At 29.8% G+C, this 144,179-nt stretch overlaps 12 protein-coding genes, 1 long non-coding RNA gene and 1 pseudogene across 24 annotated transcripts; 8 read left to right on the top strand and 6 right to left on the bottom strand.

Annotated features, from left to right (window-relative positions):
* The first annotated feature begins 2,821 nt into the window (after positions 1-2,821).
* On the top strand, positions 2,822-9,268 carry LOC108322150 (tRNA-specific adenosine deaminase TAD2). Of its 2 annotated transcripts, none has more exons than XM_052872531.1 (9): positions 2,822-2,915; positions 4,576-4,711; positions 5,302-5,339; positions 6,820-6,886; positions 7,900-8,059; positions 8,152-8,248; positions 8,485-8,585; positions 8,711-8,770; positions 8,880-9,268. In XM_052872531.1, the coding sequence occupies exons 2-8, from the start codon at positions 4,661-4,663 to the stop codon at positions 8,746-8,748; spliced, it is 552 nt and encodes a 183-aa protein (XP_052728491.1). In that variant the 5' UTR covers positions 2,822-2,915; positions 4,576-4,660; the 3' UTR covers positions 8,749-8,770; positions 8,880-9,268. The 2 variants fall into 2 exon arrangements, with proteins under 2 accessions (XP_052728491.1, XP_017409632.1); XM_017554143.2 differs by lacking the exon at positions 2,822-2,915 and adding an exon at positions 3,200-3,825.
* A 4,389-nt stretch (positions 9,269-13,657) lies between these two features.
* On the bottom strand, positions 13,658-18,737 carry LOC108322130 (pathogenesis-related homeodomain protein). The gene is made up of 11 exons (XM_017554117.2): positions 18,295-18,737; positions 17,289-17,798; positions 16,619-16,784; positions 16,284-16,407; positions 16,071-16,183; positions 15,500-15,835; positions 15,187-15,420; positions 15,006-15,095; positions 14,780-14,830; positions 14,145-14,372; positions 13,658-13,969 (listed from the first exon to the last, which is right to left on the bottom strand). The coding sequence occupies exons 2-11, from the start codon at positions 17,780-17,782 to the stop codon at positions 13,700-13,702; spliced, it is 2,106 nt and encodes a 701-aa protein (XP_017409606.1). The 5' UTR covers positions 17,783-17,798; positions 18,295-18,737; the 3' UTR covers positions 13,658-13,699.
* A 4,266-nt stretch (positions 18,738-23,003) lies between these two features.
* On the top strand, positions 23,004-28,679 carry LOC108322159 (putative clathrin assembly protein At5g57200). Its single transcript, XM_052868875.1, has 15 exons — positions 23,004-23,158; positions 23,274-23,343; positions 23,577-23,674; positions 24,162-24,300; positions 24,379-24,506; positions 24,602-24,694; positions 24,830-24,880; positions 25,646-25,711; positions 25,791-25,856; positions 25,985-26,065; positions 26,143-26,214; positions 26,838-27,029; positions 27,115-27,193; positions 27,656-27,768; positions 28,012-28,679. Exons 1-15 carry the CDS (start codon positions 23,069-23,071, stop codon positions 28,408-28,410), a joined length of 1,737 nt encoding a protein of 578 aa, XP_052724835.1. The 5' UTR covers positions 23,004-23,068; the 3' UTR covers positions 28,411-28,679.
* A 1,294-nt stretch (positions 28,680-29,973) lies between these two features.
* On the bottom strand, positions 29,974-31,085 carry LOC108322141 (uncharacterized). Of its 3 annotated transcripts, none has more exons than XM_052871981.1 (3): positions 30,735-31,085; positions 30,441-30,543; positions 29,974-30,286 (listed from the first exon to the last, which is right to left on the bottom strand). In XM_052871981.1, the coding sequence occupies exons 1-2, from the start codon at positions 31,018-31,020 to the stop codon at positions 30,449-30,451; spliced, it is 381 nt and encodes a 126-aa protein (XP_052727941.1). In that variant the 5' UTR covers positions 31,021-31,085; the 3' UTR covers positions 29,974-30,286; positions 30,441-30,448. The 3 variants fall into 3 exon arrangements, with proteins under 3 accessions (XP_052727941.1, XP_017409620.1, XP_017409619.1); XM_017554131.2 differs by having other exon boundaries at positions 29,974-30,300; XM_017554130.2 differs by having other exon boundaries at positions 29,974-30,293; positions 30,735-31,084.
* A 3,977-nt stretch (positions 31,086-35,062) lies between these two features.
* Positions 35,063-41,083, bottom strand: LOC108322191 (uncharacterized). Its single transcript, XM_017554206.2, has 5 exons — positions 40,413-41,083; positions 39,598-39,701; positions 38,907-39,083; positions 35,639-37,485; positions 35,063-35,416 (listed from the first exon to the last, which is right to left on the bottom strand). The coding sequence occupies exons 1-5, from the start codon at positions 40,613-40,615 to the stop codon at positions 35,270-35,272; spliced, it is 2,478 nt and encodes an 825-aa protein (XP_017409695.1). The 5' UTR covers positions 40,616-41,083; the 3' UTR covers positions 35,063-35,269.
* A 3,841-nt stretch (positions 41,084-44,924) lies between these two features.
* On the bottom strand, positions 44,925-47,383 carry LOC128194207 (uncharacterized). Its single transcript, XR_008245528.1, has 4 exons — positions 47,255-47,383; positions 47,054-47,120; positions 46,856-46,944; positions 44,925-45,204 (listed from the first exon to the last, which is right to left on the bottom strand). It is a non-coding gene; the product is annotated as an uncharacterized LOC128194207 (long non-coding RNA).
* Positions 47,384-53,858: 6,475 nt separating this feature from the next.
* On the top strand, positions 53,859-61,011 carry LOC108322183 (subtilisin-like protease SBT2.5). Of its 4 annotated transcripts, none has more exons than XM_017554193.2 (12): positions 53,859-54,152; positions 54,309-54,360; positions 54,468-54,681; positions 55,243-55,387; positions 55,494-55,888; positions 56,136-56,231; positions 56,319-56,391; positions 56,628-56,913; positions 58,048-58,373; positions 58,604-58,871; positions 59,448-59,729; positions 60,231-61,011. In XM_017554193.2, exons 3-12 carry the CDS (start codon positions 54,506-54,508, stop codon positions 60,635-60,637), a joined length of 2,454 nt encoding a protein of 817 aa, XP_017409682.1. In that variant the 5' UTR covers positions 53,859-54,152; positions 54,309-54,360; positions 54,468-54,505; the 3' UTR covers positions 60,638-61,011. The 4 variants fall into 4 exon arrangements, with proteins under 4 accessions (XP_017409682.1, XP_017409681.1, XP_017409684.1 ...); XM_017554192.2 differs by having other exon boundaries at positions 54,309-54,346; XM_017554195.2 differs by having other exon boundaries at positions 53,859-54,148.
* Positions 61,012-64,020: 3,009 nt separating this feature from the next.
* Positions 64,021-69,089, top strand: LOC108322136 (oxysterol-binding protein-related protein 4C). 3 transcript variants are annotated; one of them, XM_017554124.2, is made up of 7 exons: positions 64,021-64,249; positions 64,885-65,083; positions 65,372-65,617; positions 65,740-65,836; positions 66,522-66,816; positions 67,020-67,122; positions 68,748-69,089. In XM_017554124.2, the coding sequence occupies exons 2-7, from the start codon at positions 64,895-64,897 to the stop codon at positions 69,000-69,002; spliced, it is 1,185 nt and encodes a 394-aa protein (XP_017409613.1). In that variant the 5' UTR covers positions 64,021-64,249; positions 64,885-64,894; the 3' UTR covers positions 69,003-69,089. The 3 variants fall into 3 exon arrangements, with proteins under 3 accessions (XP_017409613.1, XP_017409614.1, XP_017409615.1); XM_017554125.2 differs by having other exon boundaries at positions 64,904-65,083; XM_017554126.2 differs by having other exon boundaries at positions 64,909-65,083.
* A 1,744-nt stretch (positions 69,090-70,833) lies between these two features.
* LOC108322115 (oxysterol-binding protein-related protein 4C-like) lies at positions 70,834-72,436 on the top strand (annotated as a pseudogene).
* Positions 72,437-72,663: 227 nt separating this feature from the next.
* LOC128193364 (oxysterol-binding protein-related protein 4B-like) lies at positions 72,664-74,642 on the top strand. The gene is made up of 2 exons (XM_052873437.1): positions 72,664-72,896; positions 74,268-74,642. Exons 1-2 carry the CDS (start codon positions 72,780-72,782, stop codon positions 74,517-74,519), a joined length of 369 nt encoding a protein of 122 aa, XP_052729397.1. The 5' UTR covers positions 72,664-72,779; the 3' UTR covers positions 74,520-74,642.
* Positions 74,643-80,068: 5,426 nt separating this feature from the next.
* LOC108322144 (oxysterol-binding protein-related protein 4C) lies at positions 80,069-86,969 on the top strand. Its single transcript, XM_017554137.2, has 5 exons — positions 80,069-80,190; positions 84,276-84,419; positions 85,582-85,924; positions 85,993-86,387; positions 86,582-86,969. The coding sequence occupies exons 1-5, from the start codon at positions 80,188-80,190 to the stop codon at positions 86,831-86,833; spliced, it is 1,137 nt and encodes a 378-aa protein (XP_017409626.2). The 5' UTR covers positions 80,069-80,187; the 3' UTR covers positions 86,834-86,969.
* Positions 86,970-86,973: 4 nt separating this feature from the next.
* Positions 86,974-87,876, bottom strand: LOC108322145 (uncharacterized). Its single transcript, XM_017554138.2, has one exon. It carries the CDS (start codon positions 87,818-87,820, stop codon positions 87,305-87,307), a length of 516 nt encoding a protein of 171 aa, XP_017409627.1. The 5' UTR covers positions 87,821-87,876; the 3' UTR covers positions 86,974-87,304.
* A 13,383-nt stretch (positions 87,877-101,259) lies between these two features.
* On the top strand, positions 101,260-108,768 carry LOC108322193 (glycosyltransferase BC10). 3 transcript variants are annotated; one of them, XM_017554208.2, is made up of 11 exons: positions 101,260-101,544; positions 102,184-102,697; positions 103,389-103,487; positions 104,866-104,966; positions 105,999-106,070; positions 106,185-106,275; positions 106,734-106,814; positions 107,359-107,418; positions 107,491-107,613; positions 108,160-108,198; positions 108,280-108,768. In XM_017554208.2, exons 2-11 carry the CDS (start codon positions 102,311-102,313, stop codon positions 108,406-108,408), a joined length of 1,182 nt encoding a protein of 393 aa, XP_017409697.1. In that variant the 5' UTR covers positions 101,260-101,544; positions 102,184-102,310; the 3' UTR covers positions 108,409-108,768. The 3 variants fall into 3 exon arrangements, with proteins under 3 accessions (XP_017409697.1, XP_052735140.1, XP_017409698.1); XM_052879180.1 differs by having other exon boundaries at positions 101,543-101,664; XM_017554209.2 differs by lacking the exon at positions 101,260-101,544 and adding an exon at positions 101,699-101,977.
* A 19,033-nt stretch (positions 108,769-127,801) lies between these two features.
* On the bottom strand, positions 127,802-143,874 carry LOC108322174 (putative inactive cadmium/zinc-transporting ATPase HMA3). Of its 2 annotated transcripts, none has more exons than XM_052877626.1 (10): positions 143,735-143,874; positions 136,446-136,668; positions 134,875-135,132; positions 132,966-133,063; positions 132,249-132,504; positions 131,979-132,116; positions 130,783-131,110; positions 130,188-130,390; positions 129,856-130,058; positions 127,802-129,476 (listed from the first exon to the last, which is right to left on the bottom strand). In XM_052877626.1, exons 2-10 carry the CDS (start codon positions 136,630-136,632, stop codon positions 128,052-128,054), a joined length of 3,096 nt encoding a protein of 1,031 aa, XP_052733586.1. In that variant the 5' UTR covers positions 136,633-136,668; positions 143,735-143,874; the 3' UTR covers positions 127,802-128,051. The 2 variants fall into 2 exon arrangements, with proteins under 2 accessions (XP_052733586.1, XP_017409670.1); XM_017554181.2 differs by lacking the exon at positions 143,735-143,874 and adding an exon at positions 136,939-137,055.
* Between the last annotated feature and the right edge of the window lie 305 nt (positions 143,875-144,179).

The raw sequence follows: 144,179 nt of genomic DNA on the forward strand, positions 1-144,179 counted from the left end.
TATTAAGAAATAAGTTATAATTAAATAAATAAAAAATAACAATTGAATAAAATTTTAATAATTATAAAAAAGAGTAAAAACGTCTTATAAACAAATTATAAAAATTATAAAATTAATGAAGAGAAAAACTTTAACATAAATATTTTAGGTTAGTATGTATAAAATCAAAAAGGGGAACATATATGTATGTACTTATTTCTTTCTCTCTCAATTTTAAAATTTTGATATTATTCTTACTCACATCTAATTAATATTATATGAATATTTTCAGTTAAAATAAAATAACTTTAATAAAAACAAATTCATTTGACATCTATATTTGACAATGACAATTAATAAATTTATTTTATTTTATTATTACGTTTAAATGTTTTTTTATCTTACACTATATGTTTCCACAATTATTTTTTTTATCTTACAATATTTATTTTAGTATTTCTAACATTATAGAAATTGATAAATGAGATATTTATTTATTCATTATGTTATAATATATTACTTACTTTAACCATTGCATGTTTTATTCCATTATTTTTATTATTATTACTGGAATATATCAAGATTAGTAAATTTGATAATAAATGTTTTAAGTGTAACAACACTGATATAATACACATGGAAAATATAATAATAAAAAGTAAACCTTATACTAAAATAACTTAACTTAAATGAAAACAACATTTTTATAATTTATTATAAAACTTACAAAAGATTGTTTGATTGATAAAATAAATTTTAAATTTAAATAAAATACTATATACATACTCGATCCCATAAATATGTTAAAGAGTACAGTCCAATAAAATTTATTGAGATTCTTCATCTTAAAATAATCCAAAATATATCTATTAAAAAAAATTCACATATTTACATATTTATACCAATCTTGCCATGATTATTATTTACAATAAACTATTACTTTGTTATTATTATTTGTATAAGGTAAATATTATTTTTGTATTATAACATAAGTTTACGATCTATGTTAATATTATAAATACAACTGGTATTCGTAAGTAATACTCACTCAATCTCATACACATTCTGACATATTTACTCACATGTATCCAAACTCTCTTATTGACAAATTTCTTGTCTTCATGATAACTCCATAAGAGATGAAGGTTAACTCAAATAAGTGTGAAGTTATACCTTGCATGAGAAGCCTAACCAACCTGAAAGAGGTCCAAAGTTTAAATGACAGACTAGTCTCTTTAACTTGTTACTTGTCATGCTTAGCAGAGAAGGCAAAACCCTTATTCAAGATCTTAGAAGGAACTAAGACCTACAATCAGAGCGAAGAGTGTGAAACCATGTTTCAACAACTAAAGAGGGAAGTTGCAACACTCCATGTCCTTAACAGTCTCTAGCCAAATGGCTTTGTACCTGGCAGTGTCACACTTGATGATAAGCTCAATCCTCATAATGAAGAAATGAAAGAAGCAATAAATGATATATTTCAGAAGAGTGATACCACACTCTAATCTTTTTTGTCCGATGACTACACCACTACTTCAACAACTTCAATTTGAGTTTTCATCAAGCAAATTTTGCATAAACCCAAGTTGGCAGAATGCATAACCACATAAACTACCATACACCATAATCATTGATAAAAGTCAACAATTCATCAATGTCAACTTTGAACATCTCTTCAACTAACTCAGCATAAAACATAGGCTCTCATCAATGGAGCACCCCCAATCAAATTGGTAGGTCAAAGCCACCAACAAAGTCATCCTTACCAAACTAAGAAAGAAGTTAGAAAAAAGCCAAGGGTCTTTAGGTTAAGGAGACACCAGCCATATTACAAGGTTACGATGCACCCTACAATCGTCAACAAATGAAACATCCTTTTATTTAGCCTATGACACTGAGGTACCAACATAACTCGACAAGGCTTCCTGAAGACTACAACACTTTGACGAAGAACACAATAAAGAAAACTTCCGAGGTGAGCTAAATATCATACACAAAGTTACTATAATTCATCAAAATCCCTTCAAGCAAGACACCAAATTATTCAACAAATAACATTCATCAAAAAGCCCTCTAGATGATGCATCATGTTACTTCAACAAATAATGCTCATAAAAAGGCATCAAGTTTAACAAGTAACATTCATAAAAAAATCCTTCAAGCCTTACACCAAGTTACTCCAACAAGTAACACCCATAAAAAGCCTTACAGAATAGACACTAAGTTATTTCAATAAGTAAAACTCAAAAAAAAAAAAAAAAACTCTCTACATAACATACCAAGTTACTTCAATAAGTAATATGTATATAAAAAGTCCTAAGACAAGTTACTATATGTTATTATTTTAAAATTTTACAAATAATATTTTTGTAATTTTAGAAAATTATAAAATTCCATTATGGATGAAGATGAAAAGAAATAATTATACCATTAAATATATGAGTGTGAATAAATATGAGTTTTTTTATATTTTGAGTATGATATAAATAAAACTCACTCTTTGTCTTTCCTCTATCCAAAAGATTTCAATATTAAAATAATTTAAAAGAAAAATATATAATTTTTTTCAAAAAAGATATACTTTTTTTTTCAAAAGATATATATATATATATATATATATATATTAATTAGGTTAATTATCTCAAAAATTAAAAAGTTTTATTAGTAAAAGCTTGGAAAATTTATTTTTAAAGAAAAATTAAAAAATAAAAAATAAAAAAGAAGAGAGAAAAAGAAGAAAAAAAAAGGGATGAGGGTGAAACATTTTTGTTGCACAGTCAAGGTTCAAAAAGAGAAAACAGAAAAAATAGGTTTTATAACAAAAAGAAAGGAGAGAGTACAAGGAGATTCAATTGAGAAAGAAGGATGAGAGCCTCAGCATCCACAGTGGTTTTGTCTCTACTTTCCAAAGTTTACAGAACCAGCGAGTCGGACTGGTATGTTTAGTGTGATTCTGTTTTCTAGCACTTATTCATTCATGTATGCATGTTTTTGTTTTTGAGAAGGATAACGAAAGATTGAGAAGATATTTTTATAACATTTTAACATTATTTATTGGTTTAAAATTACTCTACAATTAATTAATTAATAATAATAATAATAATAATAATAATAATAAAATGGACAAATCATATAATAATACTGATGTTAAAATATTATAAAAAAATATTGTTAAACTATGATTCTCTGTGAAATGTATGTTTTCTTTCGTCTTTGTCCGGTAATTGTTGAACACCCAACAGTCCCATCAGACACCACATTGCCTCTTTCACAACCCCGTCTTTGTTATTCAATACCATACCTAACCAGATTTCTACTCTCCATCACGTATACTGCGCCTTCACCATCTTTTCTAAATTTTTCATCTTATCCAACACGCACCACAAAAACACAACACTACGACACCCCCATCTCAACCCAGTCACAACACCATCATCTTCAATCTGCACAACACTTTCTACATAAACACCACCCATGCTCACCGCACCAAGACCAACACAAACCCAAACATCCCTAATCATTCTTCACGCACACAGTTTTACACATGAAAAAAAGGAGAATGGCGGCGCTAGTGATGATAACGTTGCCCACGCATCCTGTGACACCCACGATAGTTCCGGCGTTTACATCGTGTTGGCCGGCGAAAACTTCGACGGTAACAGCGGGGCCGTGACGGTTCCGAGCGGCGCGGTGAGGTGGAGGCTCGATGGGGGCTGCGGATGCTGGAGTGTGGGGAGGAGAGAAAGGAGTCTTGGGTGTCGAGGAAGATAGTTACCCCTTGATTAAGAAGAAATTAAGGCTGGATTAGTCATTGCCCTCACACACCTCTTTTACGGGATTGGGCCTGTAATATGTTTAGCTCTCTTTACTCATTTTGTTTTTGGACCTTTACATCGCGCACACCCGTGTTTACATGGTGCACCCCCAGCGCAATTACCACTACACTCATTTTCTCGCATACACTTCCATTTTTTAATTCTTCTCACTTTTCTTTTAGGACCTTTATCTTATATTTCTAACACTTGCTTCTTGATACTCCAATTCTTCACATACACTTTTTTTGTTTTCTTAAAAATAATAATATTATTAAAATTTAAAAAATACTTTTCAATTTTTTGTCTTTAGTAGCTCACGTTACCCTCACTTTTCAAATAATTTTAAAATATCATAAGATTAAGAATGTAAAATTTTCAAAAATTAAAAATCAACATCTATTGTAAATGAAAATATTGTCGTATTTATCTTTTTAAAAAGTCATTTTTTGAAGAACTTTTCATATAAATTTTCATTTTAAATGGAAATATATAAGAGTAAGTAAGACTAATAACCCAACAATTAAAAAAAAAAATTTTATTTCTTTTGTATAGTTTCTGTTTTTTTTTTTAAGAAAAAAATAAGTTTTTAAAAATGACAACTTATTTAGTTAAAGAGTCTTTATAGATGGACGATGTAGGATATTAATAATATATTTGGTACACTACATGTAACCAACGTTCAGGCTAAAACTGTTTTATCTTACATAATATATATATTCTCTTTGTGCCGAATAGATACTTTACATCTAAGTCAGTAATCACTCGTTCTCCTCTGTCACAGTTGAGAGAGAAGGTGTGAAGTGAGTGACTAAGCGTTGTGCCTCTCTTTTCTTCTTCCTTCGAATCCCTGTTCTCTGCATTGGCTCATGATGACCTCTCCCGAGACCCTTTCGTTCATGGAGCTAGCCATACATCAGGTAATGCTTTGCGAACATTTTTACACGCACCATTCATTTCTGCAAGTATGCCTCCTGTAGGTAGGGTTGTTTTCTTTTCTGTAGGTGATAAACACCATTCATAATTTTTTCAGAAATTAACTGTATATTCAATAGTTGCTTATGTAGTTTCTTTGCTTATTGATCTTTATGACTCATCAAATTGGAAATGATGGTAGGCAGTTGAGTAATATTTATGTAGCTAGCTTTTTGTGGAACACAGTGTTTGTCTTCTTCATGACAGCAGTTGTTGCGTTCAAACTGACAATTTAAGCCATCTATCTCCCTGACTATGTTGATTATGCTATCCTTACATTCACCATGTAATCTATGCGGAAATGTATATTCTCGCCCTTTTATTATTATTATTATTATTATTATTATTATTTATATGAAGGCGAGCCTTAACACAGCGGTAAGGTTGCATACAGTGACACTCCCTTGTACCTTTTCATAGCGAGGAGCCCTCTAGCATTGTGGAACACTAGTTTTGTCGTTGTTGTTATCATTATTACCATGGCATTAGATTTAACTGTTTTTATTTCTTTTAATTACTCTGGTTTATGTGACAGGCGAGGTTAGCTTTGGATGCTCTTGAAGTGCCTGTTGGGTAAGTTACCTTCACAATTTCATGTTACTTGAATATCATTGGAAGTGTAACTTGTAATTGATAAAGGTGTTGTTAGGATTCGAAAGTGTTAGGCAAGGGTGTTGACCGTCGTTCACATTCATCACTGGTGCTGGTTGATTGCATTAAGACAATGAAATCCATTCTATGGTAATAGGATATTTGGTTAGATAGTTGAAATCAGAAAATATTTTAGTTTTTTTCTCTAATGGCTCAGGAAGAAGAAGAGGGTTATACTGATTTTAATGTTGAAGATGACTGTCCTCCTTGAACCATAAATAAATATAGCTAAAGAAGTGCATAGGAGAGTGTGAGCTAAATGGGTGTCGGTGCTGTGATGACTGTATACGTGGCAAAAAAGGATGTAATAAGAAGTTGCTCAAACTTTTAATTGGATTTTGGAAATGTGAGAAGACTTGCATGACTCCTATTTAAAAGGCAAGGTACTGATTAAACAGAAAGTTAATTATATGCATCAGTTTCTAAAGTCATTTCAAGTCAATACCAATGGGATTTAATGAATCAAAAACAGGTGTAATGACTCTCAACTGAAATTGTTAGGAGGAGTCTCATATTGAGTAGGACAAGCTACTTGATGTGATACTTAAGCTTTAAGGTTTTCCCATTAGTGAATTCGTCTTTTGGGTTGGACTGTCCTCTTGTACTTAAATCCTAGTAGTTGGTGTTTTTATTAAGAGTTGGATTATGAAAAGGGCTACCTACGGGTTGGAATTAGGTGCAAACTGAATACTGATAGGTGATTAAATCCCTTATAGGGATAAAAGGTACCATCGGGTCAATGTTGATAGAATGAAGTCTTCGTGGACATCAGCCCTTAAAGGGGATGTAGTGTAAGGTGCCCACATTGAGTAGGCTAAACTATTTGATTTGATACGTAAACCTTTAGGCTCTCTCACTTAATGGACTACTAATCATTTCGATTGAACTCTCCTCTTGTGCTTTAAGTCCTAACTGGAAACATGCTACGGGATTGGTCAAATCAATCTGTTCTGAGCGGGAATGTTTGAATATCATTGATCTCTTATGCATTGTACCAAATCCAATCCGTTGGACTGCTTTTTGAATTTAGATATGAATGCCCATTTTCATTTGTCTTTTTATTTTGGAGAAAAAATAGGAAAAAAAAATTGAACTATTGGCATCGAACATTGGATTAGCATGTATAGTCAGAGATTAATTTATTTAGTAATAATGGCTTGTTGTTTTCTCCTTTAACATCATAGTAACCTTGAGAACATGGAGCATTTAACATTTTCTTGTAATTCCTGGTATGCTTCCTATCATTTGTTGAGTGTAAAATTGGCTGAAGTAAATCTTTGTTCATTAGTCATCTTGATTGTATTCTGTATTGAATCAATTGGAGAGATTATGTCTATCATTTCATTGGATCATTATTGTTTTGGTTTACTCTTTTTATGTAAACTGCGGTATTTGTTGGCAGATGTGTAATTGTTGAGGATGGCAAGGTAATAGCCACAGGCAGAAACCGAACTACTGAGACACGAAATGTAATTTGATCAATGATCTCTTTTTTGTTTTCATGCATATATTGTCGATCCTTTGGTTTATATTTATCTGTTCCTTTAATAATCTATTTGTTGTTTATAACTGTGGATTACTTTTGAATGTTATGCTTTTCTGCTGAAAACTTAATTAGATTTGGTTTCTGTAAGTTTATTTTTCTTAGATAGCAAGTGAAATTTTAAAATTGTATGGTTCTGAAAGTAGTGAAGAACTCTCATTTGTTATAGCATGACAAAAATGGGAGAGTTAAAATAAGTATTTACTGGGTATTCACTCAACTGTTGTGAATAGTAGCATGAGAACGAAAATTTATACAGAAAAGTGAGAAATATGAAGCTTGGCTCATGTGCATCTGTACATGAATGGCATAATTTCTGTGATTTTAATGCCCAATATTTATTTGCGTGAATGGAAATTTGTAGAGTATATTTATAACAATTGAACACGCTATTAACTTTATAGTTATAAAAAGCATGTACCTAGTGAGAACTGATTTGGCCCTCCTACTCTGGCCTTAAACACAATAAAATATTAATTTCTACTAAGCACACAGTGCACTCTTCAAGTGACAGAAAACATCCAAAATTTGATAATATGTGAGCTTATACATTTGCTTCCAGTGATAATTTGTTCATATTTGCAATTTACGTGTCTTTTTGCAGTCTGCTACTAGTTTTTATTGACTTGGGGGAGTGGTCGCACAACTTGTTAATATTTGTTTTCACTTAGTCCTTCATGGCCCCCTTACCCATATGTGATTCTTAGTTAAGTACTTCTATTTTTAGTCATAAAGAAAAAATATTTGATTGTTCTTGTCAATTTTTTGTTATCAATCAAATAATGGTAAACAAAAAGCTTTCATTTTTTCCTACACAAGTTATTAACAATTATTTATAGTTTCTCACCAAAAGCTTTATGCAATTCTTTATTCATACTTTTCTTTGGGTGTTCTTCATTACTGTAATCGTTTTATCATTCATGCATTTGTTATTATCAGGCTACAAGGCATGCAGAAATGGAAGCTATAGACGTGCTTCTTGGGCAGTGGCAGAAAAATGGACATTCAATGTCTGAAGTTGCTGAAAAATTCTCAAACTGCAGTCTTTATGTTACCTGTGAACCGTGCATAATGTGCGCATCTGCTTTATCAATTTTAGGTATGCTTCTGCTAGTCTTCAGTTGAACAATCCATTACAGTTGCACTCTTTATTTTGTCATTTCTAATTCATTGGTTTGTGTATTATTTCAGGTATAAAGGAGGTATTTTATGGCTGTTCAAATGATAAATTTGGAGGCTGTGGATCGATACTGTCCTTGCATTCAAGTAACACCACACCAGTCAATAAGTATGTCTCTTAACTCAGCACCATCTACGCAAGCCTTGTCTCGATCTATTCTATCATTACTATTACTATTATTATAATTATTCATTATTATTTTGTAGGTGCATGTCATTTACTGTTATTATTTTTACTTTGTCAGGAAAATTATTAATTGTTGTTTATTGTCTATCTTTCTTACATCTGTCTGCTACATCCACTAACGTATGTAAACAAATAATTCTTATTTTTCTTATAAACAGTGAAGTTCCATCAGGAAAGAATTTCAAATGTACTGGAGGTATAATGGCATCAGAAGCTGTCCTTCTCTTTCGAACATTCTATGAGCAAGGAAATCCGAATGGCAAGTTACTTTGGTCCTTTCTCACTAGCACACAAAACCTTCTAAAGCTTTATGATATTGTTGATATGTGGTTCATATAGCCCATGTTAATAAATAATACTTATGCTCTTTCTATTTCTTCTCAGCTCCAAAGCCACACAGGCCTTTAGCACGTCAGACATGAAGTGTAATCTGTATATCACCAGGTTGGTTTCCGTCATTTCTGTGTACAAGGTTGGTTATGTAAAGCTGAAAGTTGTTTGTTACTAATCCATTGGTTTGAATTTCTATTTTGTCTTCTAATATTTGTTACAGTTGCTGATATAGTATCTGTTATGAACTGGGAATCTGCTCTACCAATTACTAGAAAGATGAATCACATTTTGTCATTCTAACTTATTCTTACTGGAGGTTCAAACTAGTTGCAAAATGGAATTGAAGCTATTCATTTTTGTTAAATATTTTTTAGTTTCTGGAAGGTGCAGTGAGTTTCCTTTTTATTGTACACGATATTCGTAGTTATGGTCTAATTGATAAAGGAGATCGAATAGCATAGTAAGAATTACTATTTAAACTTTCTTTTGGGGGATGGGCTCATTCAGCCTATAATATTAAGAGTATACATATATTATTTATCTACCTTACAATTTAACAGTTCTACACAGTAAATATGTACTCCATTATTGTCTTGCTATTGTTTTAGAGTGAGGTTTCTTACATGAATGTAATTGGTATTTTAACAAGAGATTTAATTTTACTTTTAGTTTTAATAAGATTTTTTGGTTATCCGACCAGACTTCATTTATTTCGTGGTTAAGCTAGATTAGTTCGACTCTAAAGACACTGGTAACCGGAAGATATTTTTCCATCTGAAATTATCTTTCAAAACATCCAATCCATAAAATATTAAAAATAAGAAGATATATGGATTTTTATTATATTTGATAAGAGGGGTAATTTAGAGAATACCTCTTTTTTGTGAGAGTACAAGAAAACAAACAGGGAGGGTACAAGAAGAAGCACCCTTAATAATTAATTAGAGTAGCACGTTGATAGATAAGCCTGTTTATAGTTTTGTACCTTCTATTTTTCTTGTCTTCAATAATATTTTATTTTGGTTTTTAATTCAAATTTTATGGTTTATGTTGCTTATTGGCATTTTAAAAGTAATTAGTGTTCATTAAGTCACTGCATCAGCAGGACTCGTGTGTATTCTCTTAATTACGTTTTTTAAATAAAAAAGAATAAATCAACGTGATGAATATAATGTTGTTTTACTTATAAGGATTTGTATTTCTTACTTTTTTTTTCAGTATTCTCTATTTAAAGGTGAAATTCAAAGAAGATAAAAATCAATATGTATATGTTTTTTGTTATTCTCTATCTTTTTTTGGTCACACTATTAAAAAGAAAAAAAAAACAGAAAAAGAGGTTGCAAATCTTAATGGAAAAAGTATTTTCTATATCACATTGATTTATTTATTTTTCCTTTAAATAAAATAATTTTTAAACAAATATGTTTAGTCCTACTCAACACTAACACGGTATTTAATTAATTAACAAGGGTAGTCATTTTAAAGATTTCGATAAACAATAAAATCTTAAATAAAGATAAAAGTTGAGAGAGATAAAATGAAAAAAAAAAATAATAATATATATTGAACACGATGCTTACCAACAAGGTCTATTAAAGTTTTTCATTTTGAAACAGTGATAAATATTTAGTATAAGTTAGTTTTGATATAATTTGACATTTATATTCTTTTGATTATGTTAAACATAGGTAAAAATCACCATAATTTCACTTGTTTTTGTGAGTTTTAATGATTACATAAAATAAAATTGAAATGGAGAAAATCCAAACAATTATGAACCAACTTAATTTTAATATGATTGAGAAGCAATCTTAAGATTTGAGTTATATGAATAAATTCACAGTTGAGAAAAACTTCAAACATTGGACCTAAGGCTAAGCTATGAAAACTCTTTTTCTAAGAAGTTATCTTAAGGGTTAACATCAAAAACATGTTATAAAGTCTTAACCATAACGTAAGCGATCAATTCAAACAGTCATTGGAGAATCATACTAAAATCTGGTGATCTTAGGCTTTAGGTGTCAGGAATGGACTTAAAGTTATTTTAAAGAGAACTCTAAAGATATGATTAATTGCGTCTTTATAAATAATAACTGAATCTTTACAAGATAGGGATAAAGTGGTAAAATTTAACTTCTACATGCCTTTTTAATTTAAAATTGTTTCATAACATGTTAATTTGTAGAATTGACCTTATCTTCTTAAATCAAATATGTTTCCACACCTGGTGCATCGTTTTACTATTTTATTCAAAGTCAAGCTAGTTTAGGATGTTTTGTTTTATGTCAAATCCTTGTGGATAGGACACTTCTTATAAAACAAATTACCTAGTATACTTGCTAGAAAAATTGATTGCTTTAGAGCATCAAATAAATAGTTTGTCCATGTTAATCCTATAAATACAAGTAGTAATAAATATCATCGTTAGGATCAATCTGTTGCAAATTCAAGTGTGAGTCTAAGTCCCACATTGGATAGAAATAAGAAAGTAAAGTATTGTATTAAGGTGAAAGATCTATTAACTCATTGCCTTAAGGTTTTGGGTAAAGAATGATGTCAATCATTTATATGGTTGAACTCATATTTCATTGGTATTGTGTCTCTTCAGTGAACTCCTCCATCGATAAACTCAACACAATCGTTGGAGCTTCATCATAATTTTGTCCTTAAAAGGCACCTTAGAAAGTGGAAGGAGTACTTAAACTATCTTAGATATTGACTCTTAAGTGACGTAGAGTGGTAGGAACATAAGTTCCCTAGCTAAAGTCTAAGAGGAATGATTCATCATTGTTTTTAAACTATGTGAAACTATTAAATGTAGTAAAAACAAAGACAAAAACTAATATGAACATATTTATTAGATTTATCATCTACAAAAGTAAAATAAAAAATGTTTTCGTTTTCCTCACTGACAAATATATAAGTTATAGAACAATACACGGTAGGAACTAAAGAAAAATAAAAAGTGATTGAAAATTGAAATAAAATTTTTTAAGTAAAATATTGGATAATTTTTTTTTCTAATTATTTACTTTTTAAATATATTTTTAGTTCATAAATTTGGACAAATAAAAAAGAAGATTTATCTTTATTTTAAATTTTGATAGAGTTTGATTATCAATGTTTGAAAATAGATAAATATAGCCATTTCTGTGTAGAATTATTTTTACATCTTAAACTACAGTTCAAATTAAGTTTAAACTATTTACATCATTTAACATAACTTGAAACACCCTCTAAATAAGAAAATTAATATTATTGAATTGAAAATAATATATATTCATTTTTAAAATTTAAAAACCAAAATGTAATAGAATTAATGTTGTTGGATTAAAAATAATATATATTATTTTTAAAATTTAAAAACAAAAATGTATTAAAATTTAGAAAAGAAAATAATTTCATGACCAAATTTAAGAAATCAAAATAAATTTAAGCCCAAAGAAAGAGTGGATATAGGAAGCATGAGTTAGCCATTCATTAAATGGAATAGCTAGTAGAAGCTTAACTTACCCATACTTTTGTTCTTTTGTGCGTGTTAAATTTCTCATTATCTATTCCCAATATCTTTTGTTTTAGTAAAAAAAAAGAAAAGAAAAGTAGTAAAGATTAAACTGGTTTGAATTAACATTATGTTTATTTTAAAGAAAAGAAAAGTAGGCGCACAACAAAAGGTGATAAAGATTGAGTATTGTGTTTGATGACATGTGAAGAAGCTCAACGATAAATTTACCAAATAAATAAATAAAATAATAAATTCACACTTTTGATGATAAGGAAAAGAAAATTGATATTTGTCCTTCATGATATGTAAAGAAAGTCAACTACAAACTTAAAAAAAAATAATCTATTTATAAAATGACCAAATTATCTTTATTATTATAAATTAATTTTAATTAAACATAAACGTATTATTATTTTATCAATTTTTATATTATTCCTATTTTTAATTTTATTATTAGTAATATTTTTTTTTATTTTTTATTACTGTTATTAATAATATTTTTATAATTAGTTTATGATATTAGTATTATTATCAATATTTCTATTATTATTTTATAATTAGTTTATGATATTAGTATTATTGTCAATATTTCTATTATTATTTTATAATTTTATTATTATTATTATTACTAGTACTTTTTTTAATTTTATTATTGCAATTATTTATAATTTTATTATTATTTTAATAACTTTACTTTTATTATTTTACATAAAATCGTTAAGTTAATTTTTTTTGTTCTTCTTATTGGTTTGAAATATTCAAGTAAGTTATCGTATTATTTTAATTTTGTTTGGTTTTTATATGCCATGTATTAATCTATTAGTATTACGTGCTAACGTTGATGTCACACAAAATAAATTAATAAATAAGCTTAATTATAATTTATATATATCTATGTTAAAACGATTTTTTAAAATTTATACATCAAATCATTTCAGTTAAATATTCAAATTAATTTTATTTTTTATATTTAATTTCAATAAAAAAACACCTATTTAAAAAACATAAATATAAAATGACACATAATTTTTATTTAATATATTTTATATCTTTATAGCTTATTTAAAAATTACAACAGATATTTGCATAGTAGATTGAAGGATAATATGCGTTATTTTACAACTTTCATGTTTACTTTCTTCTTCTTTCTTTTCACTAACAACAGGATGCAAAAAACAACTTTCTTAATAAATCTGCTTTTGCATTCAATCGAAGATACAAGACGTAATATATATATATATTTTTTTTTCACGTTTTGGTTCCTACACCGAATGCCCGACACGTACAATGTTATTGAAAAACAACCTCTGTGTAGGCCTTTATAATGATGTTTGCAATGCATATCATTGAACATGAGATGTGTGGTTTTGTATGTAGAGAATAAGAATATTTGGCTTGAGGTATCATCACTAATATTAGGGACGTGAAAAAGAATTGGTATGGTGAGGAAACTGGTATTAATTAATATGGTTAACTTGGAAGTAATACAAGGAGAAAGGAATTAACTGCTTTCATAAATTTTCCAATAAAAGTTATCATTCAGTTTTTTCCCTTAACACAGCTGTGGGTACATATACAATGGATGCTTCATTACAATGGGCTTCATCTGAACCCTTTGCATCCAACCTTTGAATTCTTGTTAATTTTTGCTTCATACTAATTAGCTTTTGCTTCAATTTGCACAATCTTTCGAATTCCAACTCTGCCGTCTGAGAATCTCCTGCAAATGTAAAATTTACCAACCTCTTCTTTTTTTTCTTCAATAGTTTCTTCAAGCTCACATCATCACTCATCTCCATTGAGTCCTGAAGGGGAAAAAGCAGTGAAAACTTGTTATAGAATTACCAGTTCATCATTTCTTCAAGTAATCGTAAGAAAAAAAAAATGCTCTATTTGAAACTCTGATTTGCCTGGTTTATGGATGTGTTACTACTTCTCAAACATACAATGCTTTAAAACATGAAACTATTAGAAAAGCACCTTGTTGCCATTTTCTCCAGGAGGTGGAGGAATTTCTGGTTGTCTTTTCTTGCTAGAAAACTTAATTTTCTTTCTTCCACTGACATTTTTAACATCCTTCTGGGAATGACTTGTAGTAATTTTCAAGGTCTTTGGTTTCAAAAGATCAGTTTTCTCCTGATTTTGTAATATGGAGTTCTTTGTGGAAGTGATTCCCTTATGTTGATTTGCTGCTCCTTCTGCTTGATGCTGAACAAAATCCAATCACATTAGAGTTCATTGCAAATTCCAAAGGACTACAAAATTTGACTGTCTGACACAAAAGGAAGTCGTAAATCTACAAAAAAAAATGCTAAGACTACTCTCTTGGTCTTCTCATTAAGACAAGAATTTTCATCATATGATTTCCTAGAATTCTCTCTGTTTTCAGTCATTGAGTAATCCTATTATATGATTTTAATTATACTAATCTAAAATTACAAAGCTTGACATTTGTTCAAAATCAATTTCATAAGCAAAAGAAATGAAATGTAAACACTACCGTAAAGATTGTGAGAGTTATAAAAAGAGCTACTAGTGCAAGAATTGTTCATAACAAAAGGAAGACAAAATAGACTTGCATTGATTGAACAATGAGATATTAAAGTGTGTCTTACCTTTCTACTTTTAAGCGCCAAGTAACGTGCATTTTTGAACCATTTGCTGACCTGCATTTTCTAGCACAAGTTAGTAGCAGAAAGTTTGAACAAATAAAGTGTTTATAGGCATGCAAACAGAGTGGAACTAATTGGAATAACCACAGGGGATCAAGAAATTGTGCATCAAGAGAAAAAACTTCAAAAGCAAATTCGAATGGAAGATAGATATAAAGTAAGTCGGCACCTTCTCAGTGTCAAGTCCTAGCTCTTTTGAAAGATCCTCTCTAATAGATCTTGGAGGAAGTTCATTCACAGCAAAAACTTGGCGAAGCTTCTGGCTCATTTCATAATAAGATGAAAGGGGAAAAAATTAAAGCACATATAACCCTTTTATAAATAAATTGACCAAGTGTTTCTGCTAGTACCTCAACTGAATCACGTGGAATCCTAAAACAATGCCTTCTGATATTTGTGCCTGAAGAAATTATTTTTGTCATGTTGTTGTGCTCATTATTGGGGTGCATATTCTCACTTTCATGCAACGTCATAAGAGAATCAACAGCATCACACTCCTTTTCTCTTCGCTTTCTTTTGCCAGGACCCCAGTCTTCATCTTCACTCAATTGTTCATATGCAGGAGCTTCCTTCCCAAACATTTCCTGAGAAAAAAGAACTCAGATGAAACTTCTTTTCCATTATAGGACAGCAAACAAATCAGGGACAACTTCATATACTTACATCATAAAGCTTCTTGTAGTCAACAGCTTTTCGCTGCCTACGCCCACAGGCTTTGTCCTCAGACTCATCAGAATCTATGCTGGTATTGGCAAAAAGATATTCATGACTGACACCATGTACTGGAGAATGTTCATCATCAGAATAACACAGACTGGTAGAACTGCTTAAATCATCAGACGCACTATCATTAGTTCCTTCCATGTTGATATTGTGGCTGTCTTCTTTCCTCTCTGGGTCATAATCATCATCTTCAGAATCATCTGACGGCCATTCTTCTTCAGGATTCAGTAATGTAGTCTCACCATCAGGGATAGCAGCCTCTTCTTTGAATACATCCTTTAATTATGCCAGAAAGGAATTATTAGGTGAACCAGTAGGAATATATGGATTTGGATTCCTTAAAGTGACGAGTACTTTTTAAGAGGAAAGTCTAACAAACAGCAATGAAAGAAAAAATTTAAGGGAGTACATTTTCGTCTGGTATGTACATAAAATTCTAAATTGATTATATATGTAGAGAGAGATGAAAACAGAAAAATAAATGGTGTTAAGAGATTATAAGATTAAAAACCTGCCAAGCACTGTGCAAGGAGAAGTGAGTTCCAAGATGAGCATTCATAGCTTCCAGTATTTCCATCTTGCATTCACAAAAATTACAAAACCAGTCCTGCCCTCCAGGAGGAACTGTAATATATAATTAAACAAATGATTTATTTCATGAAATCAAAACAGAGGAAGTTGCAACCAAAAGCACAACTTGTTATCATCATATAATGGAACTTACCATTTTCAGTGTCTAAAGAAGGGTCCACACATTTTTGGTGAAACGCACGCTTGCATGTACCATAGCATCGTATAACATCATTATGTGGAGGTTCTTCACGCATTTTGCACTTAGCACAGAATATCTAGATTGAGAAAAATAGAAGACTGAATATAAAGTTTTTAAAATGTGCCTTGTCATTCCATACATGATACATGATACAACTTGACTTCAGAAAAGGCATGAGAGATGGCTCAACGTTAGCAAAATAAGAGAAGGTATGAAGCTGGTTCACAAGTATTAAATGGAAAGAATAGAGAATCATTTAATGCAATGAAGTGTTGATACTTGCTCACATGTTCCTGACAACCAGATCCACCTGGAGCAATTGCCGAATCTTCAATGCAACTCAATGAACCAAGGGAATCCAATTGGCGAATGGCATCACGAATACCAAGTCTACATTTTAAAATTTGCTTCCTTGCTCGTTGTAGCTCCTTTTCTGGCCTAATCTTTTCTCGACTGTTAAAGGAGTTTCCATCAGTTCAAGAAATGGAATAATGATAAGCCACACTGCTATTTGTCAAGGGCTAGCGTTGATGAAAATAGCTAATAATTGTTTTCAGATTAAGATCGCACTGCATTGCCATAAGCTGTTGACCAAGACGAATGTTTGGAGACACCAATCCATTCTGGTTTATAATCAACGGTACAGCATAATCATACTAAATTTTTCATGCAAAACATAAATTCAGCTTAAGTGGATACGTGAAAACTCCAGCTATCACCAAATTCAATGGAAGTGTAACTCAATAAACCAGTCATTTATCTATTTACATTTCCCTTGAATAATTTAATCTCCTAAATATTTCAAGTGACATAGAGCATGCACCTCTAAGAATAACAGTAACAAAAATCAATTAAAAGGAACACCTCCTAACTAAATCAATTAAAAGGTAAAATATGCTTGTTATTCACCCAACCTTTTGCAACAAAAAGAAAGCTATAGGAAAACTTATACCATACCTCTGACCTTTCCAACCTTCTCCAGAGTAAGCATCAATAAGGTTCTGCTCTAGCTTCATTTTGATTAAAAGATACCGTGCTCTCCTCTGCAGGCGTGAAGGATCATCAAGATCCAAGTTATTCCTTTGTCTTTTCTTTGTTCTCTTTCTCTTCATTTTTTGAAGCTTTACCTCCCCATCAGCATCTTTCCCCTCTTTTCTAGAGCTAAGAGAAGCTTTTTTGCCTGGTAACTTTGAGGATGGCTTCTGTGAAGATTTTCTGTTCTTCAAAGGCAATTTCTGTCCAGTAGTCAATTTCTTATCTGAAGAATCCTTACGAGGTCCTTTGATCTTGAGGGAAGAGATAACTCTCTTCTTTGATACGTCAGTGCCAACATTTTTTGTGTGAGATTTTGATTCCACTTTCACTTTATCCTTCTTCCCTTTTGTACGTGCCTTCAAATGACCAGATTTTTTAGATCCTTTGTCGTTTGACTTCTTCACACTGTCCCGCATATTGATATGTTAAATCCTGAAATTTCAGCACAAAACATGAATCTTGCGAAAACAAAGACAACGATTTCACAGAAATTGGTCTTGTTAATGCATACTAAGTTGCTCGCTATCCATTGATCAAGTTAAAAAATGAGCATTACAAATGATCAAATTCTTGAAATCAAAGCAGGATGGAACAAGGCCAAACATTATATGAAACGGGCAAAAACAGTGGAGCATTAGATGAGTATGAGTATTACTCGTCGAGAGAACATTGAATCATGAATTACTTGACTAGTTCAGCAAAATAAAGAAAGTCAATATACGATGTTTGAGACATGATTGTTAGAATCACAAATAAGTCATCGTTAGTTATTCAAATCGAGAGAAAAAAAGCACTTGTGATAAGCAGAAGAACACACGAAATACCCCAAGTACTCAAAACGGCCAATACACCACGAGCCTCAAGACCTTGACTTTGAATCCAAATGTCTAACCCCACAAGAGTTTGAAGCAAAAGAAACAAAACAAACCTGTGAAGGAAGAGGAATATAGTGAAAGATCAGAACTTTGTAAGGCCCTGAAAGGGTGTGAACATGGTGACAGTGCAGGAGTTGCAGGGATTGAATGGGTGGAGTTTAATTGAGAGATTGGTTTGAATTTGAAATTGGGTCTGAGATTCCCAATGTTGATTGATGAAACCAGTCGCCGTCAATAGCTACCCCAAGCGCCACAACGGTTAGCTTCTTGTTATGTTGCCATTCCCATTCATTATATGAATCTCTCTGTCTCTCTTTCTTTCTCTTTTCTCTCTTTGCGTGTGGTTTTATTTCACAAGTAATTGTGGCAGAATCTGAAACGAGGAACAAAATAATATTGATATAGTCTTCAGAAAAAAAAAAATCAGATTCTGTGGTGAATCATAGGCATTGTTGCCTTTTGTGTGTAGCCAATGTGTCTCAACTCGTCAATGAACAAAGGAAGCAAAAGTGCTTGGTTATATGCAATGAGAGCATGAATCTTTTTGTGATCTCCTGATAGATTTAGTTTAGCAGAAAGAAATTACTGATTTAATTTACTGTCAGACTATGTTTGCATCAATCAAATTGGTACATAATAATGTTACCGAAATTAAAATGGAAGTAGGCAACAGCAATTTCGATTTTATTTATGTTTTTTGAATCATGTTTTTATTTCATTTATCTCTCGTTTTTTACAACATGTTGTTGCTGTCAATTAATTTGAAGTCGATGTCATTCATGATAAAGAGAATACCATTCTAGATGTTTGTTGTGAAATCATTTTTATCAAACAAATTTTAGTTAATTAGGTATATTTAACGTTATTTGTGACAAACTTTTTTTTTATTTAATATTATTTTTGTATAGGCCAATTAATCATTGGAAGTTTACTAAAATATCTCTTAAAAGCTACTTTAACATAACCAAAAGTGTTTAATTTTTTTCTTTTCTGAAATATACTAAATACAACAAACGTTTCATTCTTAAAACATTACTATCTGTATCTTACAAATCTTGATTTAGTATAAACCATTCTTTATAATTTTATTTTAATATATTATGAATAAAAGGCTTAATTCCTTCCCGAATATTTATCTAATATTATTTTCACTTAGCCAATAGTTTTAATATTAGTTATGAATATAATGGTATTAAACATTAAGAACAAAAATCTTATTCAAAATTGATATTTGTGAAAAAATGGCAAAGTTGAATAAGAAAAAAGTCCTACAACCTAATTTTCTTAAAATTTTGAGATAAAAATAGTATCATAATCATAATATAAATTTATTCATCATTTATTAATATGAAATCTATTCAGAGATTTTTCTCGTGACTAAGGAGTGACATAAAATACTAAAATCCATAAAATATTAAGTAAAAGTTGATTAAACAGTTTTAATATTTACATTTATACTATAAATAAATAATAACATTTACATTAAATATAGTTTATTATATTGTAATACTTTTGATTTATAAAAACATACAAGTATAGATATATTATTCTCCAATTTTTTCCATTAACAATTAGTCCCTCACAAAGTCTCCATTTCAATTTCAGCCGACTCATTAATTCATAATAAGCTCATGTATATCATAAATTATTATAAAGTTCAAAATGAATATCTACCATTATACTTAAATCAATGCAATGTTGATTTCTATAGTTAATACTGTTCAATAAACCTACAATTAATCCAATGATTAAAAACAATGCTAATGTAGAAAAAAACGAACATGGTTATATCCCAACTTCTATCTATTAACAAAACCTATAGTTAAAATATAACTACCCGAATTTAAATATCGGTATTAGATGTTTCCTACTACAACATGTGATAACAAGATTGATTATATTGTTTCTCGTATGATAAAAAAGAATATAAATTAGGAGAGGTCAAATTCTTTATAGTTTTAGCATATTAGTTTTTGACTTTTAATTGAAAAACTAATACCAACTACACCAATGCACTTGCAGACGAATTATAGGATGAAATTCGAATATTTTGTTCACTATCCAAATAATCCAACATTCCTAGTATGGTGGTAAAAGAAAAAAAAACATTTGTTTTAATCAACATCAGCGTGACACTTGGCAAAATTTGCTTAAAAAGTCATTCTGTTGTGCAAGAATAAGGACCACGATTTTACATCATAATATAAATTATATTTTTCATCCCTTTATTTTTTTAAAATTCATAATTTAAACTATTTACTTCATTAAAATAAATATATTTAATTTATTAAAACTTGTGGATTTAGTTTAACTATTCTATCCAAGACATTAGTTAGTATATATTAATGTTAACTTTCACATAAAACATTTTAATTGCCATTGTATTGAAAAGACTATTAGAATTGTGTATCTATTTGACTTGTATATAATCCTACCAACTATTTTTATTTTACAATAATTCAACAAAATTAGTTGAGAACCACCGCTAAACTTTACTAGTGATTTTATATTAGAGTTTTTAGAGATCATATTGCTATAACAGAAATTAAGGAAAGAGAAATCAAATGAATTTTTTTAATTCTGATGGACTTACTTACATTTTAAGTATTTTATAAATTTAAATATTTTAAATTGGGTTTCGGAGTTTTCGTTAAAAAGAATTATTTAAACAAGTTATGAAGATGAGTAATTGATTATAATATCACTAAGGAGGATTTGAAAAAAAAAACAACAATGATACACGAATAAAGGAGATTTAACTTACATAAAATATTAATTCTAAAACTTTTAAAGTCACAGGTTTGAAGTTATTTTTCTTTTTTACTACTTTAAACTTATATATTTTTAAAAAAAATTAAAAATAAATTAAAAATTATAGAAAAGTAATAATTTTGTAATCTCATTAATAACAAAATTAAATGAAAAAATATATTTGTATCGTTATATAGAATTATTTTGAACAATACTTAAATTTATGTATAAGTTATTTTTAAATAATTAAGTATTGGAAAAAAAAAATAGAAGATGAAACGGATGAGATGACGTGATATGTATGTACATGACATGCTTCTTGAATTATCCACTCTAATCCTCCCACCTTCCTTTTTTTTCAAATGAAAATCCAATCACTAAGGATAACAAAGCACAATATTATTATTTTTTAAAACTTTATTTTATTCATATCACTTTGAGTTTTTTTTTTTAAGATATATATATATATATATATATATATATATATATATATATATATATATATATATCAAAATGGATAACTCGGATCGATCCGATTCAGTCCACTAACGAATTGACTTACTGACTCATTTAATTATAAGTTTTTTTTTAATAAAAAAAATTATATTTTTTAATTCAAATCTAAATAAATTTCACTCTAAAATATGTTAAACTCTAAAGATAATTCAAAAATAAAAAGAAAAATATCATACAATGCAAACGTAATCCAAAACCAGTACAAAAGGCGAACAAATAAATTTTTAATATTGATAATTTTTCTATCACAGTTTTTAATATTGATAATTTTTCTATCACTTATCCTTTTATAATATTAGAGTATTGAATAGATAAATCTATAATGTTTTTCTGTCTTGAAACATTTTTTTTATCCTTATCTATAATATAATAAAAAGATATTATCTAATAATATTGAAACAAAATAATAAATAATTAAATTAAATTAAGTGAGTTAGTAAACCAACTAGTTCAATCCGAATGAATTGATGTTTATTGGTTAAGCTTTTGTCGAAGAGGAAAATATTTTGATGAAGTAAAAGTAATACCAAGTGAAGTTTTTCTCCTTGAAGATCTCATTGATAAATGCTTTGTTAAAAAAAAAAAATTCTAATGTTAGTTTAATGTGTACAATTGCATGTGTTGTTGACGGCTTTAGCTTTCTGCGTCACGTGTTATGCCCTTTCACACAAATTAAAATAAACTAAAATCACTTCAGAATTTTTCTTTGCCAATTGCTTTCTGCACTCCATCAAATTTCTTATCAAGTTTTCGTCGAAAGGAGGTTGATTTCTGATCTTTTTTTTACACAATTATTCATTATGTTTTCAGAAAGTAAATTCCAAAAGTGATAGGTCCTAGGAAGAAAATGATAAAGTGCAGAAAGTAATTACCTTTTTCTTTATATAAATGTGGGAATTGTGTATTCTATTTTATATAAAAGGATATTCCGAAAAATTTATTTCAATGTTACATGCATTCTGGAAAGTATATTCCAAAATGAATAACCCAGAAGTCTTTTCTACAAGGATAAAATAGACATTTTAAAAAATTGAAGAGGTGCAGAAAGAAATTGATGGGATGTGGAAAGCAATTGCCAATCCATCCCAAAAGTTTTATTTCAATAAAAACGTTCCTTACAAGGTGAAGTTTTGTCTATATGATCTTTTTGTCTAAAGAATAATTATTATGTCAAAATCATCTATCGAATAAATATTTTAAAAATAAAATCGTTCAAATTTACTCTTAATTTCAAAGAGAAGGTTAATATATTTTTAGCTTTTGATGTATTTATCTATACTAAGAATGGAATAGAAAGTCAAAATTTTACACCATTTTTATTTTATTTTTATAATATTAAAAATTATAATTATTGGTCCAAGTTAGTTAACAGAATCCATGCAACACCTAGTATATCAAGAGCTGAAACTACGAAAATACCCTTTGGTCGTTGCTTCCTTCTTTTTGTCGTTGGAAGTTGGAACACATGACAGAGTTTGAAAGAAGAAGAAGAAGGAGGAGGAGGAAAACGTGGTTCCTCTTCTTCCTTCAGTATTTCTGTCAAATTCAATTCGTTGGTGAATGGGAACGTTCCGTACCTTAAGAAAGGCCTACGGTGCTCTCAAAGACTCTACCAAGGTTGGCCTAGCCAAGGTCCATAGCGAATACAAGGTTCATTTTTTCATATCTCTTTCTAACTTTTCATCGATCTATTTATACATTTTTCTCCAGATTTGATTTCTCAGATTTTCTCTATTTTGATCATGTTCTTTTTTATTTATGTAAGGATTTGGATGTTGCTATTGTGAAGGCTACCAGTCATGTAGAATATCCTCCAAAGGAACGTCATGTCAGAAGTGAGTTCTCAGATTTTGTTGAATACTTATATATAAATTAAAATTATGCCTTTTTTTTTCTATTTTCATTGTGAGATTAGTGCCGTCAGGGTTTGAATCATTAATTTTCGATGCATTATGCATGGTTTATTCCATAGATCTTGTTTCTTGCATCGAAAGAAATTATAAATGATATCGGATCAATAATGCCAGAGTGGGATATTTATTAGTTCTGTCTTTGCTCTTCTTTGCAGAGATTTTCTCTGCAACTTCGGCACACCAACCACGGGCAGATGTGGCTTACTGCATACACACACTTGCTAGGAGGCTTGCAAAGACACGGAATTGGATAGTGAGTCCTCTGTGTAACTAACTGTCTGAATGCATTAAAATTGTGTTTGGATAAAATTTGAAAACGTGGTTTTGATAATTTCAATTTACATTTCCGAATTTCATGACACAACATGAAGAAGGAAGGGTTCGAATGGTGCTTTAGAAATAAAAGTACTTAACAAACATCAGAACGTATAATAAACAATCAGTGCTCATTTTGTTTTTCTTGTCCGTATATGGTAAAATGTTATTTTTTTTAACAGGGTTCATAAAGATGTTATGCTTGATTTCTGCATGAAAATAACAAACATTAGCATATGTAAGAAAAAAGGGAAATGGGAACTGTATAATTGTCATGAATCAACCATTCTAAAAGCTTAAGTTGTTCAGTGAAAACAAGTGAGAGGGAATTAATGTAATTTGCGTACAATTATACTCCATGACGATAATTTTTCCAAACTTTCTTGACATTGTTTTTAACTGAATAACGACATGTCACATGATAGGTTGCTGTAAAGACATTGATAGTCATTCATAGAATATTAAGAGAGGGTGATCCTACTTTCAAAGAAGACCTCATAAACTATGCGCGTAGGGGACGTTTTCTTCAAATATCCAATTTCAAAGATGACTCAAGTCCTCAAGGTAGATAGATTAGTGAGACCCTCTTGTTATCTGAATTTTCTTTCATTTCATGCTTATTAACTGTACTTCTCAACGCAGCTTGGGATTGTTCTGCATGGGTTCGAACCTATGCACTATTTTTAGAAGAAAGGCTTGAATGTTTTAGAATCCTTAAATATGACATCGAGGCTGAGCGTTTATCAAAACCATCACCCGTTATAACTAAGGTGGTGCTTTGCCTTTCAATTTTATTCACACATTAATTGTTCCATGCGGCTTTCATTACTGCGTTTAGAAAATTAGTAACTTTTAGCTTTGACAGGGACATAGCAGAACACGGTCGTTGACTAAAGAAGGGCTATTGGAGCAGCTGCCTGCACTGCAGCAACTTCTATACCGCCTAGTTGGTTGTCAGGTAAGAATTTGTGGAGAAAACTTTGATTTGGTATCTTCATGCTTTGTATCTGTTATGCTATATCTCTTGCCACTGAAATGACTGCATTTTATTTCCCTTAGATAATAACATTTAGTTTTCTTTAATTTCCTGCAGCCTGAAGGTTTGGCTGTCAGCAGTTACCTAATACAATATGCACTGGCCTTGGTATGCTTGTTTAATTTGTACTTTTCACACAATAGCACTTTTAAGTATTATCTGATATGTTTTGTATCAATTGTATAACTGAATAAAATTAGTCGAACATATTTTATTCAGTTGGAGTACTAATATGACAGTTTAAAGATCATGAATTAAGACCTTGATCATAAGAATAAACAAATATCTTTTCTATCTTAGAAATATATATTTTTGATAAACAACTAAATAAAATATTATTTAAAGCTTGGGTCTTATAAGATGGTTGCATTGAAGTAAAAGTTGCAAAAAGATAGTAATGTGATACGGTGAAACCAAAAAAAAAATTATTAAAATCTCAAAATGATCCTTACAATAGATATGACTTCAGGTGCTAGAGAGCTCAATTGCTGCAATACTCATGGATTGATTTCCTATAATACAAAATTGTTTATGCTTGATTCATCCGTATCTCCTGTTTCACTTTCATTAAAAAGAATTACTTATTTAAAATAAGCTCTCATTTCAGACAGAAGTGAGAAATTTCTATTCGTAAACAATCAAGGTTAACATTATTATGACAAATAATGGATTGTCAAAATCTACTGTTAATTTTTCTTTTGTTAACAGTTGGCATGTTTCACTCTCTTTTTTTCCCGAAGTTAAATAATTAATTTCAGAGGAATCCAATCCTAACACAGAAAAGGAAACACTAACTTTCTTCCCTTCCAGAAATCCATTCACTGAGAGGGATAATGGTCTAACTTTACTTTTCCGCTTCCGAAAATATCTCAGGTATTGAAAGAGAGCTTCAAAATATATTGTGCCCTGAATGATGGAATCATAAATCTTGTGGATGTGGTAACGTCTATTTCAGTTTAACATGTTATTTCAGTTTAACTCTTAAATGTGGAACTGTACTAAGTAATGAAAATTGCAGTTCTTTGATATGCCAAAGTATGATGCAATCAAGGCGTTACACGTTTATAAAAGGGCTAGCCAACAGGTGTACAATAGTGCTTTGCTTTCCTTCAGATCCATTCTTTGTTGTTCAATTTGAATTCTTTCTTGTCCTCAATGAGGCCTCCTAATGGGTCATACGAGTTGAATTGATGATCATTCTATAATGTGCAGGCTGATCATCTTGCCGAGTTCTATGAATACTGCAAGAGATTGGACCTTGCTAGGAATTTTCAATTTCCAATCTTGAGACAGGTTCTTGCTCATTAATAACAATATTTAATTTGATATCGTATACAGTTTCTCACTGAGATATTTCCCCCAATAAACAGCCACCTGCTTCTTTTCTTGCCACGATGGAAGAATACGTTAAAGAAGCACCCTTGAATGCATCTAATAGACTGGTAAGAAAGAGTGATATGCAAATTTATTCGAGAAAGCCTGCGCCTTATATGCGATTTGTTTATGTTCCACGAACCAATATGCTTGACTTTCTAAACTAATAAAGGACTTATTACATGCAATATGGCAAATGAAGTTCAAGCCACTTCGTCAGAGAGTGGAAGAGCCTAATGACTTTTAGAACGAGCCAAAGATTTCCCAGACCAGTCTGATGTGTAGAACTTTTATTTTCTTGTGCGTAGAATAAAGTTTAGGGCCAATACCTCTAAAACAACTTAGCAATTGATAGAATAGCTGTAAGACTCGCTTATATATTTTGCATTGGGTTCTGGAGTCAATTTTGGCACCCCGATTGATATGGAGAATTGGAGATTGACTACGATAACTTCATTTCATTATTAGATATAACTCAACAACTTTGCATCTATGTTCTGGTTCTAGTTATGGCATATTTGGACTGAAGTTTCTGCCTTTATTGTTAATGGTATCCGGGGGAAATCACCGTAATGGGAAAAAGGGTTATTTTTCTTAAAAGTGGTTCAATGTCAATTGTTATTAAACATCTGTGTACGCCCACAACATATTTGTTTGTCATGGTTCGTTAATAAATGTCATGCAACATCAGGAGTATCACGAAAATGGTCAATCACCTAAAAAGGAAGCAGAACCTAAAGAATCTGAAGAGACTCAAGCAACCGAAAAACCCGATGAAGAAAACAAAGAGGAGGAACAGGTGCATGAGGACGAACCAGAGCCTAAGGAGGAGGAAGTGGAACTTCCTCCTTTGATATCAACTGATTCTACTGATGATTTGCTGGTGTGTTTTTGGTTATGTGGATCGTATGAATGTTTTGAGAGATTGTTTTGACGGAAAATATATAATATATTTGTCACCTTTGCAGGGTCTAAACGAAATAAATCCAAAAGCCCGGGAACTAGAAGAAAGCAATGCTTTGGCGCTAGCAATTGTACCAGCCGGAGGTAAGAGTAATTGATAATTAACGAAGTTAACTCTATAGTGCATGCATAAGAATGGAGGTTGGAATTTGCTTCACTAAACAAAGAATCAGAATTTATATATATATATATATATATATATATATATATATACACACACATACACACATGTAATGCTTGTTAGATTTTGAAAATAGAAACGAGAATGTATGACTAGTCCGTAGGGAAATCCAAAACTAATGAGGAAAAAACTTGTCGAACCAGAGACTTTTCTTTTGGTTTACTCCACAAACTAATTGGAGAAATGGGAGATAATCTCATCTAAACCCATAGGGAATAACTGTGCCATTGCCATTCCTTGCTCACGTAGTCATTCAGGTACATCATTACCAGGACTTAATCCAAACAAACTTGTATTAATAAAAAAAACCTCAATCGGGTCCATCTTTGATCGATTCAATTCTAAGACTCTGCGATTTTATGTAGGAAATAACTCAAGCAGTCTTGATTTGGCTTACACAAATGGAACTTCTGGTTGGGAACTTGCACTGGTTACAACACCAAGTAACCATACAAGCCAAGCGCCAGATCGAAAAATGGTCAGTTTTTACCTGCTTGTCATACTTAGTAGATCATGTAAATACGAGACATGCCAATCAATATATGAACATGTTACATGCAAACGATATAACCAATGCGGCCCAAAACGATTATTGTGACATTCATCTCACATATTTGGCTATAGGTACAATTTCACACACGCTAAATGACGCTATGGTTTGTCCTTTGAATCTAAAAGCTAACAACACTATTGTTCTTTTCTCCCTCGTTTGTTGAGTCAGGCTGGTGGGTTTGACAAGCTATTACTAGACAGTTTGTATGAAGATGAAAAGGCTAGGAGACAACTTCAACTCCGAAATGCAGGCTATGGATATGGGGAAATGGATACACGTAACCCATTCAATCATCATAATCAGCAAGATCCATTTGCGGTGTCCAACAACATAGCACCTCCAACCAATGTGCAAATGGCATTCATGGCTCAGCGACAGCAACAACAACTGATGTTCCAGCAACATCAACAACATAATAGGATGATGGGCCATTACCAGTATCCACAGACTCAATACCATCAACAAATGCCAGTCATGGGTTCTTCTAATCCATTTGAGGACCCCTTACCCGTGCCCACCCATGCTTATAATTCCATGAATCATCAAGGGAACTACAATTTAATATAGAGTTCAGCTTCTCTTCTACTTAATCCTCTTTTTTCTCTCCTCAATCCTTTGACCAAAAAGGATTTATTCTTTGTTAAGCAGAATAACACTAACTTTCTTGATCAAAATTTCATTCATCAATGGTCCATTTTCCGTAGGCCATTCTAGGGGTACACCCTTTCAAGTTGAAACAAATGGTGCATTTTAAAATTAAAGTTGCCAGAGCGGTAGTCCAAAGTTTGGAGCTGGGTAATCTAGGCAGAAAACACGCCTCATTGATTATTATTCAACTGAGAAATCAAGATAGTAAACACATGTAATTGACTACTATTATTCCAAGTTTAATGATTCATTTATCTTTCTTATCAGAACAATCTGGAAAACTGAAGTCAACGTGACTGTATTGTACTTGCAGTTCAGAGCCCATTCAGAGAACTTTATAACCAGGGTCATAGATGCTCTAGGAAGAATTAATCTCACAAAAAGGATATAACCCGCAATATAACTCAAAATCGTCTATAACTAGCAATGTATATTTACCCATGTATGCCCGTAGTCAGGTTTATTGTGTTCACTGTGCCCCTTGAAAATGTCAACTAACTGAAGAAATATAAATGACATTACATGAATTGTGAATTTGACCAGAACCAGAACTGGTTTTCACTTTGTAAGTCATGTACCGCAAACCAAACTAGACAAATGACAAGTGATCAGGTTAATATGAGTAGATTAAAAACTAAAATTGAACTGATGAATTAGAAAATTAATCTTATTCTATCTCTTTCCTCTCAGCAAGCGTGATCTATGTCTTATTCAGCATTAATAATTTAGGATCCTGCACGGATGTATGTCTTTGAATATTTCAAGCTGAGTTTTCAGTTTAGATTTCACACTACACTCTTTCCACAATATCAAATGGCTCTCGAGTCAAATAGAAGAACGGTTGACCGATATGTATCAATTAATTTAAAATGTCTTCTGAATGTAATTCGCAAATCTGAAGACTCATCGCAGTAAGTTCATACCAAAATTAAAACTGTATGTATCTCTTTTCAATTACAATAATGTTCTTTGCACATCAAACTTTATGACAGAGAGAGAAGAGAGTCCCAACTTTTCCAACTATAACACGAGAGCATCCAAATCCTAAATCATATTAGAGGAATTGACACAGTCACCAGAGAGGCTGGCAAAACTAGAAAAATTTATAAGTCTTACCGATCCATCCCAAGTCTACTCGGACATTTTTTAACATTCAAAATTCTAGCACTTTTTTTTATTAGTTAGAATTGAATAGATCTATGAATAATCTCTTTCTTTTCTTGACATAAACATCCATCGACCCTTTTTATTAAAAGAAGGATTTCACGTACATTAGCGACAAAAGGCAAGTTCGCTTCTACAATGGAACGCTCTTCAGCCTTTCAATGGGAAATAAGGCTTCAATTATAGAACTCAATAGAAACTACGCAATTCTATAGTAATAATCAAGCAACTAGAGACAGTGCAAAGCTTTTACCCCCTTATAAAGTCTACTGCAGTTATTTTATCTACACGAATACTCATATTCATTATTCAGAGGAATGGTCAAAGAAGCTTTTGCTTTATTAGTTACACAAATACATACATAATCCAATGTAAAATATTCAACATGACACCATTGAAAAGAAAAATCTACAGAAACCGATTGCTTAGTGCTTGGTCAGGACCCAAACTATATACAAATAACAGAGACCAAAAAACGTGAGAAGAGTTAATACCAAAGCAACCGGTAGTACTTCACCTGTTAAAGAATTCCCATTTTCATGAACTGTCTTCTATGCAACCAAGCTCCGTGATCTTCAAACAGATTACTTTTTTTGCACCCCGACCCTCTCATCGAACAAAGGTTGCAACCCTGAAAACTATTCACTATTTGGTCTCAGCGGAATATCAAACAAGTCCAATCCAAAGACATTTCTGTTGCATAACAGCAGTTGAAACTGCGTAACAACACTTGAATTGTTGAAAGCGGACACAAACAGGCATGCATTACTATTAATATTGCTTACTATCATGATCATCCTTCCTCGTCTTCAGAGAGGGCCACGTTTTCAGTGGGCGCCATAACCTTAAGTTGCACAGTAAGTTCCGTCCCTCGTGGGGTGGCAACAGCTGTTGAGAGAGAAAAACAAATAGAGCATACGATGAATTCCGTGTCAAGACCACAGTTACCCTATAAATCAATCTAGTCAATCATAATATCGAAAGTTACTATTTTTACAAGTTTGTGATAATAGCATTCCCAGAATCTTCATCTAACATTGAAGGAATTGAGAAAAAGAGTGAGTGGAAAAAAAGAGAACCTTGAAGTAAGAAGGGTTGAGTGGGAATGGAGAATTTGGGGAGAAAGGGGGAGGGAGGAGGAGGGACCCAGAAGGAGGAACCGGGAAGGAAGGGAAGCCAATCGGGTGTGGCCTTCATGACCATAACACGGTGGGCATGGTCCTCCAGCAACTTCACCCCTTCAATCTCCACCCACTTCGATTTCATGGCTTCCGAAGATCGGTAGCGGTGGCACACAATCAGGACCTTGGGGGATTGGGAATGACGAAGCAGCGTCTTGGACTTGGAGATGAACCTGGCCATCATATCAATTCCTATCGGACAAAACCAGATGCGCTCCTCCTTTTCAACGAACCTAACAATACCATTATATTAATTCTTTTTCTGTCTAAATATTATCGATTTCAAGTTAGTATATTCTTTTTAGGCTTAAATAATGATTTGTTTCGTATATTTAATTTAATAATAAATTTCTTAATTTAGTTTCAATTTTTATCAACTTTATTTAATTTAATTTTAATTTTTTAATAATAAATTAACTAAAAATAAAAGCTAAATATAAAATAAAGATAGTATATCTAAAAGAATTAGTGAAAATAGGATTCGAAAAATACTAAATTTGTTAATGATTTGCGAATACAAAATATTATTCAAGAAGACTCCTTTGAGCAATAAATCATAGAGGTTTCTCCATGTAAATCTCTTTTTACAAGTCGTGGTTAAGGAATGCATTATTGACATCCAGTACATAAAGAGTAGTAGATAAATAGGTCATTGTTGAAGAGTTATCACGGCTATTAATAAACTAACAAACCCCATCTTTATCACAATAGAAAAAACATATATGAATGGATCAAATCCAATGTTGACAAAAGGGAGGTCAAAAAAGATAAAAAGAAGTCATGGATAAACACGAGACATAAACAAAAAAAATTCATCTTTGTCATTGAATAAAAAGCATATACAGGTAAAACACAATTGTGACAAAAGATATGTCAAAAGAGACAACAACAAAAGAAGTCTTGAATGAACAGAAGAGATAACCCTTAAAAATCCAATATTCTCTAATCAAGGCACCTGAAAAATGAAAAAGAACAAAATCGATACTCTTAATAGTTATCTAAGAGGAGACGAAAAGAACTAAAAGAGGAAATAGAGTGACCTCGTCGCTCTGAATTGCTACGGGATGTGCCATCATGCACGACGGAAAAGGGAGTAGATCAACAACTTCAAAAGACGCTAAAAAACGCGTAAGAGCTCCGATGAAGGCGTCGTTGATGGTATGGTGGTCGCCTAGCCAGGACGATCAAAATCGTATGATCGTAAGACGAAATTGGAACTACGATAGTGGTAGTGGTAGACAACAAACAACAGTGGTAGATGGCGTCACTACTGGCAGCGGCAAGTGTAGTGAAAGAAGTTTTGGATGAATAGAAGAAAGAAACCTTTAAAAATCAATATTCTCCAATCAAAAAACTTGAAAAAGGAAAAATAGCAACATTGATGTTCTAAATAACTGTCTAAGAGGAAACGTGACGTGCGACAACACACGAATAACCTGAAAGAGAAAAAAGATCAATCTCGACGCTCTGAATCACTGCAAGACGTGTCACCATGCATGACGAAAAAATGAACATATTCAAAATTTCAAAAAGTACTAAAAGCGCGTAAAAGCTCTGATAAAGGCGTCGTGATGACACAGTAGTCTGATCAAGACTATAAAATTGTGTGATCGTCACTTGAAATTGAAACTCCGAGAGTAGTATCGATAGACGACGACAATAGACGAATATGATTTATTTTTATTTAATTTAATTATTTATTTTTTAAAAATAAAACATTTATTTTTTTTCAAATTGAGACTAAAATATAAAATTTGGTATGAGAGAGATAAAGTTATTCAATTTAAATTAAGCAAAAATAGTAATATAGAGATCAAATTAAATAATATTTATTATACACACTATCACGTAATACTAATCTAATTTTTAAAATTAAAAAAAAAACAATAAAATAAATCATCAACTCAGACATGATAGATAATATTCACTTAACTATTTAAACAACATTAACCAAAAAAAGAATTAAATTAAAAAAATGAAGATAACTTTAAGTGAATTCAACACAAAAAATATTAAAACTAAATTGAATAAATTTAACTAAAATGAAATTAGTATTTAAGCGATTTTGTATTACATTAATCAGTCATTAATTAAATAATTTTTTTTATACGGTACTATTCATAATTCGTTTAGTATAATAATAAAAAGGTTTAATACATTATTTTGGTCTCTACTTTTAAGGATTTGGTTCAAAGTACCTTTTAAAAAAGTTCAGAAAGGTCTCATGTTTTGTTAAAAAATGTTCAATTTGGTCATTTTCGCTCATGCTATTAAAAACATAACGGTGCAAATGCCACCGTGGTCAAACCTGACTGAGCTGTGATCGTGTTGGGTGGTGGCGCGAGAACGAAGGTAAGATGCAAAGGTGATGTAGGTGCAACAGAAGGGAGAAGGTGGTGGTGCGTGATGCGTTGGAGAGGACGGCTGCCGGCGAGGATGGCGGTAACGGTGCTGGATGGTGCGACGACTAGGATTTATTGGAGAGAAATTAGGATTTGTCTGGAGATGGTGATGATAACGTGTCAGAGTGGTAATGTGGCAGGGACTTTTTAAAACTTTTTTTAAATTAAAAAATCATTTAAGTCTACCTATTAACGTCTTTGCGTGCCACTTGCTTATGAGATGTCACGGTGGTATTTGCACCGTTATGTTTCCAACGACGTGAGCGAAAAGGACGCGATTGATCACTTTTTAACGAAATATGGGGTCTTAATGAAAATTTTTAAAAGGTATGATTACTTTAAACCAAACCCCTAAAGATAGGACCAAATAATGTATTAAACCTAATAAAAATGTATGGATCTTCGTACCATAATTACATAATCACAGATTTCATGAGTTTTCTTAAGATTTTACTTAAGTATCTTAAGGTTGTTGTTATATCAACACCAGACAACCCCTGAGGTGGAAGTTGAGTGAAAAAATAACAGAGAATCAATTCCAAAAAATTAGAGAAAATTTGAGGAAAAATATTTAAAGAGATTATGTTATTTCAAAATAAATAAATAAATATTTAAAATATACATTATATATTTAACATAAAATAAACTTTTAATCTTTATTTGTTTTGAAAATATCTTTACTAAACTAAAATTGAGTTTCATATATAATTATTCATTATTTTGTATAGTTAAAATTTATGACAATTTGAAAATGATAAAATATTAAAATATAAATGTTTTGTAAAAATTAGAAAAAATGGAGTATTGAAAATAATATCAAATTTGTAGAAAATAGTACGAATTAATATGAATGGGAAAAAGTAAATGGTTAAAAAAAGTGAAGAAGATATCTTGAAATTAAAAGAAAAACAAATAAAAGTTACAAAATAAAAGAGAAACGATTTTAAAAAATGTAAACAAAAGTTTAACATAAATTCGAAGGTGAAAAATATGATTAATTTTAAAAGGCCAGAAAAATTGTAAACTCTTTCTATATGGTAACGTCCTTTTTAAAATAATAAAAATATCAAAGTATAGTATTATGTAAAAAAACAGAAAAAAAAAGTGGAGAAATAAAAATAAAAGTGAAAGTTAAAATATGATTATAAATGTGAAAAGTTTGAAATTTATTCAAAAAGTTTCAAATTTATGGACAAAAGCTTGATGTTTTAAAAAAATATAAACAAAAACGTGCCAAACTAATGCCAATAAAATATGAAAAAGCTGCAGTATAGAAGTTTAAAAACTAAGAATGACGATGATTATAAAGAAAAATAAACAAAAGTTCAAATCTACGAAAAAGGGAAAATACAGTGAAATATAAATGATGAAGACATTTTGTATTATAACATAATTTTTAAAAACAGTGAAATTATTAAAACATAGGTATTTGGTAAAGATTTTTAAAATAGAGAAGTTAAAAACTCCTTGATACCTACACACTGCACTTTTGTTTTACACCCATTAAAGAACCTATAATTTTATTATTTTAATAACTTTTTACATGGTTAATTACAAATTTATTTTTTACTTTTTTTCCTTTGTTGAAACAATCACGTATATAACTTCTAGGGTTGTCAACATATATTTTTTCAAATATAAAATATAAAATCATTCCAGAATTTAAATATGATTGAATACATGTTTTATTCATTTTATATATTAAAATTTTGAGGGTATCCAGACTTGACCACAATTTAGTTTGGAACTGCTTTTGCAACGGTGCAGTAAAATGCAAACCAAGGTATGCCATGCAACGAAGCAAAATTATAATGATAAACAGGAACGAAACACCTTACTTTATTTGATGGTAACTGCAATATTGGTATTTACAAGTCCATCACTGCAAATCTATGGTATTCGTGAGGTATATATAGAAGTGAAGCAGAAGAATCTCATTTACTTAATTGCCACTAAAAAATTATAATTACAATATACATAAATATATACACACACACAACACACACAGAACAGGTGAATGTAAGATTGGGCTCATATCTCAGACAAAAGATTGCTGATTTTACGTAGCTCCTTCAGAGCTGACATGGGAGTAACCTGCTCTTCACCCAACACAACATTTTCAGACATGTTATCCAATGGTGCTCCCTCTCCCCACTGTTGGAAAGCTTTCTCTATCACCTGCCACACAAAACTCATGTAAATAAAACTGTTTCTTCCAGTTCAGATTCAAAGCTAAACTACAAGATATTACTTCTTATTTTGGTGCATCGGAAAAGGTGATTCTCTGTTGACAATTACTATAACTGTTTTATAGAATCTAGATTTAAACCAGTCTTTAGATTGTAAGTTTTCACTCACTAACTAACTTATTTTGATTGTGACAATGAGAAATAAGTATACCTGGATATGCTCAAGCATTGACTGCCCAATATTCCTCATAGTGTCCGTCATATTCTGCTCTGTAGATTCCCCTTTGTAACCGAGAGGACTACAATGCGTATTGGCTGTAGAAGAGGGTACTGTATTGCTTTGATCATCACAACTGTTGGCAGGTTTTACTGCCTCAGAAGCATCACTTCCTTTCTCTAAAGTAAACTCACCATTATTCCGTCCAAGCTTCCATAGCCACTGAAATTTGTTCAATTTTCTCTCCTTGGAATGGGCGGTTGAATTTCCAGCAGAAATATTATTATCTCTTCCTGTTGTGTTTGATACGTTCTCAGGATGATCAGGGATTGGAAGACGTGAATCAAAGGGACTACTAAGTGAGGCTTCACTAGTTCCATCAAGGGATAAATTAGATCCAACACTACTCTTCTCACAGTCATTTTTGAGATCATTAGCCTCGTTACGAGGGCTAGCTGAGCAAGACATAGCAGGTGAGTTTTCCACACTACTTGTGTTTTGACTTAGACATCTATCTGCAGGAGAACAACAGTTGCTGCATGCCGAACCGTCTTCCCGTTGCTCCGCTTCAACTGTTACAGGTAGATTATCATGACTGTTGAGTTTTTCAGTATCTTCCTCAAAGCCAAGTTCCTTAGATAGATCTTCTAACAAATTGCGTCTAACTGGTGACTTGGATTCCTTTTTACCACTCCTAGACCTTGGTGAAGAGGGGTCAGATTCTGTTCTTCTCAAACTGAACTTCACCTTTTCTGTCCATCCCTTCTTCCGAGATGGAACCTGTTTTTCCACCCCATCTTGTTTGAGTTCTTCAGCCTTGTGGACAACTCTCCACTTTTTTTCCCAGTAGCTCTCAGGTACCGAATTCACAGGAGTTTTCGGAGAGATTGATTCAGATGAAAGGGTGTGAGATCTTGCAATAACTGGTTTGGCCTGGTTATGATACTCTACGAATGAAGGCATTGACGATGAAATCTCAGTACTTAATGCAAGAGCCTGCAAGGATTTAGCCTTCTCTATTAGTTTTTCAATATCCGTGTTCTCAGGGAAGTTTAATAATCTCTGAAGACAGGTTGTAGGATTTTCTGCAGCAAGAAGTGAAGATCTTAAATGAAGCATCATTGCTACTGCCATAGCAGAGATAAATGCTCCACGAAACGAATTGAAGATCCTAAAACCAGAGTCTGCATTGTCCTCGACATGTTTTTCCACTTTACTATTATCTGATAAAAAGATTTCATCCCAGATTATTAGAAGGTTGCTGAGTGAAAATTCTCGTCCAAATAAAACTCGCAACCAGCGGAGAGCAAAGTACTGAGGTTCAACCCCGAGATCAACAAGATGGGCATGCAGAGATGAATCCACATGAGACAACAAATGATACAATGCAGCAGAAGCTTCAATTACAGGAGGCAAGCCAGTATGGGACCCAGGCAAAGGGGAATAGGAGAAGAAATCGATCATTGAAATTGAACCACGAGCCCCATTCATCAAAGCATCAAACATACAATAAGCATCATGTTCGATGAATTTCTCAGATAAAACAATGCCCAGTTCACCTTCTGCCCCATAAGCGTCACTTAGCAACACAATGTTCTGTATCTTGGGGTCAAGCTCATCAAGACTCTTGATTTTCATTGCATTTCCATTGGAGTCAATTCCATCCTCCATCGAGTCAGAAGATTTTCTAAAATCAAAGTTATAAGAAAGATCATTTTCTTGACAAAGGAGGTCATCAAATCTGTCAGTGAAGTGATCTTCATAAAGCTTTCGAACTTCTAAAAGACACTCCACATCATATTGGAGTACATAAAGCACCGGAGCAAGTAATTCATGCATTCCTACAAAATAAATGAATGAAAGATTTTAGAATTTATAATTTACTAAGAATAAATCAAAACAAGTTAAGGGGAACCTCAGTCATACTAAGAATTTATAATTTACCAGTTAAAAGATTTCCAAAAATTTAATCTTGCAATAGAGAAGATAATGTTCAGTATACATGCAGATAATGGAATAGGAATCAATGCAAAAGTAGTTACAAACTGATGGGTCTTTCAAAAAATATGTATGATAGATAATTAATGATCATTGCCAGTGAACACAAAACTGTGTATGAGCAAACCGTATGATGTACCTTTTTGTGATAAGTATAGTCAAGTTTTCATTCAATTACATGTGCCATTGTTTAACTATATGAGGCTGGAAGGTGAGACACTCATGATAAAGAAGGCTTACTTGAGACAGAAAAAATGTTTTCAACAAAAATGACATTAGTCTCTTATGTTTTTAGCAAGTATCACTCACTTCCCTATTTTTTTTCTTAAATAACATATTGGCTAAAATTTTATAATTAAAAATTATGAAAATTTAAAATTAATTTTTTAAAATATAAAAATTAAATATTTTTTTATAAATAAAAATCAATTGATTTAATTATTGGAAAATTCCATCCACCCCTATTGAGATTTTTTTTATGACATTGATACTTTGTCTAGTTTTAAAATACACATTTGCATTATTTATGTTATTAATAAGATAACAGTCATATTCCTTATTTATTTATATTTATACTTGTATTTTCTTATAACATATATTTATACTTGAATTAAAATTATATTTAAATATAATAATAAGTTAATAGATTTAATCTTACATTTTATAACTACATATATTTTTTATATTAAAACATTGTTTTCTCAAAAATATAATTTTTTATATTTTTATATGACAATTTACAATTGCGAGACGATATAACTTTTTAGATCTTGTTAAAATATGATAATTAAATTGTTTAATTGTTTTATAAACTTTAACTTTTATAATTGAGAGACAATATAACTTTCTATAAAACTCTTAAATCTTTCTATCATAAAACTTTAACTTTTAATTTTCATAGTTTTTTTATTTACTTTTTAGCCAAGACGATATTTTTAGATAAAATAAGATATGTGAGTAACACTTTATTAAGAATATAATAAGTATGATTATCACTTTATTAAAAAGATGAGGAGCGAGCTAAGTGCCATTTAAAAAGTAAAGGATGTATGATTGTTATTTTATTAAAAGCTTAAAAAGAATGAGTGTTTATCTTAAAACTAAAGAAGGTGGAACTGTGATTTAGCATAACTATAGGAGAAGATAAGTGTTATTTCTGCTAGCTTCTCACATGGAGTTGGAAGGCAAAACAAGACAACCATCCCAACATGTTCTCTTCAATTCAACATATTGTCAACAAATATTGCATGGCAGAAGAATTTACCTTGTCTGTAACCACACTCTGGGTGTCTGTGACACCATAGTAATAAAATTCGTCTCAATATGCCTTGGCATCCTGGCGTCTGGAAATAGTTGCCATGTTCTGGGTATAAACGAGACAAATCCTGATCAATCATCCTCTCTATTTCTGCATTGCGAAAAAAGCGACTCCATGTACTGTCTGCAAATGGGAAAATTTTACATAACGTCAACACAGACAGAGTTCGAATGGCAAGAGACTAATAGGGTTAGACAGAGAACCAAAAAATCTACTCATATCAGTAATGTATATTTCAATAGTTTGAGACAACATTATGACAAAATATGAAACACTTTATCAGCTTGGCTTTTTCTGTCTGCTCTCTCTTCACCTCAACAGTTTAATGACTGTCATTATTTTTTTAGCTTAACATTTTCATGAGTTTGAAATGAGAAGGGAACATTGCTATATATGATCTGTCAACAAATAAAATAAAAGGATACCATAGGATGAAACTCTTATTAAACCAATCTCAGGAAAGGTGGAAGAAAATATTGTACATTAGCATTAAGATATCTAATTTTCTCTCTACTTAATATAGAGGAATTTATGAAAGTATATGGGTTAAATCACGGATTGTAATCAGACATAGATTTAACTACAAGTAAAGTGCAGGAACGGGGAGAGAGAATATCCATGACAAGCTTTGGTTTACCTGGATTTTGTGAAAGTGGGTTATCCATGACAAGATTGGGCAAACTACTTTCATCCTTTACAACATGAGGATCAACCAAAAGGCGCCCTCTCAAACTGGCATACCTGACAAGATTTTAACAGTTCATGTTAAAGAAGTACACCCCCAAACAATAGGAATTAACTGAACAAATATGCAGTTGCTTTTAATGCACAATTATGACAGACATCAAGAAACAGGTGGATCCAAAACTCAGTCCTGGGAACACTGTACTAGATGTATGGGCAGTCAAGCGCCAAATCCATATTTATGCCACAACCATCAATGCCAACCGAAGAAACAGCTTGATTTTCTTTTCATTTCAGCCAACAAAACAATACTTCGATACAAGATTATATAAGCCTGACAGGGGGAACAAAAAAAAAAGATAGTATCTAAACTAATTGGCCCAAACACGTATGTAAGCATTCTCGAATGAAACTTGCCAAAATGTCCTGTAATTTTCCTATGCATATGTCCCCATTGTAAAAAAATGTAAGGTTCACCCTTCCCTTGTTGTTATTAAGAGTTGAAAGGGGAAATTACACATAGTGACAATAAAAATATAATATCACATAGCTAGACGCTAAGTTTATCATCAACACCAAGGAAGTAATCTCAAACTCGGTATAATTTTGGCTAGAATACCTACCACTAACAACAAACCTCTCAAATAGGCATCTACCTTGAGGGATACAATTATACAAACACCAAACATTGGATTAAAAAAAAATTGCAACATCATAAAAAAAAAAAAAAAAAACTAATAAGGAATGATCATTAAACTGGCCACTTACCTCCTTCTAGAATTAGCAGTGGCTCGACGAAGATCATCAATGGAAGAAGATGGCAATACCCCAAGATTTATACGCCACTGTAGACCTCTAAGATTCCCGAATCGCCGATTATCCGGCTCCGTTCCCGGAAAAACGATGTCGGAGGAAAAAGACAGCACCGACGATGATTCCGGCAATGGTGGATCCATCACAGCCGGCGGCATGATTAACCGGCTACCCCTCACCGACCCAGATGCTCAAAACCAACGAGAATCCAGACAAACGGGAAAAATCAACGAAAGTTGGTCCAAGTTTTGAAGCGGGTCTCGGCAGAAGGTAACAATTTAGCCGAATTGATCTTTTGGCTGAAATCAAAAAATTGAAAATTTCAAGGCGCACAACAGGCTGGGGTGGGATGATAAGCGGGATTTTATTGTGGGGGCTAATTGAGGAGAGAAAATGGGAAGTGGAGGGGAAAAGGGTGAACAGGGAGATGAGAGTGGAGCGGAGAAGGGAAAATAAGGAAGAAAGTTGGATGTGTTTGTGCAGAGATTCTCTGCTTCTCAATGTCTCTGTTTTATTTGTTTCTTCATTTATGGGAAGAGACAGATAATAGAGAAGAAGAGAACAGGAAGTTTGTTGGTCCAGAGCAGAGGAATTAAATGGGAATAAAGAAAAAGAAAGAAGGAAAAGACAATGGCGCAGATGTGTTCCGAAGTAAGTTACCATGGATTGGATTCCGGGTCAATTGAGTTGTGCTTTTTTTTTTTTTTCATTTTCTTTTTTAGTCTTTTCACTAAGAATTTCTATTTTTTTTCCTTTCACCTTTAGTCAACCATAATTACTTTCCCTCTCTTTTATACAAAAAGATAATCCTTCTTGATTAAAAAATTAAAAAAAATGTTAAATATGTTTTTTCTTTTAAACTTTACGTCAAATTAAAATTCATTAATATATATAACTTTTATGTATTTTTTTCTTAATTTTTAAAATTAATAGGTTTAGTCTTTTTAATTTAATAATCTTAATATTTTTTGTGTTAGATATTCTTTTGAAATGACATTTAAACTAAAATATATTAACCCGTATAAATAATTTAATTATCAATCTAAAATATTACTATCATCAAATTTTTAGATATTAACAAATTATAATTTTACGTTAAAGTTTAAAAATTAAAAATATATTTAAATTTTAATCAAATATAAACAAGACATAATGTGTGTATATCTTAAATATTTAAAATTATGAATTTACAATTGTTTACACCTACTATGGCAATCCAAGAGTACCTTTATTTTTCTAATAAAATTGTACTTTTTTTGTATTTTCATGTAGAATTTTATTTTATTAATTACTTAGAAATTATGATGGACGTGATCTTTTACACAATAATTATTATAAAAGTTAACAAATTTATAAACTTGGATATATTGTTACTTTGTTATTAGATATCAACGTAAAAACTATCTGCATTTTGTTTAGTTTGTGTATCAAATATTGACATACATTTATGTTGTAATATGTATTAAGTGTTTTCTTATTTCATTTATTATTTATATTACAAACTAAGACATAAAGCGACCAGAAAGTGAGTATTTTTTGTTTCACACAATGAAACGCGTGGCTTGATTGCAATTAAACACTCTACTTGTAATAGAATACATTTAATATAAATTTTGTGAATTTGATGTACTTGTTAAATATATTTTGTATGTATTAATGTAAGTTTGTATGATGGTTAAATGTTGGTAATTGAATGAAATTAAATTATTGTGATTTGTTAATTAAAATGTTTCTTTTTAATATAAGCTAAAAATTTGTTTCAATAATTTATTCTTGTAGTTATTGTGTTATGACATATGGGGTTCAACATAAATAAATATAAATATATGTATAAGAATAACATTTGAAAAATATTAGAATTTTACTTAAAATTATAATTATGATTCTATAAAATTCGTAGTTATATATACATACATGATTCGATATATTTAATTTATATTTGAAAATTATATATATTCTGTACAAATCTTTTATTGAATTTATAGTAAAGTATAATATTTTATAACAAAAAATAAATATATATATATATATATATATATATATAGATATATATAAACGTTTGGTTTTTATTGGTAAATTTGGTTCACTTATTCTCTTGATAGCTATTTTAGAATTATTATAATATTTTTAATGTATAAGACAGAATCATGAGTTTAAGATTTAAACTTCCTAAAACTTTTCATTGAAATATATTGATATAATAATAAATTTAAGATTTAAGGTCTTAAGTAAAATAATCTACATCGATAATAAAAGGAATCATCAATGTAACCAATAACAAAAATTAAATATTTTTAAGTTAAAGTGTAATTAATATGAATATTACATTGTGTTTTAAAAATAAGATGATGTAGAAGTACATGCAAAATGTAAATTAAGATCCATGGTGCTGGAGATGTCTTAAATATCAATTTAATAAGCTGTTAAACAATTTATACAATTAAAATCATGAGTAAGCTGAATTTATTACATAAAAAATAAAAAGAGAAACTAATTAGAGAAATGATAATAAAAGAAACGTGAACAATATATATTTTTCTAATGTATTCATTAAAAAATATAAAATTATGAGTAAAATTTATTAAATAAAATATATAGAAAATTAGTCTTTTAGAATAATAGGTTTGAATCTTGCTCAAACTAGTTTCCAAAAGCACTTATACGAAGGGAAGGCTACAAAAACTTCTTAGTGATTGAGTGACTCACATGTCACATTCACTCGCTAAACTAAACTTTTTATAACTTATATTTTCCAAACACAAATCAATGTCCTAAGTCTAAATGTTGTTAATTCTTAAATATATATTCTTTAAAAAATATTGAAGATTAATTAAGAACGCAAAGTTAATAATTAATGTATTGTAAACAACACGACGCATTTTAAAAAATAAAAATAAAAATACCCATTCTTCCCATTAGAACTTTAGATGGCATCAACTTCTAATATGAAAACAAACCTTTAACCCTCTTTTAAATTTTAATCATATGGTAATCATATATTTCTTTTTATTTAAGAAAAAAATTAACATTTCACATGTTTTTTAATAAAATGGAACTTAGTGATACTTATTTATCTTATATTATTTAAAATAACATACTAATAAGTAATTAAAGAAAAAAGTTGTGAATTTTAAAACATAAAAATTTAAACAATTATTGTAGATTGAAAGGATAGAAAAATATGCATTTAAAAAAACAAGAGCATGAGTGGTATTATATCACTGAATCACTCACTCATTATGATAAATAGTTTTTTCTTTACCAAGAAAAGAGCTGGCCTCACACATTTCACAGTTTTTAATTTCCTTTCACATTTCTTGCCCTCCATTCATGATTAGTTTTTATCCCACCACCAATATAATAAATACCTTATTATATCAATATTAGTAGTTGTATTACACATTCTTAGGGAATTTAATAGCAGATTGACTGAAATTTAAAACCAATCAGACAAGCTTAAGTTACCTGTTTTAGTTGTAATTAATCTATTTGTACATTAATGTTCACATATTTTACACCTTGAAATCAATTCTTTTTATTTGATCAATAAACATATTAAAAAATACAACCTTTAAGTTTTTTTTTTATAAATTTATACCATACTTACATATTATAATTAAATATAATACATATTATAATTAAATATAATAAATACCCACTCTTATTATTTCTTATAAATACTGATACACACAATTGTGATATGACTTATATAAATATTAGTTGTATGTTTTTATTTAATAAATCAATTCAAAATTATACAATTTTTAATTGGGATAAAGAATATTGTTCATGAATATGCATTTGCAGATTTTTTGTAAACCCGTATGCAATTGATAAAATGGGTATCCATGAATTTGCATGCAGGCCACAAATGGATTTTCGCCTGACATCTAGTGTAAAAGAGTTGTGGTCTTTTTCTTCCAGCACTCCCAAAATTTGTAACCGCATCCTAAAATTTTTAAAATAACCATTTGGCTATTAGTAATAATAACTTCGGAATCAATTGTTTTTGAATTTTTAGAGTATAACTTTTGGAATATAATTTATAAAATAAAATTTCTGGAACATGAAAACAAGTTTTTTAGAACATATGAAATGTATTTTAGAATCAACTTTCTAAAATAAACTTTTCTTAAATATATAAGATGTCTTCTGGAATTAGCTTTCCGAAATAAACTTTTTGTAACTCAGAAAATACATTTTGAAATAAATTTGAAAGATAATTCATAATATAAATTACATTCCAGATATACAATTCGTAGTACAAATTATTGTACAATCTGTGATCAAGTTTGGAAGGCAACCCAAAATATAAACTACACTGTGTAATCTATATATAAATTTATTTTTGAGAGTGAATAATTCATAATACATATTTAGAAGACAAACCATAATGTAAAATACATTTTAGATTGTATAATTATAATGTAAATTTGTAACATCCCAAAAATACAGTTTAAAACTATATAGTAGAATAATCACATTTAATAATGATTTAGATCAGTCTTACACTAAAAGAGAGCGTACGGTTATGGCCGAACGGCCTTACAGAAAGAGTTACAAATTTAAACGGTACAGTATAAGCAAGTCTGACCGAACGGTCATACCAAAACAAAGGGGAAAGGTGATCGAACGACTACCTTACAATCAAACTAAAGTACTGACCGAACGTCATACTGTTCAGTCTTAACTTCTACCTCTACTAAGCTTTCTTCCTCCAGCGCCTCTTCCAGCAGCTCGTCTCCTTCTGCTCACATCCACACGGATGATCATTGCAATGACAAAGACGAACGTACAAAACAGACAAGACAAGAAACACAGGGTAAGCTTATGTAATTTAATTCATGTATAAACATATATTTCACACAATCAACCAAACAAGATAAATCATCATTCGTTTCATACAAAGCCTAATACTAGACTGATTGTCCGGACTGTATGAAATCTGTGTAGCTACGACGTTCATGCACCCGGGTGATGTAGTAACTGGGATACCCTCAACAGCTGCCACCCGAGGTTAGTCCTATCTATCCAAATTAACCATAAGGACTAGGACCTCCTGTCATTCCCACACATGACCTACCATCCTCTACGTGAGGACGAGTACTCACAGAACATCAGGATGAACCGCCAGCTTAGCATGCCTACATTCGTACTTTACCAATTTCAATATTCATTCATGAGTCATTCTTCCCCGGAACGCTCGTCCATAATCCAACACATTTCATCCATATCACATTCTCTTCATCTTTCATTATCAATCATCTCAATTTAACCATTTGAACAAGGATCACTAAGGGTACCAAATATCGAATGTTCAACTTTCACCTTTAAATAGACCGAACACTTGGAGTGTGACCGAGAGGTCTTTCGTTCCAGAACAAACTAAGGCCGGAAGATTTACTATCAGGTTGAGAAAGAAACCGAGGGCAATAGATATCGCAAGAAACGAATGGAACGAACGTTCATTACAAAATGAGCCAATTAGATGAACTGACTCTTGAGAGCTCCAACCGAACACCGAAAAACCATGCCAAGTACTAAGACTCTAGGCCGGAACCAATGGATGCAAAAACTTCAAGACATTCAAAGAATAATACTTAGAAAGGATTCACATGAAGAAACCGAACGCTTATGAAAACTTAGCTTATTTGAGTTTAGCATCAAGAAAACTGAATGTTAGTCAATGACCGAACACGGTAGAGAGAGAACTCTATTGAATTTGGACGAACTCTATTTTCATCAAGATAGATTATAAAAAGAAAAGAGGATGAGCGCTTGGTGTAAGATCGAGCACTACTTAGTACGAGTGCTTGGTGTAAGACCGAGCACTACTAAACTTAAAGTAAAAGGATTTATAAATATAATAAGATACCATTTGGAGTAGTGTTTAAGAACCAACGGACATATACAAATATATATATATATATATATATATATATATATATATATATACAAATATATATATATATATATATATATATATATATATATATATATATATGCTTAAGTTTATAACCGAATACTAAGAAACAACTATACTTGGTGTAACTCTCATGCATAGTATTTCGAAACGAAGATGTTCGTCCTCAACTAGGATTCTTTCTAAATGAAAGAATTCAATTCCAACCAAATTCACTAGAAAAATCGAACGATCAAGGACCGTTCAGTGACGAACGTACACTTTCATAGGGGAATTTCATACTTAAAAATCATTTATCTCAATTCAATTTCTCAACATTTATCTACATAAGTTCATACATTCATATCATAGTCAATTTTCATACTTCATACAATCCAAACATATCAACCATCATATATTATATTAATTCAGTCAATTCGACGAACGTTCATGCATCACAACAACATACCAATTAAATTAGATAAGTTTCCCTTACCTCTGAGCGTGAACGAACGTTCCTAGAGACAGAATACGGCTCGCCTGACTACAATTCCTTCTACCCTCAACGCTCAACAATTCTTCAAACTAAACCAAACAGAAGACCAACAATGGCTCAGACAAGATGAAATCATGCAACCAGAACTTGGTTTGCATGTGCCAGAAAACGAACGTCTAAAGGAGAAGAAGAACTTACCAGTTCAGAACCCGAAACCGATCGGTTCAAACTGAAGCTCTTGACACCGAAAGTGCTTCTACGGTGCCTGAATGATGATAAGAGAAGAGAAAGGTGAGATTTGGTAGAGAGAAGGGAGAGAGAAATGAGAATTTCAGAGTTTGGAGAAGAAGGTGCATGCAGAGAGTATGACGTAATTTCTGAAAAATCAGTTTTGCTTACAACGTCAAACGAGCGTCCACTCATCTGCCGACACCTGCATTCCACTATCTGATTTCCGGATCCCCTCCGCTTAACACCTGACGTCCGTTCAGAGGATTTTTGGGTGCGTTTTTAATGAAGTCTGACAAAATTTACATTGTACAACCTATAATGTAAATTTAGAAAATAACATAAGATGCAATTTTTTTAATTAGGGGTGAATAAGACATTTCACTAAAACTATGAGATGCAAGAATAAAACTATGGGGATGCAAGAAAAAAAAGGTGGGAATGCAGGAAGAACACATGGAGTTGCAGGAAGAAAACATGGATTTGCACAAAGAAATCCCCTTCCCTCAGTTAGAATGACATAGTTGGGCCTCATATGTTTATAAGCCTAAATTTGATAAGACCCTCACCTAAGCGACATATTGGGCCGACACAAAGTTTAATTTCAAGACTTCTACACACACCCCTCACTATCAGTTGCTTGAAATGCCTTTTAGCAAAATAGTTGAGAAAGCAATAGGTTGGGGAGATCCATTCCCTTGATCTGTTTAGATATTTTCTGAGAAATAATTATTTTCCCAAGGAAAGATGCAGAGTAAGAAAAAGAAAAAGGGGTAGAAATAACATTGATAGTTTTGTAAAAGAAAGGAAGAAGATTTTGACCTAGTAGTATGTTGATGTTTAGGTGGTGAAATATTAGAATGAAGGATGATAGAAGGCACTAATTCCAGTGCAGCTTTGGTAGATGTTTTAGGGTAATTGGAAGTGAAGGATAAAGGCAAAAGATAAAACAGAAGTTTGTCCGTGATTGTTTGAAATTAAAATAATGAAATTGAGAGCCCACCTCTCCCATGATGGATGGCAAGGATTAATAATGATCACAACTCTCTAAGCATGGACCAAAGAATAAAAAAAGGTTTAAAATTTTGAATAGGTGCTACCACTAGCTGCATAGGGATATTGCATTAAGAAATCCAATGGGTGAATGAAGAGAGATAAGAATCACGACTTGTGAAAAAACCTAAAAAGGGTAAAATGTGTTGAAAAAGTGAGATAGACTATGATTTGGGGTGATTATGTGTCCTTAACTGGCATCAAAAAGTCCAGTCACTTTTCTCACACTGACAACCACTTTTGTCCCATTCATAACAAGTGCATGTCCTTTTCAAACCAACACATGCCTACAAACAAACAATTCTTACACAAAATGTTTTACCATCAACTTTCAACTACGAACTCTAGGTATTCATACATAAAATCCACGAATAATTAATAATTATAATATACGTGGATATTTATTATCTGATAAAATATTTTATCTATTTATAAATAAATAGATAAATGTATATCATATTATTTATATTTATAAAAAATTAAAATTAAAATTTAATTTATATTTAATTTAACTAAAATTAAAATTTAATTTATATTTAATTTAACTAAAATTAAATTAATTTATATTTTATTAAGCTAAATTTAATTTAATTTATATTATACATTTTTTTATAATTTTCTTTTTAAAATATATTTAAGTATTCACCTATATTTAAGAATTTTAAATAATTATAAATATTTTTTAAATTAATATCTATAGAATAATAACACGAGTACCAAATAAATTATTTTGTCATGAAAACAAGTACTATTGCTGCCGACTCAACTCGTTATTATTCTTAATTTCAATGGCTGATTATTTCACTTTTTTGTTTTCTTAATCATATTCTTCTGAATTTTGATAACTAATTATTTTATCTATGAATTAAGTGCGAATGAATAATAGTAAAATCATAACTTTTTCTTTTCTACCTTTCTACTTTCTTTTGGGTCAGAGTAATCTTTGCCGTGTTCACTAATTAACACTTTGTTTGGATTATAAATGAAGTTAAGGATAAGTTTCAAGCGTTTCATGGTCTGGTAAGAGGAATAGAAAACAAGACACGGCCTTGCTGCATTAACCATTCACCTCATTTTGCAACTGAAGGAAGATAAATATGTTTAGGCGCAATTAAACATTAATTTTTTTTTCATAAGACATACTTAGTATTATGTTGTTTTTTTGGTATTTAATGTAAGATACTTTAGAAAGACAGAAAGTACATAATATGTTTATTAGACGATGATGTGTGAAATTAAATAGATGCAATGATTTTGGAATTTTATTCTTTCCATTTAGAGAATGGTGGACATTGATTATGTTAAAGTTGATAAAGATGGGATAATAAAGCAAGTTATGATGAGGTAGTGATGGCTATTAATAGTAACAGATATTAGGGTGTGTATATTTGTACTGATTACATTGCAATGATAAGGACATTGTGATTGTGGTTTGGTGATCTTTGACTAGATGTTAATGAATATGTAAGATTACACGTACATTCACTCCAATGTGATCCATCAAATAATAAAATTGTGTTTTTTTTATTCATCAATCCCACGACATTACACCAATTCATCACTTTGGTTTTATCTCTTATCAGTAAGGGCATGTTTGGTCACATGTGGTGTATGAGCATGGAGACAAGGCTAGTGGGTCTCTCCACATGTGCACTGCACAAACCAATCCTCACCTATAATCTTCACTTCATCTTTTACGTGTCTTGTTTTGCATAGCTTAAAACTCATTCAAAGAAACTTAAATTTCAATTATTTATGCATTACCAATAATTAAAACTTCGATTAACTCATTTACCTATGTTATAGTTTTTTGCAGACAAATAATTTATCGGAAAAGTGTTTTCGTCATACCAGAATGATATGGTTTTCAGAATTTTCATAACTTCCGTGCATTTCTAAATCTAAATTGTTATACATTTCAAAAATTTTAATATTGATTTTTCTTTTTACTACATGCTCATGATTTTTAACCACTGTTATTTACATGTATAACATATGTTTAATGAAATTCTTTTTAAATAAATAAAACAAATAAATTGATATGACAATCGTCACTTCGCATGTTATGCACATATAACTAAATTTAAATTTATTATATAGTATAATATTAAATTTTAAATTCCAATGCAAAATGTGAGTCACGAAAAAGTATAAAAAAATGCCCTACGAAGTTCTAAATATGAAAATCGAATCAATCTTTAAGTTAATTTCTTGACAGTAACTAAGAAAATCGTACATTCTAAAAGATTAATTTTACTTAGATTTCATGCAAAGTCCAATATCACGTGATCATTTGACAAATCAATCCACGTATTCCTTCAATATAAAATTTGAGAATCAATCATAAGTTCAAAGCAATATACATAATATACAATGAACATTGTTTTTACTCGTTAAAGAAATATCTTTCAAGACTAATTTCACAAATTTCTTCAACATTTGCTTTTCAAAATATTTATTGTTATATTTCTTCAACATTTACATATAATACGGCACATTCTCAGTACGAACTTAATTTCTCATCTATCATTTCATATATTGTGTTTTTACTAATTTGAACATAAAAAAATATATTTTACAGATGGATATTCCACCCAATTAATAATCAACCTTTCCATATCCTTCAATGTTTACTTTTACGATCTAAAATATAACAATAATATTTTATATTTTTTCTTAAAAATGTAAACATACCGGCGAGAAGAAGACAGAAAAAAAATAAAAAGCATAGCAGATATAAACGAGATACATGTGCATGACAAGGCAAGATGGCACTTAGGAACTGTTCCATATGTCACCATCCTCGTTGCTTCCAAAAAGTTTCGCCTTTTCCTCACCATATACACCATATAATTTTTTTCTTCATTTTTCCTTCTTTCATTCAATTTTCTTATATTCTCAAGCTAACATCACACACATTTATACCTCATTGAATTGTTGGTATCTTTTTCCATATTCATGATTAAAGTTTTATTTCAGTCCACTCACCTAAACTCTCCTTTTGACTCTCAACATTATCAAATAATAAATATTCATGAATCCTTCACATGCACAAAGTTAGATAATATACACCATGATTACACTGCTCATTGTTTAATTTGCAAAGTCACCAACGTAATCAAAATCATATTATAGTATGTCAAAATTAAAAATTCCCAATTTATTTATTAAGGTGCTACGATTTGGAGCTAGGACCTTTTTTTATATTAATTAATGTTTGTCATCGATTTAAAGGGAATTCATGTACGCGGTAATGAAATGATGAAGTCAGATGAGATGAGCAGGAGTATGACTAATGACTGATTAAAGTAAGATTACTATAAACTATCACTAAAAGCAACAATATCAAGATAAAATAATGCTTTTAGTTAGACAGAATAAATCTCATTGGGATTCAATGTTAAATTTTTGAAAAAGTTTAATTATGAAAGTGGAGAAAAAAAACCACTTTTATATATCTGTTTTTCTTGATGATTTTAATCTCTGTATACACACTACAACATTAAACATTTCAAAGTAAGAAAAAAATATGAATATTAATGACAGGACTTGAAATTAATATGAGATTGAGTTTTATATGGGCTGAAAAAAAAATGTAATATGAGGAAAAAATCTACAACTATTTTAAATGAATAATAATTTTTATATAAATTTATTCATAATTTAATATTTTAATATTTTAATGTTGACTTTATATTTAGATAAATAATTTTGTAATTTACAAAATATTTAAATATATTAAATTTGAATTACTCTTGTTCTAATTAATAATTTTTAAATATTTTATTTCAAATTAATCAGTTCAAATTTATTGAATTTTAATTATTAGTAAATATAAAAAATATTTAAATGTTAACTAATTTTTTAAAGTGTATCAAACTAATCTAATTAGCTTAATCTGCACGAGAGTTAAATAAATTAGAGTTAAATTGGAGATGGATTGATGTGTAATTCACAAACAACAACCATTTATAATTTTTTGAATAAAAATTTGATTTAATACAACATACATTGACATATTTTATTTCAGTACAATTAAAAAATAATCTTAGTACAAATTTTAATTTTGTTAATTTTATTTGAATTTTGGTAATGATTGAGGTCATTAACGTCAAGTCATTCTTATCTTAATATGCACCCAAAACTTAGAATACATGTGCATGGAGTTGAGAAAATCATAAGATTAATTATATAATATTATTTTTCTCTTTGATGAATATATATGGTAATTACTAAATACCAACATGCTTATTTACTTCAACATTTGAGAAACTAACAAAATTAAAAGTTTTGTGCTAAATTAATTTTTTTCCTGTATTTTACAAAAAAGGAATATTTTAATACTTTGTCCTACTAAACTAACTATTTATCTTAATTTAATTTATCATTTTTTCATCATAGCTATTTATTAATTCTAATTATATAGATTGACAGTTTAATGTTTTTAAATATTAAAATATTGTTTAATTGATCCAATATAATAATTATGGTGGGTGAAGTTAAGTTAAAAATATATATAACTCCCTAAAAGGTAAATTAAGTTAAATTAACTTATTTTTAGTTCAATTTTTGATCACCTAATTCAGATAAGTTGTATTGCTTATTTTGACAAATCACATCCTTTCAAAAATAATCTATAATCTGATATTTGATAATAAAATCCAAACCATTAATAAGTAAAAAGTAATAATCTTAACAATTTCAATACAAAATTATTTTCTATTAATATAAAAAAAACTAATAGCCATCAATTAAAAAGTAGATATTCCAATAATATTTTCTTTATAGTAAAATTAATAGTTTTTCAATCAAAACCAAGTTTATAAGAAATTATGAAGAAAAACACATTAGTTTGAAAGTATGTAAACTTTTTAATTTTTACATGAAATTTTAAATTATTTACTTTGGAGTACTCTGATTATTTCTTAAAAAAATACTTTTTTACTGAATTAATATTTTTTATTTTAAAATAATTAAAATTCTCTATTTGATAATCTATCCTTTCAAATATCTATATTCAAACATATTTTAAGTGTCTCGCCCTGATGCAAGAATCATTAATGTAATCTGTGCTTAAATTATGAAATTAATATTTTTAATTGAAGTAACTGCAAATAGGACGAAATTATTTCATTAATGAGGAATAAATTTTTTGGTTGAAAATGATAAACAGTTCATTTTCTTATCATAATTCTCTCAATTATGTATTCATTAGAACAATTTTGTACTACTAAAACAATACTCTTTGAACTTAAAATTTCTAATAAATTACTCAATTTTCCATTCTAACACAATACAAAAATTCCATACTTAATAAATGGGTACGTCAGTGTAATAATAGAAATGCAAAATTTCAATAATAACAATGATAATAATAATAGAAGTGATAATGAGTCTGCACCCCATTTCCCATCCCTGTGATTTCGGACACGCGTAAACGCCACCAAACATGAAGGGCAATATCGTCCTTTCATCTCAACTGCCTCCGACAGCCTGCGCGCGAATGTCCCCTTTCTCACCTTTTATTTAATACTATTAATTTGTGAACAAAGCAGAACGGCAACCTCACAATTTTCCTAGATGTAAAAAAATAAAAACACTCACACTCACATTGTTTTTATTTATTTATTAAATTCATTAAAATCAGAGCAACGAAAACAAAATGATTCCAATAATAATGATAAACAATGAAAGGTAATTGTTAATAATACTAACATCAATATTAATATTACTTCCTTGCATCAAGATTCAAGATCAGCCATGATGCTCTTACTTCACTCCATTGACATTCAATTAAACAAATAAACCAAACCCTAACACTCACTCTTCACTCACCACTACCTTCTTCTTCTTCTTCTTCTTCTTCTTCTTCTTCTTCTTCTTCTTCTTCTTCTTCTTCTTCTTCTTCTTCTTCTTCTATGGCTTTCAGGTTCAACACTGACCGTTAGATCACTGATCACCGCAATGTAAATGAATGAGTGAGTGCATTGACGTGTATGTGAATCAAGTCAAGTAGGTGTGCAAACCATGTCCTTTCACTTTTCTTTGATTCCATCTTCTTCTGCTTTTCTCCCTCACAATGATTCTTTGCTTCCTCTTCTTCATTACTCTTCATTCTTATTCTTATTTTGTTTGATTTCCCAACTCATGTTTTTTTTTTCTCTGCTTCCAGTTTATGTGAGTGAAAAACTGCTGGCTACTTTGATCAGAGTGAGTGGTCATTGGTAAAGTTTGTTGCTTTGAGCCCAAATTTGCAGCTTGTGATTTCTATTTAATAATTTTTTAGTTACCATTTTGTTTAACTGGTTGGCATTGACCGGACTTGACACAGATCTTGTAAGCTATTGGAGTTGGGATTGGTTGGTTAAAATGAGATTGTTGGAGTTTGGGTGTGTGTTGGTTGTTGTATCTGCACTTCTGATTTCTGGGGATGCTGAGATTTACATAGTAACTGTTGAAGGTGAGCCTATCATAAGTTACACTGGAGGTATTAGTGGGTTTGAAGCTACTGCAGTGGAATCTGATGATAAGATTGATACCGAAAGGTACTTGTATACGTTCCTCTCCTCTCTGCTCTTCTTTGTAATTACTAGTTAGAGGCGTTCCTTTGACTTGTTTCTTTCTTCAATAAAATAACCTTTTGAGCCTGAACGTGTTGTTAGCCGAGGTGAAACTGTCAATAGATTAAGAGTCTAATTTACGTTTCTTCATGAATAAATTTAGTTTTGACCCTCTTAAGAAGTATGAACAGTAAAGTAAATGGTTTAACTGTTCAACTATTGCTCATATGAAGTTTTTATTGGAAACCTGAAGTATTTGAGAAGTAGAGAAATTTATCTTTCTTGTGTAGGCTAACGTGTGATTGCGAACAATTTGTTCATAGATGGTGCCTTTTTTCTCTCGTTTTTGAGGAAAATAATGCAATGATCACCACCCCACTCTGTTTTGAGCAGTAATTTTCATTTTACCAAAAAAAAATAATATTGGCTGTTATTTTTGTCCTCTAGTATGTAATGAACCAAGAAATGGATGTTGGATAGTGTGTTTGTGTTTCAGTCATTCATATCAGGTTGCTGACCTTTTATACTACTTAAAACTTCTTCCAGTGAATTGGTTACTTCATATGCTCGCCATCTTGAGAAAAAACATGACATGCTTCTTGGTTTGCTGTTTGAGGAAGGGACATACCAGAAACTCTATAGCTATCGACATCTTATAAATGGGTTTGCTGTTCATATTTCACCGGAACAGGTGAAGTCTTCTTTTATTCTTTTATTATTCTTTATCCAGCTGAATAACATATTTTGGATTCATTTCCTTACTCTAATTTCGATATGTTATCCCTTTATATTAGTAGGCAGAAACTCTAAGACGTGCTCCGGGAGTGAAATCTGTTGAGAGGGACTGGAAAGTGAGGAAACATACAACACATACCCCACAATTTTTAGGGCTTCCAACTGGGGTTTGGCCAACTGGAGGTGGCTTTGATAGGGCTGGAGAAGACATTGTCATTGGATTTGTGGACTCAGGGATCTATCCTCATCACCCAAGTTTTGCAACTCATAATGCTGAGCCATATGGGCCAGTTCCAAAATATAGAGGAAAATGTGAAGCTGATCCGGATACTAAAAGAAGTTACTGCAACGGCAAGATTGTTGGAGCACAACATTTTGCTCAGGCTGCAATAGCTGCTGGGGCATTTAACCCTATAATTGATTTTGCGTCTCCTCTAGATGGTGATGGGCATGGAAGGTTAGGCTCTGCCACCTTTTTTCTTTATTAACTTCTTTCCTTGGAATTCTACTTATTTACCCTTTCTACAAGATTGAAAGATATCAAATCGTGTCATTTTCTTCAATCCCTTTTATGAGCAAATCATAAGAAAGTAACATTAGTTCTTCATTCTTTTTCTTTGACAACATTATGCTTACAGCTATACATATTGGTTTGATAACTTTTTTTAATTATTTTCTGTTTTTTCTTTGTTGTTTCCTGGAAGTCATACGGCCTCTATTGCAGCTGGAAATAATGGAATTCCTGTGAGAATGCATGGACATGAATTTGGGAGAGCCAGCGGGATGGCACCTCGTGCTAGGTGAGGAACAATAATACCCTTGGTTATTTTAAAACTGGAAACTACAATTCGTTCTGCTGCACTATACATTTGGTGTATGTTTTTCAGGATTGCTGTGTACAAGGCACTTTATAGACTGTTTGGAGGGTATATTGCAGATGTAGTTGCTGCAATTGATCAGGTATACAAGAATATTATACACACACACAAATTGGGCTTAAGAATTCATGAAATAGTCCGTACCTCCCACTAGATTGGTTATGAGTGGATATTATTGCAACTTGGAGCTGCACTTTTTATTTTGCTGTAAATCTCAACATTCAACATAAAATTCAATATCTTGTCCCAGAAATCTGGTTTCTTACTGTTTGTTTTCTATCTCAAAAATTATAATTTACATAATTTGAATATCTACAGGCTGTATATGATGGAGTGGATATACTCAGCCTTTCAGTTGGACCCAACAGTCCTCCAGCAGCCACCAGAACTACCTTTTTGAACCCTTTTGATGCTACACTTCTTGGAGCTGTGAAAGCTGGTGTATTTGTTGCACAGGCTGCTGGAAATGGTGGTCCTTTTCCGAAGACAATGGTTTCATATAGTCCATGGATAGCATCGGTAGCAGCTGCAATTGATGATCGTAGATATAAAAATCATTTGATGCTTGGAAATGGAAAAATCTTAGCTGGAATTGGGTTGTCACGTGAGTTTTATGAATTCTGGCTATGTTTTTTCAGATTATTATTCTTTTTGATGGATTGATATTGAGAGTCAGGAGTTATGGTATGGATTGATTATCAAGACTTGTGAGAGGTATAATATGGACGATTTTAGAAAAAAAAATTCCTTTTTAGTCGAGGGAACACAAAAATAAGTTTACCTTTCTGAATTTGAAAAAAAAAACACGTTTTCAAGAAATCTCATCTTTTTTCTTTTATTGCTTCACTTTATCTTTAGCTTTGTTTTCTTCAGTACCACTATAAAAGAATGAAAGGACAAGATAAAATTGTCTTGGCTTTTTCCTGTGTGTAACATCAATTATTTCTAAGTGTAGAAATGTCTTCCTTGGGACTTAGGTATGGCATATCCCAGCTTTACTTTAATTGGAAAAATGCATTTACTAGCTAGCTTTAATTGTTAAGTTAGAGTAGTAGTCAGAATGAAATTGTTTTATGTTAGTATTCCTTCAATGAAGTTTGGTTTATTAAATGATCAGATATGTTGATTCCTGATTATCTTTCACCTTAAATGGCTCAATGCATTTTAGTGAGACAAGTCTCATCCCTTAATTAAAATTGCGTGCAACAAAACATGTTCTGTTATTTGCTTTGTAAATTAATTTTCAATCTAAGTTAAAGATACTATATAAAATATTTAATACCCTAGGTAAATTCTACTGACATTGCTAGGTGTTCTGCTTCTTTTCAACATATCTTTTGGTGACTGAGGATGTATATGTTCCTAATGTACTAGTTTTCTGCAGAAGCAGTGCGTACTTCCTAAGGATATAATAAGTTATTGTTTGTGATTTTATAAAGTTATTGTTTAAAATTTATTGTTTACTTTATAATATGAAATTGGCAGAGTTGTATACACATTAGGTTTGTTTTGTTGTATTAGGGTTTAGCTATCAATGCAACGTAGGTTGCAAAGTAAATTTCGAGAGTTCTTCATCAAGAAATAAGGCCTCTCCAGTTTTATGTTAATGTACGCTTACATGGCATTGGCAAATCAGATACCGATGTTCACATTTGATTTATTGTTTTGATCCCCATGTAAAATTTAAATATTCAGTACCAAATCTATGTTGCTAAAATATGCATAATGGCTTCTACAGCTTCCACACATTTGAACGAAACATACACATTGGTTGCTGCAAATGATGTGTTGCTAGATTCTTCAGTTATGAGGTACAGCCCCACAGATTGCCAGAGACCAGAACTTTTAAACAAGAACTTGATAAAGGGAAATATTCTTCTCTGTGGTTATTCCTTCAATTTTGTTGTTGGCACTGCATCAATCAAGAAAGTCTCAGAAACAGCAAAAGCCCTTGGTGCAGTTGGGTTTGTTCTTTGTGTTGAAAATGTTTCCCCAGGAACAAAATTTGATCCAGTCCCTGTCGGCCTTCCTGGGATTCTTATCACCGATGCCAGCTATTCTAAGGTAATCAAATTCATCTGTACTGGTATATCTATGTAGGTTTAGACTCAGTTCGATGCTAAGTTGATTTTCTCTTTGCCTAAAATTTATTCCACAGTCTAGTACTTATCTCAGTTACCACTGATTTTTATCTTATTTTTCTACGTTTTCATCAATAATAGTTGTTTGTTTATGATCATAAAGTACACACTATTTATCACGTGATTTAGTACTTTCAAATTGTTATTTTTCAGGAGCTTATAAATTATTATAATATCACTACACCAAGAGATTGGACTGGACGGGTAAAGAGGTTTGAAGGTACAGGTAAAATTGGTGATGGTTTAATGCCTATTCTGCATAAATCTGCACCACAGGTGGCATTATTCTCTGCAAGAGGACCAAATATAAAGGATTTCAGTTTCCAAGAGGCAGATCTTCTCAAACCAGATATATTAGCTCCTGGTTCATTGATTTGGGCTGCTTGGTGTCCAAATGGAACTGATGAGCCAAATTATGTCGGTAAGTAATGACTTGACTAAAGTTTGTTTTCTGTGTGTGGTTGCTTGAAAACTTCTACCTACAATTATACATTTCAACCCCATGACCTGGAAAAGAGAGCCTCTTGGTAAAAAGAAAAGAACATGTACATTGTACAATAAAACCTGTCAAACTAATATGCTCTACATAGGAATATTAGATACTGATGTTTAGGGTTTCTCTTTGTTTTGATATTACTTGTAGATAATTTTAATTCCTATTAATTGATGCTCTAAATTATGGGAAAATGTGTTTGGATTCCCTCGCATTTCTCAAGAATAATTTGTTATTTGGTTTTACTTTTTGGTTTTACGCTTTCTGTTGCAACTGCCTTCTTTACCTTTTCTCTCTCTTCTTTGCTCGTGTATATATTTGGCTTTTGGCCACAGTAATAAAGTAAGGCAGTATGCATTGAGATTTTTCTCTTTTTCTTCGCCTGCATATTTCTTTGTTATGGTATGAGAGCCTGGTTCTGTTGAGGTGTGACAAAACTAGAAGAAAAACTTGGTAATATATTATATATCATATAAATTGATAGCAGTTTTTTTTCTTGTGCAGGTGAGGGGTTTGCCATGATCTCTGGAACTAGTATGTCTGCACCACATATAGCTGGAATAGCTGCTCTTATAAAGCAGAAGCATCCTCATTGGAGCCCTGCTGCCATTAAATCAGCCTTGATGACAACATCAACAACTCTAGACAGAGCAGGGAATCCTCTTCTAGCCCAGCAAACATCTGAATCAGAAGCTCTGAAGCTGGTCAAAGCTACTCCTTTTGATTATGGGAGTGGACATGTTGATCCGACAGCTGCCTTGGATCCTGGACTCATCTTTGATGCAGGTATGATTTCTTCTTCCCCAGTATAATTATTTCTGTCTTAGCAAGTTTAACTTATATACACGTATTTGATTAATCCTGGTAAAACTCCATGAACTTGAAGCCATTTTTTGGCTGGTTCAGTTGTTCAAGAGAAGTTTACTTGAAAGAATCTCTATAAAATGAAGAAAAAAAATGACATGGATAGAATTGTAATTAAAATCGATTGTTAAATTTCTTTAACCACAGCTGGGACTTTCTGCAGTTGTCTATTTACTCAAACAATAGGAGCCTGAAATAAATAGTAGTATTAAAACAACGGGAACAACCAAAGTATAGGGATAGTAGTTATGATATGTAAAATCACCTTAAATATGAAAGTCATTACAATACATTAAAAAAAGATCATTATTACAAAACTCAATTTTCACTTAAATAGCAGTCCATGACTGGATAACAGTGTAAACAACTTTTACTCAGCGTATTTCAATTATATCTAAGAAATTTGCTTAATCAATATTGCAGGATACGAGGACTATCTGGGCTTCTTGTGTACAACACCGGGCATTGACATTCATGAGATAAGGAACTACACTCACACACCATGTAACACCACCATGGGCAAGCCATCAAATTTAAACACCCCTTCTATCACAATTTCCCATCTGGTGAGAACTCAAGTTGTCACACGCACGGTCACAAATGTCGCTGAAGAAGAAACCTATGTGATCACAGCCAGAATGGAGCCGGCTGTTGCCATTGAAGTCAATCCTCCGGCAATGACTATCAAAGCAGGTGCATCACGACAGTTTTCAGTGACACTGACAGTTCGGTCAGTGAGAGGAACCTATAGTTTTGGAGAGGTTTTGATGAAAGGGAACAGAGGGCACAAGGTGAGGATTCCTGTTCTGGCCAATGGATACCGAAGATAGATGTCATAGCTTAGTTTGGTCAGCAAAGGAAAGCAGTGTTGCTTGTAATATTCTTTGTAACTTGTGGGGAATAAGGTACGGCGCTACATTTATTCGTCTAAATTATATATATAATATTAAATCATGAATAGGTGTAATGTAATGTAAAGGTAAGCAGGTGTAAGGGGTGACTCCTAGTTTCTTCCACATATAAAGTTTTGCTTATGTGGTCTAGTAATTTGTTGTAATGCTTCATCATAAGTTTTTCCCTGTATCTGTCTCATTCCCCAGAAGTATCTTGCTTACTGCATGTGTAATACATGAAATAATTAGTAGTATAACATAAAGTATCAATGGCACAGCGTAAATTTTACCAAAGCTGTTGGCAAGTTCAAGTCCCTGGCTCTTATTTCAGCAGTAGTCATAATTTGAAAGCAAATTACGTCTTTCTTTGAATACAATATGATTGTTAGTAGACCTGGTTAAAGGACATGATTATTGACTTCTTGCATTTTTGTTTTTTTAGTATTATTATGTTCCACCAAGAATGTCCTAACTGGGTACGTTTTCTCCTTTTATTTACTACTATGCCTACCAGTGGTCCACCACACTTGCTGCTTGTAGGTGTGTATGTGACGTACGGGAATCTTTTGGAGTTAATTGGATTGCTGAAAATAACAATTTAAGGTGGCTGAATCCTAAGACATGTTTTTAATGATAGACTTCTGAGTGGTTTAATCAGTGACACAATAGTAGCAACTCCAACTCCACAAGCAAATGTATATGTTTAGCAGTTTAAGGAATATTTGGATAACTAATTGAAGTTTCTATTTAAAACATGTATAAATAAATATATAGTAGCAACTCCAACTCTTTCAGGGCTTTATTCCTCCACCTCCATTTATTTTGCTGCACCTCCAAATTTTACTGGGATTTCAAATGTCTCTTTCAATATATATATATATATATATATATATATATATATATATATATATATATATATATATATATATATAATATGTTAAATTAATTAGATAAGTGGTAATTATTATTTACTACAATGTAATATTTTTACTAAACATATTTGTCAACACCAAATTCCTCCAGATAAAAAATAAAAATATAATGAAAAAATATTAATAATAAAAAATAATATAATTATAAAGAGTACAATGTAAAGTTTTCTAATTAAAGAAAATTAATGAAGAAATAAATTGGTTTTTCAAATTAGTTAGAAATTTAAAAAATGCATAAATGAAATTAAAAAAAATGAAAAAAATAATTAAAAATTATTTGGCCATTTTTTTTATTTCTTTGTTTTTTTTATTTGGGCTTCACGGGTCCACTTTTTTTTTCTAGGCACATGTTACAATGGAATGTGGTGTTTTGTTCTTCCCTCAACACGTTTTTGGCAATTTGGAGAGGGGTGTTACTCCCTCCACCACTACCACTTCTCCCTCCACCTCCCCAACTTTCTTCAAAAAAATTTTAATTACAAAAATAACATTTTTTAATTACAAAAATAACCTTTATTTTATTTTTAATCATATTTATTTATTTTTAATTTAAATCCTATTTTTCTACCCACTCACTTTTCACTCAGCCCCACCACCAACTCTTCTTCTCTTTCTTTTAAATTCTCACCCCCCAAGTCCACCACATCCGTCTTCTAAAAAATAATACATCAAAACATAAAAATTACATTATTAAAATATTTTTAAAATTAATATAAAAAATGAACTAATAAAAATAATTGGAAAATAAACGTATAATCTTTAAACGGATGTGACCATCCGTCAACGGATGTCAACATCCGTTTAAGGCAAAACGGATATCGACATTCGTTTTCCCTTAAACGGATGTTGACATCCGTTGACGGATGGTCACATTCGTTTAAAGATTATACGATTATTATTTTGGGTTTATTACGCACCTCCTTCACGACGAATCTTCTCACACCACCCCATCCAACCACACCGATCTTGCACGTTGATCAATTGCTTCCACCACCACTTACAATCTCGCACACTAACTAATGAAAGTCCACCATACTCTCAGACCATAATTAGAATAAGAAGAAGAAGTGTGAAAAAGAAGAAGAACATGAAATAAAAAGAGGAGGAAGAAGAGTTCCCACTGCGTGGAGGATTTGGAGGATTAGAGTGGATAGAGGTTAAAAAAGATTAGATTGGTTAGAGGTTAAAAGATATTAACCCTAAAATTTTATTAAGGATAAAATAGGAATGGAAAAATAAAGAGAGAGGTAAAAGGAGGAATGGGGTGGTGGTGGGACCAAAGTGTGGTGGTGGAGGGAGTAACACCCTTTGGAGAGGGGTGTTACTCCCTCCACCACTTATTCCAAAAATACTCTACTCCTCCCCACTATTTTCTTTTATTCCAAAATTACCCTACACCTCCCCACTATATTTAATAATCTTTCTCTTTCTCTCTACACATTAATGGAGCATTCACATGATTCAGATTTAAACTTGTGATATATTACAAAATTTTGTTTACACTTTTCCTTAAATAAGCTTGATTCAATCTTATTTTCACTGTTCAATATATTTTTTTTCTTCTTCAAATCACTTAATAAATGGTAAAATTTTGTTCTAAATTTCTAGAAAAATATTTATATATATGTGTGTTTTTTTTACATTTAATATCTATAATTTTTGACATTATATTATGTTTTAACTTATCGACATGTTTGACTCAAATAACTTAAATAAAGTATTTAATTTATTAGATAAATAATATAAAAATATTATTAAATACTTAAAATATAAAAGAAAAGTTATTTGTTAAAGATTTGATATTTATTTAGTTCTTTCGTCATTATAAAGTTAGTATATAATAATAATAATAATAATAATATATTATTTACTATTAATATTATGTTTATTATTTTGTATTTGCATCTAACCTTTAAGTTTATAAAATATAATAATAATAATAATAATAATATATTATTTACTATTATTATGTTTATTATTTTGTATTTGCATCTAACCTTTAAGTTTATAAAATGGAAGTGGTAGAAGCACTAATATTGAAGTTTCTTCTCAATTTTATATTTTGCAATATATCACAAGTTTAAATCTAAGCCATATGAATGCTTCATTAATGTAGAGAGAGAAAGAGAAAGACAATGATCCATTAATGCAGAGAGAAAGAAAAAGATTGTTGAGGATAGTGGGAGGTGTAGAGTATTTTTGAAATAGAAAAAAATAGTGGGAAAATGTAGAGTATTTTTAGAATAAAAGAAAATAGTAAGGAGGTGCAGAAGTATTTGGGATGGTGGAGGGAACAACACCCTTTAGAAGCATGACATATTTTGTTAAAACAATGATAATAAAAAACAGGTCACAAGGGAATGAAAAGGGGAGGAGGATTTTAAAAATTCATTCCAAAAACAATATTGGAGGTGCAGGAAGAAAACCCCCCACTCTCAATACTTCCACCATTGGCCCGAACAACAAAGTTTGTTTCCGTATTCAATCAAATTCTCAAAGAAGCAAAAGTTTGAGTTCTTACATAGTTTTTCTCACATCTCACTTCATCCATCCAATCTACTGCTAAATTCCGCTTCTTCTTCATCTTCTTGATAAACTCAATCTCAACCGGTGCAAGGTATGTCCTGTGTTTCTCAACTATTTCCACGTGTGATTGCGTGCTGATAACTGTTTTAGATTGAAATAAGTTTCGATTCTTATAAGGTTGGTTTTCTATGGCTGTTTTCCGGCACCTCCAAAGGGTGGTTTAGTGGTATTCATATGAATGCACACTACATTGTTTGTAGACATTTTGGTTAATCACGCAACATAATGCTATTATAATATTCTATGCGCTTGTTGTCATGTCACCTTAAGGCACGTGAAAACGAAACGAGGAACAAAAAAAAAGAAGGTTGGTATCTGTTCTCTCATCACACAATACTGTAGAATATTTTTGGTACCAACTCTGGTCACAATTTTCAAAAGTAGAAAAACAAGTTATTTGTTTGATATTCTTAAAGAAGTTAATTAAAATATAAAAATAAAGGATTGAACTAAAATTATAGGTTTTTTAAAATGAAGAAATTAAAATAAAAGAGAATAAAAGACAACAAACGAATGCTGTCAGAAACTCTCTTCTATTATCAGTTTTTAAAAAATAATTTAATATCGTTGCTAAAAATTATAAAGGTTACCATTATTTGCTCATATTTTGAATTATTAATATTTTTAAATAACTCTAAATGTATTTTTAATTTAATCTATACATAGAGAATGGTAAATGTTTAAGGTTAGGTGGGAAATGGAGGTTGCGAAAGGGAAGGAAGCTAAAAAAATTGTTTTGACCAAACCCTTCTCAATAGAAGGCGAATCTGACGCAGAGCCGTTTTATAGAGCTCCCAATCTCCTACGTCGCTTGTTAAGTTTACTCAAGAACGTGCGGCCAGGATCAGATCTCACAAACTTCCAGGCATGTTCTCTCTTACACTAACTTTCAGCTTCATCTAGACCTACCCAATTTACATAAAATGCTTCAAGGAGATTACTGAAGTTTTAATCGCTCGACATATTCTATTCTATGAATCTATTTAGACACATTTCTTAAAACTTCGATATATCAATTAATTACCTTTGCCTATAATGTTGTGCAATAAGAAAGACTGAAAATTATAATTGTGAATACAATTTTAAAGCTAAATTTTTAGCAAAAATTAATGATGACTGTCTAGTAGATTGATGTATTTTGTGTTGTGTACAGCTGCCGCCTGTGTTTAATTTGCCAAAATCTCAACTCCAATGCTATGGTGAATCAGTGTATTGCACATCTTCCAACTTGCTGAGCAAATGCAACAGTGAGCAGAGTCCAGTGGACAGGTTCACATCTGTGGTAGCATGGAGCATATCTACCACACGCCCTTCATCTTTTGGTGTGGCTCCTTATAATCCTATTCTTGGAGAGACACACCATGTTTCTAAGGGCTATCTCAATGTCCTACTGGAGCAGGTACTAGTTGCTTCTCAACTTGTCATCAACACTATAGTCACATTATGCTCAAATTTGGACTCTCTCTTCATTCAACGTGTTAGATACAATACAATAACATTATCTCCTTCTTGTGTCTGCAGGTTTCAGTCAACCCTCCTGTGTCTGCCCTCCATGCAACAGATGAGAAGGAAAACATTGAAATGATATGGTGGCAGCAACCTGTTCCAAAATTTCGTGGTATCTTTCACCTTTTTTTCTAGGATCATTAGTAACTCAAATCTACACTAACAGTTTAGAAACTGAAATGTACCATTGCTATACAATTCTTCTTCAATTCCTACTTAAGGTCTCGACAATGAACTTCCAGAATGGTTGTGGTAGCTTTCAGTTTTCGGCATGCAGCTAATTTTTGTGGTTCATTCATAGACCAATTATGAGATATAAGAAAGATTTAACAAAGGAACATATGTTCGCAGTACACTCTTCACATTTTTTAAACTCAATTACAAATCATAAATGTGTGGGAGTTTCACTTCGTATTTGTTGAGTCACACTCATCATTCCGTAATTTCTGCTGAATTTTAACTAATGAAATGGCTGGGAGTGTTAGAAAGATGCTTTTATTTATGACATAGCATGGGGTAAAAGTAGTTCCACCATGCATTCTATCAAGTGCTGCATTTCATTCAGATGTCACTAGTACAATTTGTAGTCTTCCTCTAGATGGGCAAATTGGGTGTGGAATCTTTACATGTTCTTCTGACTTATGCCATGGTTGAATCCACGCAAAACATTGCTTATATTGGTCCACAACGATCTCGAACAAGTACTTTAGTGAGCCTGTTCTGGAAGTAAATGCTAGCTCCTTATTCGGCAGCCATGTTCTGTAAATTCATGAGAGTATTTCAAACTAAATATGCAGGCACATCCATTGAAACAGAAGTGCATGGTAAACGGATGCTGAAGCTCCTAAATCATGGGGAAACATATGAAATGAATTGTCCTCGCCTTTCAATTAGAATTCTTCCGGTTCCTCGGATGGACTGGGTTGGCAATGTTAATATACGGTGCCCTGAGACAGGTCTTGTTGCTGAAATATCGTACACATCAAGTTACTCGCTTTTAGGATTTGGGGGAAATCGCAAATTGATCAAAGGGAAGATCCTTGACCCATCATTATTCAAAGTTCTCTACGAAGTTGATGGTCATTGGGATAAGTAAGTGTATAGTCCCTCCAACATTCATTTATTTTTCTTCCATCTCTATGATTTAAAATTTATTTATTTCATAGAATTCTTTTCTACAATTCTCTAAGTTTTGTGTAGAAAAATAATAATTTCAGATGACTTGGTTTTTGAAGATATTATGCTACACATGATGATTATAGGTGACACGTTTCTTATGAAATTAAATTATGCAGGACCGTTCAAGTGAAGGATACAAAAAGTGGAGAAATCAGGGTGATATATGATGCAAAAGAAGTCATTTCAGGTCTCAAAACACCTATCATCAAGAATGCAGAGGTAATTAACCTCTGTTCTGTATCCATTTGCTTGTGAACTTTAGTTAGTTATATTTTATACATCCGTGATATTTATCAACTAATCTTCCTGCCATGGCCTGCAGAAGCCTTTTCTGATTAGTAACTAGAAGAATGTGCTCTAGATAAATCATCCCCTTTAAAGAAAAAAATTGTTCTTTTCAATAGAATATAAACACAAGTAAAATTGTATTAAAGAGAGAAACAAGTTAATCCAAAAGAGTTACTGACTGTCTGGTCAACTACAAGCCAGACAGTCAACTATCAAGTCCAGCAACTACCAACTTGGATGGCAAATTATCAACCTGGACAGTCCACTACCAAGCCAGTGACAATTACCAAGCCGGTGACATTTACTAACTCAGATGGTCAACTAATAGACCGGACTACAAGTCATCAATCGACACGGTTAACTACTAAGCTCGCGGCAAATCATAAGGTTGGACGGCCAGAAAACAGATCAAATGGCCAATCACCAAACCAGATAGTCTAAACAGAATCAAAGTAGATCAACTCCAAAGCCTTTTTGCTTAAGATTAAAACATGATTAGTTATGTTTGGGTTCTAATTAAGTCAATCTTAATAAAAGTTCATCGCAAAATTTATAAATAGTGGTTTATGACCGTTCGGTTTGGTAATTAGTTGTCCAATCTATTGTTTAACCGTTCAATTTGTTGATTTGTTGCCGGTTTGGTAGTTGACCGTTCGAGTTGATGACTTGCTTTCTGATCTGCTAGTTACTGTCTGGTTTGGTAATTGCCGCCGACTTGGGTAGTTAACCATTCGGCTTTTGGTTGACCGGATAGATATCAAATTTTATTTGATGACTATCAAATAATTATAAAAACCTGCAGGCTTACTTATTTGATAAAAAAATTTAATCTAACTATTAGATTGTCAAAATTTAAAAGTAATTATGGTTGTAATTTGGTTCTAAGTTTTTAATAGTTGGTAAATTTTACAGTCAAACAGTATTATTTTGTATGTCCTCATCAGTTTATCCTTTTGAAACTTAAAAAAGAAGTGATAGATTGTTGCTCTTTTTTCCATATGACAATGAAAAAGAAACTCAAATGATAGCAACACATAAAAAACAATTAAATACGGTAGAGCACCTCCTCACATAACATCATTATGTGCTTCAGTTTTAGTGAGTCCTACAGCAATCGATAATCATTAACAATATCTTCTTCTTATCTTATTTTGATTTTTTTTATAGAAGTATAATTTTGTTAACATATCACATCAATCATTTAATTGTATAGACGTGTTGGCATTGGTTTGGTTGGGAGAAAATATTACTCTGTAATTCAGAGCACACGTCCCTTTTCAAACACATGTACTGTAGGAAAGACTTCTGCATAGCTACCCAAGCAGATACAGATGTACATTAATAATCTCGGTCATTATGCAAAGTTAAAATTCAGATGGGTTTAGTTAACACTAACAATTAATCATACGTCATAAGTTTGGTACTTTACAGAAACGACCAACAATTGTCAGCATGAATTAATATACTATCAATAGAGTTAATAATTTAAATTTTACTCGATGTTAGATAATTTGACCATCAAAAGGTTTTATTGTTGTTGTAATTGTCATATGCAGGGTGTGTTGACAAGTGAATCAGCTGTTGTTTGGGGCGAGTTGAGTGAAGCCATAATGAAGAATGAATGGGAGAAAGCAAGAGAAGAAAAGGAAGGTGTGGAAGAAAGAGAGAAGAAGATGGTGAGAGAAAGAGGTATGAAAGGAGAAAGTTGGGTTCCTAAGAATTTTAGGGTGTCCTACAGCAAAGACACGAGAGAATGGAACTGTTCACCCATTCATAAATGGGTCCCTTTAGCCCCTATTATAGCTCCCTAATTTATTTATTGTTATTAGTAATTTTCATTTTAAAATTCAGTACTTTTGTATTATCAATTATTTTAATATTAAAAATTTTACAGTAAACGTGTTGCCATAAATATCCAGGAACATGTTATATTAACAGGCTTTTTTAATAAATATGAAACATCTCGTTTATCAATAGATTGATGTTTCACAATTAAAATAGTGAAAACCAAAAAATAAAATGGAAGGACCAAAAAGATATAACAAAAACAAAAAAGAGTATCGCTCTCTTCACCACCATCAAACACTTCCTACACCTACACATACCTAATTTATCTTTTTAATAAAACGAATATCAACATTAATAGATATTGATATCCGTCAATGAATTTGATCACATCACATCCGTAAATTAAAAATAAGAAAAAGCCTTAACGGATGTGACATATCCGTTTAATTATTAATATATAATATATTATAATAATTAATTAAATAATAATATATAAATTAATTTAATAATAATTATTTTATATATAATTATGTAATAAATTTTAAAAAATTAAATAATATTTATATATTAATTTAAATTATAACGTATTAATAAACTTAAAAAATAGTCTTAACGAATGTCGCTACATCTTCGTTTAACTATTAATATATAATATATTATAATAATTAATTAAATAATAATATATAAATTAATTTAATAATTATTATTTTATTAAATAAAATAAAATTAATTTATATATAATTATGTAATAAATTTTAAAAAATTAAATAATATTTATATATTAATTTAAATTATAATATATTAATAAACTAAAAACTAAAATGAAAAAGAAAACTTAATGAATGTATGATATTTTAAAATATAAAGGATAGTTTTGAAATTTTTAAAAAATGTAGTGAAACAGGAAGCATTGTGGGGTGGTGTAGAGAGTAATCCTCGGCGGAAAACGATGGGAGTGGAATAGTCTTTATCGTCACAACCATAGCTTTGGACATGTTAAACGTGCTCGATCTCTGTCAATCCATGATGCAACATGTGAACACGATTGAAAACGTTGTAGTTTTATTTATTTTTCTTCAAGAACATCGAAATCAATTATTTGTTTTAGATGGGTTAAATATATTGTAGCTTTCAAAGTCCAGGTTTTTAACTAAAATATCTACTACTATTAGTAAAAAGGTTTCGATAACTTTTATAAAGTGTTAATTTCCAGTTTCATTAATTTTTAATTAACATAAAACCACGTCGTTATTAGATTTGATCTCATCTTGAGAAGCATAAAAGACTTAATATACAAAATAAAAGATGAATGCGACCTTAGCAAGAGTCATTCTTCTTTTTATCTGTTCTTTTTTTAAAATTTTGATAACCATATTTATTATTCTTTCTAGTATATATCTTCATCATTTATAATAATTCTAATTTTTAAATAGTTTACACATATATATGTATAGTGTAAAATAGAGAAAAAAAAGTAAAATAGAATACAATTGTTTTATTAAAATAATTTTTTTTATATTTATTATTTCCTGTAAAATAGCACTAAAATACAAAAAAAACGGATGAACTACATATATAACACCGACAGATTGTTAAAGCGAGTGACAAATTCAATTTTCTTGTTCATGATTATAAATCGATGATTATTCAACATTTTACCATTAAATTTTGTGAGACAATGTCATTACTAAAGTATGTGAAATACTAATTTGATATTAGGTTATAAAGTTTAAGAAGTAATTTAATGAATAAATTGCAATATTTAGATACTTAAGAAGTAAAATATGAGTTATTTATGCAATAATTTTTTTCATAAAAATGGAGATGGGCAGCATATACTGATATTTGCAGAGAATGGTGGTGAGGAATTATTAAGCAGTAGGTAGCGTAGAGGAGAGGGCAAATTAAGGGTTTTCCAGAGAGTGTACGTATGATATAAATAAAAACAGCAAGTAGAGTAGCTAGCTACCACTTGTTCAATCAACATATCTATTCAGCTCAAGCTTCATCAGGTTCAGCTTAGCTAGCTTCTGAAATCTGCAAGACAAGTTGTTGAAGATACAAACATACATATACATGGTAAGTAAGTACACAGATTTATTTCTCTCATTCACAAATTATAGTGTGTTACGTTTTGTTTTCTGGGCATGTGTTGGTGTAGGAGAAAAAAATAGTCCTCACAAGGCCATTCTCATCGGAGAGGCAATCAGATGAGGAAACAAACCCTAAAGCTCCACACATTTTGCGCCGCATACTTAGTCTCTTTAAGAATGTCCGCCCAGGATCCGATGTCTCTTGCTTCAAGGTAAGCTACATCATCATTTAATACATACATATATATATATATATATATATATATAGAGAGAGAGAGAGAGAGAGAGAGAAACATGTCCTTAGTTTGTTCATCTCATCAAACTTGGCTAGTCCTTCACAAATGATTGAATAAAAGTTTCAAAATATATGCTTCATCAGTTCTCATATCTGTCATGTCATATAAGTTAGTTCTATTTTATTGGCCATTTTTGGGAAGCTTAAACCTTTTCTGTACTGTTAAATGAAGATTGATTGAGATTAGCTAGGATTGCACAATGGCCATTGTTTAGATTGCTTGGGCAAGATCCTTAGTTCCATATAACTCATTATAAAAAAAGCTTTTTAATTTGAAATCTAATGATGTAATGGAAAGTTGTAAATAGTATATTAGATAACATGTTTGAGAAGTAATTTTCATTTTTGATTATTGTACTTGATCGGTGCAGCTTCCACCTGAGTTCAACATGCCCAAGTCAGAACTTCAGTGCTATGCAGAGTCAGTATATTCCACAGCATTAGACATCCTAAGCAACCTCAACGGTGGCAACACGCCATTGGATAGACTCATAAATGTTGTAGGATGGACCATTTCTAGTGCGTCCCTTTTGGGTTGGTGTTGCACCCTACAACCCCACTCTTGGTGAGACTCACCATGTTTCCAAAGGAACCCTCAATGTCTTACTGGAACAGGTACTGTATATATATATATATATATATATATATATATACTCACTGTGTTTTTTCATTCTCACCTTATTATCTTGATCACCCTGTGGCAACAAATCTCCATACACACATGTTTTGTTCTCACAGGTTTCACATCACCCTCCCGTGTCTGCTCTCCATGCAACTGATTATAAGGAGAATATAGAAATTATATGGTGCAACTCTACTGCTCCAAAATTCACTGGTAATTTAACTTCTTCAACGTATATATGTTATTTTGTAAAATAAATGTCAATTTACATAATAATTGGAATTCTTTGTCTTTCTTAAATTTTGCAATGACTAAAATCTTTGAATTAAAATTAGTAAAGAAAGACTTATATGTGCATAACAAAATGAATCATGCAGGTACTTCAGTAGAAGTTCATGTGCATGGCATACGACAGTCGAAGCTCCACAATCATGGAGAGACCTATGAAATGAATTCTCCTAATCTCCTTATCAGAATTTTCCCAGTACCCGGAGTTGATTGGATTGGAAATGTCACTATCCGGTGCATAGAAACAGGCCTCGTGGCAGAATTAAGCTACGTTAGCCAGTCTTTCTTTGGATTTGGGACCAATCGGAGACTGGTTAAAGGGAAAATCTTTGATTCATTATCTAAGAAAATTCTGTATAAAATCGAAGGTCATTGGGAAAGGTAGGTATCCCACTCTGAAGTTTTATTAACTAATTATCTGTATGTGATCAGAAATCAAAACCTACGTACCTTCCTTGCACCTACTTTTTGTGATGTGTCGCTAATCCAATGATTCCCATAAATGGGTTATTGCAGTACTGTAACAGTGAAGAATACAGACAGTGCAGAAGTAAGAGTGATCTATGATGCAAAACAAGTTATATCAGGACTCCAACCTCCTATTGTCAAGGATCCAGAGGTAACAAATATCATATATATTTCACTTCCTTGTGTTAGCCCAGGAAGTACAATATATATATATATATATATATATATATATATATATATATATATATATATATATATGTGTGTGTGTGTGTGTGTGTGTGTGTGTGTAAAATACGACAGACAATCAGAAATATCTTGCTGGCCGAGTATAATATATTGGTTGGGTACAATAAAAACAGAAACATATACGAAAACAGAAAAACGAAAAAACCAGAACCAGAATCCGGCAACGGAAAAACAGAAAAATAAAACTAAAAAAAATTACAAATAAAATCCAAATTTAAGTTTATTCCAACAAAAATCTTCTTTAAACTTACATTTTTTCATCTTTTATCACGATCAACTTTCTGCACTCCTGAGACTCCAGAGAATAACTTTGTGAACATATTAATGATTCAAGCTCCACGCTTCCTTTCTTTACTTTTTTCGGATAAAGTGAAACTGAACAATGTGTTTGTTTGTTTCTTATCGTTGAATACACCAAAGTTTGCCAAGAAAAATCATCTACAAAAGAAACAAAATACTTGTTATCGTTGAATGAATCAGGAGTGATCAGTACACAGGTCGTTACGTATCAATCCGAGTTGTTCCTCTAATTGGTACTCAGCTGTCTTTGGAAAACCTGCCCTCAACCTTGGAGAGTTCTTTGAAAAACTCTCATCTCTGCATATATGGTTACTCGCCCATGTGTCTAGGTACCAGGCCGAGTTGTTTAAGAGCTCAGCTTCTGATCTCAAGCACAACCTGGCTTTGGTCTCTTTTATGTCATGCAGTTCAGATTTAGCTCGGCTTCTAGTATCTATCGTCATCCTACAACCTAGGCTAAGCTCAGTATTCGGTCTCCTCGTATATAGCCCGGTCCCAACTCGACATCCATTCTCCAACTCGATGTTCAAGCTCCTTGACATCAGAATTCCTATCTCTTTGTCATCTTCAATAAGAAAAGTTTTCTCCTTCTTTTTTTCAGTCCGACACTACTTTATAATGTGATCAGCCTTATCAAGTTACATTGAATTGCCCAGACCTTTAAATAGTTGTGCAGCAGAACTCGTTACAAAGAAAAATAAAACCAAAAACAGAATAATACTGACCGAGTATAATATACTGGCCAAGAACAATATAAATAGAAACATATGCAACAACATATGAAAAAAAACATAAACACTACAACTAAAGAACCCAAACCCAACAACAACAAAAAATAAAATTAAAACAAAATTAGAAATAAACCCAAATTTATTTTTATCATGTATCACGTATATGTAAGAAAATATCATTTTTTAAAACTTTCATGTGGAATAGTTTTCTTACTATGAGATTGTGTTGTACATTGTATATGCAGAGTGTGTGGCCAGCGGAAACGGCTCATGTTTGGAGTGAGTTGAGCGAAGCCATCTTAAGCAAAGAGTGGGGAAAAGCAAAAGAAGCAAAGAAAAGTATAGAAGAAAGACAGAGAGAGCTTCGCAGAGAAAGAGAATCAAAGGGAGAAAATTGGGTTCCTAAACACTTTACGGTGTCTTACAGCAAAGAGAAGGGTTGGAACTGTTCCCCAATTGAAAATTCGGTCCAAAATGCCCCTATCATCTCCTTGTAAACATTTTTTATGTTTCGAAACTGTTACCACCTTTTCCGAGAAACAACGTCGTATTAAAACAAGGTGGTTTGATATTGTGAAAGTCATCTATCCATGGTTGTTATGAAAAGCAATAAGTGAAGCAGACACTGCTTTTGAATTCTTGCCATGAAATCAACAATGAACTGTCCAATTTGGTACAGAAAGAAGAAAAATAATTGAAAGAATAATGTCTGTGTGATGAGATTAGTGTTGGAAATGGGAGAAGATGAAGGCACATGCATGGCACGTGAATATGCAACTTTCACACTGAAGGAAGGTGAAGAATTAATGTGAAATATTGAAAATGTGAGATTGAAGAAAGTTCCACGTAGCTTCTATTTCCCATACTAATAAGTTCCACGTGTTCTAAACACTCTATCAATCAGGTTTCTTTAACAAACTTTACCACATAACACTACTTACTGAAATTAGTTTAAATATAAACTTTTGTAAAAATTCTATTGGACCAATATAAGGTTTTTATTAAGAATTTTAAATTGTAAATGTTTTCATATTGTTTTTCTAAAATTTCATTTTTAACTAATGCGAAGTTAATTTCATTTTTTTTAATGTTTTTCTTATACATTTTTATGAAAAAATTGTAAAAATATAACCTTAATCAAAGGTTAATGCAATCTTTATTTTTTATATTTTATTAATCTAAAAAATTTATCATTCTATTTTTTAAAAAGAGATATTTGATTTTCTTAATCTTTTCGAGATCTAGAATTTTAGTCTAAATGTTTAAATTAAGACTTTCGAATAAAAAATATTAATGTTAAAAACACATTCTAACCCATGCTTAGCTACTTCAATTTGTTGTCACAAAAGAACATACTTTTAGGTGAAAGCCAATATTAAAACCATCATCATCACTATATTTAATCAAAAGAAATATGATATCTTCAACTTTATATTTTATAGAATTCACCATATGTATTTAATTATTTCATTTTAAAATTTATTTATATTTATCATCATCATCTAAATATAATATTTTATTATTAAAAAAAATCAAATAGTTTTCTAGAAAATATGTAGGTGTGAAAATATTATTTTCCTCGAATAAATAAATTTCATGCAACATAAGATAAGATGGTGAAAATTAATAATCTTCTTGGTTAATACCATAATTTAAATGACTAAATGATATGATCCTATTTATAAAAGAGTATAATCTTTTTTCAGTTTGAATACTCAATAAGTATAACAAAAATAAAAACACAACAAAAATAAATTAAAGAATAATATGGAACAAGACAAAGATATAAGGACGTCACAATCTAGCAGATTGATAAGTCAAGTGAAGATTTATCATAAAAATGTGAATTTATGATAAAATTGAAAATTCTAATCCAATAACCATAAGAATCCTCTCTAAAAAATGTAAATGTATATATTATGACTCAAAAATGTCTACATATGTATTTAATGTCCTAATATACAGACACAAATGTTTCAAACATCTAAAAAACCATAAAAGAAAGTCCAAAAACATCGGATTCAAAAATAACTTGAAAAATTAAAGACAAAAACTGTAACATCCCAAATTCTCACATTAATGTAACATCTCAACTTTTCACATTAATGTAACATCCCAAATTTTCACACTTGATAATTAACATTACATTTACGGTAACATTCCGTAATCTCACCCTTTAAAATTTCCTAGTTGATATAAGTCTATACATGTAAAAAGATTCTAATTATAGTTTTTCGACTCCTCTTTCCTTGGTACTATGTGAGGCGACATTCCTTCATCTGCTCCCGTATAACGAATTATACGATCATCGCACATACCCAAACACAAAACACAAACAAGTAGGGTGAGCTAACATGCAACAAATCATTTATAAGACATGCATAATTACTTCGATACAAACATCATATAATAATTATGTCAGACACCCTCATACCATCGTACCCCAATTCCTATTAGACACTCGTCCCACAATACCCAATAAATACCATAATACTCAATAGACATTCATTCCATAATACCCAATAAACACTCATCCCACAATACCCAATAAACACTCATTCCACAATACCCAATAAACACTCATCCCACAATACCCAAATAAACACTCATTCCAATACCCAATAGGCACTTATCCCCACGATATTCAATAGGCACTTATCCCAACGATATGTTGATGAGCGATCACGGGAGGTTCCGCACTTGTGATGTCATTCTTAGTCCCCTCACTATGTCCAAAACCGGCACATAGACCAAGACATTCTGCCCTCCATACTATTCACAAGGTTAGTCCCCTCACTATGTCCTAAACCGGCACAAAGACCAGGACCTCCTGCCCCTCTCACCACATAATTCATCATTCTCTACTTGAGACTGAATCATTATTAGAGTATCAGGATAACCTCCAACTACGGGACCCTCAACATCAACATATACATAAATACCATAACTGAATCTCTCCACGAAACTCATACCATGCTCACATTCCTTAACTCATTACGAAATCTCACCACAATCCTCATACACATACCATGACATTACAAAATCTCTCCGCGAGACTCATACCATACTCACATTCCTCAACTCATATTATACCCTTACGACATCTCCCTGTAATACTCATACATGTTCAGATGCATAAATTCAAATCCAATATAATAAAATGCAATCATCACAATTATAATTCATAATTCCATATCTACCACAATAACATGAATTCATCAGACATTTCCATTCCAACCAGATATATTGCACAATAATTTAACAGTACATAATCTGTTCAATAGGATTTAAGTTAAAAACTTGTCGAGTAAACTTCCAGGAAAGAGAGGTGCGTCACAATGGACAACTTAAGTACCAAATCTTTCCTTAGCCAAAGCGTTCCTCAACTAGTTTTTAACAAATTTCTTATTTACAGATTTAAAACAACAGCATATAATATTAACACCGAAATTTAATATAGATATATAAAAAAAAATAGAAATTAAGCAATATTGAGATCCCTGAGAAGATACGAAATTAATATCTATAAATCTGTAATTCCGATTTCAAATCTGAATGGTCACAATAATTCACTATTTGTTATAAACTACATATTAAAATTTCAGGTTGATCCAACGGTTAACTAGATAGATATTGAGGTTTTACCGAGGTAACTCAGGTGCAGAATTTTAAGTGGTTTTTGGTTATACTCAAAATGCGGAACTAATTTTCCTAAGCACAGACATTTACTTACAAATCTGAACGGTCAAAATGACTTAATATGTCTTATGAATTACATACTAAATTTTGGGCTCAATCTAACGGTAAATAAAATATATAGGAAATGTTTACCATGATAACTTAAGAACAGAAATATAGTGTTCATCAGATTTTTCAAAAACTTAAAAATTATTTTCTCTAAACATAGACTTTCAATTTATAATCCGATCGATCAAAGTGTATTAATATATCTTAGGAATCATATATAAAAATTTCAAGTTGATCTAACGGTCAAATAAGTCGTAATATATATTTTACCGAGATGACTCAGTAACAGATCTATAGGTGTAATTAATTTACTCCAACATGCAGGATTTATTTCTCTAAGTATAGACTTCTAATTACAAATCCCAACGGTCAAAGTGAAGAAATAGGTCTTAGGATTCATATATTAAAATTGTAGCTAAATCCAACGGTCAAAATAATTAAAAGAAAAGTTTTACCATACTAACTCGAAAATAAGAAAATTATAATCATAAAAACTAAATTTATATAAGTGAATAGATAACTACCATTACCAAAATTTTAACATACTCACAACTCATATTCATTATCATAACATGGATAAAAATCATATACAAGAAGGATTAGCTCCCCTTACCTCTATTCCAGACTTAATCTCCTGCTCCGAATTTGTTTCCCCCGAAACCTTTCAGAACCTCTACTCTTCTTGCAACTAAAAATTTCTCCCTAACTCTTTCTTCTCTATTTCTCAAGCTCTCACTTGATTCCTCTTCTCTTGGTGCCAAATACCCTTCCCTCCCATGGCTATTTATAGTAAAAAAAATTTACTATTCCTTAATATTTTAATATTATTTATTATTTTAATATTATTTAAAAATAATATTTCAATCACTTTCTCACTAAATCTGATCCTAATTTCTACCTACTACTTTCTTCCATGCTAAGGAATCCAAATGCTGAAAATTTATTTTTACTATTTACTTTTTACTATTTACTATTTACTTTTTACTATTTACTATTCACTATTCACTTTTTACTATTCGATTTTCTTAAAAAAAAAAAATACTAAATAAGTTATCAAAAATTTTAACCTCTCCTTATAAAATTACTATAATTTTATATCCAAAATTTATATTTTTCTATCCATTAAAATTATTATTACTAATAAAATACTAAAATTTACTATAAATATTTTTCATGGGTCTTACAAAAACAAATTGTCTGCAATTTTAAAATAAAATTACAACTTATTTAATTTTCTAAATTATTCTTTAATTATGTTCATGTTCTTTAAATTACTTTGTTCCTGAAACATTATAAGATTCAAAGAAATGTGTTTTGATATTTTATCTTAGTCATAAATATTTTGAATTACAAATATTCTTCTTTGAGTTCTTCTCGTATATGTTTCAGGAGATAGTTCTCTACAGTACTCTCTTTATTAAAGAGAATTTGTCCTAAATTTCTTATCACTTAAAGACTTTTTATCATCTATTTTTTTTTTAAACTAAATTTATTTTCTGAATTAGATCAAAGAAACTTAAAATATGAATTAAAAGAATAAGGAAAAAAAAAATATATGTTTCAACATAAATTATCTAACCATAAATAAAAATATCTTTTCTATTGTGAAATTGTATTCCTTAAACCTTACCTACATACTTTTTTTAGGGCAATATTAATATTTTCTTCATTTATTTGAGAGTCATATATCTCCTACAAGCTAATTCCATGCTAATTTTTTTGAATAGTTTAAAATTAAATATTTTCAAAGAGGAGAGTTTTATTTATTTATATGTTATAAACTATCTTTCTATATAATTTTGATATATGATATAAAATAGATTTTAAATATAACTTAAATTTATGAAATTTAATTTATAAAATAAATTTTATATTTATTTATATACTATATATTATTTTTATTTTTAATTAATAAAGATGTCTAATAAAATTTTCGATTAATAATTGTTGTTCTCAAGAGAATATATATATATATATATATATATATATATAATTTTATTTTTCTCTGTCCTGATGCATGTAACAGCAAGAAGTTCATCCAATTTTACTGCTGCATTGACAGTAAATCCAATTAATTAATCTTCAACTACCAACTACTACAGTCCTTTTATTAAATGATCAGTCTTTGTATGAACATCCTCTTGATTTATTATTAGGACCCCATTCTAAATTATTCTATTTATTCAATTTATGTTGATAAAATGAGAAAAAGAAAAAGAAAAAATGATGATTATAAAATTCTATTAAATCTTGGCTGGTTTCTGTATTAATTTTCTCTCAGAAAGAACTCAGAGTTCTAGCTTGTTCCACCGAACAAGATCTCCTCTTATATTCACACACCAACTTTGATAAAAGAAAAGAAAAGTTTCTGTTTCATTTTGCTGTTCGTTTCAGTTTAGTTCATCAAGTTTCAGATAAATGGTACGTATATTCTCACTTAATCTCTTTCTATTTTTTTCTCGCATCTCCATAACTTCGTATACATTCATATATTCATGCTAAGTTTTTCAAAATTAACAGAACTACACAGTATCCCAATTATATATTATTCATAAATAATAATCAAAATTAGCGATATATATACTCAAAATAATCATCTCTTCTTTCTCTAGGTTTTTTTTTTCATATCCTTTTCTTAAGTTCGCTAATGGTAGTTGGGTGGGACTTCCAGCCATACCTGGATAGAGCAAAAATTTATTAAAAACTGTGCTGTGTCACCTCAATTTTGAGAAACTAAACCAATTAATTATGTATGAAGATAAAAAAGAAACATCTTCTCTTGAAAATGATCTATTAATTGTGACTTCAAATATATTAAAAACTCTATTGAACACTAAAAAATTTACAAACCAGTCTCTCTAAATAATGTTTTGTTTAACAAAGAAAAAATAGACCAAAAGTAAAACTATTCTTCTATTGAGAAGAGAGAAAACAATAGTAGAGAGAAGAGAAATTAATTTTAGTTTAAATCGCCATAATAAGGTAGATGATAAAATTTTCTTAAAAACACCAAATATATAACCTTAATTCATCTATCAAACATGATCCAAAAATAATATTCATGTGCATTTTAACTTATACAAAATCCATGGAATATTATTGTATAGAGGTTTTAAGAGACTTTAAGACAATCACGGTTCTAAAGATAGCGAGTTTTAATTTTAATCTTTAATTGAAAGACATTTTTACTTTCCAATATTAAATATTAATTTCATTTTTAATTAATCTTTAAATTAATTATTTAAGAGAAATTAAATCGTCTTAGCAGATATGTAGATATATTTATTATTGTAATCTAAGGAAAAAAAAACTTAAATTACAGACACCTATAAGCTTCCAAAACCATCATAAGCTTCCAAAGCCATAGAATTGCAACTTGTCAGACCAAAAGCATAAAAAGCATGCATTGGGCACAGATTTTCAGAAATTCTCTTACACTCAGACTTTAATTTTGGCTTGAACATTAATATTTTGACACCAATACTTCCATCTGACACTCAAATAAATTAATATTTATTAAAATATAATAATTTCTAGAGAAAAAGTGAAAATTATTAAACTAGGAAAAATTCAATATTCAAGAACCTACTTATATTAACCAAACACTTCAATGTTACATGTATTATTACCGAGGAATTGTATGATAGTCGTACTTTTTTATTAGATATTTTTTTATGGTTGATTTAACATGTTATATACTATTAGTAATTTGAAAAAAAAAAATCATCACTCATTAATACATGTCCCACACTTTGGAAGTGTTCAATGTTTCTCTCACTATCTGTCCTTTTTCCGTTCTTATTTGGAGACACCAGTATTTTCATGTTATATTTTTCTTTATTATATATTCATAGCCGAATTTAGTTATCATTTTAAAAAGGAAAAAAATATGCTTTACTTTGTTATGTACTTACATGTGATATTTGTTTTGTAACAGTATACCTTTTAAAGTTTACATGAAAATAATGCATTTCCTTATTTATCTAATTATTGACTTAAATTTTTTTTCTAAATGTTAATTAATATTTAAATCATTTCAATTAAAATAGAAGACTTTATTGAATACTTGTAACTTATTGATAACTTTTTAATAATTAACTTCACGTTGTTTTTAAAATTTTAAGATAATGTATATATATTTTTCAACTATACTCAATTTCTTTTTTATTACACATAAAAAATAGTTGGAGAAACAATTAAAAAATATAACAAATAAATTCTTCAAAATTATATTAAAATCTAATATTTATTTATTTATTTTGGTGAAAAAAACTTATACCGACACAGTGGTTGGACATATTTTATTATGAGATGCTAGTACAAGAAAAGAGTCAAAGATGTAATTATAACATGTATTCACTTCTACAAATTTATTATTTGAGAAGATAGAGAAAAGAGTAACTTCTATGAAATGAAATGAAAATGATAATATTTGTGAGAGATGATTTGAGGAATAAAGGAAAATGAGAGTTTTGTGTGTGTAGAAAAGATTGGAAGGGATTTACGGTTTGCTTTTGATAATCGGTATATGTTTAATCATGTAAAAAGTCAAATTAATCGGTATATTTACATTTCAATAAATTATTAAATTTTCCTTCTTGATTTGTCCTCAATTTAATTCTGTCTTTCTCATTTAAAGTAATGCATTCATTGATGAAATTAGACTATTTCAATTATTTTTCTTTTCAAAAGTTGTACTACCTTTGAATTTGAATACTCCTATAAGCAAAATCAAAGATTTAACTCTTGTGCACTTAAATATTAGTAAATTTAATTTTTTTAAACTGTATTTAAATGTTATTAATAAAAAATAATTTATCTTTAAACTTAAACATAATTGTCAATAAGTATAACTTGAGGGTTATTCTAAAAAATCTTTATTATGTGAAAATAAGAATATTAAATGAAAGTGAAAAATTTTTCTTATAACTAGATACAGAGGTACTACAATTTCATACAGATTCAAAATAAAAGTTAAAGGATTATTTAACTTGTATCATTCAATACATTTATAATTTTTCCTAAATTATAGTCACGGAGGATGTTAGGTTTAAACATAAAAGTAATTTCTAAATAATAACATTAAATAAGATTTAAAATTTGCTTATATGTATTAAATATGATTTTTCTTTTACTTTTGTGTAGAGATAAATACATTTCCTCTATTTCTTTTTATCTATTTAAAAAAATCCTTTTTAAATTTGTCGTATAAAATAAATATTTTTTCTATTATATTTTTCACAATAATTTAGACATTCATTTTTTTATGAGAGACGGAGAGAGATGAGTAAAAAAAAAAAAAAGTGTGCAACTATTTCTAAAATAAAAAATCATTATATTTCTTGGTTCCACCAAAAATAGCCTAAAAGATACAGATAAAAAAAAAGGGAAGGAATAGTTCTTCTTAATTAACGTGAGAATATCTTAATTTGCAATTGAACTTCATATTCTCTAATATGTCACTAAAATCCATGGTTCTTATTAAAGTTTTTATTTTTGAGACTCACGAATAAAAAGATATTTATTATGTATAGAGTTAAATAAACTATATATTTCACTAAAAGAAATTCAGCATGTTAAAATAAAATATCTCAAAATTTAATTTTAGATCTCACTAATGAGTTGACTCAGATGTTCCTATTCTCCTTTCTTTCATTTTTTGGTGTAACAATAGAAAGTTCAAGGTTCATGTAGATTCATGACATTAGGGTGAATATAGAAATACTATATATTTTCAGAGGAATATACTTTGAGTTTGGATTCTTCGTTTTAGGTGTTTTTCAAAATATACTGACGTATATTGATTTTTTTTTAAATTATATTACTTTTTTAAAAATATATCACAATCAGTATATTTTAACGATGTGATAAAAATATAATACAAAATTATCAGCATGCTGTAGTGATTCTATAAATGATTAGTTAAGACATGGTTTTAGTTTTTTCTTTAAACGACTATCCATTAATAGAGGCACGTATTAACTGAATAATAATATATTATTGTTGTTGTTGGTTACTCCATGCAAGCACATGACAAGTTTTATACGTGATCCAATGTGAGAAATTATTTGTTACCAAAAACTAAGAAGCTCATTAATGTTTATGAAGACTTTATATTTAACTATGATTTCAACATAGTACCTTCGTGTGGGGTTGGGTTGGGGAACATTCATTTTAATGCATTATTAAGATTGATGTGAACCATATATACACGTCTTCTAATTCTATTACATCGCTTTATAAGTTCACGTTAGCCACTAATTTTAGACTTTTAATTTATATATAAATGGATTTTTTTGTGTGTCCATTTCTTCTTTTTAATTTCAATTCTTCAATTATTTCCATTTAATTATCTTTTAAAATGAAATAAATACGAATAATTTACTAAATAAATAAAATCATCTAAAAAATAAATAAAAAATATTTATTTTTATTTTTATAATAATAATAATTTTATTAAGTCATTTTACTAATTTATACTAATGAAAGTTATTATATCTCTGTAGGAGACAAAAATCGTGCTGTCAAAACCATTAACACTTGAAGGCGAAACAAACTCAGATGAGCATTGCGAAACTCCAAATATTCTGCAACGCATATTAAGTCTCTTCAAGAATATGCGCCAAGGATCTGATCTCTCATGCTTCAAGGCAAGTTTAGGGTTCTACATCACTTCAAAAAACATACAGAAATTAAATGATTAAAAAATAAGATTCATTGATAATTAAAATAAGGATTTTAGTAAAAGAGTCTATTTGAGGTTGTGTATAGTATGATTATGCTAATTAAATTCATTGATTTGGTAGGAAGTATGAGAGCGTATAGAAGACTATGAATAAAGCGAGTGATATAAAAGATTATAAATACAATTTAAATAATTTATTTCATATGAAATTAATAAAATTACAATTTTTTTTTGAAATATTTGTTCTCTACTTTTTTATATATTTTTATTCTATTAAATAAGCAATTTTTCAATTTTATTTCTTATATATTTATTTGCTTTCATATCATTTCTTATTTATTTTATTTATTTATTTACAATAATATATAAATAATTATCCTTTTCTGTTTTAGTGTACATATTTTATATTTTTGTTTTCTTAATTATATTTTAAAATTACGAAAAAAGTAAATTAATATAATTTATATGCAAAATAACTACACAGTAAAAATATTTATATCAAATTTTTTATATAACCATCATTATTTTATTTTACTTTCTTGAAAGATATAAAGTCTCAAAATACTTTCTTTTAGTGTTTATTCTAAACTAAATAAACTCAATAAAAAATATAAGTGTGGAGTTTAAATAAGTAAGTTGACATTCTTAATTAGAGAAATCACTATATATATATATATATATATATATATATATATATATATATATATATTATGACTTACAAAAATAAAACAATAAAAAATGCTATCATGGAAAAGTAATTTATTTAACAAGTTATGATATTTTATCTTTAAATTATCTTAAAAATAGTTATTTAAATATTATATTTTAAAATTATTTTAAAATCACAAAATTAAGATTTTGTTAACTTGTGTTTTTATAAATAAATTTATTATGTAATTTTTGAAATATAAACTGAAAATTATTTTAAGAGATTGTCTCATAGAGTTTGTGAATTTAAATTAAAAAAACTTAACATTAGTATTTTCATTGATTCGGTGTCAAGCATAAATAAATAGATAAATAGATAGATAAGTAGAAATAAAGAAAGAGGTGTATTTTAATATAAAAATGAAAAGTAATCGAAAATGATAGTTGGATTTGGTTGTTGAATGTGTATTGGACGACAGCTGCCACCTGTGCTGAACATGCCAAAGTCACAACTACAGTGCTATGCAGAATCTATATACTGTACAGCATCAGATTTGTTGAGCAACATTAACAGTGGGAAGACTCCACTAGATAGACTTGTACTCGTTGTGGCATGGACCATTTCTACCACACGCCCTCTAAGCTTTGGAGTTGCACCCTACAATCCCACTCTTGGTGAGACTCATCATGTTTCCAAACGAAATCTCAATCTCTTAATGGAGCAGGTTTCGCACCACCCTCCTGTATCTGCCCTCTATGCCACTGATCACAACGAAAACATTGACATCACATGGTGCCACTCTCCGGTTTCAAAGTTCCATGGTATAATTCTTTTTATTATATCACATCTTTTCTTTCTTCATTTTGCTTCAATTCAATGTTCTCTCCAGGTACTTCAATAGAAACTAAGGTGCATGGCAAACGACAGTTGAAGCTTCACAATCACGGAGAGACCTATGAAATGAATTCTCCTAATCTACTTATCAGAATTCTTCCCATCCCTGGGACTGAATGGGTCGGCAATCTCAGTATAAGGTGCCCAGAAACAGGCCTTGTGGCAGAATTAAACTACATGAGCCAATCTTTCTTTGGATTTGGGGGAGGTCGAAGACAGATTAAAGGAAAAATTTATGATTCATTGTCTAAGAAGATTCTACACAAAGTTGAAGGTCATTGGGACAGAACTGTAACCGTAAAAAGTACATCTAACGCTGAAGAAAGAGTGATATATGATGCAAGAGAAGTTATTTCAGGGCTTCAAGCTCCTATTGTGGTGAATCCAGAGGTAAAAACCATGTATTTTTCACTTGCTTGTGTGATCCTTCCTTTATGAAGTCAAGGAAGAATGCTGAGTGGTATACAGCACTTTCCGTAACTATGATATTAAAAATAATTTAAAGAATTAATCTTTTTTGAATTTGTCTTGCTGAAATTTGAATATGCCGTGTTCCTGAATGAAATTGTGTTGTACATTATCAGAGTGTGTGGCCAACAGAAACAGCCGTTGTTTGGGGTGAGTTAAGCGAAGCCATCTTGAACAAAGACTGGGAGAAAGCAAGAGAAGCAAAGAAAATTGTGGAGGAAAGACAGAGGGAGCTTCTGAGAGAAAGAGAGGCAAAGGGGGAAAATTGGACCCCGAAACACTTCGTGGTGTCTTACAGCAAAGAAGAGGGTTGGAACTGTTCACCCATCAAAAAGCCTGTCCCTCACGCTCCAATTGTCACCTTGTAATTTGCCAGAACTGTATCTGTATGTTTCAGAGCAGTTACCAAAAAAGTTATTCCGCTTTTATCACTAATTCTGTACGTTTTAAAACTCAAAACAGAATCTTATACCATACAAATCATCCATAAATATATCAATATGTTTGTTACGGAGAGCAATAATTCTATCACACTCTCGTTATCTATTCAGAACGATGCACTCATATAAGTTAGCTTTATTGTATCTTAACTCACTTTTAGCTTAAACACCATCTCGATTAGAAATTTACAATATCCGGTGGTGCTCGATAAATAACATGTCCTCGGAGACATTCGTAAGTACGACTCAGGAGAATCAGATAAAAAAAAAAACTCTAAAATACATTATGCAAGTCCAATTCCCCCCAACACGAATGTTTCGGCAAACTGAAACATCCTTCTCGATCTTTTTAACGATCAGAGCACACCAATCTGCATATGTCTTGGTGTTATCCAACCATCAATAACTTTCTTGCCAATCCGATTCACTCCTCCTATGACATGGCTTCTCTGATATGGAGTCCAAGACAGGTTTCCAAGGTTGTACTTTGCAAGGGCTTCTTCCACCGATGTTCATCTTACCAACACCATATTGCTCTGCCGGACCACCTCTGATAGGACTCGTAGAAGGTGAAGACCAAAGTGTTTGATTTTGGCTCGACAAAGGACTTGCTTTGGCTACTGCGCTGAGTCTCTTTACAAGGGCAGCCAGGTCCACCGGAGAAACATCAGCTTGTAGTACCGAGTATGGCAGCATGAAATACACTTGCCCAGGTTGGAGGTGTGTTTCTCTGGTCATTGATTTTGAGGAAGCGGAAAGAAGCTGGGTGGAAGTGCAAAGAAAGTGTTTTGAAGGGTGCCCAATCACTTGCCTCACTGAAATCGGTTGCTCAAAATCCTCTACATAACCATTCATATGAACCACACGGATATGCTTCAATATGAAGGATGAGTCACAAGAAAAACAAGCCCCCATTCTCAGCTTCTCTCTTGATCAACCACTCCCAATACGCTAATGAAGAACTACTTCTATTAACAGGTATAAATAGTATTATAGTGTTTATGTATGTCTCTCTCTCTCTCTCTGCAATAAATAAACGGGGATTGACTTTTGATGATTTAAATGGTAAATGGATAAGTGTACGTATGTTGAACCTTTTGGAAACGAAACTGAACCTTTTTCTGACCAAGTTGTTAGTATTATATTAATCAACTTGCTGCATCATTGGCACCAAAGGAGAAATACACATGCAGCCACCAATGTTTTAATTCATAGAATTCGTTTAAATTAATTCAGAAAGCTTACTTACGTTGTTTTCAAGTAACAAAATTTCAAACCTAACCGTGAGAAACATGAAACATGGTCCACGGTCCCCATTGCCTACTTAATTGCTTAATTTGGCGTGTCGTTTTAATTTTTAGGTCTTATCAATGTAAAGTCACCGGCAGATCATTTACTTTAAAATTGTTTTATTTTATCATTTGTATTACGAAAAAATATACAAAACTCTTACTTTAATTTTTTTTTTTACATTTTAATTTTTTATAACTTAAAAGATATTAATAATCAGAAATATGTTATAGTACTTGTATCTTAGATTTATCCCCTATTAAAGTTGCATGAGGTTGATTAGATTGAAGAGTTGAAACACCCAAATTGCAACCCATATTAATAGTGCATGAAGAGACAAAGTCCAATAATAACGAGACTCTGCCACTTGCCCCAGTTGCAACTCTCTAATCTCTATCTTTTTTCTAGTTTTGATAAAATTATTTTCAAGTAAGCTTGTCCCCACACTTTAAATAATGTCCTTTCAACCTAAACAATTTATCTTAAATACCTGGAATACGATGCCAGAACACGCTTTTTCTTTTATTTATTTTGATCCATGTTTACAGTTCTCTCTCTTAAATAAACCCATATTTTATTCATCCACTAAATATGTTTTAAAAATATTGCAATTACAACCAAATATAAAGATACTAATAAAATTAATCATCGTGTAAATTAGTGTTCAATATTTTATATTTAATGATGGAGGAAGTGTGTAATTTAACTGTGTCGAACATTTATGTTTAAAAGAATTATAATATATTTTCTTTAATATTATTTTATATCCACTTAACTATTATTTTTAGTATTACTTTTAAGGTTCAGTTTTATATGAACTCACAAGCGTTTAGCTGTTGTGGCGACAGTTTATGCAGTGAAAAAACTTGTGTGTATATAAATATGTCGGATCAACAAACATCTCAAAGTTGCTAGCAAAATCAGTCTGTGTTGAAGTGAATTGGGAAGCGTGGTGGCAAAAAAAGTTCAGACTTTGAACTAAAGGGTTTAATAGTTAATTTGAGTTCAAAACATTGGTTTAATTTTATTAATACTCCATTTAATCAAATATTAATGTGTTGAAGTTGAACGATTATTGTAATATGGCAAGTTAAGTTATAATAAGTTGAATTATTAATGTGTTACTCACATGACTTTTGGAAAAACGTTTTTGTTTTTTTTGAATGTGTTTGTCGTCGGTGTGCGAAGGTGGGCAAGTGAAGGTGGGCAAGTGTGTGTTTGAGTTGACTTTTATTTATTTAATGTTAGTAGAAAAAGTGCATTCAGAATGCAAAATTCAAACTCGTTTTTTTGTTTGGTTGATTAGTAATAGTAGTTACATTGCTTCTCTGTCTTTTTCTTCCTCAATTCTCAAACCTCAAAATTCTTATCTTCCTTTTTGTGTTGTTTTCATTTGTCAACCTTAGACTACGCTTCCTTTCCGTTACCGTTATTTATCGTTCTTTAGTACCGACTTGGCGGCTCTCTAAAAGGTACATGTTGTTTGCAAGTCATTCAATACAAAAGTAAACTTCATTTATGTTTAAAAAGAATGAGGATTATATTTTGAGTCCACTTAATTCAATCTGGTGTTTTATATTTTTTAAAGTAAAAGTATATTTATTTTATAACTAGAAGTAATAGATAGATATTTCTTTGTAAAATTATATTCTATTAATATAATTTATCTTCAATTATATATATATATATATAATAATTTATACTAAAATATAATTTTATATTTATCTGATTATATATAATTTTGATAGGGATATAGTATATAAATAAACCATGTTAGTTTAATTTGTTAAATTATTTTTACTCTACACAAAACAAAGATTGACATTAATCTAATCCAAAACTTGAATTTACGAATTTTTTTTCTTAAATAATTTTTAATTTTTTTTATTTTTACTCGATATAAAATTAAGAATCATTGTTTTAATTTTTTGAGATGGTGAATGTGAAGACAATTGAATAAATGAATTTGAATGTGAAAATTTTCTTGTTTGTTTTAAAGAATTTAGAAATGAATATAAGTTAAATTTTAACTTGAGTGACGTAATAAAAAAAATAGATAAAAGATAAGATTACCAAAAGAGAAGAACATTTGCCTTGCAAACAAATTTTCAGATAAATTAGGATATTTCAATAAAAACATCATATATAAATAGCAATTACTTTTACATTTTCTCGTTGTGGCGAGATCTTACATTCTGCAAATCATTATCCTTAAACATCCACAAATCATTTGAAAAGAACATGAAACTCCTCGCAAATTCATCTTTATGAATAGTAAATAGGTGAAAATGGAACACAATATTATATTCCAAATACTTTTACAATGTATTGTAGATAATGAATTATTTTTAAATCAAAATTATTTTTGTATAGTAAAGTATATTCTGAGAAGGTAAGTTTCACATACTTTCTGAACCTGTGTCTGTAAAAGATTTTTTCAAAACTCAAATCAACACATGGTCAAATAGTTTAGGTCAAATCTTAATTAAATATCAAAAACTAAAAATCAAATTATTATTAATAAACTATTTATAGGATTACCTCATTAATCATAAACCAATTCGAATACCACAGCTTAAGAACACATTGATCGTAAGGCCCAATGGTCAACTTATTTTTTAAACAAACCTTACTTTTGGTTAAGTCCCCATGATGCTATTAAGAAATATAGGTAGTCAATTTATTCATGCCCTTCTCCATTGTTGAATTGGGCTATGCCAACAAATATATCTGAGGAGAATTTTCCCTTATAAACCCAAAGTTAGAATGGTTGGGGATTGGGGAATGAAGGTGATGAAATATGTGTGTGCTATTGGTGAGCAATAATGATGAACTATTGGAATTTATTGGTTTTATGGGTGAGGACAAAAAAATGAGAAGTGCAGAAAGAAACATCTTTTGTTATTTTTGAAAGATCAATATTTGGGTTAGGGGCCCAAAATAGCCTTTGTTTCCATTTTTCTGTAATATTTTTATCGGATCACAACAATAATAATAATAATAAATAATATTATATTTTGGTGCATACTTTTGTTAATATATATTTATTTTATCTTTATAAGTACGTAAGTTCACATGTTAAATTTAGTAATATTCTTTTATTTTGGGCTAAGGCTTATTTTGGTATTCTACTATTCTTATTTTATAACCTTTTTCATACTCCCAAAAGTTTTATTTTTGGTGTTCTATATTTCTCATATATATTAATTATATTAAATAAAATTATAAAATTACAAAAAGATTTATAATTACATTATAAATTATTTATTATTATATTAAGTTTTGGAGTTACTTGATACTTAAAATTTTTATTTATCTAAAACTTAAAAAATTATGATTATCATGTTAAATATTAGAATTTTTTAATAATTAAAGTTTTTTCATAATAATTACCAAGTCGTTATAATATACATACACGGTAACGCCCTGAGTTCTTCTGAACAAGTTACAGGAAAATAGAATTACAAGATAAAAAAAACATGTTTATTGACTGAAGCTGAGCACACCATATTCTAATCTATTGTTAGCCTCTTTGGAACACATAACTATTCTAATCTATCTTGTTACTTACCTAACTATTTCATGCTTGTTGCAGCTATGAAAAAATTTCAAGTAAAATAAGTAATTTAATTATTTATTATTATTTTTTGAAAAATAATTAATAATTACAATTTTAAAAAATTATTTTAAATAACTTGTGACGATTTTAAATCTTTAATAAATGTTAAATGATAATAAAATATAATATATTTTGTAGAGGTTTTTAATTGTTAAAATATAATAAAAGATTATAAAATACAAGTAAATTTTGTTGTGGCTTTTAATTGTTAATTATTTTATTGTAACGTGGAGTTATTCACGTTCATAGCACTACCCATGATAGTCTATGCTTATGACATAATCAATTGTACATGGTAAAATGTTTTTTTATGTAGTTTTAATGAAAAATTGTAGAGATGTATATGGGTAGAATATCTACAAATTCATCCCCAACATAATCAAATGTTGAATTAGATGTGTTAGTTTTTTTATTACATCTAATCCAATCTAACTACACTTAATTGAATTGGTTCGAGTTAGTCTCAAGTTTAAATTCTTTTTGTGGTAAAATTTGTAGTTTTAAAACCTTTTTTCGTTAGATTTTTTAGAATAACTTTTCAAAAAATATACTCTATTATTTAATTATTAAAAAAGTGAATAATTTAATGTTTTAAAAAAATATTTATATGTTATTATTTAACAATTTCAAACAAACAAATTGAATTGAGTCGTGAGTTCACCGTATAAAATTCTTTATCAAAAGAGATTGGACCAAATTGTGTTGAGCCATACTTTTGACATAACTCAATTAATTTGGGTCCAATTGCATTAAGTTATTCAACCCAATGAACTATAAAATGATAAAAGAAATGAATTTTATAAACTGTCTATAAAATTATAAATGGGTTGTAAAATAATATCATAGGTGTTATAAAATTCTAAATGGGTTAGAGTTTGTCAAAATGGGTAACCCGGCTCGATCCGATCTGATCCATCACAGGTTGGTCACTTAGTAAGCCAACCTAACCTAACTTATTTATTAGCGAGCTAAAAAAATTCGAACCCGGTTCGACTCATCACGGATTGGTGGGTTAAACAGGTTGTAATTATAAGTTTTTTTAAATAAAAAAATTATATTTTTTAATTCAAATCTAAATAAATTTTACTCTAAAATGATGTTCAATTCTAAAAACAATTAAATATATATATATATATATATATATATATATATATATATATATATATATATCATACAATCTAATTGTAATAAAAAAAACAAGCACAAAAGGTGAACAAATAAGTTTTTAAAATTGATGATTTTTGTATTATATGTCCATTTATAATATTAGAATTTTGAATAGTTAAATCTATAATATTTTTCTCTCTTTAAACATCTTATTTTTTATCCCCATTTACAATATAATAAAAAAAATATTAACTAATAATATTAAAATACAAAATAATAAATAATTAAATTAAATTAGGTGGGTTGTTAAGCCGGGTTGACATAAAAAATTATATTTTTTTCAAACCCAACTCGGCTCAAACCTATGGGTTGACTCACGTGTTATAATCAATTTTAACAGCACTAATCATAAGTTGATAAATATGAACTTGATGATGATTATCTTATATTTTTCTTAATTTAGAATTATACATTTTTATATTAATTTTATTTCAACTTGCATTTATTGTCTTTAAAAATTAAATTCTTACATAAATTATTTTACAAGATTATATACAGTGAACATATAAGATGATTGATGATTATTTTAAATTCAGTTAATCGGCTTGTAAAGAGACAAACATATAACTTGATGTAAGTAGTATGCATTTTCTTTATACCTTTCCATTTAATCTTCAATTCTTATTTTCCATTTGCAATAATTTTATTTTACGCTTTACACTTTTTTAATTGGTATGCGGAACACATGCTTGGACATTATTTACTATTAATTATTAAAAAATTTAAATATTTTTTAATATATATATAAACAAAATTAATGATCTTGTGCGTCAACTTGGCAACCTGTTTTTTGGTATAGTTAACTAACATTTTGAATCCATATACCTGCAACTGAGAAGCAAATAAAAATAAAAATAATTTCCTACATTAATTACTTATCATTGTTTGCTGAACTTTTGATTCAATACTTTCTTGACTTTCATTTGAAATAAAATAAAAATAAAAAATAAAATAAAAGATGCGTGTGAATCTCAAGTTAAAAAGGACAAATGAAAGTTGGAATTTGGCAGTAAATGTGTTGGTATTCTTTATCGTTGACCCTTTCAACCATTCTCATTCCCTATTTTCTTTTTCTGAAACGCAAAATCAACTACTAACCATCATCCTTTTGTATTTTAGCCACCTGTTTTTCTTTACGTTTATTATTCTCTATACAAATTAAATTATAACAGCCTCAAAAATAGATAATTTATATTCTCTGGAATCCATACACATGTAATATTAATCAAATCTTATTAGAGAAATGTACAAATCATACGTAAACAATTCCTCATAACAAAGTGGTGAAAAAGGAGTTCATTTCTACATAACTTGTGAAAAATAACACACAGGACTACACAAATATAAAAGGTTATGTAGATAAACTAAAATCAATTAAAACCTTTCGCATCAAACAAATCCCCTGTGATGTATTCTCATTTCTATCTAAAGGCTCGTTTATTCACGTAATTATTTATAGCACTGACAAAAAAAACATAAACAAACAAAAAAAGTTAATTAATGATAATTTTAAATATATATATATATCTGAATTTTTATAAGAATGTAATTCTTGTTAACTAGTAATTAATACAATTTTTTTTATAAACAATACAAAATATTATTCATGATGAAATAACAAATTTATATTCAATATTTAAATTATATATTGAATTTGATACAAGAAGTTTTTCATCTTCCTTTTGGTTTAACAAGATGATCAAATTTTATCATGGCTTCTTTTAGGATAAATTAATTTATGGTTTCGCCAAAAAAATTTTACTCTTAGACATGTTATAAGAATATCTTTAAATTCTCACCATTTATCTTGCAATACTTTATGTGAGTTTGTAAATCTAGTAAAGTTTAAGACAACTTCTGATCAACAAGTACTTTTAATCAATGCATAATACATCAGGATTTGCACTTGAAAAATCATCAACAAACATATAATTCAATAATTTCTATCTTTTCATCTCATTCATTCACTTCGTACTCCCAATAGCATCACATCTTCATAAAACAAAATTTCACTGACAACTTCTTTCCAATTCAAGCTAAAAACTATCAACTAAAATTGGAAAACTTGCTCAGCGAGACAGTGAGTTCCTCTAAAAGGAACTTGTTCAATGACTAAATGTCTTGTTTAACGAGTCAAGTATTAGAACAAAAATGTAGATTTATTCACCCAACAATAGTAGTATCATTCAGTGAGACCTCATCCCTTAACTCTCTACTAAACTCGAGTTTGGGTTTCACTCAGCGAGAGTTTACTTGTCCAACGAGCAAGCCTCCCTTAACTCTACTAAACCCAATTTTGGCATTTGCTCAATGAGAAGAAGGCTCACCCAACGAGTTTGCATAACATAAACAATTAAATTTTCATTTTAGACAATTAATCTTTATAAGAAATCATTTCATGCTTCATTCAAATCACCAACACACCAATTTCATTCTCATTCGTACAGAATTGAACTACCTTGCAAAGTCTCTTTCTACTCCACGAACTCTTCACTACTCGATACTTGTCCAGAGATCATGTTGATGGTGCCCCTCAATAGTGAGACCGCGACACAAAACAATACTCACTTTCCATCTCTTGAGCAAGGTGGGTGCAAGGGATCCTCAGCACATACGCCTTGCTATCAGCGACCTCCTTCTCCTTCTCGACCAAAACATCAACCTCAAGCTTCCACTTGACTTTTTCCTCCTTTAGGGCGTTCATCTCCTCAACGCTTTTCTTACAAAAATATATAAACTCTTGTTACATCCTCACCCGATTTTCCAAGATCACAACGATGTTGGTCGTAGAACGACCAACCTCTCCAGCATCTCGCGTTCTTGTGGAAACCATACATGTGAACTCTGTTTCTTGACATAACTAATTTTTCTTAAAAAAAATACCCGTCCCATGGTGGGTACTAGTTGTTCTTGCAAAACTGAACGTACCCTACAAAGTTTTTTTCTATTGCATGAACTCTTTACTATCCGATATTTGTCCTCTAATTCTCCTTTGTCCTCTACTGAATGGTGGGGTGCTTACATAAGATCCTCTAATGCTAAAGTTAATATTTAGTAAGAGATTTTGGTCAAATTTAGATTAATGTAAAAAAATGAAGTCAAAGTACAATTATAGTAATATTTATACATATATTTTGCTGACCATGAGTCTCCATATAGATCACATTTATGAGTCCATTGACCTAATGACCAATTTATTTAGGAGTATCTCCACCTATTTTCTCACTAAGTTACTCAATATAAAAGTGTCTCTGTTAAACAAAACAAAACATCAGATACCCTAACTTAGTCAATAACTTCATATCAATTAAGTGTTTCCCACATTGATCAAGTTAATTTAATATAAATTATTTATCAAGTTTTTTTCTGAAATTATTTTGATGTTTCTCGGTATTATTTTTCTCCACAGTTTCATTTTATTTTCAATAAATAGAAAAAAGAACGGTACATTTGTATTTTTTTTTTTACCTTTAGTCAACTAAAATTTTCTTAATGATTTGTTTAATTCTATTTAAACATTTATATTTTTACCATGAAATCCTATTTTTAAAAATGAAGTAATTGAGTGTAGAGCAGAATATTTTAAATGATAGATTTTTCAAATCAAGTAAAAAAATTCACAGAAATCATCATTTTTATTTCGACAAACGATTTTTTCTTCTTCCTAATTTAGTATTAGTAATATTAAGGTTTAATACCCAATTTTGTCCCTCTTTATAAAACTAATTGTAATGGATCCTTACTTGTAATTATGTGAGTCAAATTAGTCCCTTCCGTTAAATATAGGCAAACGGAGTTAATGGGCTGATGATGTGGCAGTAGTTACTGGTTAGGTGTCTAACACGTAATTGTGTGGGTGCTTACGTGGTGTTAGGACAGCTGAGTTCGAGTCTTGTTTCTCCTTCTTCCCCATCATTTTCCATTGTCTTTTTTCTTCCATATCACAGGATTAGGGTTTTCAAAAACCCTTTCTTCTTCTCTTCGACGTCACTCCTACAACGGGGAAGAAGGGGTTTTTCGTGCGATTCGGTTTTCTTTCACTGTGAGATGTTTTCTTCTTCTTCTCATTGCAGTTCAGTGATCAAATGGAGTTGCATAGTGAAGTTTCTCTTCTTTGTGGTTCTGTTCTTGTCGCCAAGCGACGCAGTATTGGGGGATTCGGACGAATTTGCTCTCCTTCGTCTGAAGGCATCGTTTTCAATTTCGTCACCACATGGACCTCCGCAGCCGGCACTGACTCTGGCTACTGCTCTTGGTCTGGTGTCCTCTGCAACGCGAACTCCCGGGTGGTCGCCGTCAACGTCACCGGAAACGGTGGCAACCGCCGCAACGGAACCTCTCACCCGTGCAAAGGTTTCTCTCAATTCCCTCTTTACGGATTCAGAGTTCGGCGAACGTGCGAAGGTAGTAAAGGTTCTCTCTTTGGAAACGTTTCTTCTTTTAATTTCATCAGTGTGCTCACGGAGCTTAGGGTTTTGTCTCTCCCCTTCAACGCGTTGGAGGGGGACATTCCCGAAGCAATTTGAGGAAGTTTAGGGTTTTGAATCTTGGGTTTAATAAGATTGTGGGGGAGATTCCTGGTTCAATTTCGTCTCTTGAGAGTTTGGAGGTTTTGAATTTGGCTGGTAATGGATTGAATGGTTCTGTGCCTGGTTTTGTTGGGAGGCTAAGAGGAGTGTATCTTTCGTTTAATCAGTTAGTGGGGTTGTTCCGCGAGAGATTGGGGAGAATTGTTGGAAGCTTGAGCATTTGGATTTGTCTGCTGTTGCTGAGGGAGGCGAGAGATTGGGGAGATGGTGTTGTAGATAAACCCAATTAAATAAACCCAATTTTAAAATCAGCTGTACTAACACCACGTAAGCACCCACACAATTATGTGTTAACACCTAATCAGTGACTACTGCCACATCATCAGCCCATTAACTCCGTTTGCCTCTATTTAACGGAAGAGACTAATTTGATTCACATAATTACAAGTAAGGAACCATTACACTAAGTTTTATAAAAAGAGACTAAATTGAGATTTCAATAAAAAGAGACTAAATTGAGATTTCCGAACTAAAGTGAGGACAAAATTGGGTATTAAACCTAATATTAATTTGCATTAAATGAAGCAGCGTGTGATGACAAGTTAATGAAGAACAAATTTGACTTTGTTGAATAGAATGGAACCCATTACACAGCAAAAGTGCCGCTGATTGGTGCTATTCCAGAAGCTTTGGTTGGAATGGAAGAAGCCAACGCGTTTCTATTCGGCGTGGCCGCAACTATTGTAATTTAAAAAATAATAAAGATATACGACCAAAATATTTCATACGTTTTGACAAGTATTTGAGAGAATCTCTATTAAAATGTTTTATACTAACAAAAGTTGAATTATAAAGATAATTGAGTGTAATTCTTGTATTTCTATTATTACTAATCATTACCTTTTCCAGTTATGATAAATAAAATTCTTAAATACTGAATTCATCATTTCGTCCCAATATTTTCATCAATGACACACTTTCATCTTTATATTTATATTTTTTAACTTATTCAAAATTTATTAAATAAATTCAATTTAATATTTTTTTAATTGATGCTAATGTTGTTTGGAGTGTCAATGTTAAAATTTGTCTTTCATCACCTTTATCTTCTTTCTACCTCTTGGCACACTTTAACATTTTAAATTATTATTAAGTGTACAAAAAAAATTGAAATCTTAAAGTTTGTCATCTTGCTATGATGAGAATTTTGTTTTTTGAATTGTACAAATAGTTCCTTTCGTCGCGGTGTTTTATTTTCTAAAAAATGAAAAATAAAAGATGAAAAAAAAACATAGAAATTTAACGAATGACTAAATTAATTGTATTTACTAAAATTGGGATTCAATTAAATAAAAAAAAATATAAAGATCAAATTATAGATTTAAAATAAATAACTTACTAATTAAACCTGAACAAAATTATTGAAATTAAATCTAAAACTAAAAATTGAAATATTTAAAGAGATAAAATGTCAGTTTTAAAGTTTAATATTTGAGGGATGTATAAGAACTTTGCAAGCATACTAAGAATGGTTCCTCTATTCATGTTGTAGAGATATTTTTTTAGAGTAAAAAGTTATTTGTTATATATCTAATCCGTCATGAACTTCTTTTTATAGGATTCATTAACTAAGATTATTGGCTTTTTTTTATACACACTACCACACTCTTCAATAAATCCTACAACGGATATTTGAGTTGAATATAACCCAAGGTTAAGGGTAAACGAATTCATATTGTAGTTCTTTTTATTAGTGTGCATATTTAATTAATTTAACATTGGATGACTTCAACAGTATTTTTGGGGTTTGATTGTTGTATTTTAAGTAGGATTTAATTTCAATAACGTGTTTTCAATCCAAGAGGGTTTAATGAAATAATATTACTCAGGACACATTAATACAACATATTCTTAAAAAAAGTGAAACATAAAAAAGGTATAAACATATTAGAGGTCTGATTTTAAGAACCAAAAGTTAAAACTTTTCTATTTTGTGGAGATTTAAATTGAAACTGTCTTAGTAATTAAATTTTTTATTTGCAAATAAGTAAAAGTTCAATGTTTGAAGGATATATTTGTGAGAATGAAGAATTTTGCAAAATAAAACATTCAAGTGTTTCATGTGTTTGCACTGCAAAGCAATTTTTTAAGAATACAATATTGTTTGTTGTCTAAACTATTTCAAAGTTTGTATAGTCTAATTTTAAGTGCTTCATTTTTTCTGAATTTTGTAGTTGTTAGCATAATTGTAAATTACGTAACTGGAGGATTTGTTATCCTTTTATACTATCAATTAGTTCTTATTGTAATATTTTTTTATAACTACAATTTATTTACTACTTTATATAAATTGACATGCAGGTAAGGAAGTCAGATGATCAAGAATAATGTGAAAAATATTATTTTAAATATGAAACACTTAGCATTGACATTATTTTTCAAATTAAAATAAATGTAACAATTTTTCACCCAATAGAAGGTGGTTTATCTCTAAGGACATTAAAAATTATATTAAAATTGATAAGTGAGTAGAGTAAGATTTGAATAGTTATATTTTGTAATATGCAAAAACAATTATTTTCATGTAAAAACAATTATTTAGCATTAGTTTTAAATGCAATGCTTTGGTAAATCAAATGTATTATGTCATGCACTTAATACAATATTTATTTTAGTGCTTTTTAGAAAACACATCCAAATTTTTTTTAAAAGTATTATATTTAAAATATTATCTTAAATTAATTTTAATTCATTTCTTTTATCATTTTCTTTACCATAATGTATAAATATGAATAATTTCTCTCTTTCTATATAATTTAATATATAGATATGTTTTTTTTTTAAATTAAAACTTATTTTAGAATTAAAATTATTAATTTATTTATATATCCTCTCTTTCTATATATAATTTAATCTATAGATATGATTTTTTTTAATTAAAACTTATTTTAGAATTAAAATTATTAATTTATATATATATATATATATATATATATATATATATAAATTTCTGAAACTTAAAAAAAATCTCATTAAAATAGATTTAAATTTATGATTTTAATATTATTTTAAGAAATTAACTTTAAATCTCCATCTACATTTATTTATATATTATAAATTTATGTTATATTATCTGTAATATCCAAATAAGTTAATTTTATAAAAAAGGTCAAATAGAGAAAAATATCTAAAATGAAGAAAAAACGGAAATATAAAAAGTAAAATTAATAATGTAATTATTTTAATTTGAAAAACTTGTTATTTGAGAGGTAAAACGAAAAAGAAAATATGTACAGAGAATATCTTAATATAATGGTATAGATTAAGTTAAATATTTAGTAAAAAAATATTTTTATTCCATATTTTATAATTTTAATTATTTATTTTAAAAATAATTTATAAAATGTATTATTTATAAATTATTATTTTCAAATATGTTGTAAATAATTTTCTTAACAATCATTAAATTTAATTTAAATTTAATATTTTTTTTATTTTGATTGATTCTATTACTTAAAATAGTTATATGATGGAATATATTATATTAAAAAATATATAAATAATATAAATACATTCCACAATAAAATTATTAAAATATCATTATTAAATTTTATAAAATAAATATCTGCATTAAATTTTAATTATATTTTTATAAACTTAAATGTATAAAATAAATATATTCTATTTTTTTAAAAGATAAGATGAATTGCAATTTAAATATAAAAGTAAACTATGAAAAGGAAGAAAAAGGCAGCGCCAACCAATGGATGAGAGGAAGGGAAACAGAGAAAGAAGAGTCGGTTGTGGTTGTGTTTGTGTTTGTTCGGAAAGTGCTCACACAGAGGGAACTGAGTCCAATTTTTTTTATTAAATTAATTAATTGAGAGAAGGTTGCCATTTGCAATCCTTTTTTTGCCCACACTGTTCTGATTCTTCTTTCCTTTGCCCTAGATCTTTCTCTCTCAATCATTGGATTTGGTTTACCTTAATCCATATCCTTCTTTTTTTCCATCCCTCAACTCCACCATTTTCGGGTACTCCTCTCATTTCTTTTTCTCTCTCTTTTCTTTTTTTCAAATTAATATCTTCGCTTAATCTTTGGGGGTTTATCGGCGAATAAACAGTTGTTTTTGTTTTTCTTGTAAATAAATTAGGTGAGATTGTTTAGTTGTCTTGCAAGTTATTTTTGTTACACACTCCTACTACCAGACAGGGCTTTGAATGTCTTTTTGATTTTGACCCCTGGGTTGTTGCTTTCGACGGCTGTTTGAATTTTAAACTCAAATTTCTGTTTGTTGAGATTATTAAGTTTGTTTTGGCATTTGTGTTTTTGTGAATATTATTGTTGTTTTAGCTGTTTCGATGCTTCGAAACATGAAATACATTAGTCCCTGCCCCTGTCCTGCAGTTAAGATTTTGTGAATATTCTGTGGCGTGAGTGATTAATCCTTCGACTTTTTTCTTGTTGTGAGTATTTTTTTCTTTATCTTCATTTGTTTATTAGAGTTGTGAAATATTTAGTAAAATTAGAAGAATCCTCTAGCTTTATCTCTCTTTTGAATATATCTTGAGGGTTGTTATTCATTTGTCAGGTGTGGATTACTGTGAAGGATTGAGTGGATAAAAGGGTTGACTTGTTTGTTGTTCGCTAATACACTCGTTTTTGTTTTCAGATTTCTCTGCATCAATCTGTCAGTTAGTTGTAGGGTATAGGCTCTTTGTTTCTGTGGGTTGGAGTGGGGGAGCACGTGGATGATAAAGAGATTTGCTGGAGGTGAACAGTGTGATGCATTTGCATAGATGAAGACAGAAAAAGGTTGGCGTTTGGACAGCGTGGGTGATATGCAGATACTGCCTGGGTCTCGCCACCGTCCTCCCATGAAGAAGCCCATGTGGATTATTATCTTGGTGTTGTTTGTTTGTGTCTTTCTAATCTGCGCTTATATCTACCCACCAAAAAGCAAGTCGGCCTGCTATGTCTTTTCTTCCAGAGGGTGCAAGGGTTTTGTTGATTGGCTTCCACCTATGCCCGCAAGAGAATACACCGATGAGGAGATTGCTTCACGTGTTGTGATTAAGGATATTTTGAACTCACCGGCAATTGTTTCAACAAAATCAAAAGTTGCCTTCATGTTTTTGTCACCTGGCTCTCTACCATTCGAAAAATTATGGGACAAATTTTTCCAAGTAAGATTTGTACCTGTCTAATCTTATATGTCCAAGCTGTTGTTTTTCAATTCTCACATTGGAAGAGGGTCAATTTTATTCTTTGAATTGTATTTGTGACACATTTTATGACAAAGAAGATAGTCAGTTTGGTAGTGTATATATATCCTGCATTCTTTTATCTATTAGAAAATTAGCTTGTTGATGACACTATGAATTTTTCTATGATTGCAACTCCCTTATTGTATTTGGTGATTCTTTTATTACAAGTGACTGCTAGAAGAAACATCAAATTGTCAGGACTTTGGAGAATCTGAGGATTTCATTCCTTCAGTCAGAAAACTGTATTGGAATTATTAGAAAAGAAAAACTGCTTATTGTAGCACCTTTAGCTGGCACCGGTGTTTTGCATGAAAATTATTTGCGGTCTCTCTTTTTTTTGGGGATGATGGCCTAAGGAGACTGTTGCACGATTTAAATAGTTAAAATGGTCTGTATTTTTGATTCAGTATTTTACAACGCAAGAGGCAAAATATGTTTTACACTTGTAATAGCTAATTGATAATAGACTCCTCATAATGGATTGTAATGCACATGCATCCATAGTTTGTTTCTGTAATTTCCTTGGTTGGTAGTTGGTTTGCTTTCTTTTGAATCCTGTTTATCTTGAGGTTTGTGTTTACCTGGAAGATGCTTTACTCCTTTTTTGCAGGGTCACGAAGGAAAGTTCTCTGTTTATGTGCATGCATCCAAGACAAAACCAATTCATGTGAGTCGATATTTTGTTAATCGGGATGTACGCAGTGACCAGGTACATATTTTCTTGTTACTGTTCAGTTTACTATCGTTTATGAATTGTACTGTCTTAATTAGCTGTTACAGTAAATACATATTCTCTTATGTGAATCATATTTCCATCGACTATTTGTTTTTAACTTCTTACGTAAAGAAAAAATGGATTTTTTAATCATTAGACATGCTTAAAGAAATCATAATAATTGTGTAAGAAAATACCTTAAAACACCTTATGACACAGCTATGTCAAAAAATGACTTGTATTTGGGGAAATTGTACTTACTTGTCCTGAAGTGTCCTTAAGTGACAATGACACCTCTACTAGATTCTATCAAACACTCAAGTCCCTTAGATTGTATTACCTTTATTTCTTTAAGTGTGCACTTAAGGTTTTTATACACATATCTAGGAAAAGAATAAATTTCTACTTTCTAATTAAATAGTTATAGAATTTTCTAGTTTACTGTTTTTAATTGATTTTAATTTATAATCTAACATAAATGGATGAGTTGTTTTTCATTTGCACTTTTTCAATAAATGTGTACATTAGTTTAAATTAGGTGGAAAGTAAGGCTGTGATTGAGAAAAAAAATAATAAATGTTCTTGAACATTGAAAACAGCCCTTAGAAGATCTGGTAGAGTAATAAAGAAGTGTATGTGTCGCTTTATTAAATAAGATAGGAGGTATGATAAACATAGGAAAGATGAGTCTTTATGTAAAATTTAGGGGAATTGTAGCGTCATTTAACAAGATTCCAGTGAAGACTAGGGTAATTTTCCATTTTATTTTTATGCTTAAACAAACAAAAGTTAAATGTACTTGCCTTAATGTTTTCACATCTTCTATTGAACGCACCACTTCTGATTTTAGGGAACTAGAATGTTATGTTATTGTTGACTTTGAGTTGAGAGATTAGCGGATTATTTAACTATTTAATTCATGATTTGGAAATACAATGCTGGAAGAGTTTCACATCATAGACATTTTACTTAATCCAGAGCTGAAAGAAGAAATAGTAGCCCTATGCCTGGCCTCATGAGATCTCAAATTTTGTAGTGGTAACCCAAAATGAAAGCACAAAGTTCTGTTGCACACTTTCATTCTTGTTAAATAAGATAAAGTATCTGTTTTATTGGGTGGAATAAGTGGAGAAGTCGAACTGAACTCTCTGAACTTATTTTAGTTAAGCAATGTTGCATCTGGTTAAAATTATTTGGTATTTTCTTTAAATCATTCTGAATGTGTTTTTTTGGGCTGGTGAATGGGCTTTTAAAATTCGGGTGTTTCTGTTTTAATTATAGGGATAGTGACAACAAGTGTATTTGCGTGTTGTTGTCCAATAGTCTGTGGTTTTGTTGTGAACAATTCTTTTAATCAGAAGTGCTGTGGCAGGTGATTTGGGGTAAAATTTCTATGGTTGATGCAGAGAGACGGCTATTAGGGAATGCCCTTCAAGATCCTGACAACCAGCAATTTGTTCTACTGTCTGATAGGTAAACTTTTAATGTGTTATGAGTTTTCTTTTAATTATGTTCTTACTGATTAATTAGTTTTAGAATTAACATGTTTTTTGTTCCCAAAAGTATGATTTCATTTGTTTTTTGTCCGTAAATTTTTCTCCGGTGGTTTTTGTCCTTCTAAATTTTAAGGATAATGATACTTTGACAACAATTTGATATCGTCGTATCATTCTGTGATTGGTCCAAAATTACTCCATAATTAATAATAATAATCATAAACATCAACATGGATCAATCACATAATGACACGTAAATGATGTTAAAATGTTAAAAAAATGTTGTCAAAATATCATTATCCAAATTTAAAATCTTTTGAAAATTACATAGCAGTGATATGGCATATATGTCTAATCATGTCATTATAGGTCCATATTGAGGTGACATGACATGATTGATGCTTGGATGTTTTCCTAGCTTTATTTGGACAGAGGTGAGAGTGGAAAAAGAAAGAAAGGAAAAGAAAAAGGTGTAGAAAATGAAATTCTTTGAATTAAAAGAAAGCGGCTGAATTTGAGTAAAAAAATAGATTTAATTGAAAATAATTATTTATTTTAATAATATTATATTAATTATTTGTTTTATTATAATAAATAAATAAATATGTAAATACTAACGACATAATGGATTATGTCTCAATATATAAGATATATACAAAGGCATAATCCATTATGTTTTCAGCCTAAAATAATCAATTATACCTATGATTCTGCATAAATCTTCACACTTATATGAAGAGTGTTTTTCCTTTTTCTTGAAATTTATGTTTTTCCAATGATTGTGTACCCCAGTATTTAATACTTTCTTCTCTTTTACCCGCTTCCAACTTTCCATCGCAGGATCCAAGAGGTCTGTAAATAATTTAAATTTTACAACGACTAAAATTGACAAAAGAAAAAAAACAGGGGACCAAAACCACTTTAAATCATATTTTTAGGAATTAAAAGTATATTTTACTCAGTTTTATAGGTTTTATCAATTTCTGATTTGTGTATATTGATTTTGCAGCTGTGTGCCTCTGTATCATTTTGATTATATTTACAACTATCTGATGCATACAAATATCAGCTTTGTTGACTGGTATGACAATCTTTCTCCTCTGGGTTTTTATCAAGATAATAGCCATTCTTCTTTGTGGTTTCTGCTGTCTATTTGACATATTTGTACTAATGTGAACTTTTCCTCTCTTATTAGCTTTAAGGATCCTGGTCCTCACGGCAATGGCAGGTATTCAGATCGCATGCTTCCTGAAGTTGAGGTGAAGGACTTTAGAAAGGGTGCACAGGTATATTCTTGCTAAAGTCTCGATGGAGCTTGGGATTCAACATTTAAAATAGAAATATTGCGTATCTACATACAATGAATTTTTAATTGGAATAAAGTATTTTGTCTACTTTATTTAACAATTGCACTTTTCACAAGATACCAACTGGATAATTGGAATTTTCCATTGTTTCATACCCTCGTGTGATTTCTATCAATAGGCTATACTTAACACACTACAGAATTGAGTTTTGTCATAGAAACTTGGTGGTATCGTCAATAACAAGAATAATACTTTATCTATGGTCACCCAATCAGTGTCCTAAATTGTCATTCATTATCACCACACCTATTCCTTTACGATTTTGTTCAGCAATAGTCCGAGTTTTTGGCAGCTAAGAAAATGCAAACACACACACACACACACATTTATGTATAACCCATTTATGTCTCTGCTTTATTATTTATCTTCTCTTGCAGTGGTTTGCGATGAAACGGCAGCATGCAATTATAGTCATGGCTGATAGCCTGTATTATTCAAAATTCCGGTCTTACTGTCAGGTAAAGTTGTTTTCATATATAAGAAAAGCGTCTGTCCATTGTAAGAGTGCATGGCCACTGCTGTGTATGCCCCTGCAATTTACAGGTATGGGGTGTCGCAAAAATCTGAAAGAGAATGACAATGTAGAATGCCAAAAAGGTGTTGGCACCCCTGATATTGTTGGTCTTATCTTGCATGCCAGTGTTGTTTAGTGATTAAGGTGATTGGACCATATATGTTCTAATAATTTAGAATTTTAAATTCCATAAATGTACTGCCGTGTAAGCTAGAAAAGAAACACCTTATTGACCCGGGTAACATAGAGATGATACGCAAATGCTATGTATGGAGTCGTATTGTGCACTGGTGTTGTGGGTCACTTGGTTACTACAGCATTAGGTCTAAAGGAGTAGAGGGGCAGGCTTTTAATGAAAGGGGAGGATAGAAAATAGGACCGGAGGGAGAATAGTCTTGTTTACTTCATAAAGGGAGGGTAGGAGAAATAAACAGAGTTAGTATTATATACTACCTTCAGTATTGATGTGAAATTTGTTATTTTTCCAGCCCGGTTTGGAGGGGCGGAATTGCATTGCTGATGAGCATTACTTGCCGACCTTCTTCCAGGTGAGTTTGAATTGTAATGCTGTTTTAAGATTTTTCATTCTTAAGCTAAGTAGCTTATGTCTCTGGTTTTAGATGGTTGATCCTGGTGGAATTGCAAACTGGTCATTAACTCATGTTGACTGGTCTGAGAGAAAATGGCACCCGAAGTCTTATAGGCCTCAGGATGTAACTCATGAACTTTTGAAGAATATCACGGTATAGTTCTGCTAAAACTCTAAATTTTACAATACATACTCATTCTTTTCTGTGAGCAACTGTGTAGACGAGAAGGGTTGCCGAGGTTAAACCTCTGGTATCGTCATCACTTCCCAGTCTTTATCTGTTTGGATATCTTAAGATGTGTTAAATGGATTGGATTAAAACCTTATGGCATTGATTGCATCCTAATTGACACAATCCATGTTATGGAATGGAAATCTAAACTTGAATGAAAACTGAATTTAAATGGTCATGCATAAGAAAATTTGAAATAAAATTCCTTAAAAGTAGTGCAATGCGTCAGAGTGCTCTCTCTGCGTATTGACAATGCTCTCCCTATCTTTAAGTTATAGTAAAAACGCACAATCAGACTTTTAAGGGAAAGTAAAACAAACATACGGGTGCGGCGGTTTCCCTTTCTTCGTAGTATTTTTGTTTAGCAAGTGTGATGTAGCAGTTAACCTCTTGCAAATTAGCATTGTCTTTGTTTATTTTGTTTTCAAGTTTAGTACATTGATATTAACAATAATTTTATTTCTGCAGTCCATCGATGTTAGCGTGCACGTAACCAGTGATGAGAAGGTATGATACAAGATAGCTTTACTGATCTGTTTTATAGAGGATGAGTTAACCAGCTTGATGAATTATCTTGTGTTTCCACAGAGAGAAGTGCAAAGCTGGCCTTGCTTATGGAACGGGATTCAGAAGCCATGTTACTTATTTGCTAGGAAATTCACTCCTGAAACACTGGATAATTTGTTGCATCTATTTTCCAATTATTCAGCACCATGAGCCAGCTATTTTGATCTATTCTTTGGTCGAAAAGTTGTTACTTTCGGCCCCCATCTTGGTTTCTCATATGACATGAGACTTGTAAATTGCAGCATTATTGAGGTCTGATCGCCTGGCAGCCGCATATATTGAGTGCAAGGTGAACTGGCCATGGAGTTCGGTGGCTTAACATGGACAGAACAGGAGGCTAACGATTCAGTGTTCCTTCCTTTGGGATGGACGGCTTATTTTTTTTCCTTCCATTTCGGTTATATTTTACATGATAGATTTTGGAGGAATCATATCAACTCATTATGGTTGTTCATCTTTGTAAAACATGCTAGTTTTTTAGTTGAAAACACCTTACTGTTCATTCAGAAATTCATTTGTCCATTCTTGTGCGTATCTCTTTGATGAAATTTTGTAGTCTCTTTGTCAGCGTTTTTCAGATGTAAGTTACGTTAGTATTGAGTCTTACATAAGTATTGAATTTGAAATTTACCTTGAGGAAGTGTAATTCTAATTTTGAAATAATCTTGCACTGATATTTACTTGAACAAAAACAGACGATCACAATTAGTATCAAAAGTACATCTTTACAACCCTTGATGGTTGTTTACAATAGTAAATTATATAATTTTTTAAGAGAATAAATTTGGACAGATATGTTTGGATTCACCAGCATAATGATTAGGATAAAGAAAATAATTATTCACAACTATATAATATATTTAAGGATAAAAAGAAAAAGTAACTGATATTTTTTCTTCAAGTTACAGTAGATTTAAACGTTTTAGTTTTGTAGATGAAACTTTTATTTTTAACTAGAATTACATAATACGATTCGCGTAGCCGATTTTATATAGGGAATAGTGTTTTCTTGTTCATATTTTTAGAATTTTTCATCTTACTTTTTTTTTTAAATTAAGTCGTACAAGTCGATATCAATTCATAAAATAATTTTAATTTATGGTTTTTTCTTATAAATGCTTATGTGGAAAACAAGACTATACACTGCTTTTAATGAACATGGTTGTGGGATGAAAGTATAGATTTTGAATATCACTTTTTTGAGTAAAAATGAAATGTAATTAAGTTTTAAATTCTGTATATATTTAAATATTTTTTATTGAGTTTTTACTGCTTAAATAATATTTCTTTATTTAAATACTCTGCTTTTTACCTTTATTGTCAAAAAAACATGTTTTCACTTTGCCGTCATACTTTGTATATCAATTATTCTATAAGTAATGACAAAAGTCAAATAAATGCTTAAAAAATATTTTGAGCATTCAATATAATAAAAATATTTAATAACATGGTAATTAGAAAAACTTAAATTTATCGAAATAGTACTAAAGTCAAGGTTTTCATGATTCCTAAAAAAATAAACAATTAGCAATTGAGAAGGCAAATCACAAAATGGACGGCTTTTGCTACATTGTGACCATTGACGTTTTTAACATAGTTGATGGCCGAGAATAAGTCCTTGCGTCACACTTCACTAAAACTTTCGAAACTTGTCTAAATCTAGGTTCATCACACACAAAATTTTGAACTTTATGTCTTATTCTTTTTCTTCTTCTTATTAAGCCATTTCATAAATTATATTTTAGCAGATACACTCAATCAACTGAAACACAAAAATAAGAAAATGAAGAATTGAGAAATAAAAATTACTTAAACAAACAAAAAATTAATAATAAAATGGAAACAATTCAATTTTATAGTTTAAGTTTGTTTAGGATTATAAACAAGCCACACAGGATTTAGTTTTATAAATTTTGGGATTTTAAAAAGTTCAAGTTAATTCATATTTGTTTATATTACTATTTTTTCAATAACTAATTGATTCTATAATAGTTTCTGATTACAGTATGATTTTCTTATAAAAATAATTATTATATGTTTTTTTTTAATTTTAATTTTATTCTTTTAAAAAGCCGTGTAACAAATTAAAAAAGAGCATTATTTTGAAAAAATATTCTTTGATTATAACACTTAAGCAAACAACGTCTTCTTTACTTAAAAATAATCTGTTCAACTTTCCAAAAATTAAAATTATTTTGCAACTTCTTTAAAAGATTTTGTACCAAAACCATTATCATTGTCTGGAATCAAGCAAATGTTGGCTTAGCTCGTTCTCTTTTCAAAACCTTCATTAATTCACTGTATGGGAATAGAATATATATATATATAAAAGCAAGGTTTGGATAGAGATCCCTGCTCCATGTTTCTGATTTGGCACAATGAGAATTTGTTCTCAGCTGAAAAAAGAAGTTCTGATCATATTTTGACTTTAATTGGTTTTTGTATCAGTATGGGCACAGAGGTTAATTAATTAAGATTCATTTGATACTAGATTGCTTTGAAAGAATAATGAATACACTGTATCAGTCTAAGGCACAACAGTATGAATTCCTAAAGAAACAGTGATTAGCGTATTTGTAAAGTGTCTTGTTTGTTGAGAGTCCATCAACAAAAAGGCTATCGTCTTTATCTAACTAGAATAACATTTCTAGAAACATAAGGGTAGCACTTTATGAACATAAGAACAATTTTTAGACCACCATTTATTTACACTTTTGCATTTTTTAGGAATTTAAGCAGACTGTATTCATTCTTCAACTAGCTGGTCACTGGAATGGGTGGGTTGAGTGGAATCTCAATATCTTATCTTTATGTCCCAACTACAAGTTTATTTTTATCTTTATATGTATTTGTTAGCTATAAAATTAAATAATTATAAAAAAAATAAAAGTATCGTCTTATAACTAAATTGCCAAATTAAAGATTAAAGAAAATTAATATAATTTTTTTTTGGATTATATAGTAAATTATATTAAAAAGTGACCTTTAAAATCTATTTCAACTCCAAACTTATAAGATGGAATTTAAATCTACTTATATCTTTTAAATTTATTTTATCTTTTTACTTGAGATTTTTAACACACTTCTTACATATAAACATATATCTATTGATATTGAGTTAAATATTAATGAATGATCTCGTATGAAACAATAGGTCTAATAAATAATAAATTTCAATTTTAATATTATGATAAATTTTGTAAGAAAATTTATTGATCACTAATATATATGCATACCACTGAACACTCACCTAAATTCAGGTCAACATATCACTCTTAATGTTCATCAAATAGTATCATAATTATGTTTATAAATAAACTAAAAAAATATATTTAATTAATAATAAAATAAATAACCAATGATAATATTTCAATATAAAGTAAAAGTGCTATAGTAATTTAAAATGAAACAAGTACAAGGATTGAATAAATATGTACGTCCCTATCTTATCCCTATCTATATCGTACTCATTTAAAAATTGCATATGTATATATTTTTGTGTGTTAATAAGTTATATTTAAATTTTTTAATTGTATTTTAAGATAAGTCACAACAATAAAAAAAAATCAGATTTATTGATGGATAAATTGTAAAACAAAATTATAAAAGATACTAATGAGAGAGTTCAATAAAAAATAGATTTATCACTATTGTTGTTAAATTTTTTCAAAAAAAATACCTTAAAGTAGTATATGACTATTAGTATAAAAATGAGTTTTGATATTTGTTATTTTTGATATTTAACGCCCGAAAAAACATCAAGTATTAATTGATGTTGAAAAATAAAAACGATGTCCATTAACATGACTGAATTTCAATAATCTATAGCGTTGAGTGTAGTCTCTTCTTGTTTAGAAGAGATCTACAAAGTGTTCTCTCCTCTGATAACCGATCGGTTGGGAGGTGATGTGCAGAATACATTTCAATGTTTAAGTCAGAAATTTTTTCTCGAGGTTTAAAGTAATGCGATTATCAAAGCGTAAACATTATTTCGAAATTAAATTTCTATTTATAAAGTTTATAAGAATCTGACCAATTAATTTATTTCTTAATAGTCATTAATACCTGTCTTAACTACCATTGTAATATTAGTTACACTTTAATTCTGCTTAACTGTTGTTGGGACAGAGCAGCTGGGAAGCTCTCTCCTGCGCACCTACGTTAGAAGCATACTATATACTTATCAAACCTACGTTAGAAATAAGCTTTGTAAATTAGTAAATTTTTACACATGCGCATCAATTTATGTTGGTGGTGTGTCAAAGAAAGTTAGTGACTTGATAGTGGGGAGCCGACTACCGAAACCTGATGAAATGTGGCTTCCATTTCTAACTTTTGTAAATACACAAATAAAGCATGAAATTTTGACTAACCAAAGTAAAAACAACTATTTAACAACTTAATAAATTTTTTAATATATTATTATATTATTAAAATGAGTTATGAACTGAATGTTTTTATTTTATTGGGTGTTAAAGTATCTCTTTTCGATAAAAAAATGTGACTTTGTAATAAAAAAAACTACACATAGGTTACCTGGCAACGATTTTTTTGACGTTGTTTGTTGTCCAAAAGCAGTATGGAATGAAGAGAAAGTTGACTTAGATGATTCTGTTCCTCGAACTTACGATGGGTAATTGACTGTTGTGAAATAGAACATATATGAAGAAAGAAAGTTGCGAAAGAGGAGTAGTGGTTATCCCATATGTTTCTGATTTGGCATTCTCAAATGGGAATTTGTTCTTAAAAATTTTGCATATCTGAAAGAAGGTTGACTTTAGTTGGTTTCCGAATCAGAACGTCCGCACGAAAAAAAAGGCAAATAATGCGAATTCTTCGTTGAATAATGATATCCTAGCACACTTTTACGTTATTTTTTATATAAAGTATAAGAATAAAATAGTAAAAAAATATAAATTTTTATATTTTAAAAAAAAAGAAAATAAAAAGTAAGTAAAAATAAAAAAATTATGTGTATTAGAGAATATTTTTCTCCTTTCTTATCTGAACAAGAATTTGCTTTTCATTTCTCCATTGTCTTTTGCACGTGTAGCCAATTTTTTGTGATGCTCCTGCAGATCTACTGCCATAATTGTGATGCTCCTGCAGTGGCGTGGAAGCTTCAAAATCTCTTTTCGCATTCCCAAGAAGAAGAACGAATGGAGAGATGACAGATGAGACATGAGTTCGTTAATGGAGAAATGGGAGATGATGACGACGTTCATGGTGGCTAAAGCAAACGAAGGCTATGGAGATGGAATAAGAAAAACACACAACAACGCAGTTGCAAAGGAGGACAGATGAAGAAAATTGTAGCAATGAAGTGGTCACAGTTAATCTTTCATGAATTCTAATCCTTCCAATAACATTTTAGCCTCATTATTTGAGAAACTGAAACCTAAATATTAATATGCTTCATTTATTTATAAAATCAAAGAAACTATTAATAAAATAAAAAATTATAAATTTTAAGAGAAATTTTGAAATTTTCATCGATTTTTAACTTCAGGTTACTAAAAACCCAAACAAAAGATATACATGGCTTCAACTATTGAAAAATCAAGACAAAATGTTCAGACAAAATAATTAAAATAGAAAAAGTGACAATTTTAAAATGTTGATGAATCTTTTGGATTCGATTCTTTAAAAACTGGAACAGAAGGTATATATTCAGTTAGTAAAAAATTCAAGTCAAATCCCCTCATTCAAATAAAATAATTAAAAAAAGTAGTAAAACTTTTGAAAATTTTTGAAAATTTTGATATACGTACCTTTCTTCTATCTTAATTATTTGATAACCAAAAGTCAAAAAAATTATATATTTTTAATTTTTTAATAACCGAAACCAAATCTCTTTCTTTTTTGATAAAATAATTGAAAACATTACAAGAATTTTGAAAATTTTCGAAAATTTGGCATACATTACGTCTAATTAGTATTTTCTCTCCTAGAATGTTTTCTCAAAAAATTCTCACATTAGTATCAAAATTAATAATGATGAATATAATAAAAAAAATAGGTTAAAAATTCTAAAAAATAGTTAGTTACTATTAAGATAACAACTTGTTATAATAGAATCACAAATAACATATATTGATGAATGGAAGAGTCTCTTCATGTAACATTACCCACAATTTGAGGCATACATGTCTGTCATGTCACGCTTGGAGATATTTTGGAGTGGTTTTGGATGAAGAGTAAAAGCATAAATAACATGTGTAATAAAAGAAAAGAGAAGAAGGTTGGTAAACCCATTCTAAAGTTTGGATAAAAAAGAGTGAGAATCTACTTTGATTATGAAAATCATTTTCTAATTGACCCTTTCTGATGTCTTCAACGTAGAAGTCTTCCTATGATATATTTCTGATGCCTTTATCTAGGCTCTTCATGTGAACCTGCTAACGAGGTGCACCTTTTTTGAAGATGTGTGTACCTTTCGATCACAAAACCTCAACAAATTCAAAATTTGTTTTTCTAAAGGTTTTACATTAACAAGGAGTTTGAGTTGAACAATCTGCTTCTATGTAATGCAGAAAAATCCTGGCTTTTGAAGAAATTGTAAGGTTGTGAGATACTGGTATGAAAAGCTCATTGTCAGCTTATGCATCTGTTATACATAAGTTCATATTTAGAACAAGTTTCAGATTGTATCAGATATTTGCTGGTTTTTAGCACATGGTAACTTAGATTTGTGCAATAAAAAATGCCAAAAAACAACTTATTCACACACACACACACAATATAATATGAATGAGTTCAAAATTTAATAATGTCACTTCTTCAAAATCTCCTTGCAACCGAAACAAAGTCCAAAAAATGGATGTTGAGTTTAAAATGCTCTTTGCAAGATCTGACATGAGAGTGTAAAGAAAGGAAACATGAGCCAGGATGGCTCCCAGCAATACCCACAGAGGGATGTTTGCATTTAAGCACACACACACACACATATATATATATATATATATATATATATATATATATATATATATATATATATATATATATATATATATATATATATATATATATATATATATATATATATATATATATATATATATATATATATATATATATGCCGGCAAGCCATCCCGGCTCACATCTACTCTCTCTACCTTCATGCAAGACACTTGAGAGCAACACTTCCTTCTTCACCTTCATTCACCACACACTATCTATTATCCTGTCTAATCTTCACACTCATTCAACCCTATTTATAACCACACCATCTCAAACTCAAACGACATAACTCAGAGTACTACAGTAGCAACTTGCCCCACCTACCTATGAATTTTTTTCATGCTGCTCTTATCCAAAACCATTATCATTTGGAATCAAGCAAATGTTGACTTAGCTCGTTGTCTTCCCAAAACTGTGTACCTTCATTAATTCATTGTATGGGAATAGAATATATATATATATATATATATATATATATATATATATATATATATATATAAGCAAGTTTGGATAGAGATCACTGCCCCATGTTTCTGATTTAGCACTGTCAATGAGAATTTGTTCTCGGAAATTTAGCTGATCAGAAAAGAAGTTCTGATTACATTTTGACTTTAATTATAGAGGTTAATTATAGGATTCCCTTGATTCTGGATTGTTTTTGAACGAATCATTCTCCCACGGGGACATGCACTGCATCAGTCTAAGGCACAACAGTATGATTCCTTCTCTTTTTCTTTGGCAAGAAGAATTTGCTTTTCCTTTATCCATTCTTTGCACGTGTAAACCTTGTGATCTTCCTTGCCCACTTTCTAATGGAAACAGTGGTTAGCAGGTATGATATCATGGATTTTGGTCAATAATTTGTCGATAATCCATTCCCACATCTCAAAAACTCACTTTTCTTTTATTTAGTCAAAGAAAAATGCTATCATTATTCAACGCGAATAAGTTACCGGAAAGACGATTCACAACATTTATTTTACTGTAAGATAATTTGTTGGTGAACTTGTCTTTTAAGTATAACCTGGATTGTAACATGTACAGTATAATAAAAAATTGTATTAAGAAATACACGTGCGATCCTGTGTGTTACTTTGAATAGCCAAAATACTTTTGATCTATTCCAATTTCCGTTGATTCCTCTGACAGAGAAGAGAGATTATGTTGTATCTGTAGTTTCAGCCACGCTACACTGTAAAATGGTTAAAAATAGGTATATGTTTCAAAATCTTAAATCAATATGGATTTTGCTTTTAATAGAAAACTAACACAAAATGTGTCACGTCAACCAACATATTAATAACAGTATAACAGTGATTTTTATCACCAATAACAAATATATAAATGAGATATTATCAAGGACTCATGTCGTGTTAAAAAATATAAAAATATACTGAAAATGCGAATATAAAACTTTTAAATACTATATTCTCTTTTAAAAAAATGATACATACAAACAAAATCCAACTCCCATAACATAAAAATAGTATTATGATATATTTTATCATCTCTAGTAACCCAAAATATTATATATATATATATTATTTTGGACTTTACTCGAATCGAAAATAAGACTATTGGATAGATTTCACATTTTATATACAACACTAGATTTGTATCACTAAATTTTCATATCGAAATTACTCTCCTAAAACATCATTTTTTTAATAAAATTTACAAGAGATAGTTTTCTTTTCAAAATTCCTTCTTCCTGATGATTCCATGATGCCTAAAAAACATAGCAACAAATAAAATGTAATAAAATATATAAGAGATAAGATTCTTGTTTTTAACCCATTTTTAAGCTATTTTAGAACATATTGAATACATATTATTTGACATAAGACACCAGTAATAATTTGAAAATTTTGTTTTTAATTCATATCAAGTTTTGAACTAATATCCAAACATTTATTCATCATTCCTTCCTTTATCTAACTTATAAATTCCTAAAACTATGTAATTTTCATCCTAACTATATCTATAACCTTTTAAATAAATCTTATTATTTTTTATATTGATAACAAACCTATAAGTGGTGTATAATAGTAACATTAATCTCAATAAACATTAATATAATAATCACATAATTAGGACTGATAAAATAATATATTTTTATATTTTTTCATATAAAATAATCTGAGGTTTAGACAATATATTATTAGAGTAAAAACACATATGCACCCGAATGTATAATCAACCAGTTATGTATTTATTCTCTATGTGAAACGGCACAGCAACTTCAATCAAATTATGTATATTACATCCTATTATATTGGAAAAGCACGTCGACTTCATTTCTTTACGAAATTTTACAACATAAAATAAACTTTTTCAATTATAAAAGTAACATTATGCTTTAAAGTTAATAAAAAAATCTAAAATTCTTTGATAACAAACGTTTTAACGATTAATTATTTCTCATCAGTAAAATTTCGCTACTAATTATTAAATTTTTATAGTATGTAAGGTTTTACATCCATGAACAAATTCAATTTTAGTTAATTTTAGTAGTTGTAATAATTAATTATCTAGTCTTATTTGTTATAATCAATTCAACTTGTTCTCCATCTATAGGATTTTATATGTTCAAAATATTTTGTATTTCCATAAGAATTGCCTTTTTAGTTATATATTTTGTAAGCTATTTTCTGTTTTGGATCAAACTCTCATATATTTACTTTTAGTATCACTCCAAAAGACCTCTTATCAATTGAAGGTATGTATGTGTATATAAACTCATATCTATCTCTTCTTTTATTCAATGTAAAACTTTGTTTGTTATTTGAACCAAATTTAAAAGAGAAACAATTATGAACAGTTTACACAATACAAACACAACTAGACAAGAAAACAATGAACAAAACAGATTTAGAACAAAACTGTTGATCTTTTGGAGAACCTTTGCTTTGATATATGAATGTGGAAGCGACTTTGACATGGACAGCTTAGATGTTTGCAAAGTGGACTGAAAGCGACTTTGATATATGAATTTTTTTTATGATGTATTAAATGTCATTAATGTATTTCACAAATTTAATTTTTTATTTTATTTCATAGGATATCTTTCACTTATACAATAAATATCTATATTGAAAAGAAAAGTATTAAATTATATTTACATTCACAGAACATTTGTTACTATATATATAAACAATTTGCAGTCTGCTGTGAGTCTTGTTTCGTCTATATCTAATATATAAACCATAAACGATGTCTTACAACAACGTTTAAACACTAGATGGTCTATTTATTACATAAACGCTATATTTTCATCTTAGCATATCTCAATAATCTACTCAAGGTATAAACACTGTCATATATGACATTATGCCATATATTAAACATATCGTGGCTATTCTTATATAAAAATATATTTACTTGTTTTTTATATGATGAAGAGGAAAAACTATTCATATTCCACTTTGGTTCATTTGTGAAGTCTCAATAGAAACTACTGTAAAGTTATTACAATTAAGGAGCATCACAGATAGCCACACGCCAGGCCAACATATTCTTAAGAAAACTATTTATAAATGAAATATTTAAATATTTAAAACTTTATACATGATATTTATCAGACAAGTGATATTTTAATATAAATCTCACAAATATGAATTAATAAAAATAATATTTTCAAAATGACTTTTATGATGACAAAACGATCAAACTCTTGAACTGCATGCAATATTATTTTCAAAGTTATCAAAACGTTATGATGGATAGAATTCGATTTCTATAAATTAGTGGCAAATATAATCTTTAAAGAATATATTTGAAAACTAAAAGTGAGGAACAAGAAAAAATACGAACCATATAAGTATTTGTATAATCTAAATGATCGTGTTTATATTATTAAACCAATTTTTCAATCACATTCTCTATTATTAAGAAAAAGAAAAAGTAATGAAAACGTGTGCGCAAATTCGTCTACTCCCAAGATAACTTCCTTCGATGCAATAATCTTTTTCAAGAATCAATAATGGTAGCTGAGTACACGAGATTCAAGCAATTGCTGATGAAGATGATTTATATTGTGTACTTTTAATTCTAATAAATAATTTTTTTAATTTATTTTTGTACCGTGTACAGTAAGGTTTCCTTTCGAGCCCACCGTCCAAGCCAACCATTAGATCAATCATTTTGGTCGATCACATGGTTCAGACCGAACGGTTGATCAGGCCAACTATCCCAACTGACCAGGCTAACTACTCATATTGACCGACCATCTCAGTCAAACAGACTGCATGATTAGATTATAAACAGTAAAAATTCATTAAAGCCCCTAATAGAGATTAAGGTGTGATTGGGCCGTCATTAGGCCGGCGAAAGGTAAAAACTCATTACAACCAGTATAAATAAAGGTCTCAGGTATGACTTCGGACCAGGATGCACTAAATACATGCATTACTTACCGCTCGGTTACATTACTAATTTGAGTGTTGGAGTGTCTTTGACAGGTGTCCGCTCGCCCACCATAAAGAAGAAGGAGGAGGACGTCCACCGAAAATCCGTGAAGCGACGCTCGATTGGTCTTCAACCAAGAGCATGGAGGACGCCCACGAATTCGTCTACCCCTCAATGTGTCCGTCCAGTCATCATGAACTGTCCGGCTTCAAAACCATCTCAGAATGTTTTAAGGGGTCTTCAACGTTCGTCCAGTTCCCAATGGTAGCCCACTTGGAGCAGAGCCTGCCCGGTCTTCATCCTGCAGCGCGTTGAACAGAGTTCGTCCATCCGATCTCTAGCATCCACCCAGTTCTCAATACAATTAGGAGTATTTTAGTAGAGTCCTACTAAACCCAATCGGAACAATTTCAATTAATTATTTGAGCCTCTTTTAACTTAATAACAGAAATTCACTGATAATAAACTTTCAACTGATATTTATGGAATAAGAATGGAAGAAAAATAATAGAAAAAGAAGAAAAATGAAGTTGGCATGTGACTTAAGAAATTAAGATTGAACAGGGAAGCATGTTGTAAGCTAAGGATCACATTTTTAGGGGCACCAAATTCTGCCCCCGTTTCCAGGGACATATGACACTGACCCTTTAGCTCCTTATTCCTTATTCACTTTAACGTATTTAGCACACAAATATTTAATACACTCTGTAGGAAAGATTTTGCTATAATTTCTTTTTTGTTAATACTTTTATTTTTATCAAGTAAACAAAATTAAAATGTTGGAACTATAAATTATTTAATCTTTAGTTTCCACTAGACATTCAATCATAATGATGAAAATAAAATTTCTAAGTGTCATTAATAGATTAATATCCGATGTAATGAACTTGTTCAATTCAAGTTAGAGATATAAAATGAGCTTCAAGCATTACTTAACTTGGCTCACAAAGATTTGAATATAGTTAAGTTTAAAAATATTCAATTCTTTTAAAAGTTGATCAAATTAAACTTGATTTCTTTAATGTACATATTATATTAAAGAAATTCGAGTTATGTTGAAAATGAATTGAGTTATAACTTATTAACAATTTTTTACTCTTTCCATAAATTTCTAAATCACTTATTTTGATTATAGTGTAAGAAAACATATAAAATAAATCAAAAGAATATAATATCCTAAATAGTAAACTCTTAACCCCAATTTGTAGTAGGGTAAGCCAAGTTACATTTTGACTTACAAAAAAACAAGTTGCATTTTGATTAAAAAAATAAGTTAGATTAAACTGATTATTTTTAATTCATGATTCCTTTTTAACTTAACTCCTAGTAAAGTCACCTTCAACCTATATGAAACGTTAGCTCAGTTTAATACTGTTTAATAAAATATAATCATGAAATATTTTCTAAATAAAATTAAGCATTTGAAATAATTCTATTAACATATATGTTTAAATTACATTTTATGACACAACAGTATTATGACTATTAATTTAAGAAAACATTGCAATTATATTTAATTACAAGTTATTTATTTAAGGAAATACAATTGAACTTTACAATTGAAGCTGTGATATTGTACATTGTTTTCCTAAAAGTAAAGAATGTAAGAAGAATCAAATCAAATCAAATTAGTACTTTCCACTTAAACATTCAAATAAAGTTCAATAATATTTATTTGTTTAATGAAGACTTCAATTTATAATCTTTATTTATTTGATAAAATTTCTTAAGCAAATTGTTTAAAGAATAACTAGTAAAAAGCAAAAGTAATTTATATTCTTATACAACCAGTACACTCAATTTATAATCTCTATTTGTTTAATAGCAAATTGTTTAAAGAATAAACAGATATATATCTAAATTGTTTAAAACGGCCTTTTCAAAAGGCATCGTACGTATATAATATTTTTAATTTAAAACAACCTTTTTAAAGCCATCGTATGTACTAACATAAAAATATTTATTTAATATTTTATTTAAAATTTTCAGAATAATTTATACCAAAAATTGGATATATAAAATGGATTATATGGTTATAGAAGAGCGAAGACAAAGTAAAATATAAAATATCACAAAGGATGCGAATAAAGAGACTAAAAGAATCTTGGAAAAAATATCTGAAGTACAAATAACATTAAAATATCATTCTACCAAAAAAAAATTGACATAAACTTTTAAAGCAACTTGAAAAAAATATAAAGTAAAAATAACATTATACTTCTTTGAAATGAATTTTATAATAATGAAATTTCATAAAACATTTGGATTTTCTATTACAATTTCATCCCAATCTTAATATATATCCATATACGTGAAATGTTAATTCATCTGAAATCTGAAAAAACAATGCTGCCAAATTAATTTCAGGATTTTCAATTCAATCCTGATCAATCTTATTAAAGATGTTAAATGCTACATGTTTAGAATAGGATTAAACAAGTAAAAAAGAAAAAAAAAATCATAACTGGGTAAAAGGAAAAATATATTTTATGAAAAGAGAAAACAAAAAACAAGCATAAATGAGGGAAAAACCTCTTAATGATTAAATTAGATCTCATAACAACTGTTGGAACTCCCATCTTAATTTTGTTCTTTGCAGAAGAAGCAGAACATCACCAGATTAAACCTAGTAAAATCGAATCAAACAAACTAAATAACCAAACACAGACACATATTTAAATAAAAATTTAAAAGTTGTAGTTCTGGATCCATGAATACATGAACTGTATTTGCAGGAGTCCTCAAAGCATCACAGCAGAAGAAGAGAGCAAAATGTAGCCAAAAACAACTTGCCGGCGTCGGCGTGAAAGATCGGAAGAAGAAGAGTAAATATGTAAGTACATAACTGCCGGCAAGTCATCCTTGGCTGCACTCTACTTTCTGCCTCTTATTGTGAGTTGAGAGAACCTTAAGCTACCTTCATGGGTGTGAGTGTGGGTGGTGCATGTGGCTGTATATATAGCAGAAGAAGAGAAACAGATAAACATATATTATATTGAACTCAGAGCGGCATCTATCTGAGATCACTCTGAGTCACCGATTTTCTATATCAGGATAATGCTTTATGGAAGACAGCCACATAAGGAAAGGGACACGTGCAACTCTATGCGTCTATCCACGTTATTCCCTTCATTTTTTAATCTCAACACCTCTTCCTGTGAGATCATCCATGAATCATCTACAACAAAATATCATTCATTTTTGAATTCATTCTCACACCCTCCTTGCATGCATTTTCATTGCTCTATGCCTGCTTTTAATTTCCTTAACTAAATCTTCTTCCACCTCTTTCCATGCACTGTCCAATCACTCCTAAAATATTTATATCATATCCCACCTACAAATTTCATGTCCATTCATTTCTAATTAAATCTGTGTTCAAGTCCTTAATTAAGACTATACATATTTGTTCTTTGAGATTATTTTAAAAGGAATCTTTCCTATGGTCAAAACAGTTTAGTATGATTTCAGTATAAATTTAAGATTCACGTTAGTTTAAAATAATAAAATTACACACTATATACAAAATATCATAAATTTAGTGTTTTAAAGTTTTAAATTAAAAATAATGTTAAGTCTTATGCGAATTTCAATCAGATAATATTTTAATGAGTATCTGCTCCAATAGAAAACAGAAAATGAAAACAATGGTGATCTGCATCTAGTTTGTACTTAAAGAAAAAGACAGAAAGTGATTTATAAGATATATGATATAATAATTTACAATGTGCTTTTTAGTATATTTATATATTATTATTTATTATTCTATTTACTTTTAATTGATAAATACTATTTTAAGACATGAATTTGGTTCATTTATACAATTAAAATTAGTAAATATTTGAATTGATTGATTGAAAATTAATCAACTGTTATAAACTTGCCTTACACATTATCCTAAAACAAAAACACTTGCCACATTCGTGCAAGATATTATTCACTGGATCCTAACATATTATATTTTGTTTTCAATGTCTTTCTTATTCGGTGATATCTAACGGGAGAATACAGTTAGGTTATTACTTAGTACAGAACGGATCTTCTTAGGCTGAAAGGTGTATCCATCTCTCAAACTCAAAATTTTGTGTATGTTTAATAAAAATTAAATAAGGTAAATTTTTAATTTATTTTATAAAGTAGGTAATTTAATGTAAATAAATGATAAACGTAAAACTAAATATAATAAAGAATAAAAAATCTACTAAGATGTTTTTTATTTTCTCTTATTTTTTCTCTTAAGTTATTAATTGTTCGTGTTTATCTATTATTCTTTCTACATGTTTCATTTGTTTGTCAAAGAAAAAAAAAAGATAAACAAAAATTAATTATTTTTACTTTTATTTTTCACTCATATTGTTTTACTCTTGAAGAAAAAAATAGTAATTCTATTTTGTGATATTTCATATATTTTTGTATCTTAATGTATTTTGTACAGTAACTTTTTATAAGCATAGGAAAATTCAATTAATTACTTTCGTCAATATTTAATTAAATTTTAATAATTTATTTTTTAATTTTAAACTTATTTTTAAATAAGCATTTTGATAAAGAATAAAATAAGAGATTATTTTATAAAAAGAAAGTTACATGTAAATATAAAAACAACACAATCCAATTTCTACATATTAAGCATGATAATAATGATGTGTGATGATTCAATTAGACTAGTTCTTTCTTAAAATTTAATAAATTAAAAATAAGGAATTTCATATTAATTCTTTAAAACGTGATTAAAAAAACGTTCTTAAATATAAAATATTAAATGAATAAAAAAGATAAAATTAGAAGAATTTATATCAAATACATTAAAAACATAATGAAGAAATAACTGAGAATTTTAATTTTAATTCAAAAGTTTAAAAAACGAAGAACATTCTTTTATACATATACATATATGATTTCTTTTATAGTTACTTTTATAAAAAAATATGTATTTGTTTTTGTTATATTATGAAAATTGTTAAATATATAAATTTTGAATATATTATTTTAATTTTTTCAAAATTATTATAAAAATATATGACAATAACACATCTATGCCATAAAACTATATAAAAATAAGTTCGATTTATTCACAAGGTCATATTATTTTGTTGAATTGTAATGTGATCTTTATTGTAACCTTATATATATATATATATATATATATATATATATATATATATATATAAGATGAAGTATATTTGGATATAGAGGAGAAAAATTAAATTTTTTCATATGTGAAAAATTAGTTCTTGTGTAAAAATTATTATTTTACTATGAATTTTACTTTATCAATATTTTTATTATTTTATCTTTTATGTTTTAAAACTATTTTTCTAATTGAATTGACTACCTCTGATAAAAAGTTACCCGTGATAAGTCTATAAAAAAATATTTATTCAATTGATTACTTTTCATGAATAAATTTTTTATAAATTTATAATAAAATTAATTTTATTTTTCTATTATCATAAAATAAAAATAGATACATATTATGTACATGTGTTTTCACCATTAATTATAACTAGAATAAAAAATATATAAATTTTAATTTTAGAGGAAAATTAAAATTAATTTTCTACATACCATGTAAAAGATATTTCGCCTGATGAGATAAAAGGTTTTACATTATGCGTAAATGAAATTATTTCTTAGTTTAAATGGAGTGATTAATTACTGAGGTATTCAACACATTAAAAAAGGTTAAATGATTATTAAAAAGAGTAATTTAATACCTCTGTTTTCCATTTAAAAGGCTGAAAAGTAGAGAGCAGATAATAGTTTAGGGATTGACATGTGCGGAGCGCTGCTTTCATGGGTGGCATGTGTGAGATGTCTCTGCTTTAACCTACACCTCTCCCAAAATTCAGTTTCTTTCTTCTTCAATCAAAAACCTCTCATTAAAACCTGCATGCATCACCATAACTGTTTTAATAAGTAGAATCGATAACCACACTCACACTTTTATAATTTACTCTTGTCTAAGGTATCAACTTAGGTTGTTTTTCTTCAAAATGCAATTGCTTTCTTTCTGTATGTTCCAAATCCGAGCGATAGATAGATACATGTTAAAACTACTTTAATGTTCAATTAGTTTCGTATTACCGATTAGTAATTATAGTTAAGTTTTAAATATTCAATAAATATCATTATTTACCTTCTTATCTTGGTTTAATAAATTTTGTATTAAATATCTAAACAAAACTGGTTTAATTGTAATCCAATATCATTATTTTTTTATTTACTTAATCTCTGAATAAAACATTTGGAACAAACGGTTGAGATTGTTGTCATCTCACCCATTTACATACAATGATAGAAGCCCTCAACTTCTGATAGCTGCCATGACGTGCCACTACAATTCTATAAAAGACGAGACTTTGTGTTTTTGAGGCGTGGGAAATGGATTGGAATAGAATCGTATTCACGGCTCTCTCAATTTCTTGCCAAACCCATTGCTTATTTGTTACGCTATAACTTATTTTATATTAATTAAAATTAATTATCTCAATAATATTTGGGTCGTGTTTATGGGTTTTCATCAAAATCAAACTGAAGAGATAATACAATGAAAAGACACATAAATTTGAGAAATTTCAAATTCTCTATTTTGAGTAATCTATTTGCTTTTAAAAACTTTAAAGGTAATTGTTTCGGGTATAAGGTTTGGAAACGTCCCACGCTCAAAACACTCCATGTTATGCCGAAGACAGGATAGACCTTGATGACCGGATGATTACCTGTTTTGTTGAGGACTGGACATGTACTTCGACCTCAAGTCAGTAAAGTGACCGAGCGGTTATTATAGCAAGTAGAGCATGTATTATGCAACCTCTGATCGAAGTCATACCTGAGACCTTTATTTATACTGGTTGTAATGAGTTTTTACCTTTCGTGGGATTGATGACGACCCAATCACGCCTTAACCTCCATTAGGGGCTTTAATGAGATAGCCCAACCATGTGGTCGGCCAGAGTTGTAGATCTGATGGTCGGCCTAAGAAAAACCGTTCGACTTGAGATAAGCCATTCGGTTTGGATGGTCAGTCGTCCCTGAGAAATCGTACGGTACAATACTGTTTATTTTAAGTGATCTATTTTTTATCCAAACAATGTGTTTTTTAAAAGATTTCAAATTCTCCAATAAATCAATTATCCTTTTTAAAATTCTCCATCCACACACGTTACTCATCATGGATATATTCTTTAGAAGTCACAAATGGTTGCTAAATACTTTATCAACAAATAATTAGATGGAAGTATATTTAAGTTCAATCAAATTATACTGAGTAGTGGTAAAAGGACCACCTCGGAAAAATCAAATACGATCACTAAAATCAACTTTGCCCAAGCAAATATCCCTTAATCACAAAGATTATAGCGAGATTATTAACAATTGATTCATTATTATTAAAAGATTATTACAACGGTCTATTAATACTTAATCATAACAACAACTGAGAGTAATCATTGTGGCATAGACAATTAGGTAATACGTGGCTCAATAAGACTAGTGTTTAAGATTTAAATCTTAAGCCCAATAAAACATTAATTAGGTAATACGTGGCTCAATAAGACTAATGTTTCTTTCTACACCTCCATCTCAACATGCATTCTCATATGGTAAAATGACATTTGTTCTTATATTTTCTTCTTCCTCTTTTTCTTACACTAGTTCCCACCTTTTTTTCTCTCACTTTTCATCTTCTTCTTTCTTTATTTTTATTTCTAGAATATTAATTCAGAATATTTTTTCTTTATTTTTATTTCTAGAATTTCTTTATATATATTTTAAATTGTACAGCTCAAAATATAAAAGTTGTATTTCCAAATTAACAATCCATACCATCTTCCGATCAAACAATCCAGATAAAAATAATAGTTATAAATTGGGGAGCAAATTTAAAATTTTAAAGTTTCTGGACGGAGGTGGAAAAAGAAGTTGCCAAATGTGTCGTTCTGTGTGGAAAATATGTTGGGATAAAGTTCAAAAAAAGTCCTGAAGAAAGCAAGAAATATTTTAGAATGATAAGCAAGAAATATTTTAGAATGATTTAAAAACACACTTTTAAATAATTATTGAGAAATAAAAAAAAATACTAATAAAAAAATGTATGAGATTGTAAGGTGTGGTTATCAATTGGATTGAAATCAGTCAAGTTCTTATTTTAAAGTAGAAAAGGAAAAAAAAAAAAAGACCCTGAACATGTACATAAACAACTTTAAGAAGAAATCAAAATTCCTTCCCCAAATTAAAACACATATGAGATTTACTGAAACATCTAACTGATGATATCAAGCTCCCGCAGACCTGTCTGGTAAAATGGAGGTCGCAAACATCATTTTGGTTCATTTCAATTAACACCTGAAACTATGTACCACCAAGAACCTGCTACTTAAAATATAATTTTGCAAGAACAAGCATGACATCTTACGCTGTCACATCTATTCTGTCATAATTTCTGACAAACCTCCAACAAAACCAGTTCTTGAGTGTCCAAGTTTGCCACAGCATTCGTTCATGTAACTCTTGCAACATCCACCATATTCTCTCTTATCCAAACCAACACAACCATGAATAATTGAAGATTCGTTGCATGCTTTTGAAGAGCATTCATTTCTGCAACATGCACGGTCTTCTCCCTCTTTTGAACTCTCACAGCCACACACAATAACCAAATTCTCGCATGTGTCTGAGCAGCCTTCACAACAGGAACCTTTCTCTTTTTCTGCCAAACTTGAACAACCGTTCATTGGAGCTGATTCAACATGTTCAACGATGATGCCAACGGATATTTCACCTGTCCCATTCTTCTCATTGTTTGGATGACAAACTGACTTGTTATGATTCATGTCTTGATTGCAATGTAAAACACTTCTGCATTTATGGTCTTTCAGGTTTTCACAACCAGGGATAGGGTGGCAGTGGTTATCGGTGTGGTAATGGTGATCATGCTCATCTTGACGCTGGTGGTGATCATGCTCATGACCATGTTGATGTTGATGAAGATCATGCTCATGCTCATGCTCATGCTTATGTTGATGGTGGTGATCATGCTCATGCTTATGTTGATGATCGTGATCATGCTCATGCTTATGTTGATGGTGGTGATCATGCTCATGCTTATGTTGATGGTCGTGATCATGCTCATGCTTATGTTGATGGTGGTGATCATGCTCATGATCATGTTGATGTTGATGAAGATCATGCTCATGCTCATGCTTATGTTGATGGTGGTGATCATGCTCATGCTTGTGTTGATGGTGGTGATCATGCTCATGCTTATGTTGATGGTGGTGATCATGCTCAAGCTTGTGTTGATGGTGATGGTGATCATGACAATGTTGATGTTGGTGGTGAGCATGATCATGGTCATGAGTGCCACCACACCCACTTTTGTGGTTATGAGACTTAGTTGAAGATCTGCAAGATTTTCCTCCATGTTTATGGCCTCTTGGAAGAAGTAACATACTGTTGAAGATAACCACTAGACACGTTCCAACATCAGCAACCACTGCTGCCCAAACATATGGATAACCACCAATGGCCAAACCAATAATCGCAGCCTTGGTTGTGATCGACAAAATAATATTCTGAAGCACTTTCCATCGTGTTTTTCTTGCAAGCTTAATGGCTTCAGGTATCTTCTTAATGTCATTTGACATAAGAATTATATTGCCGGTTTCACTTGCAAGTGCAGAACCTGAAATGCCCATTGAGATTCCAATATCAGCTGAAGCTAATGCCGGCGCATCGTTTATACCATCACCGATCATGGCTGTCGGACCTTCTTTCTTAAATTCTGAGATGATTTTCACCTTGTCCTCTGGCAACAGTTCTGCATGGACTAATTCCAGAGAATGTCCCAACTGTAGTTGAAGTATTGTTTCCATGAGTACTTAGCTAACCATGGCAAGTTAATGTTAATAACATAGCATATTTAATGGCCTACTGTCATCTTATAGCATTAAAAAAATAAGTTTACTCATCAAAGAAATTAACCTTGAAACTAGAGAATTTGATACTAGAATAATCATGAAAGAATGGGAAGGTGACACACTTTTACCTATAAATATAGAATAATCAGAAAAGAATGAATCTTTATATTTTTTTCAAGAAAAAAAAAGAATAAAAAGTAAGAAATGATAATATGAAATGAATGTAAAATATTTAGTATATTCAAAATCACTCTGACAGCGTGCTACAAATTTTGTATTCAACAAGGTTTGATCATATAACATTACACACCTGCTCCTGTGCTTGCATTGCAGCAGATTCACTGTCTCCAGTGAGCATGGCTGTTTTGATTCCCATTAACTTCAACTGCCCAATTGCTTCCTCAACACCTAACCTGCAAACATCTGACAGAGAGAAAAATCCAACTGGGGTTGCTCCTAAGTATATGTATCCAGTGGTTTTTCCTCTTACATTTTCTCCTTGTAATATTGGAACTACAAAACAGAAGAAAAACTAAATATCAGCCTCTGGAGAGCATAAGGTAAATTCTAAGAGATATTGAAATAAGGCATAGAAACTAAAACTATGTTATAAGGTTACACCTCAATGGAAAAAGCACTCACCTGTTTCAGATCCGGCTCTTGCGGCAATTTTTTTATTTCCGATGTAAATAACTCTGTCATCCATTTTTCCACTAATTCCTTCCCCAGGAAAGTTTTCAAATTCTGTCACCTTTTCTGGCTCTGGTTCAACGGAGAGAGACCTTCCATAATCAACAACGGCAGATGCCAGTGGATGGCTTGACTTGCTCTCTACACTTGACACCCTGAAAAGTTGAACCTAAACGCATTGATCTCATAATTCAACAATTTATTTAGTCTTTATTCTAAATAGGCTTCTGAAATTTCCTAACAAGATTATGTTATATCTGCTATACACACTAGAAACTCTACCACTATCATCTGCTTGTATGTTTCTTCCATTAATATGTTTCTCTTTTTAGTAAATAGTTTATAAACTAACACTCCTTGAGTCACATATTGTCATACATATATTAATCAAGTTTTTCCTTTTTACTGTAATTTTCTTAAATGAACTATAATTAAAATATTTTCCATTCATAGTGCATGTGAATCAGACCTTTTTTTTAACAATACTACATTTCAAAAGAAAGATGGAGAGAAATAGCACTGTAGGGGAAACGAGGGGTGCCCTTACCAGTAAAGCAATGTGTTGAAATCCAAGTCATCTGAAAGAGATTGAAACTCTGTGACCACAAAATCACCCTTCGTTATGGTACCTGTTTTGTCAAAGGCCATGACCTTGATTTTTGCAAGTGTTTCAAGATGATGACCCCCTTTGATGAGAAGACCTGATGTGGCTGCTCTGTTGTAAGCACAAAAGGTTGCAACTGGAGTTGAAAGGATGAGTGCACATGGGCATGCACTCACTAAAACAACCAGCGCTGAGTGAAACCAGTAGTTCTCTCTCCGTGATTTTAACGCAAGTGGAATCACTGCTACAAGGGTTGATATGATTACAACGGCTGAAAACATTAACACAAAAAGTAAGGCCGGTGAAACTGAATGCAGGCATGAAACCAATAACTGAACAATTACATTCTGCAAAATAACAGTCAGAATTGAAAACGAGAAACAGAATCAAATGATGGGTTGAATAGCATGAAATGAACTAATGCTACCATTTTTATGTTTAGATATTCTGTGATCGAAAGAACTAGGAAAAAAAACGGGTTTTGTAAGTCTTTCTACTATATCCAATAGTTTCACATGGAGAGGTCAAGGAAAGATGCATCTTCTTATCATTATCAATTACCACATTTTCAAGACATTGTAAGAATCACAATTTTATACAATTGTTTTTTATCTCTATTTCTAAGTGATAAACACGTAAGTCTATTAATCGAGATATAAGAGGAAGGACGGTTCATCTCTCCAATAGAGAACTTAAGATATTAATTATTTTTTTAGAAGTTCGTTATCACGTTAAGGTTTTGATCCTAAATCTGTATAATGACATTATTATGATTAATCATTCGTCGTTCGAGAGAGATATATAATATGTCTCAGGAGAGTCTATAGAAAAATATAGTATGTCTCTTTTTATGAATTTGGGATACTCATTCTAATATTGTGGCATCTCTAGCATTTGAGGATAAGAAAAACAAGATATAGATGTCCTTTTCGTATTTTATTTTAAAGAATGGAACCTATAAGCATTACATCTTATCAATTTTCATCATTTCAATCCAATTGCAGGCACCCAAAGAGTGCAGAAAAGCAAGTAAAAATTACCATTATTTGTAGAATTAACATTTGACAAGAAAGTAGTTCAAATCCAATGTAACAATTCAAAAGTGAAAAAAAAAACAAAAACTGGAGATTTAGTCTAACCTGGGGTATAAAACTTGACAAATTTATCAATCAATGTCTGAACGTTTGTTTTGCTGTTTTGAGCTTCTTCCACAAGTTTTGTCATTTTAGCCACCACACAATCTTCAGCCAGTGCAGTAGTTTTCAGACTGATATAACCTTTTAATCGATCAAGAAAACAAGTATTAGCTTCACCAAATTGGTCTAGGAAAAAACTAATTGCCAACTATTTTACTTGTCATATTTTCTATATTAGCAATGACACTTTACATATAAGAACTATGAATTTACCATTCAAATTGATGGTGCCAGCCCATACAATAGAATCCTTTTGTTTTGCCACAGGGAATGATTCCCCAGTCAAAGTTTTCTCGTCAACTTCACAGGTTCCATCTAGAACAACTCCATCAATGGGTATCACCTCACCTGCTTTAACAGCTAAAATGGTATTTACTTTCACCTCATCAGCATCCACAACCTCTCCCGTTTCAGCTATGACTGCTTTTTGAGGGGCTATGTTCATCAAAGACGACATTGCTGCAGTTGCCTGAATCCAAACATTTTTGCAATTTACAAGTTTAACTTACAGTCAAAATTGAAACAGAGAACCCTGCTTTTGTTTTCTATGGAGAAATATATATCACAAAAAGTTTGTCACTTTACATGGAATTCAGTTTTCTTCATCAACTATTAACTATGTTAATAATACTTAAGTCTTAAATCCCTCATTTTTTTATAATTTTGTGTAATCAACAGTGCAATTACCCAGGTCGTTTTCTTACATTCAAGAGTGTATAAGTTTAAATATACAGTATAACTATAAGGAATGTGTATCTGTGGGTTTGAACAGTCCAGACTTCAATAATGAAATATGAACCACAATAGAATCCGGATCCACTAATTTATTTTAATAATTCAAGAATAAAACATTAATACTTGAAACAGTGAAAAACATGATATACAAGTAAAATAAGTACCTTCCAAAAAAATAAAATAAAAAATCAATACCTTGTGGCTTGCCCTTGATTCTAGCCATTCTGCAATTGAGAAGAGGAAAACGATGGTGCCAGCTTCCAAATAATCATCCATAGCAATTGTCCCAATAACTGTCAAATAAAAAGAAAAAAAAAAAAAAGAGATGCGTAAATCTTATAATAATATTTTTCAGATAATCAGAAATTAATTATAATTTAAAACTAATAATCTTCTTTCTCACTGGACGAAACGATTACATGAATCAAAAAGTGTTTCTTTAAGGTAAATCATATATACAGACAAAGTGACTAAATCATAAATAATCTAAAAAGTTACATAGTTTGATTCCATCACGTCTTGTACAGACATATGAGACGTTAGCATGTATATATGTTGTTTCTTTCTATCAAATGTTTGCTAGTTAGTAGAAAAAAAATGTTATTTTAAATTTATGATCAAGAGGTGATGTTTGTTTGTTTGTTACAGGTAGCAGATTTTCAGTATGTTTGGTTGGTTGCACCTCAGCTGTCACATTTTCTGAGGTTTTTCACATGTGAGTTGCAGTAGCGTGCGTGATAAACTGAATTCTGAATGTATTTCCAACATCTGAATTATGAATGTATTTCCAAAATGAGTTCTGAATGTATTTCCAAAACCTTGTCATATGCAAATTTCATATATTTTTTAAAGATTTGTTGTTTACTACTTGGGGTGGGAAGAATATATGAAGCCATTAAAGTTTCAATCATTCAAAGAGAATCATGAGTTACAAGGATGTCAGAATATTCTCATTTGATTCTTGATCTGATTATATCAGGTGGAAAAACAATTGAAGATATTTTATACATGGGAGAATCTGTGGGTGCCGGATTCAGGATTTTTGGTTTTCAGGAGTTGTTTTGGGGACTTTTGTTTTTCAGGAGTTGGTTTGGGTTAATTTGAATTTAATGAGAGAACCAATAATTTCTTTTTGCTTTATTAAAAACTAGCAGGTGTCGCGTAAGGTTATTTTTAAATTTCTGTTAAATATAAAATTATAAAAGAAAACACAATCTTCTAAAAACTTAAATGGTTAGTTTAAAAATAAATATTCACAATTTAACAAGTTAAAATATAAAATTATATAAGAAAGAACAATTTTGTGCAGTTTAGTAAGTTAAAAAAAAAACAATTTACTCAAAGTTTAACAATTTAAAAACTGAGAATTTAAGGCAGTTTAAATCTTGGAACTTTATAGGTTTTAATTTGTTTTCAATTTCTAGAGATTGTTCTCAATTATGACTAATAACCAGTGTTAAAATCAGCATAAATGCTGACAATAACTCTCTTAAATATATTTTTTTTAAGTGAATTAACAAAATTATAAATAGTTAATTTATGAACAAGCACTGTAATGTTGTATATTATTTAAAAAAAATGTATACTAAAAATACTCAATCTATTATTAAGAAAAAAAATAAGATGATTTAAAAAAACACAATTAATACTCCTTAAGATGATTTAAAAAAAACAATTAATACTCCTTAAAAGTTAAGGAGTGGGGAAAAATGTGAAAATATGGCAAAGATGGTTTTTAAAAGTTTATCTAAAAACAACTAGAAAATTATGATTAAAAAGTTACAGCTTTTATTCAAATAGAATATGATAATATATAATCCAAAATGTGTCATGATTAATACAGCCTGTCAACCTTTTTCCAGTTCTTCTACTTGGAAGTTCTCTATTTGAATTATGTCAAGCAACTTAATAAGAAGCAAAGAAATTGTTATAAAAAAACACTTCAGGACTTGCAGTGGGTCTTCAAAATATATTAATTTTAATATATTAAAAGAGTTTTTGATATATTTCAATAAATCAATATATTTTAAAGAAAGAGGAACAGCACCAAACATGTAAGAGAGAATCATATGTCTGAAAAATGAAGTGAAATTAAGCAAATTACCTGCTATGATCATGAGAATGCTAATGTCAACCCTAACATTACGAATGGAGACAAAGGCCTTTAGGACGATAGGGTAAATACCAGCAGCAACTGCACCAAGTGCTACATACTTGAAAGGAGGGTACACAAATTTCAGAAAAGAAACCAAAAGTAAAACACCCGAAACAATTGAATAAGGGCTTGGCCATCTTTTTCCATGATTTTGATCTCCATGTACTCTGATATTAGCTTCTAATCTCGCTTGATTCAATGCCTTAACTGTCATCACAAACTTTTATTCATTTATCACTTTCTTTTGCAACAAAATCATATCTTTTTGCATCAAAAAAGATAAAGTTAACAGCCTAACTTTATTCATAGGGTACAAAATGCTATGTATATACACACACGAATAATACTCTTATTCCACATAACTACTTTACACTTCCACTTTCACCTCTTTTTTTTTCAGATCTACTAATCAAACATTAATTCATAATACATATGTACCTAACTTGCAGTTTCTTCGTATATTGTAATTATGTTTTAAAAAATGTCAGTGTTTAGAATTTGAGTTTGTCTCATCTTATAATCATTTTCACTTGTCGGAATTTGAGAAAAAATATTCCTCATAGAATTTTCATTTTTAATAGTGTCACTGATAGTCTTGAAAATATAAATATATTTTTTAAAAAAAATTTGTGGGTCTGTGTCACTGGATGAATTCTATTTAATTAAAATTAAAAAACAAATGCTGGCTAATGAATTAATCTTAAGAACAATGAACTCTGAAACAAGCAAAATTTGTGTTTCTATTGCACTCCCTGCAAACATGAGATTTGTGGACTCTAATCTAAAGAAACTGTTTTGGTCATAGTTTCTTTCCAAATGGAAAAGTTGAGATAAGGAGGCAATTCCCTTTTTAATTGCTAATGCATCATCTTTAACACCAATACGTTAGGTTTTGAGAAAAAGAAACTTTGTGATAAAGATGATAACGGTGTGCTCTCATTTTGTGGAAAAAAGATGCTCAAATACGCAAGATCATTCGGCAAAGCAAACTTCTTTTGTTTCACCTTTTACCATGGCAAATACAAGCATGGCAATTATTAAAGAAAAATAGTTATCTCGTTTTTTTTTTTTAACTAATTCTGAATTCCACACAATTATATATAAAAGAAACTATTTCTCCAAATTAATAAAGCACAAGTACCATAAATTCATTTTCATGATCAACTCCTCTTAACATAGAAAAAGAATCTTTTACCCCCATTCCATAAACCATTACAAAAAGTTAGGTAATCCTATATGTCCACCTTTATCTTCAAGAGATGCGATCCAATGTGGAGTGGTCCAATCAATTATACAGAGGTTATTTGCATTAAAATTTAGAAATTAGTTTGAGTTTTAATAAATGATAATAATAAAGAAAGGAAAACTATTAATTTCAAAATAAAAAATACTTCTAAATATTTTATATTTTAAATAAAAAAAATTGTCTCTCCACAAAATAGTGTATGGTGGTGAGGCTTGTGAGTGAGAGTAGAGAATAAGAAAGAAGACGATGAAAATTAGAAGAGAGAATAATGTACCGATTTGAAGTTGCGAAATGACAAGAGTGTCATGCAGAACAATGACAGTTCGTGAAGGAACTATGACAGAAACCTCTTTGATTCCTTCAAGTGGCTTTAAGATGTTTTCAATGAGTGGTACTTCAGAGGAGCAGCACAGACCCAACACATCAAAGTAGCTCTTCTGCAATTTTTTACTCTTCTCCATCACAAGATCAAATTCCAAAAGCCTTGATCAAAACACCTACCAAACGAAAGTCCTTTCGGATTCATTAACCAAATCAAAAAAGCAAAAAAAAAAAAAAACACATGCAGTGAAATAAAACGTAGAGGTGATGCTTGAGGGACCACAAAATGAAGAAATGTCCGTTACTAATTCATCTGTTAAACCAAACCGTTAAACAAAGAAAGCAAGGAACCAGGTATCATGCGTGAGATCAATAACAAGATAAAAAAACATGGTCCAAACTTTGGAAGAGAAACAGGTAAGAGACAGAGAGATAAAGAAAACCACCTTGTTTTGAGGAGAGAGAAGAAGAATATGGTGGTGATGGTAATGGTGTGAAGCGGTGCGAGGAATGGGAGTTTATGTAGGCAAACTCTGAGTGGGGATTTCGGAAAGAAATAAAGAATAAAACATGCAATATGATTGGACCCTAGTTTTACTTCTACAGAAAATAAACTAATTTAAAAGTTAATTAATTAAGCATCAATTACTCATCAAACTTCAATTATTATTTTTTAATTTTTTAGGGAGGGATGAGACAAGTGTGTAGTGGAGAATCAACAAGATTAATGGAATCCACCTATGAATCCACCCTTTCTTTTTATGTTTTAGTACATTGGGTTTAAACATTCAACCCAAAAACATCATCACAAAGCATGATCTTTTCTTATTTCAGGAGCTACATTCACATGGGGACATTAATTTTGTAACGTTGTTTAGAATGACTACAAACTGTAATTAAATTAGCTTTATTAATGATAACAATGAGTTTCGTCAAGGAAAAACTATATAAAAAAGTAAGAGATAATTGTTTTAGAATTATATCAATTAACTCATGTTTGTAATGTTATGACTAGTTAATTGACAGAATAATTAAGTTTATAACTGAAGCTTCATGTGCCAGCAGATAAACACGAGAAAGTTGTGTTTTTTTGTTTGTTCTAACAAAAAAAGTTAAACCTTGATTTATCAGATTATTTAAACTCTTGTATGATAAATATATAACTCCTGTTTTGGTTTCGAACCACTAACTTTATCCTGATTCCTTCAATCCTAGATAGACCTTTTACACTTCTGGGATCAAAACTTGAAATAAATTTATCTCTAAATTAAATTAATAAAAGTTTGTGATGTTTTAATTTAATATCGATAAATGCAATTTTCTAATTAAATATAAGCATGCATTTGAATCAATTTATTTATAAGAGGACACGTTTATATGTTACCGTGACATGATTTTAATTAAAAATAATTATTTATTATTATTAGAAATTCTCAAGCATTTAGTTGGAGAAAATATCCTCTTTCATAAGCATTTGAAAAAAAAAAGAAAATTTAGTTTTCTTATAAATTAAAATTAGTTCTAAATTTAGTATAAATTATATAAAAACATGCATTTGAACTAATTTATTAAAAAACTGTAATAGTAATTTCGTTAATATATTTTGACTTAAAGTTCATTTTAATTTGTATGTTTTTTTTATTTAATTGAATTCTAATATTTTTTTTAAACAGAATGACATCTTTAAGATTTTGATATATGAGATTTTTAAATCATATTAACACTAATTTAATAAAAAAATTAAATTAAGTATTTAAAACATATCAGAATTCAATTAAATAAAAAAAAGAAATAAAAACCAAAATAAACTATAAATACAAATATAAATATAGAAATCAAATTAATGATGAAGCCATAAAAAAAATAAAAACATGTTCATTAACTTACCTAAGGATGAATTTTATGGTGCTTGTTAGTGTGTTAATGTCCTCTTTTTCCTACCCTTTATCTATGACTTTTGCTAGTAGTTAATGCATGCCTATTCAAACACTGATTCCAATACATTCTGCTGTTATAATTTATTGGCTATTTCAGATTAAGTTGTTCCTTTTTCATATTGTTATCTAAGTATATGTAAATTACGTATATAATTAATTAAAGATAAATGAATCTAAATTTTAGTTATCATGGCAATATCTCTGAGCACCAATTCAGATTCAACAAAACGATAGAATAGTAGCAAACCATGAGCATTAAGAATATATATATTTTTACAAAGAAAATATAATAAAATATAATAATTTGTAGTTGCCATGCCACTTTAACTACGGAGTGTAATCCATCAAAATCTAACCATAATTTCTTCTTCTATTTTTGGTGAGACACTATAAAAAATTTATATCAGTAGTGAGGGACAAATTTAGTAGACAGACAAAGGAAGAGTATACTATAATAAGTAATGTGTTCAATTCTCTGGTCATACTATTTTAAATTATCAGATGACATTTATATTTATAAATAAAAAGTCATTACAAATGACATAATAGTCAATTAAAATATAAAAATTCTTATATTAAAGATTAATATTTTTATAATGTGTTAGAAAGTGTGTTATAGTGTTAGAAATTGTATAGCTATATATAATATTTACCAACAAAAGTTTTTCGCGTCCTTTTTAAAAATATAAAATAAAACTTTTGACGAATTTTAGGTTTAATAAGTTTTGTTTTTAAATCCATGATTATTCTTGTTTAGAGTGTCCAACGGGATTTTCTCGAAACTGAGAACTTAATATTCTAATAGTTTTGTTTTAGGTTTCTTATGTTATTTTTGTCAGTTTTACTATTTTATGTGTTGTATTATTCATGTGTCTGTCAGGTTGTTTATTCGTGTGTCTTTTTTATTCTTGAAATGGCTTCACATATTTGACAAAGGAAAATTCACAAAAGTTAAATTAAAAACCCTTCCAATGAGAATCTAGTCGAGATATTTTTAAATACTAGTTAAAATCTTTTAATTAATCAATTTAAAATAAAATTATTGAATGAAGTGATAATCAGTATATATAAATTGTAAAGATTAATTAAAGTGATATAAGGAAAGAGATTTGTTTTAAATAATAAAAACAGTGGCGTGATTAGATAACAACGACAAAAACGTGGGATAATCAAGATGTGAGTGTGACTTACAAGTCACTAACTCCGTCTTCTTCTTTCTTCTGTTTTAATCAAACATTATTCAATGGGGAGAGTAACACAATGAACTCTCCAAAAATAAATAAAAATGGAATAGTCAATTGCTTTTAAATTTCTCCATGACAATTTGGTTTAATTGTTTAAGACCAAAGTTAGAAAAGGAAGAGAGAGAAGCCAGTTAAAGAAACATGAAAATGGTATCATATACATCAAAGAGAAAAGTAATTTTTTTATATGAGTCTATTTTATTAGCAGTTTAGATAATTTATATATATATATATATATATATATATATATATATATATATATATATATATATATATATATATATATTATGAAAATATTATTGTATAAAGATTATAAATAATATTTAATTGATAGGAGTTAAATTAAAATATTAAAATTAAAAAAATAGAGAGAAGTTAATAAAAGATCGTGGTCTTATTCATTATTTTTTTTCTTTCTCTTCATCTTCATTAAAATAAATCAAGAGAAAATCAAAGATATATGTTCTACAAATATGATTGGAAACTATTTTATGAAATAAAAGATTTTATTGTTTATTAATTATTGATCTATAATTCATAATTTAACATATTTATTGTTCAATTTTTTTTTCTTTACTATGTTCTTTCAAACTTATCTCTCTGTTTCTTGCCTTTCATTTGATTTGTCATGAACATCCAACTTTATCATGGTTTAGTTTTGATGCAAGGGAGAGAGTGACTGTTGAAAGAAAAATAAGGATTTATTAGTTGGATAGAAAATGATGAAATGAATGGGAAAGCTGGAGTAAAAATTGAAAAAAAAACTATAATTTAATTGAATAGAAAAGAAGGTAAAATTATAAAGTTTAAGAGGAGATTCATTGAGTGTTATCTTTTTCATACAAATCTATAAAAAAAATATAAAATAAGCAAGACAATAACGTAATTGATTATTATATTTTTTATATTTCTAAAACATATAGTATATTACAGAATATCTTAAATAGGAAATGTTGGTGTTTAATTATTAAAATATTCATTAATTTTTTATATTTAGTTATATGGTCACATTCGCTTAGTTTACAATTTGATGTGGGTTAAAAAAATATTTATTTTCCCTTTTCAAATTATAAATTTTCTTAAGAATTGTCATTTTATTGCTTATTCTTTATGTCATTGTAAATAATCGTTATTAAACTTTTGGTATATTTTACTTATTATTTTCTGAATTAGTCGTTTTGGTTTTTTAAATTAAGTTACTCAACTCCTGCACACAGACGTTTTCTTGAAAGAAAAATTAAGTAAATTTTGAATTTGTCATTTAACGGGATAATACGTAAAAGTCAGAGTCCAACTCTTGGAACGCACTTCTTTTCATCATAATTTACTTCTTATTCTGAATAAACACTATTCATCCGTTTAAATTAATTTTATTTAATTTACTCCAAATGTTACTAAGAAACAAATTTTAAATAAATAAATTATATAAAGGCTGTAATTAAATTATATGTATTTATTACTCATTTTATTAGAAATTCCATAATTTTTAAAGTTTTTTTTATTCTCTATAAATTCTCTTTCATATTGAATATACTAAAGATATTGTGCTAAAAGAATATAATCCTAAGTGGGTAGCAAGTGGTGTGACAAGCTTGGTGAATTAATTTAAAATATTTTAAAAAAAGTTTTTATGATACATCATTATTACAACTAGGCAAAAATACTGTTAAAAACAAAGGGGTATGCATATTTTTACTTGTTGAAAGTTTAAAGCATGTTTTAAGAAGTATAAAATTAATTAATGTTATAACATTAGGTATTTGAAATAGGTAATTAAAGTGATTTTACTTATAGTACTTGGAGATGTTATATTATCTGTAGAATTTTTAAATTGATATTTTATATATAAAGTAGAGGTGTCGTTTGAGTCTCTAGTTCATGGGTTGACCCTAACTCTTTCTAAAATTAAACCCTATTTTTTTAGTCCACTTAATAAGAGATTTTTTAAAAGCTCCAACCTTCAAAGTCTCACATAAAGTGAGGAATGTTTCTCCCTACACCGCCACTTTCTTCTCCTTGCACTTCTCCAATTTTTTTTATTCCAAAACTAACGTTTAGTAATTTTTATTTTACTTTTACCTTTTTTAATCTAAAACCCTAATCCTATTTTCCCCCTTTTCATATTTCATATGGTTGTTTCGTTTGGTATTTAGCTTTTGTATGTGTTGTGCAGTGGTATGTTGTATGTTATGTGCGCAACGATTGAGGCAAAAAACGATTAAGGAAAACCCCGAAAGCCAAAACAGAAATGAAAGATCCATTTGGCCTCTAAAAAAACACGGCACAATAACACACCATCACAAAGAAGCACCACCACGAGATGAAGGATAACACAGTGAAGAAGAAAAAAGACGAAATGTGATTTCCGTGGTGTGGGGAACATGTTTATATAGTGATTTTAGATTAACTTTAAATGAAGTTGTTCAATGTTGATGAAAAACAATTTTTTTTAACCACTAACTTTAAATTTTTGCCAAGGGTAAATGGAGAATGGGGAGGTAATGGAAGAAGGATGTGATGATGCAGGGAGAAACACTCTAAAGTGAATTGGGATGGAATTAGGATAGAATTAGAACTAAACTAAATTAAGTCCTTTCTAATGCATTTTTAATTTTTTTAATTTACTTTGCATGTTCAATAATTTCTAAATTTTCCATGATAATTTACTAATATCCTTCTAAATTAAATACAAATATATAAATATTGATTTTATCAAAAACTATTTAAAATAATTTTTTAATTGTAACTATATTTTAAATATATAATTTCATATTTTGAAAAGTTAAAAATATATATATATATATATATATATATATATATATATATATATATATATTTATTGAGTTTGTTTAAGTTTATATAAAGTGATTTTTTACTGATATAATTTTTCTTTCAATATAAATATATAAATGTTATGTTATAAAAAGCTATTTAAAATGATTTTTTAATTGTAATATATCTTAGATATATAAATTTAAGGTTAAAAATAATATATTTTGAAAAGTTTAAAATATAATATATTTTGAGTTTGTTTAAGGTTAAAAATAAAGTAATCTTTTACTAATATCTTTTTTCTTAAAATATAAATATATAAATATTGATTTTATAAAAAATAATTCAAAATATTTTTTTAATTATAATCATATTTTAAATACATAATTTTATTATTTTGAAAAGTTAAAATTATAATATATGTTAAGTTTATTTAAGCTTAAAAATAAGATACTTTTGAAAAGAAAAGAAAATGTTCAAAATAATTTTTTTTAAGTCTAAACTTTACTTATATTTGAAAACAATTGTAAAAACATATTTTAATTTTTTTCTTATTTTGAAAGTTTTTATAAATTTATTTTAATAAGCTATTTAGAAAAATTATATATAAATAAAATTTTAACTTATATTTAGTTTTAACATCTAAAATATAATAAGCGCATTTCAATTTAAAAGAAAATAATTTTTCTCAAAAAAATTAAATATTATTATTATAAAACAATATTAATATAGCATAAACATTTTCATACATTAAAATTGAATAAAATGCTACATTATATATATTATATATATGTAATTGTTATGATAAATACAAAATGATGTCAGTGGAAGTCTCACATTTATAAAAGTTTAACACTAAATATATATAAAAAAATTCATAATTTTTTTGTCTTAAGATTTTTTTTTTAAAGTGATATTAATCCTTATATGGTTTAAATTTATGTCTTTTATTAATGTTATATCTTTCTAATAATTTTTTTTTATAGACATTTCAAGATTGATGATTAAGTCTTGATGAATGATTCAGATAAAAGAAGTCATACTTAAAAAGAATCCTTACTCATTAGATGTATAGATAGTATTTATTGGTGAATATTTAGTTATATATGTATTTAGATTAAATGAGACTATATACAATTTCATCTCAAATGATAGAATGAAATCAGGATAAACAAGCTGATCGATCATTATATATCAGACAAAATTTCAGAGTCACGGTAGAATTTTTAAAATGATAAAGGTAATGAAGGATTTATCTTATATTAGTTGAAGTCGTAATTGGTACCAACCTTTGACACCTCCATCGACATTGCTGGCATCTATGGAACTCAGAGAACGGTTTGTGTTCATCAGCCATTGCCTGGCAAGAAAACAATGAAGCAGCCGTTGCAACACTAATGCTGTGTGAAGCAGTTAATTCTACTTAACTTTGATCATCAAACTCAAATGGGTAAAAGGGTTAATGAGAATTATATATAACTTTGGCTGAATAGCTGTTAATCAGATGGAAGGGTTAGGGTTTTGCAGGAAAGAACCAATATTAATCAGAGTTCCATTCAAACAATCCAATAGACAATATATATATATATATATATATATATATATATATATATATATATATATATATATATATATATATATATATATATATATATATATATATATATATATATATATGCATTTGTGTGTGTTTGAAAACATGAAGACATATGTTTTATGCATTATATTTAGGGT

Source organism: Vigna angularis, chromosome 1, assembly GCF_016808095.1.
Source record: "Vigna angularis cultivar LongXiaoDou No.4 chromosome 1, ASM1680809v1, whole genome shotgun sequence".
In the NCBI taxonomy this organism is placed as follows: Eukaryota; Viridiplantae; Streptophyta; class Magnoliopsida; order Fabales; family Fabaceae; genus Vigna; species Vigna angularis.

What these genes read in the sequence shown, in the direction of transcription:
- LOC108322193 (XM_017554208.2), top strand. Translation starts at nt 102,311, where the DNA reads ATGAAGACAGAAAAAGGTTGGCGTTTGGACAGCGTGGGTGATATGCAG. An exon ending in ACTTTAGAAAGGGTGCACAG is followed by an intron (nt 106,276 to 106,733) that starts GTATATTCTTGC and finishes CTTCTCTTGCAG; the next exon opens with TGGTTTGCGATGAAACGGCA. An exon ending in ACTTGCCGACCTTCTTCCAG is followed by an intron (nt 107,419 to 107,490) that starts GTGAGTTTGAAT and finishes CTCTGGTTTTAG; the next exon opens with ATGGTTGATCCTGGTGGAAT.
- LOC108322144 (XM_017554137.2), top strand. An exon ending in CTGATCTCTCATGCTTCAAG is followed by an intron (nt 84,420 to 85,581) that starts GCAAGTTTAGGG and finishes ATTGGACGACAG; the next exon opens with CTGCCACCTGTGCTGAACAT. An exon ending in CTATTGTGGTGAATCCAGAG is followed by an intron (nt 86,388 to 86,581) that starts GTAAAAACCATG and finishes GTACATTATCAG; the next exon opens with AGTGTGTGGCCAACAGAAAC.
- LOC108322145 (XM_017554138.2), bottom strand. Translation starts at nt 87,820, where the DNA reads ATGGGGGCTTGTTTTTCTTGTGACTCATCCTTCATATTGAAGCATATC.
- LOC108322150 (XM_052872531.1), top strand. Translation starts at nt 4,661, where the DNA reads ATGATGACCTCTCCCGAGACCCTTTCGTTCATGGAGCTAGCCATACAT. An exon ending in GCTCTTGAAGTGCCTGTTGG is followed by an intron (nt 5,340 to 6,819) that starts GTAAGTTACCTT and finishes ATTTGTTGGCAG; the next exon opens with ATGTGTAATTGTTGAGGATG. An exon ending in TGAGCAAGGAAATCCGAATG is followed by an intron (nt 8,586 to 8,710) that starts GCAAGTTACTTT and finishes ATTTCTTCTCAG; the next exon opens with CTCCAAAGCCACACAGGCCT.
- LOC128193364 (XM_052873437.1), top strand. Translation starts at nt 72,780, where the DNA reads ATGGGTTATTGCAGTACTGTAACAGTGAAGAATACAGACAGTGCAGAA. An exon ending in CTATTGTCAAGGATCCAGAG is followed by an intron (nt 72,897 to 74,267) that starts GTAACAAATATC and finishes TTGTATATGCAG; the next exon opens with AGTGTGTGGCCAGCGGAAAC.
- LOC108322141 (XM_052871981.1), bottom strand. Translation starts at nt 31,020, where the DNA reads ATGATGGCCAGGTTCATCTCCAAGTCCAAGACGCTGCTTCGTCATTCC. An exon ending in TCAACCCTTCTTACTTCAAG is followed by an intron (nt 30,544 to 30,734) that starts GTTCTCTTTTTT and finishes CTCTCTCAACAG; the next exon opens with CTGTTGCCACCCCACGAGGG.
- LOC108322136 (XM_017554124.2), top strand. Translation starts at nt 64,895, where the DNA reads ATGTTTAAGGTTAGGTGGGAAATGGAGGTTGCGAAAGGGAAGGAAGCT. An exon ending in CAGATCTCACAAACTTCCAG is followed by an intron (nt 65,084 to 65,371) that starts GCATGTTCTCTC and finishes TGTTGTGTACAG; the next exon opens with CTGCCGCCTGTGTTTAATTT. An exon ending in GTTGATGGTCATTGGGATAA is followed by an intron (nt 66,817 to 67,019) that starts GTAAGTGTATAG and finishes TAAATTATGCAG; the next exon opens with GACCGTTCAAGTGAAGGATA.
- LOC108322174 (XM_052877626.1), bottom strand. Translation starts at nt 136,632, where the DNA reads ATGGAGAAGAGTAAAAAATTGCAGAAGAGCTACTTTGATGTGTTGGGT. An exon ending in CATTTCGCAACTTCAAATCG is followed by an intron (nt 135,133 to 136,445) that starts GTACATTATTCT and finishes TTGTGATGACAG; the next exon opens with TTAAGGCATTGAATCAAGCG. An exon ending in TTCAACACATTGCTTTACTG is followed by an intron (nt 130,391 to 130,782) that starts GTAAGGGCACCC and finishes TCAACTTTTCAG; the next exon opens with GGTGTCAAGTGTAGAGAGCA.
- LOC108322191 (XM_017554206.2), bottom strand. Translation starts at nt 40,615, where the DNA reads ATGCCGCCGGCTGTGATGGATCCACCATTGCCGGAATCATCGTCGGTG. An exon ending in ACTGCTAATTCTAGAAGGAG is followed by an intron (nt 39,702 to 40,412) that starts GTAAGTGGCCAG and finishes AAATCTTGTCAG; the next exon opens with GTATGCCAGTTTGAGAGGGC. An exon ending in CCCACTTTCACAAAATCCAG is followed by an intron (nt 39,084 to 39,597) that starts GTAAACCAAAGC and finishes TCCCATTTGCAG; the next exon opens with ACAGTACATGGAGTCGCTTT.
- LOC108322130 (XM_017554117.2), bottom strand. Translation starts at nt 17,782, where the DNA reads ATGCGGGACAGTGTGAAGAAGTCAAACGACAAAGGATCTAAAAAATCT. An exon ending in TTCCACGTGATTCAGTTGAG is followed by an intron (nt 15,096 to 15,186) that starts GTACTAGCAGAA and finishes GAAATGAGCCAG; the next exon opens with AAGCTTCGCCAAGTTTTTGC. An exon ending in TAGGACTTGACACTGAGAAG is followed by an intron (nt 14,831 to 15,005) that starts GTGCCGACTTAC and finishes TAGAAAATGCAG; the next exon opens with GTCAGCAAATGGTTCAAAAA.
- LOC108322183 (XM_017554193.2), top strand. Translation starts at nt 54,506, where the DNA reads ATGAGATTGTTGGAGTTTGGGTGTGTGTTGGTTGTTGTATCTGCACTT. An exon ending in TTCATATTTCACCGGAACAG is followed by an intron (nt 55,388 to 55,493) that starts GTGAAGTCTTCT and finishes TTATATTAGTAG; the next exon opens with GCAGAAACTCTAAGACGTGC. An exon ending in AGCTGGAATTGGGTTGTCAC is followed by an intron (nt 56,914 to 58,047) that starts GTGAGTTTTATG and finishes TGGCTTCTACAG; the next exon opens with CTTCCACACATTTGAACGAA.
- LOC108322159 (XM_052868875.1), top strand. Translation starts at nt 23,069, where the DNA reads ATGGGAACGTTCCGTACCTTAAGAAAGGCCTACGGTGCTCTCAAAGAC. An exon ending in AGATGACTCAAGTCCTCAAG is followed by an intron (nt 24,301 to 24,378) that starts GTAGATAGATTA and finishes TTCTCAACGCAG; the next exon opens with CTTGGGATTGTTCTGCATGG. An exon ending in AAGCGCCAGATCGAAAAATG is followed by an intron (nt 27,769 to 28,011) that starts GTCAGTTTTTAC and finishes TTGTTGAGTCAG; the next exon opens with GCTGGTGGGTTTGACAAGCT.